General features: G+C 44.2%; 1 protein-coding gene across 2 annotated transcripts; it reads left to right on the top strand.

Moving 5' to 3' along the window:
• Positions 1-899: 899 nt before the first annotated feature.
• LOC147443158 (alpha/beta-Hydrolases superfamily protein) lies at positions 900-92,181 on the top strand. 2 transcript variants are annotated; one of them, XM_086529069.1, is made up of 8 exons: positions 900-1,364; positions 22,851-22,880; positions 23,446-23,572; positions 23,647-23,793; positions 76,710-76,840; positions 88,634-88,771; positions 88,901-88,999; positions 91,784-92,181. In XM_086529069.1, the coding sequence occupies exons 1-8, from the start codon at positions 1,101-1,103 to the stop codon at positions 92,009-92,011; spliced, it is 1,164 nt and encodes a 387-aa protein (XP_086385195.1). In that variant the 5' UTR covers positions 900-1,100; the 3' UTR covers positions 92,012-92,181. The 2 variants fall into 2 exon arrangements, with proteins under 2 accessions (XP_086385195.1, XP_086385194.1); XM_086529068.1 differs by lacking the exon at positions 91,784-92,181 and adding an exon at positions 89,113-89,278 and having other exon boundaries at positions 968-1,364.
• The last annotated feature ends 29,038 nt before the right edge of the window (positions 92,182-121,219 follow it).

The raw sequence follows: 121,219 nt of genomic DNA, 5'->3' as shown, positions 1-121,219 counted from the left end.
ATCGTCATGTAGGATGAGTAAATTAGCTTGATGTTGTGTAGAGAGAGAGAGAGAGAGAGAGAGAGAGAGAGAGAGAGAGAAGAGAGAGAGAGAGAGAGAGCCGTTCTGTGAGTTTAAGGCTGCTAGCTTGCGAGACATTCGAATTTCAAACTCAACTAGTGTGGCCGGTGGCCTTCGGCCGCCTCTCTCTCTCTCTCTCTCTCTCTCTCTCTCTCTCTCTCCCCCTGGGTCCGCACTATCCTCACTGCAGTCGGATAAAGAAAATTGCGACACATGGCACTTGAAAACCAGTCTCCTTAATATATAGTATAGACAAGGTCAAAGTGAAAGATTTTCGGCATGTCAAAAGCATCATTAGCCTCTCTATCTCTCTCTCTAGCCTTCGATGGTGCACAATCGCTTTCTCTTGCACGATTGAATGACCTTATACATTGCCACTGGGAGGTGGGGAAGCGACGGTCGCAAGTGGCAAACACCCCTCTCTCTCTCTCTCTCACACACACACACACACACACACACACACACACACACGCTATGTGCAGTCTCCTTGTGTCGCCCAATTGCAAAACTCACTAGTTGGAGCAAATCCCTTCCCCCTTAGTAGTACTAGTGTGGTTGGCGGCCTTTGGCCGCCTCTCTCTCTCTCTCCTCTCTCTCCCCTTGGGTCCGCACTATCCTCACTGAAGTCGAATAAAGCAAATTGCGACACGTGACACTTGAAAATCAGTCTCCTTAATATATAGTATAGATACAGATAGACAGTATAAAAGTATCGTAAATGGACTTTGCCGTTTTCAGAATCGCAGCCAACCTTCACGACTCTCTTTACTGATTTTGCGTAGCAACTCGTTTGACGACCACGTGTTGCCTCCCTATTACTGTTCTTTGGCCTTTTCTCCTTCGCTCGAAGCAGAAAGGAATTTGCCCACTTTCTTCTTGCGTGCTCTCTCTCTCTCTCTCTCTCTCTCTCACTCTCACTCATCTTTTTAGGCTGGCTTTCATCTCTGCGGCGTCCCCTGCTACTCCTTTCCGTCTCTCCTGCTCTTCCCTTACTGGTATCCCCCTCTTTTGCCCTCCTCTCGCCCTCCTCTCTTGCAGGCATGCTGGCCCATGAAGCCTTGTTGCAACTCAGCAGCCCTCCCGTCTTTGTTTCTGTTCTCTTGTGTGCCCTTCTTGGGACCCTCTTGCAATTCCGAGGTCGCAGGAAGGCTAACTCAATCAAACTGAAGCGAAAGACTGGGGACTGTGCTCGCACTGAGAATGTTGTCGGTAGCTTGGGCAATCTTGATCATGCACCGGCCCGAAGACGCGTCCGTGCCACATTCCAGAAAGAGCTGGAGAAGTTGAATCATCCTTTCTTTCAGGTGTCTCTCTCTTGCTTGCGTCATTGAAGTTACCTTGACTTAGCCTTGCTTCTTACGAATTGTGGATAGGGAAACTCTCTCTCTCTCTCTCTCTCTCTCTCTCTCATGATCTTGATAGCTACGATGGCTATTTTTGAAACGTGTATGTTGCATTTTGGGTTCTCCAAGCACTAAGTCCTTGATCACAATTTTAGGCGTGTCCTTGTTTAATCCACCCCTGCAATGCTTTGACTATTCACACAAACTCTAAAGACAGCCTACTACAAGGGAAGCGATTTTGTCCTCCCTAAAAAAGATAAGAGCCAACTCAAGCACAAAGCAAATCAAGAAGCTTTGCAGCTTGTCTTACTAAGTCTTTGTAATTGTTGGAAATACGGTTCTAGAAATGCACACAAAGATAGAGAAGATGAAGGAGAAGTTCAAGGGTACACAACACACTCATTCTGACAGAATCCATTAAGGTTGGCCAAGTGGTGGACCTTGGATGGATGGTTGCCAATGCTACGAATGATAGTCATACAATAAGTTGGAGCAATAGACTTATCAAATCAATGCTCTTCTCTTGAGCATAGCCTTTTGCCACATGTCTAATCTTATAGTAACTAGCACTAAGGCTTAAGTGTCTAATCTTAAGCCTTTTTGGACAGAGGAGTCACGTGAAGACCACATGTCATTCTTCGTAATAGCATCATACTCAAATTGCATTGCCACTGACCAAGTTTTTGAATTATATACTCTATTAATTAAAGAAGGTTCTTCCTTATTGTACATACATATATTGCAAAGCATTATAAATTGATGGATAAGACTTATGCTGAGATCCTAACTTCCTCATCATACATATTAGATACTGCAAAGTATAATGATTTGATGCATAAGAGTCATGCTGAGATCGTGGCTGGGTGACCAATTTACTATATCGGAAAGTATGCACCAACAAGTATGTCATTGCTTTAGCCTCATTTAGCTTGCTCTTTTTCAGCCCTATCCTCATCAATCACCTCTTTCGTATCTGCAATGGGTTGCAACCCTATTCTCATTGAGTACATCTTGTATATTTACTTCTATAACGACCTGATACATAACATCATTTGAAACTTGCATAGGTTGTGTATGTGCCTCATCAAGACTTACCTTTGGCGTTAGTAGGAATTTTGTGTGTATGCTCCTGTTGAAGCTTGTGCTAGGGGTTGGTTTTGGTTGCAGATTGTGGGTGTAATGTCTACTGTGGACTTGTGAATTGTTGGGAGTGATTTCAACAATGTAGAGACTGCAAAGGATTGGCGGGCAGTGGTGTCTCTTACCCTATCTTCTAGTGCTCGTTGTGAAAGAGATGCTCGGGACATGTTTCTCTTTGTGGTTTTTGGTATGGATGCGTGGCATGTACCTTCCTTGGCTTGTACTCTGCATCATTGCAATTTTTGTGGGGTTTTCGGAGACATTGAGGACAGTTATTAGAAAAATTGTACAGATTTTATGTTGATTCTTGACAGCATCCCACAGGGGGACGGCTATGATTTGGCTTGTGACGGTGCTATGTGACCATGCACTAATTTCTTTGCAGTTGAGGATCCATTCATCATGTGGGCCCATACGAAGATCACACATTCCTGACTTGCGGTTACATGATGCCTCATTGTGCCACACTTTGTAAGAGATTTGGTCACATATCAATCCCTCTTGTGTAGGTCCAGACCTTCCCCTTGCCACGTGTATAGCAGCACCATCTAGTCTTGTAGACTTGTATCCTGAATAAGACAATGTGATTTGTTTTGCAGAGTAAGGGAGTTACAGGACATATCGAAATGTATCCATAGACATCTCGAGGATTTATTTTGATTGATGCTTTTTTAGGTGAGTGTGAGTTGAGACTTTCAATGACTTTTTCAATTCAAATTGGAAAATCTAATTTCTCTTATTACATCGATATCGACATGGATATCAAATGATAGAAGGATGATGAAGATTTCTTTGCTCATTTGCTCACTCTGGTAGCTTCACTCAAGCTTGCACTCTTCGTGACTCATCAACAGACATTTAGTAGAGATCCAGATTAAGTTCTCGATGGTGCTTCTGATTACTTCGATGCTCTATTTACTCGTTAGTCAATGACTGATGATCTCTCACAAGCTAGAGAGGAGTTTTGGTCTCATGTTTGGCCTATGGTTACTAAGGGCATGTCATGTTGATGTTCCCATTCTCTGTGAAGGAATCCATCCGTAGTAGTCGGATGTTCATCGGCTACCTATTTGAGTAGTGGGTTCCCTCTGCAAGCGCTTGTGATCCTGATGAGCGTCAATGGCCTTCTGAGTAGATTGATGGGGAGTCAGTCTCCTTCTTTGAGGACACTGTTCGCATTAGGCAGCGGATCCTTCTGAGGGAGTAGTAGTGGCCTTTTGAGCTGATTGATTGGGAGCTATCATAATAATCACTATCTAATTCTCCTAAATGATTCTCATGTTAAACTGATCATTTAATATGGGAAAGTGCCAGGGGAGAAAAAGCTAAAATATTGGTTAATCTAGCAGACCGGCCACAGTAGGGACCCAAAGGAGGGAAAATAGGGATCCAAAGGGGGGGCCATCTGCAAAAGAGCTATGTGCAACAATGGGCTCAAAAGACCCTAAGGTTCAGCCCATTAAGACTTCCAAAATGCTAAGGTTCCAAAATTCAAAGGCCGTGTCCAAAGGTCAAACATTAGGGGAATTGGACGCTTTGAGTGTGTTCCAAAAAGTCTTTGTCAAGCCCTACATAGGAGGGGGCGAGCCCAAGAAGTAGGGGAGGAGAGAGAAACACCCACACACACTCACAAGCTTCATTTGTACACAAGGGGAAAGAGGGACACATGTCAGCTCCCTAGGCCAGATGCCCACAAGGTGTACTCAAATCCTATTGGATGGCCATGGAGGTGGACCAATGAGAATTAGGCTAGAGTAAATCTAGTTTAATTAATTTAAAAACACTTAATAAAAGAACCAATAAGAATTAAGCTCTCTAGAAGACTATTGGACAGTCTCCCAAGGGGACCAATGAGCATTCAGCAGCCCAATGGCTTGCTTGATTCCTATTGGCCAGGAGGCAAAGGGGTCCAATGAGAGTTTTAGTTGCATTTATTAATTACCTAAAGCTCTCACGAAAGGGGAAAGGGGGACACATGTCAGAAGGCTATCACTTATGCTGCTTAATTTCCATTGGCTAGGCCTGGGAGGTCCATTAGGGCTGTAGCATGAGCATTTAGCAAGGGGGGTCGACCAAGAGAGAGAGGGGGCTGATTTTTGCAAGGCATTATCACACACACTCACACAATCTCATGTGTGAAGCAAAGAAGACTCTCTCTCCCATAGTAACAGGGAATGGCCGTTTTCAGGTCTCCGTTCCCCGTTCCCATTCCAAGTTTCCGTTCCGAATCCCCGTTCCGTGTTTCAAACGTGAGTACCCGTAATAACAGGGAATTCCGGGTTCCCGTTCCCCGTTCCCGTTCCGGTTTCGCGTTCCTGGTAACTATGCTCTCTCTTTCTTTAGCTTTAATGGAAAGCTTACCACCTACTCCAAGCTGGTGAGAAGGGATGCCTACACCAACAACTCTTGCCTTTGTGATGCAAATCCAACCAAGGGCCAAGATTCAACGCATGCTCATCTCCTCTACCATGCTAATTACTAAGCTAAGCTATGCTAATATGAGTGATTATGTGAGGAAATGTACATCTTTCTCGTAAGAATACTCCTTTTTCCTCTCAATCTACTCTCATACCCCGCTAGCTCTCATCATCTTCGAAGGTGTGTCAGGTCTTGGGTCTGAGACCGTGAGGGAAATGATGTTGTGTTTGATAAGTGTTTTGCTTAGTGCATGAAGTTTCTGTAACAAACTTGGACACTCCAAGTCAAGAATCAACCGCGACAGCACCAAATAACCACTTCAAAACAATTCACAGATCACAATACATTTGCACTGGCCCGGCGGAGTTCCGTGCCTAGAGATATTGGCCCCAAAGACTGGCGCCCCTTTCGGTATTTCTTTTTGTATTAATCAATCATCAAAGTACAAGAGAGCGGTTAGGGTTTCACTCTCAGACTCTGCGTCCAGATGCTCTGAGAAGTGAGGCCCTCACCACTAATTTAAAGGTTACAAGGGATGCCCAAAAGCAGAGCCCCAAAAGCTTTTAAAATCAAAAGCATCAGTTCTCTCTCTCTCTTAGAGAGTCTTTTCTCTTTTTTTTTTATAAAAAAAAGCAAAAGCAAAATTCGCGTCGCTCATCATTTTCCAAATTTTTTTTTTTTTTTTTTTTTAATAATCCGCCTCCGCGATTTCCGGAATTTAGGGTTTTTGGCAAAAATTAGGTTTGCAGGAATTTTAGGGTTTCTGGCAGAAATTAGGGTTTCTGCTGTCCGCCACGTCATCACTTTGTGACATACCCCCCTCTTTGAAAGCATTGTAATCGACCGCGATTACGCCTGCAAAACCGACAAAAGCCATAAACCGTCTTAGCAGACACTGACTGTTAGTACCTACGTACTAGGAACACACATCTAGCACATGTACAAAATCGACAGTCACATCACACGACATCACAGGACATCACCAGACATCACAGGACATCACATGACATTCAACATTCATTCGGATCTTAGACCATGATTTATCGGCAATGTAGCTAGCAATCACATCTAGGTCCAATCGGGACCTCATCGATGTCCGATTGACTAACCCCTATTGCAACCATGTCTATTCGAGATCAATCAGACCAAAATGCTGCAGTCATTTCGGCTATCAGTTCCTGCACTCACAAGAAGTCAAGAACAAATCAGTATCATAATCAGGAATTCCATTTCATAAAGTCATCCAACAGAATACTGTCAGCTCTCAGTATCCCTGAAGCTCAAAGAGACATCAGTGACTTTAGTATCAAAATCGAGGCATCTGTTGACAAAGGAGTGGAGTAACTCCCCTCTTGTGCATCCCACTGCACCAGATCTTCGGCCAAGCTGAATTCTGGGTTCCGTTTGGAGTAGACTATGCTAAACCAAAACATCGAGGTAAAGTTTCACAATCTGAGGAGTATCTGCTAGGTCCTCCTCCTCCATCCACTTCGCATCAAATGCAGGAAATTCTTGAACTTAACCAAGAACCGCCTTCGAACTTTACCTTTTCTTCGTATCATTATGTGCCAAAATCTGTTCAGGAACAAGGATCTCCTCGTTTTCTTCCACTTCGGGTTGCTCATCAGGCTCCCCATCATCAGGCACATCACCTTTAAAAGGTTTCAAGAGACTCACATGCAATGCATTATGAATCCTCCAAGTATCTGGCAGTTCCAATCGGAAGAGACATCATTTATCTTGTCAGTAATCTGGAAAGGTCCGTAGTATCACATACTAAGCTTTGAAAAAGCCTCTCCTTTCCCTTTTTTTTTTCTTAGGCGTGCCTTCTCAAAAGTAAGAGCACCCAATCATCCTCCTTCAGTTTCCAGTCGCGACGATGGCGATCCGCTGCCTTTTTCTGTCGTTCTTGAGACTTCTGTAAAGTCTCGCGAACCTTGGCAAAAGCCGTATCCAAATCTCGCGAATATTCATCCGCTTCAAATTTCTAATCTTTCGTGCTCAGGAAGGATGGAACCTTCGCAGCAGTTTCAACAATCTCTCATGGCGTCTTCCCCGTCGAAGAGTGTATCGTGTTATTGTAGGCAAATTCCACCAAAGGTAAGTTCTTTTCCCATTGAGTCTTCTGATGCGAGATACAAGACTTCAATAAATCTAAAATCACTGAATTGGCAATCTCAAATTGCCCGTCAGTCTGCAAGTGGAACGATGACGAGAACTGCAACCGCGTGCCAATGTTCTCCCAAATTGCCTTCCAAAACAAACTCATAAATCTGGGGTCTCTGTCGGAGACAATCGTCTCAGGCGTGCCATGTAATCGGAAAATCATCGTGATCATTCTGTATTCTCGGGAGATAAAAAAAAATGAAATCCATTTCAATATTTTCCCAGGGGCGGGTGGGTGGGTATGGGTAAAGGCTGTAACAATCCCTGTGCCTTATGCCTGTCAAACTTGACCTTCTAGCATACCAAGCAACTGCGCACAAACTCTTCCACATCCTTCTTCAGTCTCCGCCAAAAGAAATCTCTCTCTACCCTTTCATGGTGGTAGCAATGCTGCGGTGACCCTAAAGGTGGACAGTGGCAATCAGTCATAACCTTTTCCCTCAACGGCTGTGTAACGCACAACATAGTCTTTTTCATCAAGTAGCCTTCCCGAAGGGAGTATCCAGCTACTGTCTCCCCATCCCGTATCCGTGTGAAAATATCTGCAAAATCTGTATCTGTGGCACACTGATCGACCATATCCTCGAAGCTCCTATGATGTATCGCGGAAATAGCCAGAACCAACGGTTTCCGAGACAAAGCATCTGCCACCACATTCTTCTGTCCCTGCACATGGACAATCTGGAAGTGAAACTGTGACAAGATGTTCGCCCACCGCATCTGCTTTTCCGAAAGCTGCTTCTGTGACAAGAAGTAGCGCAAACTCTGATGGTCTGTAAAGACAATAAAATCCGCTCCGAGTAGGTAATGCCGCCACTGAGTAAGAGCATGGATAACCGCCAAAAGCTCTTTCTCATAAATCTGTGCTGTCATCTCCGGCCTAGAGAACAAACGGCTCTCGTAAGCTATGACATGGCCTTCTTGCATCAAGACCGCACCCAGACTACGACCACAAGCATCACAATATACTTCGAATGACTTCTGCAAGTCCGGCAAAGTCAAAATAGGTCCCGTAGTCAATTTCTCTTTCAATGTCTGAAAGGCAGTCACCTCTGTGGGTCCCCACGAAAAAGGTACTCCTTTCTGTGTCAAGATATGCAAAGGGGAAGCAACCTCTGCAAACTTTCGTATGAACCGCCTGTAGTATGAACATAGTCCCAAGAAGCTTCTAACTTCATGGACATTCCTCAAATCGGGCCAATCACGGATAGTCTCTATCTTGGCCGGTCCATTTGCACTCCTGTTGTGTTGCTGACACAATGTGTCCCAAAAAGTGTATCCATGGTAGGAAAAAATTCACTTTTCTTTGCATTAATCACTAGCGTGTGATCTCGTAATGCCTAAAAGACTTGAAGCAGATGATCTCTGTGTTCTGCCTCATTCTTCGAGAAAACAATGATGTCGTCAAAGAAAGTGCCAACAAATAGCCTGTACTCTCGAAAAATCCTGTCCATCATCCGGTTAAATGTCGCAGGAGCATTGGTTAAGCCAAAAGGCATCACCAAAAACTCAAATAACCCAAAAGTCGTCCGAAAAGCTGTCTTGTAGACATCTCCTGGCGCTATCCTGATCTGATGATATCCACTCTTCAAGTCAATCCTGCTAAAGCACGAGGATCCCTGTAACCTGTCGAGTATATCATCGATCCTAGGAATCGGAAATCTGTTCTTGATGGTGATTTCGTTGAGAGTGCTATAATCGATGCACATTCTCCAAGATCTGTCTTTCTTCAAAATCAACAACACTGGAGAGCAATACGGTGAAGTACTAAGCTGGACAAGACCCTTTTCCAAGAGGTCTTTCACTGAGTTCATAATCTTTTCATTCTGTACTCGGCTCACACAATAAGGTGGCCGATTCGGTGGTGTGCTTCCAGATATCAGATCAATGGTATGATCTTCAGGCCCTCTCAAAAGCAATCGGCATGAGCGTGGAGAAAAAAATCTTGGCGTTCTTTTCTTCAGGTCAAAACATATTCAACTTTTATCCATGGTTCAGTTCTCCCAAAAGAATGAGTAAGAAAACTGAAGTTCATCAAGTACAATCTCTAAGCCCTTCATTTATCAAAGTCGCTTTCTCGGCCCGGTAGTCAACCACGGCGTAGTTCTTGTGGTACCAAGGGATCCCGAGTAGAACGTCACTCACGTGCCCTGAACACCCCTGTCATTGCAAACGAAGTTTGCCAATGCTCGGTGTAATGGCAACATCCCATCCGGGTGCCAGTCGAACTACCTCCGCCAGTGGCGTCAGTCTGTCGGGCGCAGTTCCAAATCGAGCCGCCAATTCCAAGTGAAAAGAAGTTGGCCTTGGCTCCTTCAAAAGAGCTTCTTGATCCTTCACTTTGCCCCAAAAAAAAAACGGCAAAGTTTGTACTTTCATTCATTTGATTCGGTGCAAGTCCCACGCCATGTGGTACCAGTTCTGCTTTTCTATCTGCCTTTTCTGCCACATTCCTCAGCTGCTCTTGAACTCTCAGACCTGTCGTCGTCTTTATCATTCTGTTCTTTCTGTGCCTTATCAGGGCACTTTGCGGAAATATGTCCATGTTTCCCGCATCCAAAGCACTTCCCCTCTCTGATGAAGCGAGCTCTCTCCTCAGGAGTAAGCTTGGGTCGTGCATCCTTTTTTTTCTCTGGGTTGCTCTTTTTCATTCTACTTTCATTCCCAGAAGTCTGTTTGGCTCGTTGTGTCATGGCCTCATCTGTGGGGTAGGTCAGACTGCCAGAGTGAATGGCAAAGCCCCGCTTCGCATGACTCATCAACTCCGGAATAGAAGCTGACTTCTGTTCCAAGCAGTGATCTCGGATCTCTGTAGGTAGACCCAAGGTAAACCGCTCAATTTGTTCTCTGAACGAGATCTTCTTGAATGAAGAGGCGGGTAGAAAAGAGCTCCAGAATCTTTCACAATAAGAATTCACTGTATCGCTCTTGGTCATCCGGAGATGGTTCCAAGCAGCTCGTATATCTCGCTCAAACTCTTGAGTCAACCAAGAAGAAATAAAAAGCCTCTTGAATTTCAGCCATGTAACTGGCACAGTCTTGCTTAATAGAAGCGTGGACCACCAAGTACGAGCATTCCCCTTAAGGTAAGAGGCAGCTCTCCGAATCTTGGAGTGCTCTGAATAGCGTCCTCCCGCGAAAGCGATGTCAAACTGCTGTATAAGAGACAAAGCCTTCGAAGCATCTGAGTATCCTGAAAAGTATCAAACTTGATCGAGTGGCCACCTTCCTTAAACTCTCGGACTTTCTTGCTGTTATCTTCGAGAAAGTCATACTGGTTGGCTTTGTAAAAATTCTTCTTGTTCGCATAAAACTTTCCGTCATCGGAATCTGAGCTGTCTGTAGACGAGTCCTCAGTAGAACTGTCAGTCTCTGGGCGAGATGTAGCCTTCTTTGCCTTTTTCTTGCCCGTTCCGAAGCTTTGTGTCTTGCTTCGCTTTTTGCTTTTTTTTCTGTCTTCTTCGCTCTAATCCGAGGAGCTAGAAGAACTGTCAGAAGAAGAAGAAGAAGAAGAACTGGGTACTCCTTCAAATCGAACACGCTTCTTCCGTTTCTTTGCTTTGTCGAATGTCGACTGACGACCCAAATATCCCGGGAAGTCAGTACCTTTGTTCTGCTTTTTTGCCGTGCTTTTTGCCGTGCTTTTTGCCTTTCTTTTGCACGTCGAAAAGCTGAGCAATCCGTGCATCAACCACGTTCTCCAGTTCCTTCTCCGTATATTTCTTGGAGGTAGAAGGTTTCTTGAGAGCGGGTTTCGGGAGTGGTGTTGTGGTTCTCTGCCACTCCATCTGTACCTCTTTCAAAGAGGTCTGGTTCATATATTTTACCATCTTCGGGTCCTTGGCAAAATTGAGCATCATCTTTGTTGCATCGCCAATCAATTGACGACGCTCCATCTCTGTTTGCTCCGCCTGAGTAGGCCGAGGCGGGCCATACTCTCTGTCTGAATCTTCGTTGTGATCCCAGCCCGCATCTCCAGATGCAGAGGGAGTCGACTGATCATTGCCTGAAGCCATATGCCGCGGAAAAAAATTTCGGGGATCGGATTTCCCGTAGAAGAGAAATCGGCCGTGCTCTGATACCACTGTAACAAACTTGGACACTCCAAGTCAAGAATCAACCGCGACAGCACCAAATAACCACTTCAAAACAATTCACAGATCACAATAGATTTGCACTGGCCCGGCGGAGTTCCGTGCCTAGAGATATTGGCCCCAAAGACTGGCGTCCCTTTCGGTATTTCTTTTTGTATTAATCAATCATCAAAGTACAAGAGAGCGGTTAGGGTTTCACTCTCAGACTCTGCGTCCAGATGCTCTGAGAAGTGAGGCCCTCACCACTAATTTAAAGGTTACAAGGGATGCCCAAAAGCAGAGCCCCAAAAGCTTTTAAAATCAAAAGCATCAGTTCTCTCTCTCTCTCTTAGAGAGTCTTTTCTCTTTTTTTTTTATAAAAAAAGCCAAAAGCAAAATTCGCGTCGCTCATCATTTTCCAAATTTTTTTTTTTTTTTTTTTTTAATAATCCGCCTCCGCGATTTCCGGAATTTAGGGTTTTTGGCAAAAATTAGGGTTTGCAGGAATTTTAGGGTTTCTGGCAGAAATTAGGGTTTCTGCTGTCCGCCACGTCATCACTTTGTGACAGTTTCCATCTTCATTGCACTAGCTAGTATTGAAGGAACACAAAGAATTGTATTGTAAAATGTCTCTCTTGATGGGAGAAACCATAATACAGAGCCTTTTGGAGGGGGGACCGGCTCCATGCAAATCCGGTCCTCAACTCTCGTCAATTGCTTAATTTCTCTCTCTTTTGAAGTATTGTTCATGCTATCTAACTAGGTGTTATGCTTTTGTTGCTCTCTCCACCCAAGCACTCTTGTTATTATCATTAGGAATCTATTCTAATGAAATGCTCACTATGTTCATGGTATTTTCCGCTACACACAAGTTACTAGGCCATTAAATGTTACGGGAGCCAGTCTCCTTCTTTGAGTAGAGCAACAGTGCCCTTCTGAGCAGATTGATAGGGAGCCAATCTCTTTCTTTGAGTACACTGTTCGCATTAGGCAGCTGATCTCCACACCATACTCGTCTCGACAGTGCATCTTTCCTGCTTTTTAGTTACAGTTTTGGCCATGCAGTTGGAGCCTTAGTGTCAGCCTCATGATTGTTACTTCTTGTGGATGATTGCACAGGCAACACTCCTCGTTGGCACTTGGGCTGCATGTATTGGCCACGATCGGACATATCAGCGATGTACTACATAGCATGAGGAGTCGCTATGCCATTGCTTTTGGATATGCCCATATGTACAGCTGGCTTGGTGGGCGGTGTTTTGTTTGGTTATCAGAGTTGGCATTCGTGGCGGGCTTGTGACGTGGGGGGAGGTTGCATGGCTATTGCGATTTCGGGGGTCACACTTTGCTTGTGGGTCTCCTACGAATCCAATCTTCTTGCTCACATCTTTGGGTTATAGATGAGTCACTCTTGATGTGCTTCCACCCAATGTGCATCAGTTTGATCTCCATTCGTAAGCCAGTTATGCTTTCTGGCTTACACCACGATTTTTTGCATTACATTATGGATTATGTAAAAGGCTCATTGTGCTCACATCTTAAGCTCACAGCTTTCCCCGATCTCTACCACCATGACAGCTATCTGGTGAGATTTGTTGCATACTCTTCCCGGCCAATATGATACAACAATAGGCTCCTCTAGGGCAACGAAGTAGCCTAGGTACTCTTTTCTTTGGCTATGGCCCGATCTTCCGTATTTTTCAGTCTGGATCAGGGACACATCACATTGCATTATGCGCCTTCTTTGTGGTTCATGCTGCTCTCTTCCTTTATGCCACGTGATCTATAGCTAGCACTCATAGTGCACTCCTCCAGTTTGTACTTCCTATGGGAGATAGAAAATTGAGCATCCCCAGAGGTCTCTCGTACATAGTATATAGCTCCATCTTGAGAGAGAGAGAGAAGAGAGAGAGAGAGAGAGAGAGAGAGGGGATTTCTGTTGCTAATAGTGGTTTTACTCGTGCGTCGCTTCTATGCTCATATCAGTAGAGAGAGAGAGAGAGAGAGAGAGAGAGAGAGAGAAGAGAGAGAGAGAGAGAGGGGGGGGGGGGGGGGGAGGGGGGGGGGGGGGGGGGGGGGGGGGGGGGGGGGGGGGGGGGGGGGGGGGGGGGGGGGGGGATTTCTATAGCTAATAGTGGTTTTACTTGTGTGTCGCTTCTACGCTGATATCAGCCCTTAGTTCAGCCAGCGCAGAGGCTTACGCCTTGTGGGCATGGCTTACTCTAGGTTGCGACTCTACCAAGCTCCTTCGACTCTCTCTCTCTCTCTCTCTCTCTCTCTCTCTCTCTCTCTCTCACACACACACACACACACACACAACACACACACACACACACACACCACACACACAGACACACATGCCGTTCGCTGCATACTCCCCTCCCTCCTAGCGCTTCGCTTACACTCTTGACAGAGGCTTCTTGTGTGTGTGTGAGAGACATAGCTGGTCTTGCAACCCCCTCCTTCTACTATTCCTTTGTCCACCTCTATCCCTGCAGGAAAACCCACAAGTGCAGTAGCAGAGTGGAGCCTCTACTGCTAAGGTGGCTTCGAATGTGGAAAAAGGAAAGGCAAGGCACAACAACTCACTGATCCTGGGAATGGGGCTGCTGTAAAGGCAAAAATGTTGGACCTGCTGATGTCAATTCATGGGTGGTGCCAAAAAAATCAATGAAGATTCGCACACCACTTTCTTCTCGTAATTACGTTCTTTCTGTTAATTCCAACAAGAATGCATCATTTAAGCAACTTCCATGTAATGACAATCGCACGTTGATTGATGCATGGAAAAAAGCGATGCACTCTTATAAAGATGTACTCCTTGGTGAGACTTCCACCTCGCCTGTGAACCTTGTGGACATGTTTCCTGCTTTGACTCAGAGGTCGGGTCCTCGTATGGATGTAGTGGATGGAGACGTGTCTATGGGCATCTCCACTTGATTACTATGTTTGTTGCCTCTTGTACATATGTTTCCAAATGCGAAGTCACATTAAATGCATCTCATACAATGTGCGCGGGTTATGCAACCTTGACAAATGGCGTATGACCTGGAACTATGTACATACATGTAGGGCATACATAGTTGTACTGCAAGAGAATAATCAACACGAGTTTGTTGGTCAATGTTCCTATTTTGCCGGTTATTGGATTGCGTATGTTGGCTTGCAAGATTTCTCGGGTTTATTGATGCTGGTTCTCCTTGAGCTTCAGCTTGTTCTGCTATACAACGATCCGCATGGCCGGTGGATGGTTGTACAATGTTTGTTGAATGGTCGAGTTCATGAATTTGGAGGTACCTATGCATACACGGCCTCTGGTCAAAGAGCTGTTTTATGGCGAGAAATTTCGTCTCACTCCTAGAGCTCGAATGCATTTCTGTGTGGAGGTTTCAATAATACCCCTGATTTGCTTGACAGCACCACAGAAAATTCGCATATGTTGCTTGCGGAGAAACACGAATGGGATCTTCTTGCTCAAATGATTGATATATGGCGTTGTTTGTATCCCGATGCTTCTGGTTTTACCTTTCAACATGCTTCTCATTCTTCTTATAGAGCATGATTGGATTGTTGGTACTTGCTTAATGGGCAACAGTCCTCTTCCCCTTCTCTCCTATACTCTAAGAGGTTCATAGACGACGCTTTTGGAGTGTGGGAAGGCCCCCCCGCCATCCTAGAAAAATACCTCCTTGAGTATGGGCATCCTCTCCAAGAGCATATAAAGATCACCCCCTTCATCTCTTCGCAGGAAGCTTTTATCTTGGACATACATTTTTTTAAAGGGCCCTCCTTTTCCTCTAAGGGGATTTTAGACACGCACTGCCACCAAAAACCTCTTAACTCTTACAACTACATCCCGAGGCAATCTTGGCACCCCACCCACCAGAAAATTGCCTTTATCTTATCAGAGCTCAAGAGGTATATCATTAGGGAAAACTCGCTTGAGGGCTTTATTTTCATTTGTAACCTTTTATTCCATCTGCTGAGGGCCAAAGGATACCCGACGCCTTTTTTGAAAGTGTGTTTTCTGTATGTAACCTATGCATCGAGGCCCAATCTGCTTCTTAAGGATAACCACAAGAGTACCCTGCCTTTCATTGTTAAAATCCCCTTTTCACCCTTCACCCGCAAACTCAACCTAGCCCGCTCCATTAACCAACCTCTTTCTAAGCTTCTTGTAAAAAACTCCGAACTCCCCCCTATTTCCAAACCGGTCATTTGTTGGCTTAATGCACCTAATCTGGGCAATCTTCTCTCAGATTGGAACCCCCCTCCCCCTTTTCCTTACTCCCCTCTATTCCTTAAACTTTCTACCCTTTACCCCCCCCCCCCCCCCCCCCCCCCCCCCCCCCCCCCCCCCCCCCCCCCCCCCCCCCCCCCATCCTCCTCCCTCCTTATCCCTACCCTCCATTTTTTGAGCATAGTTCCCACCATACCACCCTCCTCTTACTCCATACTTTTGGTCATTGTTCCCCCCATACCACCCTCCTCTTACTCCATAAATTTTGGTCATAGTCCCTCCCATACCACCCTCCTCTTACTCCATAAATTTTTGGTCCAAGTCCCTTTCTCTTTGTACCCCCCCAATTTACACTCTTTAAACCTCCCTCTTTCCCTCCTTTTCCTACCCCATTTAAAGAGCTAATCCCCCTCTATTAAAGTGGCCTCCTACTCTTTAAACCATGTACCTACCTTGGGAACCCCTCTTCTCTCAAGTGGATACCTATTTAAACCCTCCTACTCCTCTTGTATGGTTGACACCACTGAAGAGCTAATTGCGAAACCGTTTGGTGTTTAACTTATTTTTGCAAGATCTCCTTCCCCTCCCCCACTTCTCTACACTCTAGAGATTTTCTTCTCTCTCCTCTCTCTCACCTTTCTTAATTTGGCAAAGTTAACGTATCGCTCGCTTAGTTTTCTAGCTAGTTAAGTTCTTTCTTGGCTTTCATAAAGATTTTCAAGAATGTTTGACATTCTGTGATATACAGTGCAGCCTAAGTTTGCCAATCCCCCATCATTACCTTTCTCTTCCCTTCCCTTGGAAGCTCACATTCCCCTCACTAACTACCGCGCCGGTACGCATGGGAGCTCGCCCTTACTTCGAAGTGAATTTTTATTTACTTTGATGGGTCTCTCTCTTTCCGAAGCGGGCGGCGGTACTTGGTAGACGTTTGTGCCTCTGCTTTTGCCCCAGCTCTTTCCAGCGCAACGCGACCTCTGCTCCTCTTCCCCTTGCGAGCCTCGAACTCTCGGCGGTTATTCTAGTTCGCTGCACCCACTACCTCTTTGCATGACATTCTACACACACAGCCCACGAAGCAGGCTGCACACACAGAGCACTTGCGCGCTAGCTACAACAGCCCACTATGACGCCGGCTGCCACATGCGTTCTCACTCCCATTGCACCTAGCTTTCCATAGCTCTATTGTCACTACTGCGAGCGACACCTCACTGTGTAGAACACCCAGCCCGCGGCTTTCTGCTCCAAGAAGATTCTGCCGGCTGCACACCCCTGCGACGTCCCCCTGGTTTTGGCATCTTGAACCAGCCTTTACGCTCCAAGAAGATTCGGCAGGCGGCACACCTCTGCGACGTCCCCCTGGTTTTGACATCTAGAATCGGCTAGGCCCTACTGACGCCGACTGATTCAACTCTCAGCACATAGCCACGGAGCTGCATGTCATCGGGAGACGGGGTGGCGCCTTCATACCCAACGGCCTTAAGCGACACGACGGCCTTCACGCTCAGCGGCTGTGAAGCACCACGGCCAGGTAGTTACTGCGAGGTCTCGGAGGTTCGGCGAGGCGGCTTCTTCATATTCTCATGAGGAGTAGACGTCACCGCAGTAATAGTACCCGCCTCTCGCCCACAGCTACGACAACAACTCCACCAAGCCTACAGCTACGACAACCACTCCACCAAGTTAAGAAACCTGAGACTTGTAAACAGTGGTGGACAGAGTTGGCTCTGAAGCACCCCGGCGTTATTGCTACACAGGGTATTGTCTTTCACGAATTAGGTGGGGCTAATACTTTGGGCTCCCTTCCCATGTCTTCTTCGACGGTCGGCACTTTCCAACCCTCGGCAAATGGAAATTGCGGGGGCCGCGGCTTCTCCCAACGACCCTTCCAAGCATACGATGGCAAACGAGGCTACCCCCACCACCCCTTCGGTTGGTCCTCTATTCGCCGGCAGCGGGCTAAGTTCCCTTTTCTTGCAATCCGCCGCCACTACAACCTCTCCTTTGACTCTTTCCCCCGCGAGCACCCGCACATCCTTGTGCCCTCCCAATGGGGCCGTTTCTCTCCCGAGATTCACCTCAACGGCGGCCCTCGTCAACCCGTCCGCTTGGGGCCAACACGCCCCCGGCTTACCCGTCTTCTCTACCCTTACGTGGAGGAACTACGAGGCCTCACGGCCAACCTGCCCCTCGAAGACCTTGATCAACTCTCCCTCCCCTCATCCAAAGCCTTTGGCTCCGCTAATGCGGATTTTGTATCACGGAATAGTGCCTTCTCCAAGTCTAACCAAAGCGGTATTCTCTCAAGCCCCCGCCCACTTTCTCGACCACCTTCGGCTCCCTCTTGGCAAACTTCTCCTCCTTCGCCTTTGCCCCATCCCTAGCCTTGAACCCGCCTATTGATACCCTACCCATTCTTCCCGCCATCAACAAACCCTTGGAATTTGACAAAATTGTTGCCCTTTCTTTAGCAGGAGTTCAAAACCCTTAACCGTAAGCTCCACAAAGCCTCTTCGCACCTCACTCATTTGCAAAATCTTCTCGCCAACCAAAAAGCCCCCCTTAGTCTTTGTATGAAGCCTCCCCGCCTCTCCCTAGAGGACTCTCAAGCACAAGCGCTTTTGAGTGCCAAAATAAAAGCTCTTAACATCCAATTCCAATTGGATTGCACCCAAGCCTACATTCACGCCCAAGGTATTTTTGTCACCAACCTTCAAAAAAGCTTTGATTCCTACCGTGACATAGTTGAAGAGAGGCTTCTTGAAACTTGCCTCCATCTCCTTTTCAAGAGTCCAACACTCGGCTTGGGCCAATCAACTCCTTGCTTAGAAGCTTTCCTTGCCACATGAGTTTGATGCTCAACTTCAAAATGCTATCCTCCAAACCCATTTGGCCTCTTCAATGAACACAGCGGCCCATAATGCAAGGAAGAGGGCTCAAACTACCATTTTGGAGGAAGCGGAGTCTCTTCCCAAGGAAGAAACGGTTGGTGAATTGGTGCATCATGAGGTGGCCGCTCAAATGAAGAATCTTCTCTCACCTCCGCCAAAGAGGCCTCCTAACCCTCAAAACTCCCATTGTGTAGTCCACAATAAGAAAACCCTCCCTTTGGCAAGAGCCTCTCATGAAGAGGGTTTTCATCAACCCTTCAAAAAACCTAAACCCTCCTCCCCGGGAATCCTCCCTTCCCCCTACACCCCTCCTCCTCCAAGAAACCCCTTTTTCCCCCCTCTCCCAACCCCACCTATATCCCTCCCCTTATGAAAACACCTAACTACCCCTTGAGCCCTTCTTCCTCCTCCATCCCTTTCCCTCACCCTCCACATCCCCACCCAAAGCATAGTCTCCCTTGTAAATCTAGAGGGTCAAAAAACTTGCGATGGAGGAGGAAGAAATAGGCTTTGAGCACCCTTCCTCTTGGGTCCACTTGCTCTTCTCCCATACCCCTCTCTATCCTTATCTTTGGACCCCTTCTCCATGTAACTTCTCTTTTCTCCCCCTCTCTTGTCATAATTATAGAGAAAGGTTTAAATATTGGCTCCCCCTTACCGACCCCCATCTCTACAAAATCTTAGCCTTGGGTAAGCAAACACTTTTTACCTTAGAGCATAAGATTACTAACCTCTCCTTTCAGAACCTAACCAATCGCTCTATCTCATCCTCCGAGCGTAGAGTTTTAGGCCTTGGACTCAATTACATTCTCCCCTCCCCTTCTCCTCCTGCTTCTTCTATCTTCGGGGCATACTCCAACCTCGAGAGAAGCTTACAACTCAATTTTTTTTTCAAAGAAGGGCTCCCTCTCTCTCCTTCCTTTTCTCTCCCTAACCCCTCTTGGAACCCTCCCTCTCACTCCACCACCTTGAGGCTTGCCTTTGATTGTACTTTCTCTCGTTTGAAACCCCTCCTTAATCATTTTTCTTCTTTCCTTCCCAAAACCCTCTTGTTGAACACCATCTCTTCTTTGAAAAATGATCATAAAAGTTTGATTAAACCGGTCGACAAAAACCTTGGTCCCGTCATTCTCTCACAATCTTGGTACACTAAAGAGGCACTACGCCATCTCTTAGACCCTCTCACCTACTCTCCCATTGCTACCCCTCCTTTGCCTTTTGTGCAATCCACTCTTTTAGCCATTGTTACGAACTTTCATCTCCTACCTTCCAAAGAGAGAGCGTTCATCCTCTCCTTCCTTCCAAAGAGAGAGCGTTTATCCTCTCCTCTTCTCATGCCCCTCCCAAACCTTGTCCCTTCTTCCTTCTACCTAAAATTCATAAACCGGTCCTTGTAGGCCGCCCCATTTGTTCCTACAAGGATTATATCCTAGAAAATGCCTCGAAGTGGCTACATGTGCAACTCTTCTCCATTCTCTTAGCCAAAAAGCAACACCTCAAGGACTCTCATTCTCTCATCTTAGACTTAGCCTCTATCCCCTTCTTCCCCCATGTCACTCTCTTTACCTTTGATGTTGAATCCTTTTACCCTAGCATTCCTATCCAGGAGGGGCTTAACGCTCTGAAAAACTCTATCCTTGGCTTCTTTCCCTATCCCAAGATCCACTTCATTCTTTCCCTTGCCTCTCTCATTCTCAACCATCACTACATCTCTTTTAAAGGTAAATTTTGGCATCAGGTCAAAGGAACCGCTATGGGGTCTAATTTTGTGGTAGTGTACGCGTGTCTTTTTCTTTGCTCTTTGGAAGAAGGTGGGAAACTTTTCTCTTCCCCTTCTCTTCTATACTTTAAGAGGTTCATAGACGACGCTTTTGGGGTGTGGGAAGGCCCCCCCACCATCCTAGAAAAACACCTCCTTGAGTATGGGCATCCTCTCCAAGAGCATATAAAGATCATCCCCTTCATCTCTTCGCAGTAAGCTTTTATCTTGGACATACATTTTTTTAAAGGGCCCTCCTTTTCCTCTAAGGGGATTTTAGACACGCACTGCCACCAAAAACCTCTTAACTCTTACAACTACATCCCGAGGCAATCTTGGCACCCCACCCACCAGAAAATTGCCTTTATCGTATCAGAGCTCAAGAGGTATATCATTAGGGAAAACTCGCTTGAGGGATTTATTTCCATTCGCCACCTTTTATTCCATCGGCTGAGGGCCAAAGGATACCCGGCGCCTTTTTTTGAAAGCGTGTTTTCTGTATGTAACCTATGCATCGAGGCCCAATCTCCTTCTTAAGGATAACCACAAGAATGCCCCACCTTCCATTGTCAAAATCCCCTTTTCACCCTTCACCCGCAAACTCAACCTAGCCCGCTCCATTAACCAACCTCTTTCTAAGCTTCTTGTAAAAAACTCCGAACTCCTCCCTATTTTCAAACCTGTCATTTGTTTGCTTAATACACCTAATTTGGGCAATCTCCTCTCAGATAGGAATCCGCCTCCCCCTTTTCCTTACCTCCCCTCTATTCCTTAAATCCTATACTCCCCCCCCCCCCCTCTTTATCCCTACCTCCATTTTTTGAGCATAGTTCCCACCATACCACCCTCCTCTTACTCCATACTTTTGGTCATTGTTCCCCCCATACCACCCTTCTCTTACTCCATACTTTTGGTCATTGTTCCCCCCATACCACCCTCCTCTTACTCCATAAATTTTTGTCATAATCCCCCCCATACTACCCTCCTCTTACTCCATAAATTTTTGGTCCAAGTCCCTTTCTCTTTGTAACCCCCCAATTAACTCTCTTTAAACCTCCCTCTTTCCCTCCTTTTCCTACCCCATTTAAAGAGCTTATCCCCCTCTATTAAAGTGGCCTCCTACTCTTTAAACCATGTACCTACCTTGGGAACCCCTCTTCTCTCAAGTGGATACCTATTTAAAGCCTCTTACTCCTCTTGTATGGTTGACACCACTAAAGAGCTAATTGCGAAACGCGTTTGGTGTTTAACCTATTTTTGCAAGATCTCCTCCCCCTTCCCCACTTCTCTACACTCTAGAGATTTTCTTCTCTCTCCTCTCTCTCACCTTTCTTAATTTGACAAAGTTAACGTATCGCTCGCTTAGTTTTCTAGCTAGTCAAGTTCTTCCTTGGCTTTCATAAAGATAGAAAATTGAGCATCCCCAGAGGTCTCTGGTACATAGTATATAGCTCCATCTTGAGAGAGAGAGAGAGAGAGGGGGGGGGGGGGATTTCTGTTGCTCATAGTGGTTTTACTCGTGCGTCGCTTCTATGCTCATATCAGAGAGAGAGAGAGAGAGAGAGAGAGAGAGAGAGAGAGAGAGGAGAGAGAGAGAGAGAGAGAGAGAGAGAGAGAGGGGGGGGGGGGGATTTCTATTGCTTATAGTGGTTTTACTCGTGTGTCGCTTCTACGTTGGATAAAGGTTGTGCTTCGAAGAAATTTTTTAAGCATTTGCATCATTCAAGGGTCTCACAATCAATTAAGCGGGTTATGCTTCCCTCGGGTGCTTGGACTTTTTTGAAGCGGAAACTTGCTGAGATTATGGTTTCACATTATCGTCAGCTTGTTGAGGGCGTCAATTGTTGCTTTCTTATGTTTGTCCGATCCTGTCTTCGCAAGAGGCACAATGCCTTGAGGATCCTTTCTCTGCTTCCATATTGCATGGTGCCTTCCTTGCCTTGGGCCGTTGGAGATCTCCCGGTTGGGATGGACTTACTGTGGAATTTTTCCTCTCCTTTTGGGATGCTCTTAAACAGCCCTTGCTTTTCATGTTAAATGCGGCATGGGAGAAACAGGATCTGCCAGTATCATGGAAAGAGGGCTTACTTACATTGTTGCCCAAGTAGGCGCTTTGCGAGCAGTTCTCTCATTGGCGGCCCATAACTTTGATGCCGGTGGTTTACAAGATTTTGGCTAAAATGTTGGTCCACCGCATCAAGAACTATCTGTTTGTAGGACTTCATGAGGCCCAGTATGGTTTTATTCCTTGTCGTCAAATCATGGACAATTTGGCTAACGTTATGATTGGCATGGAGTATGCTAAGTACACGCAACGGGATGTGTTGGTCATGCAAGTTCATATTGAAAAGGCCTTTGACACTGTGCAATGGGACTTGGTATTCATAAGTGTCACTCCATAGATGGTAAAACTACAAAACAAGATTGACACAAACTATATAATTTGAGGCTTTTAAAGGACTGTTCGATATTGTAAACCACTTCAGACATCCAATACTAAACGACTAGAATTGAACAATATATGCAAAGCTTCAATTACCTCTCAAATGTTACTGTATTAAACAATGGTTTATTTTACTCTGTTCATCATTAGCTTGCGTTACCAATATGTTCTATTGCTAGAGTTGGTGTTATTCAGTCATTCAATGAACTTAGGAGGGCTTTTAATGATTTTTTTATCACATGACCATTGAGAATTTAATGAAATCACCTTAGCAAGCCACATGCTTGGATGCTGACTCTTTTGAACTCATTTTGTAGGAAAGTCTGGAGGGGGTCAAGGTGGAAGAGGTATGTGTATTTCCTACTTGCTATACAATGTTGCGTTGTAATAGACAATCATTTGCAAGACAATTGCTTTAGACAAAGATGGTTTATTTGTTTGTACTGATTAGTCTCTTGAGATAGCCAGATGCCTGCGTGTCAGCATATGTTCTCACTTAACCTATGTGTTTAGTATGGACCATGGCGTCAACCATGTTTTTCTGATGGAAGCATACAACTTAGTGATTGTGATGCAGAACAGATTGGGGTCTTAGTTTTCCACTTCATGGCCACCAACAAAGCTTGCTAAGTTGCAGAATACACCATGCTGTCAAACTCGTGTTTGTGTTTGGTTGATCCAAGAGAAAACAATGTTAAAACTATGCTTTACTTTGTATATTGTAAGCTAATGGTTGTCTTCATGCCTGTGCGTATTGTGTGATGTTGCAGACACGATAATTAGTAATAAGGTTTTGCGTTGACTGAAAGTGAGTTATGCACCTTTTAGAAACAGGACTCTTATTCTTTAGGATTGTTTTAAGTATTGATGTGGGACTTCAAGTTACTCTTGCTGATTTGATGGTATTTGTAGTTCTTTAAGTTTAACTCCCGGGGAGTAGAGGTGTTTACAAGAAGCTGGATGCCCGAGTCAGGACTATTCAAAGCATTGGTGTTCATTTGTCATGGATATGGTGACACCTGCACGTTTTTCTTTGAAGGTAGATTTACCATATTTTTAATCATTTTTGTGTAGGATGTCAGCTGAACATTGGCTATTTTCTGAAAATTGTAGGGATTGCAAGAAAGCTTGCAAAGTCTGGTTATGTTGTTTTTGGGATGGACTACCCTGGATTTGGCCTTACATCTGGCCTGCATTGCTATGTTCCGAGTTTCGACAGGCTTGTGGACGATGTTATAGAGAACTACAGTAATATTAAAGGTTTGTTTTCATTTATTTGATTGGATATTGATTTTGGTCGTCGTGAATCATAGTTGAAATAAATTATATCCCAAAAGCAGCTTTCAAATGTGATACAAAGAGTCAAAGAAGTTCTTGGAATGGTAGACATGTGCTCTCGTTTTGTGTTGTAAATGTTAGGAACCTCTCCTATACTAGCTTCGCTAGTCTGACCTATCCATGAGGTTATTGTTAACTGACACAATTAGTGGGGTCATCATGCATATCACATTGGCTTATATAATACAAAGCCCTCTCATGTACATTCTCTTGGTTCAGTTAGTGATATTGCTCATCTCTTGAGTCTTGTGTATTGTCTCCTCTTTTACTAACCCCCCCCCCGGCACCTTCTTTCCCAATGAAATCAGAGCAGTATAGGACTTTCTTAAGCTATTAATCCAAGCCAGTAGCCCTCACAAGTGAAGGCGACAAGTGTTTGAAAATGCTTTACCGCAAGGATTTTCAATGCACACAGTATGATCATGAGCATTACCATCAGAATCCATCAGGAGCATTTTACAGTGCACAAAACCTATTTTCCCTATTTTAGCCATTTTTCCCTTATTATTAATAAGTGACTTTGTTGGGAAATTGGGTAGGGCAATTTGGCCAAGCTACTACATAAAGAAACTAGCGCTAGCACTTTTTGGCAGAAGAGGCAGCAGATACCATTTGGCAGTGCACCTTCTGCGAGAAAGTGCTAGCGCTAGTTTCTTTATATAGTAGCTTCGCCAAATTGCCCTACCCAGTTTTCCAAAAAAGTCACTTATTAATAATAAGTGAAAAATGGCCAAAATAGGGAAAATTCTGTGCACTATAAAATGCTCCTGATGGATTATGATGGTAATGCTGATGATCATAGTGTGTGCAACCAGAGGATATGCATCTACTCTAAGTGTCTTGGACATGCACGGTCTGCGAACAGACTCACAAAAGTGCCAGAACACTTCCTAAGCTAACTGAACCCTTGTCATGAAGTAGCTTGTCCACATGTATATAGGCTTAGATGTGCACGTGACATTCTCTTAAGAGGACCGATATGCTTTTAGAAAAGCACACGATTGGAGCTCTGATACCACTGTAACGGGAGGGCATCACGTGCCAAGAGGATAGATTAGTTTGAATAGACTTTAGACGCTTTAAAAACAATTGAATTGAAAGAGATACACGAGACACGAAGTGGCGTAGTTTCATCCCCAAAGAGCATTGGCCCCAAACAATGGCGCCTCTTTCGGAATTTCTTTATATTGCTTCAACTCAGTACAAAGTCGGCAGCACCACACTGCATCTCCACGCGGAAGCATGCTAGAGAGTGAGCCCTTAGCACATATTTCAAGGCCCTTGGCCTACCAAAAATAGTTTACACGAAAAGCATCATATCCAAAAGCATCAGGTCCCAAAAGTTGGCCCCCAAAGCCGCAGCACGTTTCACGGAAATCTGTACAACTGTTGGGACCTGGCGCCCAAAGCTGTCAGCATGTTTCATAGAAATCCGTACAGCTACCACGTCATCAATGTAAAATGCGGGAGTCCGCACAAGTGCATAGTCAACATGTCAGCAAAATTTGCGAGCGTCCGTACTACTACCGTATCAACATGCATCTACGCAATTTGTTTGTGTGTGTGTGTGGTTGCTTTATTTTTAGGCGCCATCGAACGGGGTCCCATAAGTTGTTGGGAGTTAGGATTTTAATCCTAACCCTACTTTAATATTGGGCCACTCGGCGAGGATCTGTAAATCGGAAAGTCCTTTTGCTTCTTCTGTCTCTGCTAAGGTTCGCGCTGGATTTGCAAGTTGGCTAGGGTAGGGCTAGTGTGCCTAACCCTCTTGGTCTTCAGTGGCTTGACACGTCAGCAATTTGTGACAACAACAATTATGCTTTTGGGAACTACACTAAAGAATCAAAGATCTCCGGAGCCGCCGACCTTCTCAAAGGGAGACACGATGAAGAGACATGACCATAGGTCAAAAGACATGACTCTCGGCCAATAGTCGTGTCCCTCTGCTGTAGAGTCATGACCATTCGGCCTAGAGGTGTAGCCATTCGCTGAAGAGGCATGTCTATATGCCGAATAGGTGTGACTCTTGGGCGAAGAGGTACATCCTTTCGAGAACAAGGTTCTCTAATCTCGCCTTTGTATTTGCAAGAGAACCAAGCGAGGAAGGTAATACAAACATAAAGAATACGTCACAATCGTGACATTCCGTCCCATTTTAAATAAAACCGTGTGTATTAAATTATAGACATATGTCTATCAAAGAACTTTTGTAGAAGCTGAGGGTATTGTTGCATCTCTTCATCTGTTTGCCATGTAGAATGTGACTCATCAAGATCTATCCACTTGACTAGGAATTCTGTAGTAATCTTCCGCCTTGTCTCCTTCTGACGAACATCAAGAATAAGTTCTGGAACTAGAATCAAGTGTTCTTCTTCTATTTCTGGAACATAGGATGAGACATCTGGAATAATTGAATCTCCTAGAATATATTGCTTAAGCCAAGAAATATGAAATGTTGGACGAATCTTCCCCATGCTGATGGAAGTTCAAGTCTATAACTGACCGTAGAATACTACTTTAAAATCTTGAAAGGACCATAATATTGGGCCGTAACTTAGGAAAGACATACTTTACTGTCTTATATCGATGCGAAGCAACATATAGTAACAGCAAGTCACCTTCTTGAAACTCTGTATGGCGACGATGTTTATTTGCTTGCTTTTGATACGTCTGTCGAACATGTGCCAACTTGTCCTTGATTTGAATAAAAATATCTTGCATCGCATTTACCAACTGATCTGCCAAAGCAACCTTATGTTGTATCACAAAGTTTGTAGGGATTAATGGTGTATGTCCGAAAGCTGCTTGGAAGGGAGTCATGCCAATTGTTGAGTGAAAGGAGTTATTGTAAGCAAACTCCACCAATGGCAATTATTCTTTCCAAGAATTAAGGCGAGTCTGTATATAATGTCATAACATTTCCTCCAATATTTAATTCACTCGTTTAGTTTGCCCATCAGTCTGTGGATGATAAGCTGAACTGAATTAAAGATTTGTTCCCAATAATTTGAATAAGGAGGTCCAAAAATGTCCTGTAAACTTTGGATCTAGATCTGAAATGATTGATTTTGGCAATCCATGGATTCGAAATATATATTGCACAAATAATGAAGCAATATCTGGTGCTGAGACTATAATTCTGTAAGGTATAAAATGTGCCATTTTGGAAAATCGATCCACTATCACCAATATCTGATTATTGCCTTTTGAAGATTTGGGCAACGTTGTAATGAAGTCCTTGTTGATGCTTTCCCAGCGTACATTTGGAATTGGTAAAGGTTGTAACAATCCTTGTGGTAATTGTCGTGACGCCTTCATAGTTTGGCAAGAGTGACAAGCTTTGACAAAGTTTACCACGTCTTGCTTCATTTGAGGCCAATAATAAAGAGCTGTCAAGAGTTTGTGCGTTTTGTTCATGCCGGGATGAGCAACATAAGGTACTTATGATGTTCTTGAATAATCATCTTTAGCAAGCACAAATTATGTGGTACGCAATTTCTGTCCTCATAATACAACAGATCATCTTCTATTGTATATGCTGCAACAAATTCATTTCTGTCTGTGTAGGAGTATTTGTTCGAAGTACTTGAAAAACTTGAGCAAAATCTCGATCAATTAAATATTCATCCTTAAAACAATCGGGAATATCGAATGTAACCGTAGATATCACCATATTCGTAGCTTGAGGCATTCGACTAAGTGCATCTGCTACCGAATTTTGAAGTCTTGGCACATATTCAATGACCGTGTGGAAATTTGCCAAAAATTCCACCCAACGTCCTTGTCGAGGATTCAGAACTGGTTGTGTAAAAATATACTGCAATGATTGATGATCTGTCTTGACAACAGAGTCAACTCCCAAAAGGTAATGTTTCCGTGTACGATATGCATGGACAATGGCTAGAGACTCTTTGTCATATACTGGATAACGGATCTGTATAGCAGTAAGCTTCTTGCTATCGAATGCAATAACCTTGTCATTTTGCATTAATACGTCACTAGAAGCATGATCTGAAGCATCTGTCATCACAAGAAATGGTTTTGTAGGATCCGCAATGGCCATGACTGGAGTAGTTGTCAAAGCCTGCTTGAGATCATTAAAAGATTTCTCTGCTTCTGAAGACCAGGTAAGCTTGTCAAACTTCGTCAACTCTGAGAGAGGAGCAACAATGTCCAAAAATTTGTAAACCTTGGTCTGATAGAAATTTGCTAAACCCAAGAATGAGCGAACATCAGATATTGTTGTTGGAAGAGGCCACTCCACAATGAATTTGATTTTCTGAGGGTCAACTGTTGTTCCATCAGCTGATATAACATGACCAAGGTACTCGATCTGATCCTTGAAAAAATTGCTCTTTTTCTTGTCGACATGAAGCACATTAGTTCGCAATACTAAAAACACCAAACGAAGATGTTCTTTGTGTTTTGCAATATCCTTGCTAAAAACTAGAATGTCATCCAAGTAGATAATGACAAATTTATCCAGATATGAACCAAAAATTTCATTCATTAAGGTCATAAACGATGCAGGAGCATTGGTCAATCCGAAAGGTATTATTCATAATGTCCATGTTTTGTTCTGAATGCCGTTTTATACTCATCACTTGCTTTGATTCTGATTGATGATAACGAGACTTCAAGTTGATCTTTGAAAATACTTTAGCACCCAAAAGTTGGTCAAACAGTTCATCAATCCGTGGAAGAGGAAATTTGTTTTTAATCATGTAAGGTGCAGCGGAATGAATGTTGTATTTTCATAAGATTAGTGATCGTTATTTGCTCAAGGTTCCTTTTAGTTCTTAGGGAAGGAGAGAGCCTTCCGTCTTGTAGAGTGCTGTGATCACAAACAAAGTGGGTGGATATTGTGCGTGCAAGTGAATGAGACTGAGAGAAGGAGAGAGAAGAGATACGACACCGAGAGGTTGTAAAACCCTCCTCCGAAGGCCCCACTCTCGTCTGCTAGAGTGGTCTACTTTGATTGCACAAAGGTGTACAATGCGAATGCAATGGGACTATGCCGATGACGACGATCATGATGACTTAGGGCTGATCTGGATCTGCTTGTATCTGCTGTCCACAAAGGCTTAAGGGCTGAGAATCGGTTGAATCTTGGGGGCTGATCTCGAGGCTGAATTTCCCTGTTTCTGCTGCGGGTCTAAGGCTGAATAAAACGCTGAATTTAAGGGGTTGAATCTGCGTTTTGGTGCTGTTTTTTTCTGCTGAAAATGCTGAGGTTTGCTGCGTTTTTGTAGGTGCTGAACTGATGTTAAAAACGCTGATTGGGCTGCAGGTTAAAGGGCGTTTTTAATGGCTGAAATTGCTGCTGAATGTCCAGCAAGGCTAGTGTTAGTAAATCTTGAGGGCTGCTGCCAGTGGAGAGTGAAATCGCCAAGCATGAAGGGACATAGGGTGGCGATAGCTGGCTCTGGAAAATGCCAAGGGAGGGATCCTTATGGCGATGGCTGAAAACACTGTGGAAGGGAGTGGCCTCGCGAAGGGGTTGGAGAGGGTCTTGCTAAGAGAGGGTTGGACACCTGTTGCTTAGGGAAGCCTGCTGTGCCTTTGCTCATCTGCCAATTTGTGTTAACTTGCGTTTGCTTATATATTAACTTACCCAATTTGCCCTACTGAGTACCTAACAAAAGTCACTTAATAAATAAGTGAAAAATGTCAAAAATAGGGAAAAATGGGATAAAGTCACTTGAAAAATCCCCAAACTGTCTTTGATGGAATTTGATGGAAATGCTTATACTTATGCTTATGCAACTAGAGGATATGCATCTACTCTGACTGGGCATGCACGGTCTACGAATAGACTCACAAAAGTGCCAGATCACTTCTAATCTAACTTGACTGGACTTGACGGAAACCCTGTTATGGTGTAGCTTGTCCACGGACACATAGGGTTGGGATGTGTCACGTGACATTTCCTCCTTTTTAAAGTGAGGTACTGGTACCGAGCTACATGGCTTCCTTGTAGTCTTCCAACAACTCTGGATAATCCTTGAAGAACTCTTCGTCTATCCACACCGCTTCATGGGTTCCTCGATCTTTGAAATTCAAAAAATAATGTCGTACTTGTTTCTTCGAACCATGGCGAAACCGATGCAACAAGACTTGCTCCCGCTCCATGACTTCAGCTTCATCGATTGTCTCCGGTTCTTCTTCTTCCGAAACGTCCTTTGGAGGTGTTCCCTGAAACACTTTCAACCAAGAAACATGGAAAACGTTGTGCATTGACCATGAGTTAGGCAACTTCAATTTCATTGAAACCTCAGTAATCTTTTTGATTACTGGAAATGGACCATACATACGAAAAGATAACTTAGGACATTTCTTTCCAACTTGCTTAAGACGCTGTTTCATGATTCGTAGATACACCCAATCTCCTTCCTTGATCGAGACATCCTGACGATGCTTGTTAGCCTGTCGAGAATAAGATTCCTGAGCCTTGCTTAGCCGAAGCTTCACACTCTCAGAAATCTCATCCAATTGACTGACTTTCGGCATTGGCATCAGGCATTTGACTGACCGATCGAGTCCACAGTGACTGGAATCGGTGGCCAAAAGCTGCCTCATACGGAGTTCGACCAATAGGAGAAGAGAAGGAATCATTGAGAATAGCGTGTACCAATGGGAGATAGAGCTCCCATTGAGACTGCTGATCATGAACATAAGATTTTAATACATCAAAAGCCAACTGATTATAAATTTCCGTTTGACCATCTGACTGTGGACGAAAAATTCAACTTTGTGCCAAAATTTTCAAAGAGTGCATGCCAAAATTTGGACGTAAACTTAACATCCCTATCTGAAACAATGGACTTTGGCAAACCACAGAGGGGGTACCAATGCTTTATGAACAATCGTGCAACATCTTGTGCAGTAACGGTGGCCTTACAAGGAATCAACATGCAAAATTTGCTGAAACCATCAACAATAGTTAAACATTGAGTGTTCCTTGAATGCTGACTTGGTGGTAAGTTAGTCACAAAATCCATAGAGATATCCTGAAAAGGTCCCTCGGGAATAGGCAGCGGAAGCAAGAGTCCTTGCTGCTTACCCCGAGGAGCTTTTACTTTTTGACATATAGTGCAATGTGTGACATAACTAAACACATCTTTTCGCATTTTAGGCCAATAAAAAAATCGTTCAATCTTTTCCAATGTGGTGTTCATACCCCCGTGCCCACCCGTGAGAATCGTGTGCATCATGCAATATAGTTGGCCTGAGAGAGGGCAACACGCATAGACGTTGACGAAAAAATAACAATCAATCACGAATGAGATAGTTGCTGGGTCCTTGGGAAGCAAGAGCCTGCAACCAATACTTACCAAACTCCGAATCTGCATACTGATCCTTCATGCTGTCAAAAGACTCACCGTGTATAGAAAATGTGGTTCTTGACTCAAGAGCCAAAATCTGTCCTTTGCGACTCAACGCATCTGCAAAACAACAGGGTTAGCTTTTCCAGGCACACACTCAATGAAACCGCCAAATTGCTCAAAAAATTGTGACCACCGCGCTTGGCGATCACTCCAATGTGCACTAGGCATAGACTGGAGCCACTTGAGGGCTTGATGATCTGTGCGTACTGTAAACTCTCTACCATACAAAAAATGCTTCCAATGCTTAAGAGAGTGAATGACAAACAAAAGTTCTTTATCATAAACTCAATAATTCTTTTCCGCACTATTGAGCTTCCGGCTAAGGAAAGCTACTGGGCGACCATGCTGCTGGAGCACAACACCTATGGCGACATTGCTCGCATCCGTCCATGCCTCAAAGGGATCATCCCAAGAAGCAAGGATAAGACACAGAGCTTCCGTCACCGCAACCTTGAGAGCTGCGAAAGCCTCAATGGCTGCCTCGGGAAAGTCTACGCGCTGACGGCGAGTCTTTACCCCTTTCAAAACATCAGTCATAGGTGCAGCAATGCGTGCAAAATTCTCTATGTGCGAACTATATGCTTGACATAAACCAAGAAAAGAATGCACATCATATGCAGTTTTGGGCAAATCCCAATTACGAACCTGTTCCACCTTCGTGGGGCCTAGCTTGACGCCTTCTGCAGAAATGATATAACCCAGATAAGTGACTTCAGTAAGAAAAAATTCCGACTTCTTCGCTGCAATGTACAACTGACACTCATCCAAACGAGTTAGTACCCTTTCAACATCTAATTCATGTTGCTCCCACGATGCATAAAAAATGAGAATATCATCTAAAAAGATGAACACACATACACCTACCATATCGCCGAAACGACCTACCATGAGACGATTGAATGTACCCACGAATCCAAAAGGCATAAAAATATACTCCCATTGCCCTCGCTCGGTGCGAAAGGCAGTCTTAAAAATGTCGCCTTTGAATACCCGATGAAACCGGCCTGTTTAGTCCAAAAAGGGCGGTAGACCTCAGACTTAAACCTTATTTGCTTTCACCCACTTAATTTGTCGTCCACTTTACCTGTACTTTCAAGACACAACAAAGGGGAAAGGGATACAGGCTGCTAGATTGCACCTGTATGAGAAGACCGACACCAGATTGGTCCCTAAATCAGCTGCCCCTTTCGGTATTTCTTTATTCTTTAACAGAGGGAATAGAAGCTGTGGTTCCCTACAAGCTGCCCTGCACAATCTTGCCTGAATTTCAACTGTTCTGGGCCGATTTCGGCAGCATAACTGTACTAGGACCCTTCACAGTCAGTATTCCCACGCATTAGATGACTTTCCCGACGCATACGGACACTTTACAAAACCTGGCGAGAATCTGCAGCACGCTGAATTCTCTGTTTTCAGCCCCGAAAATGTGCCAGATCACCTGTACAGCGGTCCCTTTGCGTCCCCGAACCTCCTGGGGGTATTAGGGTCCGTTTAGGGCCAAAACCCTAAACCTGCAAAAATACACAGCAGGCTGTAATTCACTGTTTCGGGCTCCGTTTTGCGTGCCGGTCGCATCCGTAGCAAGCCCTCGAGCTCCCGCACCCGTAGGGCTACTTGCCCTTTGAATCGGACGAGATTTCTGACGTGAAACCTCTCCGAATTCACCTGTACGTGCGGGGGATTAGTCTCTAGCTAATCCAGTACTTGTGCAAGAGGCTCTTGCCTCGGAAATCGTGCATGAACCCACATAACTGTACATTGGTCAAGTGAAAAGCCCACTAGTGGGGCATAACATACTGCCATAGGGGAGAGAGAGAGCAGTGCGTAGCGTGCAGGGCATCACTCCTAGCACCGCACTGTACATAAGAGGGAAAGGAAGCACTCCATAGCTCTTAACCTGTGACAGTTTGCAAAAGGAGGCTCATCCCAGCTTAAAAATCAGCGCTCCCTTCTCTTGCATGAAGAAACTGCACAGAAATGTGCCACTTGGCACACTTATAGGCCATTTCCCGTTTCGGGGTTGCCGCCTAAAAATCTCCCGACCGGTTGCCCAGTTGACTTCATTGCAGTTGACTTCACTGCAGAGCAATAAAATGTTCCCCTTGTCATTCCGGAGATAATGACGCGATCATATTTTCAGGTCCCAAAATAGCAGTTCCCAAAATTTTAGGAGATGCTGCCATTGTATCTTTCTAGGTCATCCGACCCTCTTTGTACACTACAGCCACACCCAGAACTGAAATGTAGCCTATGTAGCAAAGGATTCCACTTTGGCTAGTCAATGACCCCACTTTGGCTAACCATAGTCTTTGTCCAACCTTAGTGCTCTCTTGCCCTTAGGCCTGGACTCCCTCTGAACAGTTCCACACTAGCTATGCAATGCAGGGCAGTTAGATTTTCCGAGGGGTGTTTCCGAAAAGTGAAAGTAAATAAATAATAAGAAAGAAATCAACAAAAAGGATAGATAGTAGTCACACGCTGGTGACATACCCCCTCTTGAAATCTCAAACGTCCTTGTTTGCATCTATGTCGTACATGCTCATAGTCAACACTCGGGTGTGCGCACACCTGTGGACACATGCACGACACATACATGCTCATTGTCAGCCTTGGTGTATTCAGCACCTCGTTGACACATGTATTGTTTACGTGTGAACCCTGTCCCAATGACATAGTGGTAGCTTCGCACTCTGCCATTGCTTTGAGTCATTAACTTTCCAATGACAAAATGGTAGCTTCACATTTTGCCACTGTCTTTTTAGTACACGTTGGATCTAGTAACACTTTCGAGCATACCCAAACCGACAGTTTAAGAATGCACTACACATGTACCCTTTGATAGAAGCAATTACTGTATGCTTGACAAACTGACAAGAAATACTCACTTCTATAGCAGTAACCAAACTTTTGGACTTTTCATAAGAGCAATTGTAAAATTGACAATATGTATAGCTCTAACATTCATGTAACATGTATTTGATTTGAGCTCACTTTAAATACCATGTACATCATTTGTTTCAGAAGCCATTGTCACACTGACAGTCCATGTAGCTTTGAAACTCAAGGGGTCAAGGTAGGTTGCAATCGAAGGCTTCAAGGTAAAGTGATAACACAGTTGGTGACTCTGCAAGTTCACCTTCTTCCATCCACTTAGCATCCATTGATGGATAGTTTCTGAACTTCACCAAGTAACGCCTAGCAACCTTGCCTTTCACTTTTCTTTCTTTGTGTGCCAAAATCTGTTCCGGGACCAAGATCTCGTCAATTTCCTCGACTTCCGGCTGATCTTCAGTTGGCATATCCTGTGGCACATCACCCACATAGGGTCTGAGAAGACTCACATGAAACGCATTGTGAATCCTTTAACTCTCATGCAATTTTAGCCTATATGCAACATCATTGATTATGTCGCATACTTGAAAAGGCCCATAGTAACGCATGCTGAGCTTTGGAAACAGTCTTTCCTTGCCCTTTGTCTTCTTTAACCTTGCCTTTTCAAAGCGCAGAAGCACCCAATCACCAAGTGAAAATACCACTTCACGACGGTGACGATCAACTGCTTTCTTTTGCTTTGCCTGAGTCTTTTCTAAGGCCACTGTGACATTCTTGTACATTTCATCCATGTCTTGAACATACTTATTTGCTTCAAATATCTTGTCCTTTGTATGCAGTATGGGAGGAACTTTCTTGCCACCTTCAACTATCTCAAAAGGTGCCTTGCCAGTTGATGAATGCATTGTATTATTGTATGCATACTCCACCAATGGCAAATACTGCTCCCACTTTCCTTTATGCTCTGACACATAGCACTTCAGCAGATCTAGGACAATAGAATTTGCCTCTTCTGACTGCCCATCTGTTTGAGGATGAATGACGAAGAGAATTTGAGCGTTGTGCCCATATTCTCAAACAAGCCTCTCCAGAACAAACTTGTTATGCGTGGATCACGGTCGCTAACAATCGACTGTGGCATGCCATGATACTTGAAAATATTGCTCATAAACAAGCGTGCCGAGAAAAAGATCCTTCTATTAGTTAATGAAAGCTGCCCATAGGGCTACATCCACCTCTGCAAGAGAGGGCTACAACAAACATGATGGGGAGACTCTCCCAATGAAAAAACAGCATATATACAATGGGGCTAAATCAAGAGATGGGAGGAGGGAAAAGCCACACAGGTGGACAGTAGTGCCATCTGAGCACCCCTTGGACCATGGAGTAAAACGGCCCAGGGCGCCAGAGACGAAGGAAAGCCTCGCGGCGCTCCCGCATGCGGTCGGAGCTGCCCTTTAGTTCCTCAAGCTGTCCTCTGAGAGTATGGATCAGCTCTAGCCAAAAGTCACGAACAGTCTCTGCTGGTGGTACAAGGCGAGCCTCAAAGATGCGGAAACAACGGGCCCGCCAGATGAACCAGAGAGCTAGGCCGCTGATGAGCTCCCAACACTCCGCTCTCTCACTGCTCCACTCCTGTGGAGTAAGGTCTGTAGCAGGCTGGAGTGTAGGTCGACCCCCGTGTATCACTATCATCCTGCTGGTGGAAGATAGCTCAAACTGAAGTGCCGGGCCCGTGAGGGTGGACCAAGCCGCCGCCCCCCAAGTGTACTGTCGAGCCGTGGAGAGGGCAGGCATCAGCCGAAGAACTCGTAGCCACAACTGCTGGGCCGAGGGACAGTCCCAAAGACAGTGTTGCTGACTCTCCACCAACTGGTCACAGGCTGTACATGCGGCCGAGAGACCACTATGTACAAGCCAGCTCCCTATTGCTGTGGCTCTGTGTGCAACCAACCACTGGAACAAGGTGACGCGCCTCGGCTGTCTGGAGTCCCACAGCCTCTACCAAAAAGCTGCCAAGAACTCAACTGTGAGACCCTCCTCCTGCCAATGACGTGCTGCAGCGGGGCGGGCCTCTCTCTGTGCTGCAAGTATATGACGTCCAAGCCGAACAGTGTACTGAAAGAAAGGGACTCCTGGGCGGTCTGCAGAAGAGAATGGGTCCCTCCATAGCCACTCACCAGGATCCCACTGTACTCGTGCCAGTGGACAGCACTCCCAAGCCCATAGCCTCCAGTGTCCTGTCTCAAGAGCTGCTGGGTCAGGGTCTATGACGCAAGTCCTCCCACAGATGCCCACAACTCGGATCCTCTGGAAACAACACTCTGCTACCTGCGGGGCCTCTACTGCAACTCTCTCTAATCGTCCCCCACCCTGAAGCTCGAAGAACAGGGCTGGGACAGTCTCTGAGCAAGCCCTGACTGAAATGAGAACCTCCAGTCGTGTGAAGGCTCCCATCCACCGGGGTGCTACTGGCTCGAGAGGCGTGAGCCAATCAGCTGGAACTGACTCTGAGATGTCCTGACACATGCTCTGAACCCCTCTCATGCCCTGTAGCTGGACAACCTGCACCTCCTCTGACAAACCTGTGAACTCTAGCCAGTCACCTAGAGAGCACGCTGGACCTGCTGCCATGGGACCCCAAGAAACATGAGGCCTACTCCCAACCAAGTGGCCTCTCTGAGTGCTAACCATGGGGTTCCAGACGAGGGGCTGCCGTAGGCGCTCCTCCGTGCACGTCGGCTGTCGCTGCTCTAGGCCACGCCGCAATAGCTCCCAAGAACGAAGCAAACTCACAGCGAATCGGTCCTCCAGTCTCCTGCTCAAACCAACTCGGCGCAACTCTGTAAAGATCCATCTGGTCGAAGGTTGCCAAGGGCCTCCTGACTGAGGCACCCTGGCACGAAGCCTCTGCAACAAGAACTCCTTCCAGGGCTCCTCGCCTGGAAGAAGTCCTCTGACGACGAACTTCCCAAGAAGGGCTCTGCTCTGCTGTGTTGGATCAATGATCCCAAGCCCTCCCTGAGAACAAGGAAGTGTGATGACCGACCAAGCCACCTTGGCTCGGGCAATCTGAGTGTCGCGACTAGACCAAAGGAAGTTCCTGATCAGCCTCTCTACCTGGCTGATGCAAGAACTCGAGAAGATCCAACAAGAAGTGATGTACCACATAGTCGCCAACAACACCTGGTTGGCAACTACTACTCTACCAGCCAGCGAAAGTCATGCTGAGCTCCAATGTAACAGCTTTCTCGTGATGGACAGGAGAAGAGGAGCAATCTGCTGCTCGGGGGACAAATCCAAACCAACCTGACAACCCAAGTACCGAACTGCAGTCCCTGGAGGAATCCACCTGAAACCCTCTCCTGGCATCCAATCGGGCACAGGAGCACTACCAACTGAGAAAGCCACTGTCTTTCTCCAGTTGATCAGTGCGCCCGATGCACAGGAGAAGGTCTCCAAAGCCTGCCCACATCTGTGTAAATTGGCCTCCTGGCCCTCTAAGTACAAGGCTGAGTCGTCGGCAAACTCAGCGTCCAGAAGCTCATCTCCTCGTATAGGGAGTGCTAAGCCCCTCAAACCAACCTGTTGTGACACCAAAAATCTGCTCATCGCCTCCGCATAGAACAGAAAGAGAAAGGGGGCAAGAGGAGAACCCTGTCTGACCGATCGTGTGAGCATGAAGCGCTCATCTCTACCTCCTGCCAAAAGCACCTGACTGTGGGCCTGTCTGTACAAAGCTGACACCCCTCTGATCCAAGCCTCTGAGAAGCCCATCCTGCGTAGCGTGCCCTCTAGAAAGTCCCAGTCAACTCTGTCGTATGCCTTCTCAAAATCGAGAAGAAGAATCACAAGGTCCTCCCCACGGAGCCGTGCAAGGGCAGAAGCCTCCCAAAAAGTGAAGATGTTGTCAAGGATACTGCGTTCCTTGACAAAACCTGTCTGAGTCCCATGTATAAGGCTCTCCAAAAGTGGCTGAATCCTCAAACTCAGAGCCTTGGCAAGAATTTTGTAGGCTGAGTTGAGAATGGTGATGGGGCGCCACTGTCGAATCTCATCCAAGGAGCCACCCTCCTTTGGAATGAGGTAAATCAGGCCCTCGCTCATGCTATCCAGCATCACTCCTGTGTGCAGAATGTACTGAAAGGCACTACAAAGATATGGGCCAAGCAGGTCCCAGTACTCCAAGAAGAAGCTGAAAGTCAGCCCATCCTCACCTGGACAGCTACCACGAGGGAGGGCCCTAATAGCCGTGTGCAGTTCCTCAAGCTGAAGAGGTAACTCAAGCCTCTGCCGCATCTCCTCAGTCACAAGACAAGGCATCTGTGCCCAAACCTGCTCCCTGCATGCATCCTGTCTCTCTGACTCGGGCTCAGTCGACAGTAGCTCACGGTAAAAGTCAGTAGCAACTGCACGCATATCCTCTGGCTCACAAACAACTGACCCATCGGGTCTCCTCAACTGATTGACCTTGGCATGCGAGTGCCGAGGTCCCACTGTCTCAAAAAAAGCACCTGTCACTCTGTCACCCACCTGAGTCCACTGAGATGCCTGTCGGTGGAAGGCAAACTCACGACGCCTCTCCTCTGTGCAAGCAAGCTCCTGTCGAGCCTGCTGTAGCTGCTCCTCCAACCATGGACTGTCTGGATGCTGCTCCTGCATCCTCTGTAGTGAAGCAATGCCTCGTCTGAGACGCTGCTCCTCCTCTCTCGCTGCAGCCCGTCGAGCCAAAGACTCCTGGAGAAAGAAGTGGCTAAGCTGAGCTAGGCCTGAGGCCACTCTGTCTGCAGGTGGAGCCTGGCTGTCCATGCCCTCTGTCCATAGAGCCTCGACCCTCTCTCTGAGTGCTGAGTCCAACAAGACCCGCTCTGGGATGCGAAGCATCGTGCTCCCACTCCTCTGCCTGTCTGCCACTGTGAGGATCACTGGTGCATGGTCCGAGAAGGATGTCCCTGCCAGGATGCCCACTTATCCCCCCAAGTCACTGAAGTGGTCACTAGTGTAGAAGCGATCTATGCACGATAGATTCACTCCTCCCACTCTGCGGTCCGATCTAGAGAAGGCAAGACTCTCTGGAGGCCTCACAAAGCCAGAATGCTGCCATGTATCCGAGACCCTCAACGTCATACAAAACCTCTCCCAAGCTGCTAACTCGACTCCATGTAAAGTAGCATGGCTGCCTCCGATCTTGTCAGAAGGGTCCTCCAACATGTTGAAGTCCCCTCCTACACACCACTGGTCAACCTGTGGCAAAGACTCAACAATCTGTGACCAAAACTCTGCACGAGCACTCGCCACATTGGGCGCATAGATGTTCAGGAAACCCACAAGGCTACCCTGAACCTGCATAGTAATCCACTGAGCCCTGCCTGGTACAATAATCCCTCTACCCACAATGGCCTGCTGTAATGAGTCCGCAATAGTCATACATACCCCACCCTGGATGCCTCCAGGTCCAAAAGCAGCTGACCAAAAGGTATCATAGCGTCCACGCAAAATCTGACCACATCGCCGAATGCGGCTCTCAGACAAATGGTGCTCCTGAAGCATAAGGAGATCAATCTCTCCTCCCACAAGGCAACGCTGAAGCTCCTTACGCAATCGGCCCCGCTGTCGCTGAAACTGGGGCCCACCTAGTCCCTGCACGTTCCACGAGACGATCCTCATGGGGAGCGAGAGAGAACAGATGCTGCCACAGCAGCAAGACGAGCTATCTTCGAAGCAGGCTTGGATGGGGAGTAATCCGCATTCGAGCGTCCTCTAGATAGGCGAGACTGCAGTGAGTGCCTGGTCCAAGCCCAAGTAGAGCGAGCCGTGCGTAAAGCAGCCTCCTCTGTCCAGGAGTCCTCATGAATGAATACATAGCAAGGCAAACACTGCGTATCAGCAAAAAAGTACACCACAATGTGTCTACATCCTGCTGAATCTGGGGGTGTCACCGCAAACTTGGCCAGTGGCCACAAAGTCTGCAGCAACAAATCTGTAACGCCAAGTTCTCCCATGTGGTGAGAGAACTCGAGAACCTGTGTATGCAACCATCCCACCACTGCGTCGAGGGACCACTCTGTCTCAGTCTTGCCACAGAGGGGGAAGGAGAAACCAACTGCTGAGTCCAAGGCCTCTGTCCCCCTAGCGGCGAGGAACAAAGCGTGGACTCTGAAGCAGGTTGCCTCGTGGTCTGCTGCGGAATCGCCAAGAAAACGAGTAAACCCGTAATCGAAGAAATCCCAGCGGCGTCGGAGGTCAAAGCTCGTCAAACCACGAGGGATAGCTGCAAGAGGAGATGCCTGAATCTGCAGTGGGGGCCGCATGAAGGGCTGACCCTCTCTCGCTAGGCGACTCGTGGCGAAGGCGCTGCCAAGAGATCTCCTGGCCGCCGGCAAGGGTCCAGTCTCCTGAGCCGACTGTGGTACTGAAGCAGGAGGAGGGCAGAAGGGGCTGGGGGGGGGCGGGGGAGACGAGAAGCGGGGTGGGGCGACAGAGACATGGGGGGGGCGAGGTGGGGAGTGAGCGGTAGCAGAGGGCGGGGGAGGGCATGAGGAGGAGGAGGGGAGATCGGAAGGCGGAGCGGCTGGCGAGGGTGAAGCGGAGGTGGTGGCTGGCGTAGGGGGCTCCTCCTGCTCAAGAGGACCAAAGCGGTTCCCCGTGGGAACCCACTGCTGCTGAGTAGGCACCTGGGGGCCACTCTGAGTGCCAGGTTGTCGCTGTGGCCCCTGGCGTCGACGGCCACGGGCCTGCTGCCACCCCTCCTCCGCTGGAGCCCCAGGCTCGGAGGGTGGCGCTGAATCTGTGCTCTGTGTCGCTGGCTGTGGCTGCGGCCCAGCCTTGGCAGGTTGGGGCTGAGGCTGGGGTGCGGGTCGTGGTCTCCTCCGTGGACAGGCCTTCGCTAGGTGGCCCATTTGTCTGCAAATGAAGCACTGGTTCGGGAGACCCGAGGACTCCACACTCTGTCTAAACCAACCCCCACTCACCCGAGGCAGAAGGATGACCTTCGGGAGCGTGTGGGTATCTCTGACCAAAACTCGAACTGAAGGGATGCCAGCCGCCTTGGCAGCTACTGACGCTGCCGTACGAGGTGTCTCCAGGACAGTTCCGATGGCGGAGCCAATCCTGGAGAGAAGTGGAAGGTACTCCCTCCGTAAACCCGGAAAGCAGACTGAGATGGGGATGTCCGCCTCCTCTACTAGCACATCCGAAGACGGGTCAAAACCATGTCGCCACTGTCGAAAGTGGGCGCGTGATGCTCGGATGGCCAATGGACTCATAGCTATGACCTTGGAGGCCATCTCGAAAGTCTCGAACTCAATCTGGTAGTACCCCCGTCCGAGAATCTGGACATCCAAGATCTTGCCCACCTCTGCGAGGAGGCGGGCCTGGAGAAGGTCTCGCAGCTCTCCTCTGTTGGGACGAGTGCCGAGAACCTTGCAGATGACAGAAGTCGCCTGCAAGCGTTCTACCTCTGTGGCAAGGCTCGCTTGCTCTGCCGGCGTAAGAGCAAGTCGAATGGTGGGCTCAGCGGGGTCGGGCGAGGGGGCTTCAGGCGAGTCCCTCTGAGGTGAAGCTGGAGCCTCCATCTGTGTCTACTGCTGAGTCAAAGAAGCGGGCGGCGAAGAAGAAACCTGCAAACAAGTCAGCCAGGCACTTTTCCGAAGAGAAAGTGCTGCCGAGCCAGGTGCAGAGGGCCTTCGGGAGCGAAGAGGATGGGGGGGGGGGGGGGGGGGGGGGGGGGGGGGGGGGTGATGAGGAGACAGCGAGGGCGAAGAGGGCAGCTGTGCAATGTGCGGGTGTAGAAGCAGCAGCGAGCGGGGGGGATGGAGCGGGGAAGGCCGAGCGAGAGGAGGGCAGCGGGCTGCGGCAGCTAAGGGGCAGCGCGCAGACAGGGGGGGGCAGCGGGCTGCGGCAGCTAATGGGGCAGCGCGCGCAGATAGGGGGGGCAGCGAAGGGGCAGCGGGGGGAGGGAGGGGGGGGGGGGAGGAGAGCGATGGCGCAACAGCAAAAGGGGGGGGGGGGGCGAGCAGCAGTAGCGGGCCAAAATTTTGCTGCATTCACATGGACTTGGTTATATGTACACGATCTGGCTTTATCTTCTTCCTGACAGGAATAAAATGAGCCTGCTTGCTGATCTGCAAATGATGGTCCAAATACCATCGTTTCCTGTTTGTGTTCTCGGAAGATTAAAGATAAAATCCATAGCAATACTTTCCCATGGTCTATCTGGAATAGGTAGTGGTTGCAATAACCCTTGTGCCTTTTGCCTGTCAAACTTGACCTTCTGGCATATTAGGCATTCTCGCACAAAGGCATCCACATCTCTTCTAAATGTAGGCCAGTAGAAGAATGTCTCAACCGCTTTAACTGTAGCATCGATACCACGATGCCCTGTATACGGTGGGACATGACTCTCTTCCATAACTTTGCGTCGCAATGGCTGTGTGACACACAATCTGCCATGCATCATCATGAACCCATCTTTGAGAAGATAGTGTTCATGACGTTGTCTATCCATTAGCTGCTCGAAGACCCTTGCAAAATCTTCATCATTTGCATACTTTTCCCTCATATCATCAAGTTCATGATGATAAGGAATTGACACAACTGAAATTTGTGGCTTCCTTGACAAGGCATCAGCCACAACGTTCTTCTTGCCTTCCACATGCACAATCTGAAAATGGAACATGGACAAGATATTTGCCCATCGCATATGCTTCTCAGATAACTTTGCCTGTGCTAAGAAGTATCGCAAGGTCTGATGATCCGTTTGGACAACGAAATCTGCACCTAGCAGGTAGTGTTTCCAACTTAAGATCGCATGAATCACGGCCTGTAGTTCTTTTTCATAGACTTGCATAGTCTTTTCTGGCCCTTGCAAGATTCTACTCTCATAGGCTACTACCGTGCCATCTTGCATTAGCACTGCACCAATGCTACTACCGTAGGCGTCACAATGGACCACAAATGACTCCCTAAGATCTGGCAACACAATGACTAGATCTGAAGTCATCTTTTCCTTTAAGAGATTAAATGCTGAAATCTCTTACTGTGTCTATCTAAAGGAGACTGCCTTCTTTTGAAGAGCATGTAAAGGTGAAGCAATCTCAACAAAATTTCGGATAAACCTTGTGTAATAGGATCATAGTCCCAAGAAACTTCGGACATCGTGGACCGTCTTCAAATCTGGCCATGACTTGATCGCTTCAACTTTTGCGGGATCCATTCTGACACCATCCTTTGAGAGGATGTGTCCCAGAAAGTGAATCTCTTCCAGGAAAAATTCACTTTTCTTTGCATTGATGAGCAACCTATGGCTGCGTAGCTCTTTGAACACAATGGCCAAGTGATGCCTATGCTCCTCTTCATTCTTTGAGTAGACTATCATGTCATCAAAGAATGTACCAACGAACTGCTGGTGTGGACGGAAAATTATGTCCATCATCCTATTGAACGTAGCACGAGCATTTGTGAGACCAAAGTGAAGGGGATTGGGGAGCACCACAGACGGAGAGTGCGAGAGAGAGAAGGAGACACACACACGATGTGGGTGGGGAGACTGTGAAGTGGCAGCTCCCCCTATACAGTATACTCATTATAAGTATAGGGTAACAGTGGGCGGGCACCCATGACCTGGGCGACCGGTCAAGGCACATAGGCCTTAACCCCAACAACCTCCCACTTAAAGGTCAATGTGCCTTTAAGCAAGATCTACTAGTGTACAACTAATAGAAGGTGAGATATTCTCTCAACCTATGCCCACTGACTCTCGATGAGCTAGTGCATCCGGCTCTACTGATAGACAAACATCCCGCTGTGGAAGCCACACAGAGCTAGCTCCAAGCTCTGCAAAGAGTCTACAAGAGCTCATGCACTCGTGCAAGTATCGGTCCAATACCTGCAAACGTCCCCTATGCTCTATGCCGAGATCAGTCATCGAACAACTAATCAACCCTGCTGCAAATGCTCCCACTGCAGCTGCTATGTCGGGCCTCGAGATCAGCATCTCGTACATGAGGACACCGAACGTTGATGCAACCCTGGCAACCTCTGCCACCTCCAACTCAGAACTCAACTCATGGCAATCCTGTTCCCTATCATAGAGACCATGACACTCTGACTCTGAGCTCTGGAGTGACTCCTTGTGCCCACCACATATCACATGTGTACCAAGAGTATCCATCTGTCCTGAATCTGCATCAAGCTCTTGCATAAGCATATCAAGAAATGACTCCACAATAGCCGACATATCAGCATCCATGTGAGTCATCTCTGTCATCGCCTCTGATGACTCATCCTGCTGTGACTCACTAGAGTTGTCCCGCTCTACCTGTGCATCCGTAGACGCAACCTGCACAACAAGGTCACTGCTTTGCACTCATGCAAAGCATCCTGCAACCCACAAGCAAAAGAGACTCGCCTGCTCTCTCGCTCTCTACCTGGCTGCATGATCATAGAGACAACACGTCTCTCCCGTGATCCACATGCAATGGGTAACGTGTACCACTCCTGGCATCTCTCGCAATCACTAGCGAACCCAAATGCATCACAAAATCTCGCTCTCGTAGCGAAATCTGACATCCACAATCTCTAAGCTGACCAATCGAGATCAAACTCACTGTCAAATCTGGTACATAGCGCACATGTCGTAACAAGTAAGATGCACCACTCGGTAATGACAGTCTCACATCTCGTGCACCTGCTATCGCATGCATCGATCCATCGGTCAAACGTACACTGCCAAGCATCCCGCTAGAATAGCTACAAAACCATTCACGATGTGGCGTGACATGAAACATAGCATCTGCGTCTAGCAACCACTGCGAAGGGAGTGCACTATCCACATGTATAGCATCTCGTGCATAGCTCGAGGTAAAAGTGACATCCCCGTCACTAGTATACTCCGACACTACATCTGCCTCAACTGTCAAAGCAACTGAGTCCATGGCATCACTACATACATCTCTGAGACTGCCATGTCTCCTACGATGTCGCATACGACGAAAACATCGCCGTCTAACGCGTCCAGAATGACCACAATACCAACATGTCACCTGTCGGCTTGCTCGTGAATGTACATGTCTCACACGAGTCCGTGATGACTCAGATCTATCATACATATCATGTAATCTGTGCCAAAGTGCTCTCGAAGTAGTCTCATACATAACAAGAGCATATACAGATTCCGCAAGGTGCAAAGAGAGTGTAGATAGTGCCATCTCCTCTAGCTCCTGCCACTGATCGTCAGACATGTTTGAAGGTCTACCTGCATCACCACTCAATGGTCGATGCAACCCTCACTGTGTCAATGCATCAAGCATACACTCTCTCCATGCTGCAAAGTCTGACCCATCAAACATGCACATTTCGGAGAGATCATAATCTGAGCGATCACCTGTCTCTGCCATGAGCACAATGTAGCAAACTAGAAAGCAAAACCACCTCACCAACAACACCTGGGAACTGTCTACAAATATGGCCAGAAACACAATGTAAAGCCTGTGAGACACACTCCAAAATAGAGCTCCCGCAATGTCAATACAAGCCTCGCTTGCTCTAGTATCACACTGCAATCTGTGAGCTAATCACCAAGCCCACATTGTGCGGTATCGATGCATACACACGCACAAATCTCCCACCTGCAGAGAACACCGCACGCAAATGCCGAGTGCAACCCACAATCTCTACCTAGATCGCATAAATGATACGCATAAAACTCTTGGGAAAATTTCGCCAGAGTTTCAACGCACAATGGCTATCAACACAAAATAACCATTGTCTTGCAAGCTCAATACAATGAGCAATCAATGCGCATCAAACTACACTCAATATACATGCATAAGCTCTGCAAAACTATGGCAAACAATGCTCGAGATCACAAGACTCTCCCACCCGAGAGCAAACCATTGTCTCAAGCAAAGAAAGATACACAACTCCTCACTCTTGCGAGAGTGGATACAAAAACACAAAACTGTGTCCAAACTGACAAAACCTGTCAAAGTGAGAGTAAACACTCGATCACAAACTATGGCGAGAATCTGGGAAAAATCCGACAGAATTTCCCCTGAAAACTGAGCAAAAAACTCAAGTACAATCTCTACCATAAACCATAACACTACTCAATGCCAATGAGTAGAAATGCCAAAATGGCTCCACATTTTCACATACAATGGCAATCCGCACTCAACGTACATCAACGGAGTGACCGTGCATAAGCAAGCGCCAAAAGATTTGCAATCCGGAAACTTGATCAATGTGAAAACAATGCTCTCAAGAGAGCTCACCGGCACTTGAAAGTGCTCGCCAAAATGCATGTATAATGGGCATTAACCATGCGCCATAACCATATGCAAACCATCCGCAAAGACCATGAATCCAAGCACAAAATCATTGCCAAAGTATCCTGTGAAAACCAATGAAAGAAGCTCCACCTGTGTGCTCCAAAAAACTGCGTCTCTCAAGAGACCACCTCGGTGGTGTGTAAACGCCTCCGTACTTCGTTGTCCAAGTATACCAAAAAACCCTCAAACCACAAGCTTAACACAAGCTGCAATTGCATCTTCAGCTCATAATTTATGCACTCAATTTCAAGCATCTCCCGTGCTTCCAAAAGTGCATCAAACTCGCACACAATGCGACAACAGAAAATATGGAATTTCTGTATACAGTCAGTCTGAGCTGAATATCAGCAAAACAGTGAGGAATTTGCAAAAAGTTTCTTCTGCAAAGTTGTAGACCATGTCGAAACGGATGGGCGTCGCGGACAAAATTCTCAGATGTGCATTCTACAAGGAGAAAAACGAATCTGAAAACAATGCTGCTGCGCACACAGTTTTTAGGGTAGCACCTTCACTTACACACAGTCTTCCACACTTTTTTCTGAGCTTCCACAAGAGCATACATCACTCTCAACTGAGCTCACAAGCTCCCATTGCATTCTCACAGCAAGTCTTCTGCTTTCTTAATCTCTCTACCGTCGAGAGAGAGCGAGCTATCGCCTCGAAGCTCTCAAAGCCGTCGTGCTCTCCGCGGTCACCATAGCTCTGATACCAATTGAAGGGGATTGGGGAGCACCACAGACGGAGAGTGCGAGAGAGAGAAGGAGACACACACACGATGTGGGTGGGGAGACTGTGAAGTGGCAGCTCCCCCTATACAGTATACTCATTATAAGTATAGGGTAAAGTGGGTGGGCGCCCATGACCCGGGCGACCGGTCAAGGCACATAGGCCTTAACCCCAACACAAAGGGCATCACTAGAAATTCGTAAAGGCCAAACGTTGTTCTAAAAGCAATCTTGTGCACATCCTTTGATCTAAAACTGATCTGATGGTACCGACTCTTTAGATCTATCCTGCTAAACATAACTGCTCCTTCTAATTTGTCCAGAATATCATCAATTCTAGGTATAGGGAATCTTGATGGTATTCATGTTCAGTGCACGGTAGTCGATGCACATATGCCATGAGCCATCCTTTTTGTGCACCAACAGCACTGGAGAACAGAATGGAGATGAACTCGGTTGAATCAGCCCCTTTTCTAAGAGCTCCTGTACTTGGCTCATTATCTAGTTCTGATGAGCCGCACTAACCGTGTATGGAGGCCTATTTGGTGGGCTACTGCCTGGCACCAAATCTATCGTATGGTCCTCGGGTCTCTCTAGCGATAATTGAGACGGTAATAAATCGGAAAAACAGTCACTATACTGTTGTAAAAACATTGACCTTTCTTTATCTAACACAGATAAATTTGATTCATCACAATCTGACACTTGACGTGCAAAAACCATGTACGCAGAAAGATTCTTTTTCATTAAAGAAGTAATAGCAGAAGCTGATACAGTGGAAATAGACTCCCCTTTAAGCTTTACATCTAGAATGTGAGTCTTTCCCCTGCACTGTACAGTGATCTTTTTGTTGTAGGCATCCATGATTCCCTGTACACGAAACAACCAAGGAATACCTAGCAACACATCACATCCGTCCAGTGGCATGATGTAAAATTCTTCAGCATCTATATAGGACTGGATATGTAGGCGCAACTTTCTAATGATGGGTGTCACAGCCTCTGTATGGCAAGGACATGCCAAACCTGCCTCTGCTGTATACCCCATCTCTTCAGGCCTGATTCCCAACTTTGAAGACAATTCTGGGGAAATGAAGTTGGCTTTGGCACCTGGATCAAAGAAGATAAGCACTGTTTGATCCCTGACCTTTCCCCATGCTCTGCAAAGCTCACTTGCATGTGAATTTGGCTTGTCGCCCACCATATCTGGCACTAGACCAGCCATGGGCCTCTTTCTTTTCTTGTCCTCCTTGTCTTCAGAATCAGCTGGCCTTTTCTTTTGAGGACAATTGTAAGCAATGTGGCCACGCTGCTTACTGATAAATCATTTGTTCTCTGACCTCAGGACCTTTTGCTCTTCCGACTTGCGAGGAAAACGTCTTTTCCATTTCTTTGTTGGTCCCTTTTCTGACTCAGCCGTAGCTTTGCCTTTCCCTACATTGGCTTGCTCATGAGTCCCTTTAGGAACCTCATTGGGAACGTACTTCTTCGCTGAATTTTTCTTGGCTGATCCTTTCTTGACGCCAGTATTAAATTCACAATCTTCTCCCTTGAGCAAACCATTGCCAGTGTTTGCTACCTCGATGAGCTGCGTCAAAGTAGTGACTTTGGTCTTTGTGCAATACTTTCTCAATCCTTTGGGTAGGCCACAAGAGTATTTTTCAATCTGTTCTGTCAATGGCACAAACCTATAGGAAGTTACTGGAAGTAGAGCTTTCCAAAACTTCCGATTGTAGTCATCCAGATTCTTGCAATGGCAGCATTAAGCTGGTGCCATTTTGTCATGACATCTGCTTCAAAGTCATCAGATAACCATGCTGCTGCAAAAATATGCTTGAAGTAAATCCATGTGGACGGAGCTTGCCCTTGAAGCAATAAAGTTTTCCACCATTGTCCCGCATTCCCTGTCAAGAAAGTGGCTGCCTTGCGGACCCTTGAAGCCTCTGTAAAGTTTCCCCCTGCATAGGCCTTGTCAAACTGCTGGAGGATTGAGAGAGCCTTCATCAAACCCTGGAAAGGTCGTGAATGTCACACCTTTGCCACCTTCTTTGTATGGAGTTGGCCTCTCCAGCGGCGCTAAGTTGTCATATGGAAGTGATTGAAACATGGGAACATTGTTAGGGTTCATCTGTGTTCCTTGACCGCTATTAAGTTGACCTGGAAATGCCATATTTGGCTGTTGATTTGTAATTCTAGCCATACCAAAATTTGCATGTGGCATCCCAAATTGGCCCCGAGTGCTTTGAAACCCTGGTAGCATGCCCGTGACACCATACATGGGATTAGGCATCATTGTTTGAGCACCCGTGAACATTGTTCCTAGCGTGTAAAACTGATTTCCAGGTGCATGACCAGCCATGCTCTGGAATACCGATCCACCTCCAAAATAGCCAGGGTGAATTGAAGGTGGTGGGAAGACTTGTTGCATAGCCTGTAGGTTGCTTCCCTGCCCATTAGAACCAGCTATAGGCTGCTGAAAGGTGTCTGGCTAAACTGGTACAGCTTGAAAGACTGGCATTTCAGCCACTTGTTCTTGCACCTTAGGCACAGGTTGTGGAGACTGCATGTTCTGCGTCAAGTGGACAGGTGTTTCCATTGACTCTGCAGTATGAATCACTTGTGCTTGAGCCTTAACAGGCTTTTGAATATGATCCAGTGACCCAACTTGTTGAGACGGAAGAGGAGGTTGTAGTAAGGTTAAGAACCTCGGGTTTTGTATTACTTGTGTGAACATAGCCACAGAAGTAGCCAACTGGGTCCTGAATATATCATCATCCGATTGTGCTGGTCTTGAAGACTCACCCACTTCATGTGTCTGTTGACCCTCTGAGGAGGAAACCTCTTCAGTCACATCATCTGGTTTGTCAGCCATAATTGCAATTTCCTGTGTCTGGTCTATGATCCCCTGTGTCTTCAAGCCCAAACTGACCAAGGCTCACTTCTATGGGAAAAAGTGATTTAATCCCGGGGATGGAACCATGAAACCGGCCTGTTTAGTCCAAAAAGGGCGGTAGACCTCAGACTTAAACCTTATTTGCTTTCACCCATTTAATTTGTCGCCCACTTTACCTGTACTTTCAAGACACAACAAAGGGGAAAGGAATACAGGCTGCTAGATTGCACCTGTATGAGAAGACTGACACCAGATTGGTCCCTAAATCAGCTGGCCCTTTCGGTATTTCTTTATTCTTTAACAGAGGGAATAGAAGCTGTGGTTCCCTACAAGCTGCCCTGCACAATCTTGGCTGAATTTCAACTGTTCTGGGCCGATTTCGGCAGCATAACTGTACTAGGACCCTTCACAGTCAGTATTCCCACGCATTAGATGACCATACGGACACTTTACAAAACCTGGCGAGAATCTGCAGCACGCTGAATTCTCTGTTTTCAGCCCCGAAAATGTGCCAGATCACCTGTACAGCGGTCCCCTCGCGTCTCCGAACCTCGTGGGGGTATTAGGGTCCGTTTAGGGCCAAAACCCTAAACCTGCAAAAATACACAGCATGCTGTAATTCACTGTTTCGGGCTCCGTTTTGCGTGCCGGTCGCATCCATAGCAAGCCCTCGAGCTCCCGCACCTGTAGGGCTACTTGCCCTTTTATGCAACCAGAGGATATGCATCTACTCTAAGTGACTGGGCATGCACGGTCTACGAATAGACTCACAAAAGTGCCAGATCACTTCTAATCTAACTTGACTGGACTTGAGGGAAACCCTGTTATGGTGTAGCTTGTCCACGGGGCACATAGGGTTGGGATGTGTCACGTGAGAAATCGTTATTTTGTTTGATGGGCGGGAGTCAATACACGAGCACATCGAACCATCTTTTTTCTTTACCAACATGATTGGAGCACCAAAAGGACTTTTACTTGGACGAATGTGACCTTTATGTAGCAACTTTGCCAGTTGTCTCTGAATTTCTTGAGATTCAAAATATGAGACTCGATACGGAGCTCGTGTAGGCGGAGCACTACCAAGAATTAGATCAATCGGATGATCTACTGGTCTACCAGGAGGTAAGGTGCTCCACAAATCATCAAGAAAAAGATCCAAGTATGGTTTATAGATAGGTTGCTCAAGGTAAGTTGCTGGCTTTGGTGCGGGTTTGGATTGGACTGTATCAATTGCGATATCTTCGGTGCTATGTATCATTAAAAGTGCTGTGAAGTTATCAGGTTTTTGTACCATCCGTTTAACTTGCAGTGCAGAAACGACAGTTACTGGTTGTATACGGAATAAGCCATTCAAAGTAATAAGCTGACCATCCTTGCAAAGGGTTATAGTATGTCCTCGGAAGCTGATGAGAGGATCATATTGGTATAACCAACATTGGCCAAGAATCATATCATAAGTGGATAATGGCATTACTTTGAAAGTAAGGCTGTCCTGATAATCTTGGACGTCAAAGGGCAACTGCTAAACAATTGTGGTGCACGTTAAAAATGAACCATCTGTTAGCTCAACATCGTACGGTTGAGTACTCTGGACAGTAGGCAATTGGACAATGTTGGTGCTCACAAAATTATTGGAACATCCGCTATCGACCAAAATGTTAACTGACTTGCCATGAATGAAGCCAAGGAGACTTAAGAATTGATTAGACAAGCTGCTGGGTATGGACGTAGTATTCTTGGCATTTTTCATCAGAAATGTAGCCACCTTTGAAACACGTATTGTATTAACAACACGTTTGCCTCTGTCTTGCTGTGAAGTAGAAGTTGCAGATTGGTCAAAATTAAAAGGTAACACTGAAGGTGTCTCTGCATGTTTCGTCGCAGATTAGACAGTTGAGGTCGCTTATTACATTAGAACCATCGATGAGGTTAACCACAAAGTGTGTATAATCCATCTTTGGACGGTTGGGAAATGGATTGTTGTGGAGGAGCGGCAGAAGTTGACGCTTGATTTCTATACGAATGTCTGTCCTGATAAGAATCTTACCGAAAATATTGTTGGCCTCGGCGACATTGATTGAAATTAGACCGATCATTTTTAAAATTTGGTCTAATATTCTGCGCTCTCGGACTCCAAACCAGAGTTACCGGGGAACGCCCCTACCAAGGCCTGGAACGCCGGAACGCCGGAACGGTCGGTTGCAAGTGCCCGGAACGGCCAGGCGTTCCTATAGATCAGGGAATACCGGAATGGCAAGGGGGAACGAGGCCGGAACGTCTAATAACGTCCCGGAACGCCGGAACGGCAGCAATGGTAAGAAAGCATAAAGGGGCAAATTTTGGGTGTGTGTTTTTCCTTATAAATTGCTCCCCCCTCACCCCTTTCCTTCCCAAATGCAACAAGCCTCAAGGCTCTCTCTCTCTCTCTCTCTCTCTCTCTCTCTCTCTCTCTCTACCCTCGCGCTCGGGCCTCAAGCTCTCAAGCTCTCTCTCTTGGGCTTGCCCTCAATTTTCAAGACTTCAAGCTCTCTCTCCCTTCATCTCAAGAAGTGAAGCCTCTCTCAAGCTCTCTATCTCAAGCATGCATTGTGTCTGTTGTGAACGTACTATGACCGTGCATCACCACACGATGCAATCAAGCCATAATAAGGTGAAATGGTATGTTTTTTGTGAGTATTAGAGTCAAAGGACTCTAACACTACTTGTATTCAAAGTTCAAACACAACGCTGAAAATTGCATTATTTGGGTGTTTTTTACTGCCTCCCGTTCCGTGCCGTTCCCATTCCGGACCCCTTGCCGTTCCCCCGTTCCGCAGGGAGGCCCGTCGCCGTTCCCGTTCCGCGTTCCGGGTAACTATGCTCCAAACTCTAGATCGGGACAAGGAAGTAGTAGTTGATTGGGACAGTGAAACATTAGAACCACTGTGTGATTCACTGCGTGAATAAGGGATGTCACGCTGGTTTCGAAAAGGGCACGGGATTCGCGACCATATGGGCGATCACCGGTTCGACCAAGGGGAAAGTGGTCTCTGCGAAAGTCTCCTAACCGTTCCACATACGGATCAAGGATTTCACGGAGGACGACCCGGCATTTGCCAAGTTCGCTGAGCCGCTACACACACCGCCAACTTTGGCTACAGGTTGGTCTTTTCTAGCCTCGCCTCGCTACGAGCTGTGAACTCGTCATGCCGCACTCTTGGCCACTATTCAGCAACAATTTGCGGCCCAAGCTTCACGACAAGCCGAGTTCAAATCCATGCTCCAGTCCTTATCAAATGAAGTCAAAGCCCTGACGCAGCCGACACCTCAGCATGATGTTAGTTGTACTTCATCAGTGTGCGGCGAAGATCAACCAATGCCAGATCCACCTGATGAGGTTAATAATCCTGAACTTAAATATTTATTTCAATTAATCACAAAATCTAATAAAAAAAAGTGGACATAAAACCCCCGGAACCTTATGATGGTCGTCGGAATAAGCGGATGATTGATCAATGGATATTCAAAATGGACACTTCTTTCAATAGCTTGGACATATCGGAACAAAAAAAAACAGCTTTAGCTGCTAGCTTTCTGAAAGACACTACCTTTCTTTGGTGGTAAAATCGGGTTGCCTTGGGAAATAAACGCCAACATGGACAAAATTTAAGCGCGTAATGCGCAAAGCCTTTGTGTCAGCAAGTGCTGATTTTTATGCACGCTCTACGCTGCACCACTTAAAGCAAACAGGTACTCTCTTTCTAGAGGGTTAGGAGGTTTGGGAGAGTACGTGGGAGATGGAATCTCCACGGGTACGTCCGGGACTGCCTGCTTAGGAACGGGTGCTGGGATTTTTGTGATTTCTAGCTCTAGAGAATCTGGAATGAGTATAATGTCACGTTCCGGCGAATCAGATATGATGATAATCTCGCGGGCGGCAAGATGTACTGGTGCAGGAGCTGGCAAAGGCAAAGGAGGATTCTCTGGAAGGATGTCTTTTGGTAGAGCATCTACATACGACAAGTATGGAACTAGCACATCGTACGCGTCGTCATCCATGAGGCCGGTAAGCGTGACTCGCTGCGAGGGGACTTGTGCGAAAGAGAGTCAGCGCTGGAGATTCGCTGCAATTGTTGTGTGTAGGATTTTGCATTGGCTTCATTTGAGAGGTTATTATTTGCTTAATTAATACCAGGTCACCCCCTTTGGCCGGCCACCCAATTTGGGGCGGGCGGGCAACTTATGATAAAAGATTAAAAGGCTTATAATTAAAAGTCCAGCCAGCGTAAGAATAAAACGCAAGCAGTGTATGATTCAGCCAGCGAAAAAAAGGAAGAAACGTCAAGCGTTGCCAGAAAGCTGTCGCTTGGGAAAGGTGCGGACGCTTGGTGAGTTGCTACTCATGAGGTGCCTTCTGCTGCTCAACGGGTGCGACCCAGCGCGATGTGCTTTGACCGGAAAGTGTGGGAGCGTTGATGGCCAAAAGGTGCAATCCGAAGGAAGGGTGTAATACTTTTCCGGGTACGCCGTACATACACCACACCCATGTTTGTTATATTTATAGTATGAAACAGATAAAATACGAGTTACCTCATAGGTTCGTAGAAGTCGTGTGTATACCATCTTTCTGTTGCCGCCATACAACTCATGAAGTGAGGATTTCGGGAAGGGTAGGCAACGATGAGGTTAGGTAGACGCCAAGTCCAAAGGCCCATGATTTTTTTTTGCTCTGATACCACTGTGAAGAACGTGCTTACTATGTGTGTTTATTCATACCTAAACTTAGATCAAAACTGAACTCTGAACAGAACTTGATAACTAGAGACTCAGAGACTGAATGTGTTTGATTGATTGAAATGTGTTACAAGGGCGTTCTTATATAGAATCTGAAGAGACACGATGAAGAGACATGACCAAAGGTCAAAAGACACGACTCTAGCCCAATAGTCGTGTCCCTCTGCTCGTGTCCCGCTGTTGTAGAGTCGTGACCATTCGGCGTAGAGGTGGAGCCATTCGCTGAAGAGACATGTCTATGTGCCGAATAGGTGCGACTCTTGGGCAAAGAGGCATATCCTTTCGAGAACAGGGGTCTTTGATCTGGTACGTTTTCGTATCTGCAAGAGAACCAAGCGAGGAAGGTACTACAAACATAAAGAATACGCCAAAGTCGTGATAGTCCGTACAGTCTGTCCGTACAGTTTTGCTACGTCCTAAACTGTACTGCGTGTGGTCATGCCACGTCACCATTTTGTGACATACTCTTCTCTTGAAAGAATTGTAATTGCCCTCGATTACTCCTGCAAAATCAGACATAAGCCATAAACCAGTTCAGTAGACACTGACTCTTAAGTACCGACGCACTAGACGACACAAATCTAGCACTTGTACAAAGAAGACAGTCACATCATCTCACATTCAGATCACATCACATAGAATCTAGGACCGTGATTCTTGGCTACGTATTTGGCAATCTCATCTAGATCCGCACCAGACCTCACTGATGTCGATTTTACTAATTCCATATCGCGATCACGTCCCATGGTTTTTGTTTTGATCTAGGACCATGATTCTTGGCAACGTATTTAGCAACCGCATCTAGATGTATCCCAGATCTCACTGTGTCACAAAATGATGATGTGGCAATCTTGCCCGAACAACAACAGATAACCACACGTGGTAGAGCTGTTGACGTGGACAAAGAGTACAACAGTCTGGTGACGTGGCAGCAATACGGATGTCCGCAAATGGCGCTGGCAGGCTGATGATGTGGCAACTCGTAAAACGCGCTAACAGCAGACTGACATGGCAGAACTGTACGAAAATCGGCTTTTTGCGCCGATGCTTTTGCTGGCAGTTTTTAGAGCTAGTTGCTTTTGGGACTTTTGCTCTTGAGTTAGAAGTTTTTGGGGCTCTGCTTTTGCATCCCTTGTAAGAATAAAAGGACCCAAGGAGCCTCACTCTTTAGAGCATTTGGACACAAAGTCTGAGAGTAGAGGACCCCTTCGGGTGGTGTACTTTGCTCAAGCATTAATATAATAAAGAAATACCGAAAGGGGCGCTAGGTTTTGGGTCCAATATCTCTGGGCATGGAACTACGCCGGGCCATGTCGACTCAAGTTTTCAAGTTGTGAAGTATTTTAAGTGATTCTCTCGCGTGTCGTGTCAGATTCTCGACTTGGGGTGCCCAAGCCTGTGACACTCTTATGTCGGATTGACTAATCTCATATTGCGATCATGTCCATAGATTTCTGCAGTCAAGCACTGTCGTGTGCGAGTGATCATTCCATCTGCACTCGAGCACTGTCTTCTGCGAGTAATCATTTCCGGGGATCCCAATCCATCACTAAGTTCATACTGAACATAGTGGTCCAATCATTCAGTTCTAGCTGTGGGGCCATCTCATCCCGTGGGAACTCTTGGGGTGCTCACGACAATTCCATTGAATCGGTCGTGATTCAAAATTCATAATTTGATATGAGGTTCATTCGGGAGCTATTACTGCTCCAAAATCATTATCATCTCATCTTTAATCCTATTATCTGTTCAGAAATAGTAGGTTCTTCCATAAAACATTAGTTTTATACTTAAATCAAAATCATCTTTAAAAAGTCTTATTTCATTCATAAAGCAAAATCATGCTAGTTCATCCATAATTTTCTATCCAACGTTTGTTTTGGAACGAGTATTGCATTGCCCCGTTCTATTTCCGGTGTTTCAACCATTTTCATTCTCGGGGCACCGTGCAGAGATATGTCCTTGTTCTTCACATTCAAAACATTTTCCTGCTTTGAAATATTCATCTCTCTCTTCTTCTGTCAGCCAAGATCGTGCATCTCTCTGTTCTTTTGTCAGTTGAGATCGTGTATCTCTCTGTCATCTGTTTCTGTTCTGACTTGTTGAAGGTTCATCGGCTGGGTAAGTCAAGTTACCCGAGTGTATAGCAAATCCCGGCTTTGCATGTCCCATCAAGTGTTGTATGGACTCGGACTTCTTTGGTTCAAGACAGTAGTCTCAAATCTCTTTGGGAAGTCCACAACAAAACCGCTCAAACTGCTCCTTAAAACTGATCTTCTTAGAGGATGAAGCAGGTAGAAAAGTATCCCAAAATCTCTGTCATCTGTTTCTGTTCTGACTTGTTGAAGGTTCATCGGTTGGGTAAGTCAAGTTACCCGAGTGTATAGCAAATCCCCGCTTTGCATGTCCCATCAAGTGTTGTATGGACTCGGACTTCTTTGGTTCAAGACAGTAGTCTCAAATCTCTTTGGGAAGTCCACAACAAAACCGCTCAAACTGCTCCTTAAAACTGATCTTCTTAGTGGATGAAGCAGGTAGAAAAGTATCCCAAAATCTTTCACAATAAGTATCCAAAGTTCGGCCTTGACCATCCGAATATGATTCCAGTCAGTAATCATGTCTCGTTTATATTCTGGAGTGAGCCATGAAGAAATAAAGAGTTTCTTAAATTTCAACCACTTTGTTGGTGCTTGTTTCCTTAACAAAAGAGTGAATCACTGTCACAAAGTGATGACGTGGCGGACAACAGAAACCCTAATTTCTGGAAATTGCGGAGGCGGATTATTATTTTTTTTTAAAGAAAAGGGAAATTTTGAGCGATGCAAATCTCAGCTTTTCGCTTTGATTTGGGAGAAAGAAAGAGAAAAAGAGAACTTGCTTTTTACTGACTCTCATTGAGAGAGAGAGAGAATCTGCTTTTGCTTTCAAGCTTTTGGGGCTCTGCTTTTGGGCATCCCTTGTAACTTTTAAATTAGTGGTGAGGGCCTCACTTCTTAGAGCATCTGGACGCAGAGTCTGAGAGTGAAACCCTAGCCACTCTCTTGTACTATGATTTGAATAATATAAAAAGAAATACCGAAAGGGGCGCCAGTCTTTGGGGCCAATATCTCTAGGCACGGAACTCCGCCGGGCCAGTGCAAATCTATTGTGATCTGTGAATTGTTTTGAAGTGGTTATTTGGTGCTGTCGCGGTTGATTCTTGACTTGGAGTGTCCAAGTCTGTTACAGTGGTATCAGAGCACGGCCGATTTCTATTCTAGGGGAAATCCGATCCCCGAGTTTTTTTTTCCACGGCACCTATGGCTTCAGGCAATGATCAGTCGACTCCCTCTGCATCTGGAGATGCGGGCTGGGATCACAACGAAGATTTAGACAAAGAGTATGGCCCGCCTCGGCCTACTCAGGCGGAGCAAAGAGAGATGGAGCGTCGTCAATTCATTGGTGATGCAACAAAGATGATGCTCAATTTTTCCAAGGACCCAAAGATGGCAAAATATATGAACCAGACCTCTTTGGAAGAGGTACAGATGGAGTGGCAGAGAACCACAACACCACTCCCGAAACCCGCTCTCAAGAAACCTTCTTCCTCCAAGAAAATATACGGAGAAGGAACTGGAGAACGTGGTTGATGCACGGATTGCTCAGCTTTTTGACGCGCAAAAGAAAGGCAAAAAGCACGGCAAAAAGCAGAAGAAAGGCACTGACTTCCCGGGATATTTGGGTCGTCGGTCGACATTTGACAAGGCAAGGAAATTGAAGAAGCGCGTCAAGTTTGAAGACTTACCCAGTTCTTCTTCTTCTTCTTCTAACAGTTCTTCTAGCTCTTCAGACTCGAGCGAAGAAGACAGGAAAAGCAAAAAGCGAAGCAAGAAACAACGCTTCGGAAAGGGCAAGAAAAAGGCAAAGAAGGCTACATCTCGCCCAGTGAGTGACAGTTCTACTAAGGACTCGTCTACAGACAGCTCAGATTCTGATGATGGAAGCTTTTATGCGAACAAGAAGAATTTTTACAAAGCTAACGAGTATGACTTTCTCGAAGATAAAAGCAAGAAAGTCCGAGAGTTTAAGGAAGGTGGCCACTCGATCAAGTTTTTCCGGATACTCGGATGCTTCGAAGGCTTTGTCTTTTATACAGCAGTTTGACATCGCTTTCGCTGGAGGACGCTATTCAGAGCACTCCAAGATTCGGAGAGCTACCTCTTACCTTAAGGGGAATGCTCGTACTTGGTGGTCCACGCTTCTATTAAGCAAGACTGTGCGAGTTACATGGCTGAAATTTAAGAAGCTTTTTATTTCTTCTTGGTTGACGCAAGAATATGAACGAGATGTACGAGCTGCTTGGAACCATCTTCGGATGACCAAGAAAGATACAATCAATGCTTATTGTGAAAGATTCTGGAGCTCTTTTCTACCCGCCTCTTCATTCAAGAAGATCGTTCAGAGAACAGATTGAGCGGTTTACCTTGGGTCTACCTACAGAGATTCGAGATCACTGCTTGGAACAGAAGTCAGCTTCTATTCAGGAGTTGATGAGTCATGCGAAGCGGGGCGTTGCCATTCACTCTGGCAGTCTGACCTACCCCACAGATGAGGCCATGACACAACGAGCCGAACAGACTTCTGGGAATGAAAGTAGAAAGAAAAAGAGCAACCCAAAGAAAAATGATGCACGACCCAAGCTTACTCCTGAGGAGAGAGAGCTCGCTTCATCAGAGAGGGGAAGTGCTTTGGATGCGGGGAACATGGACATATCTCCGCGAAGTGTCCTAAAAATGCACAGAAAGAACAAAATGATAAAGACGACGACAGGTCTGAGAGTTCGAGAGCAGCTGAGGAAGGTGGCAGAAAAGGCAGATAGAGAAGCAGAACTGGTACCACATGGCGTGGGACCTGCAGCAAATTTAATGAATGAAAGTACAAACTTTGCCGCTTTTGGGGCAAAGTGAAGGATTAGGAAGCCCTTTTGAAGGAGCCAAGGCCAACTTCTTTTCACTTGGAATTGGCGGCTCGATTTGGAATTACGCCCGACAGACTGACGCCACAGGCGGAGGTAGTTCGACTGGCACCCGGATGGGATGTTGCCATTACACCGAGCATTGGCAAACTTTGTTTGCAATGACACGGGTGTTCAGGGCACACGAGTGACGTTCTACTCAGGATCCCTTGGTACCACAAGAACTACGCCGTGGTTGATTACCGGGCCGAGAAAGTGACTTTGATGAATGAAGGGCTTAGAGATTGTACTTGATGAACTTCAGTTTCTTACTCATTCTTTTGGGAGAGAACTGAATGCTGGATAAAGGTTGAATATGTTTTGACCTGATCAAAAGAACGCCAAGATTTTTCTCCACACTCATGCCGATTGCTTTTCAGAGGGCCTCAAGATCAAACCATTGATCTGATACATGGAAGCACGCAACCAAATCGGCCACCTTACCGTGTGAGCCGAGTACAGAATGAAAAGATTATGAACCCAGTGAAAGACCTCTTGGAAAAGGGTCTTGTCCAGCCTAGTACTTGACCCTATTGCTCCAGTGTTGTTGGTTTTGAAAAAAGACGGATCTTGGAGAATGTGCATCGATTATAGAGCTCTCAACAAATCACCATCAAGAACAGATTTCCGATTCCTAGGATCGATGATAGACTCGACAGGTTACAGGGATCCTCGTGCTTTAGCAGGATTGACTTGAAGAGTGGATATCATCAGATCAGGATAGCGCCAGGAGACGTCTACAAGACAGCTTTTCGGACGACTTTTGGGTTATTTGAGTTTTTGGTGATGCCTTTCGGCTTAACCAATGCTCCTACGACATTTAACCGGATGATGGATAGGATTTTTTCGAGAGTACAGGCTATTTGTTGGCACTTTCTTTGACGACATCATTGTTTTCTCGAAGAATGAGGCCGAACACAGAGATCATCTGCTTCAAGTCTTTCAAGCATTACAAGATCACACGTCAGTGATTAATGCAAAGAAAAGTGAATTTTTCCTACCAGAGATACACTTTTTGGGACACATTGTGTCAGCAGCAGGAGTGCAAATGGACCCGGCCAAGATAGAGACTATCCGTGATTGGCCCGATTTGAGGAATGTCCATGAAGTTAGAAGCTTCTTGGGACTGTGTTCGTACTACAGGGGGTTCATACGAAAGTTTGCAGAGGTTGCTTCCCCTTTGCATACCTTGACACAGAAAGGAGTACCTTTTTCGTGGGGACCCACAGAGCTGACTGCCTTTCAGACATTGAAAGAGGAATTGACTACGGGACCTGTTTTTACTTTGCCGGACTTGCAGAAGTCATTGAAGTGTATTGTGATGCTTGTGGTCGTAGTCTGGGTGCGGTCTTGATGCTTACGAGAGCCGTTTGTTCTCTAAGCCGGAGATGACAACACAGATTTATGAGAAAGAGCTATTGGCGGTTATCCATGCTCTTACTCAGTGGCGGCATTACCTACTCGGAGCGGATTTTACTGTCTTTACAGACCATCAGAGTTTGCGCTACTTCTTGTCACAGAAGCAACTTTCGGAAAAGCAGATGCGGTGGGCGAACATCTTGTCACAGTTCCATTTCCATGTTGTCCATGTGCAGGGACAGAAGAATGTGGTGGCAGAAGCTTTGTCTCGAAAACCGTTGGTTCTGGCTATTTCCGCGATACATCATAGGAGCTTCGAGGATATGGTCGATGAGTATGCCACAGATACAGATTTTGCAGATATTTTCATACGGATACGGGATGGGGAGACAGTAGCGGGATACTCCCTTCGGGAAGACTACTTGATGAGAAAGACTATGTTGTGCGTTACACAGCCGTTGAGGGATAAGGTTATGACTGAATGCCACTGTCCACCTTTTACAGGTCACCGCGGCATTGCTACCACCATCAAAGGGGTAGAGAGATATTTCTTTTGGCGGAGACTTAGGAGGATGTGGAAGAGTTTGTGCGCAGTTGCTTGGTATGCCAGAAGGTCAAGTTTGACAGGCATAAGGCACAGGGATTGTTACAGCCTTTACCCATACCCACCCGCCCCTGGGAAAATATTGAAATGGATTTCATTTTTTTTAATCTCCCGAGAACACAGAATGATCACGATGATTTTTCGATTACATGGCACGTGTGAGACGATTCTCTCCGACAGAGACCCCAGATTTATGAGTTGGTTTTGGAAGGTAATTTGGGAGAACATTGGCACGCAGTTGCAGTTCTTGTCATCGTTCCACTTGCAGACTGACGGGCAATTTGAGATTGCCAATTCAGTGATTTTAGATTTATTGAAGTCTTGTATCTCGGATCATAAGACTCAATGGGAAAAGAACTTACCTTTGGTGGAATTTGCCTACAATAACACGATACACTCTTCGACGGGGAAGACGCCCTGTGAGATTGTTGAAAGTGCTGCGAAGGTTCCATCCTTAGTGAGCACGAAAGATTAGATATTTGAAGCGGATGAATATTCGCGAGATTTGGATACGGCTTTTGCCAAGGGTTGCGAGACTTTGCAGAAGTCTCAAGAACGACAGAAAAAGGCAGCGGATCGCCATCGTCGCGACTTGAAACTGAAGGAGGATGATTGGGTGCTCTTACTTTTGAGAAGGCACGCCTACGAAAGAAAAAGGGAAAGGAGAAGCTTTTTCCAAAGCTTAGTATGCGATACTACGGACCTTTCCAGATTACTGAAAAGATAAATGATGTCTCCTTCCGATTGAACCTGCCAGATACTTGGAGGATTCATAATGCATTGCATGTGAGTCTCATGAAACCTGTTAAGGGTGATGTGCCTGATGATGGGGAGCGTGATGAGCAACCTGAAGTGGAAGAAAATGAGGAGATCCTTGTTCCTGAACAGATTTTGGCACATAATGATACGAAGAAAGGTAAAGTCCGAAGGCGGTTCTTGGTTTAGTTCAAGAACTTTCCTGCATTTGATGCGAAGTGGATGGAGGAGGACGACCTAGCAGATACTCCTCGGATTGTGAAACTTTACCTCGATGTTTTGGTTTAGCATAGTCTACTCCAAACGGAACCCAGAAACTCAGCTTGGCCGAAGATCTGGTGCAGTGGGATGCACAAGAGGGGAGTTACTCCGCTCCTTTGCCAACATATGCCTCGATTTTGATACTAAAGTCACTGATGTCTCTTTGAGCTTCAGGGATACTGAGAGCTGACAGTATTCTGGTGGATGACTATATGAAATGAAATTCTTGATTATGATACTGATTTGTTCTTGACTTCTTGTGAGTGCAGGAACTGATAGCCGAAATGACTGCAGCATTTTGGTCTGATTGATCTCAAATAGACATGGTTGCAATAGGGGTTAGTCAATCGGACATCGATGAGGTTCCGATTGGACCTAGATGTGATTGCTAGCTACATTGCCGATAAATCATGGTCTAAGATCCGAATGAATGTTGAATGTCATGTGATGTCCTGTGATGTCTGGTGATGTCCTGTGATGTGGTGTGATGTGACTGTCGATTTTGTACATGTGCTAGATGTGGTTCCTAGTACGTAGGTACTAACAGTCAGTGTCTGCTAAGACGGTTTATGGCTTTTGTCGGTTTTGCAAGCGTAATCGCGGTCGATTACAATGCTTTCAAGAGGGGGGTATGTCACAAAGTGATGATGTGGCGGACAACAGAAACCCTAATTTCTGCCAAAAACCATAATTTCCGGAAATCGCGGAGGTGGATTATTATTATTATTATTATTTTTTTTTTTTGGGAAATTTTGAGCGACGCAAATCTCAGCTTTTCGCTTTGATTTGGGAGAAAGAAAGAGAAAAAGAGAACTTGCTTTTTACTGACTCTCATTGAGAGAGAGAGAGAACCTGCTTTTGCTTTCAAGCTTTTGGGGCTCTGCTTTTGGGCATCCCCTGTAACCTTTAAATTAGTGGTGAGGGCCTCACTTCTTAGAGCATCTGGACGCAGAGTCTGAGAGTGAAACCCTAGCTACTCTTGTACTATGATTTGATTAATATAAAAGAAATACCGAAAGGGGCGCCAGTCTTTGGGGCCAATATCTCTAGGCACGGAACTCCGCCGGGCCAGTGCAAATCTATTGTGATCTGTGAATTGTTTTGAAGTGGTTATTTGGTGCTGTCGCGGTTGATTCTTGACTTGGAGTGTCCAAGTCTGTTACAATCGTGCATTGCCTTTCAAAAAGTTGCCCGTCTAATCTTGGACTGCTCTATATAGCGTCCTCCATAAAATGCTAACTGTTGGATAAAGGCTAAAGCCTTGGGAGCATCTCGAAACCCGGAAAAGCACTCAAATTTTACTGCTTGTCCTCTCTCTTTGAATTCCTTGAGCCTTTTGCCCTTGTCGAGAAAACCATACTGATTGGCTGTGTAAAAGTGCTTCTGTTCTGAATAAACATATGATCCTTTCGTCGTTTCTTTCCCTTTCTGTCCTCATCACTCGAGTCAGAAGAGGATGAGCTGTCCGAGCTGTCACAAGAAGATGGACGAACTGGACAATCCTTCGAACCGTATATGCTTCTTCTGTTTTCTGGCATTCTCAAAAGAGGATTTTTGGCCCAAGTAACCAGGGAAGTCCGTTCCCTTGTTACATTTCTTCAATTGCTTCTTTTTTACCCCCAACAGTTGGTTGACTCGTCTTTGAAGTTTCAACCACATCCTCCAGTTCATCTTCCGTAAACATCCGTGGGGCAGGAGGTTTCTTGAGGGTTGACTTTATCAAGGCCGTGGGGTAGGAGGTTTCTTGAGGGTTGACTTAAGGAATTGATGGCTTTTTGCCAATGGGTGTGCACCTCGTCAATTGGGTGCCGGGTCAAAATATTTGCATTTTGATGATCCTTTGCAAACTGTTGTATCTGCTTTGCACATTCATCAACCTGTTGTTGACGTTGCATTTCCATAAGATGATACTGTGTAGGCCGAGGTGGCCCGTATTTGTGATCTGCTAATCCATTCAAATTTTCCGTACTGCCCCCTGTTCTCGATGTGGCAGGAGGAGTCGTCTTATTCTTGTCGGAATCCATGTGTGTCACGAGAAAAAGGATCGGATTTCCCGGTAGAAGAGAAATCAGCCTTGCTTTGATACCACTGTCACAGACTTGGACACCCAAGTCGATCATCCGGCACGACACACGAGAGAATAATTCCCAATTTTAAAATTTAAGTCGACACGGCCCGGCATAGTTTCGTGCCCAGAGGTGTTGGCCCCAAAAATTGGCGCCCCTCTTTCGGTATCTCTTTATTATATTAATGCTTGAGCCTAGTACAACACTCGAGGGGTCCTCTCCTCTCAAACTCTACGTCGAGATGCTCTGCAGAGTGAGGCCCCAAGGGTCTATTTATTCTTACAAGGGATGCCACAAAAGTAGAGCCCCAAAGGCTTCTAACTCAAAAGCAAATAGTTCCAAAAGCTATTGGTCCCAAAAAGCATCAGCGTGATTTGCGGAATTCCGTACATGCTGTCAGCACCTTTTGCAGAGCTGCCACGTCATCGGCCAACGCAAAATTCCGTACAGTTTGCCACCCACGTTGGCATCCGTATTGCCAGCTTGTCAACGCGTTTCATGGGCAGTCCGCACAGTCTGTCTGTACAATTCATGGGCAGTCCGCACAGTCTGTCTGTACAATTCTGTTGCGTCATCAACTGTACTGTGTGTGGTCATGCCACGTCACCATTTTGTGACACCTACGCTCCCCGGTTGCTTGCGAGGAAACCTGCTGCTGAATTCCTCAGGCTATGTAGAGTGTGGATAATGTCCATCCAAATGTTTGCGAGGATGTCCACAATAGAGGACGGTGCAACACTAACAACTTGGCAGCAACGAGCTCGCCAAATATTCCACAATGTAATGGAAACTAGCATGCAAAACACCTTATCTCGGAATCGAGGAGCATCATGCCGCGCATTCCCTTTAGGAATCATACTCAAGTTATCCATAACATACCCTGAGGCTGTCCGCATAAAAACTGGGTCCATGGCAGCACCCTCAAAAAACAAATGAGTGTTAGGACTATGCATTCAACCACTAGACTGCTCCCCATGCAAGAAAGCCAAACTGGACCTGCTCTGGAAAGGAGTAATGCAAGAGCTCTCCAAACAAGGAGTGATGGAAGCATCCCCTGTCATAATAATCAATATCTAATTCTCCTAAATGATTTTCTCATGTTAAACTGATCATTTAATATGGGGAAGTGCTTGGGGAGAAAAAGCTAGAATATTGGTTAAGCTAGCAGACCGGCCACAGTAGGGATCCAAAGGAGAGAAAATAGGGATCCAAAGGGGGGGCCATCTGCAAAAGAGCCATGTGCAACAATGGTCTAAAAAGACCCTAAGGTTCAGCCCATTAAGACTTCCAAAATGCTAAGGTTCCAAAATTCAAAGGTTATGTCCAAAGGTCAACCTTAAGGAATTGGATGCTTTGTGTGTGACCAAAAAAGTCTTGCATATCCCTACATAGGAGGGGGCGAGCCTAGCAAGTAGGGGATGAGAGAGAAAGCCACACACACACACACAAGCCCCCTTTACACAAAGGGAATGAAGGACACATGTCAGATGCCTAAGCTAGTTGCTCCCAAAGTGTGCTCAATTCCTATTGGATGACCCTTGAAGTGGACCAATGAGAATTAGGCTAGAGTAAATTTAGCCTAATTAATTTTAAAACACTTAAAAAAAAGAACCAATGAAAATTAAGTCTCCTGGATGATTATTGGACAGCCCGTGAAGGGGTCCAATAGGAATTGAACAGCCAATGGGCTACTTAATTCTTATTGGTCAGAATAGGGAAAGGTCCAATGGGGATTTAATTCATTTAAATCAATTAAGTTTAATTGATTAAACTCTCACAAAAGGGGAAAGGGGGACACATGTCAGAAGGCTATCACTTATGCTTCTTAATAGCCATTGGCTTGACTTGGGGAGGTCCAATGGGGGAAAAGCAAGAGCAAATAGCAAGAGGGCTCGCCCAAGAGAGAGAGAGGGCTGATTTTTGCAAGGCATTATCACACACACACTCACACACTCACACACAGTCTATGTGTGAAGCAAAGAAGACTATCTCTTCCCAAGCTTTAATGGAGCGCTCATCACCTACTCCAAGCTTGTGAGATAGAAGCCTACATCGACACACTCTTGGCATGTGGATGCAAATCCAACCAAGAGCCAAGTTTCAATGCATGCTCATCTCCTCTACCATGCTAATTACTAAGCTAAGCTATGCTAATATGAGTGATTATGTGAGGAGATGTACATCTTTCTCGTAAGGTACTCCTTCTTCCTCTCAATCTACTCTCATACCCTGCTAGCTCTCACCATCTTCGAAGGTGTGTGAGGTCTTGGGTCTGAGAACGGGGATAATTAAAGTTGTGTTTGCTAAGTGTTTTGCTTAGTGCATGAAGCTTTCATCTTCATTGCGCTAGCTAGTCTTGAAGGAACACAAAGAATTGTATTGTACAATGTCTCTCTTGATGGGAGAAACCATAATACAAAGCCTTTTGGAGGGGGGACCGGCTACATGCAAATCCGGTCCTCAATTGTTGTCAATAGCTTAATTTCTCTCTCTTTTGAAAGTATTGTTGATGCTATCTAACTAGGTGTTATGCTTTTTGTTGCTCTCTCCATCCAATCACTCTTGTAATTCTCATTAGGAATCTATTCTAATGAAATGCCCACTATGTTCATGCTAATTTCCGCTACACATAAGTTTTTAGACCATTAAATGTTACATTGGTATCAGAGCACAAGATTTCTCTTTCCTTGCTCAAGAAGGGAGGTCCTCAAGCTAGCTATAAATGGTTGGTATTATTAATTGCCTGTGAGTAAGTAGAATAGGGATTTTTCAGCCTTTGTGCAGTTAACGGGGCATCACCGTCGAGAGCTATGGTCTTAATAGTGGAGTCCTACGGGGCTCACCTACGGCTTAACCACTATTGAGCTATTAGAAGCTTGATAGGAGCCGGTGCTGTTTGGTGTTGAAAGACCCTCTCTTCTATTCCTTGCAATTAATGGTATTCGAGCCGCGGGTACAGTAGCTTGAGTGCTTTTTCTAAAGGGATAAAGAGGAGTAGCAACTAGGGCTTGAAGTGCCAAAGTACACCTAAAAAGTTTACACCTAAAAGGTGTTAGAATGGCTGACAATAGTAAAGAGAGTGAAATTAATGTTGATAACTTTGATTTTGCTAATGAGCAAGCTACTAATGATGCTCCGATGCTTGTTAACTATCTTGTTTCTAGGCTTCAACAAGCCATGGGAATCCATCTCTCCAAAGTCAAGTGCAACGGCAGCTCCGTGCTCACGGGATTCTCCAAGCTTATCACCATGACGAGAGAACACCTAGGAAGCCTCCTTGTGAGACTCCCAAAAGAGGTCTCTCTCCGATTCGGGAAGAAGAAGAGAATCCGTACGAAGGGCTCAAGAATTTACTCCTTGATGATGCATCTCCTTCCCAAAGGAGAACTCAAGAGCCTCCACCGAAGGAACGAGAAAGAAGTGAGTCTCCCGCCACCTCGGCGGAGATGGCTCCACGAAGACGGCGGGCTAAACGCTCTCCATCACCCCCAAAGCGGAGAAGACCATCACACTCTTCTCCACGCCATAATTCAAAGAGGGATGATAAAAAGCAAGAGAAGAAAAAGGCGAGAAAGAGGACACCCTCTTCTCCATCTTCTTCATCCTCTTCCTCGTATGAAAGTGATGGTAAAGACGACGAAGATCAAGACAAGAAAAAGGCGAGAAAGAGGTCACCCTCTTCTCCACCTTCTTCAAATTCTTCACCTTCTGAAGAAAGTGATGGGGCAACCTTTGAACCATAAAAAAGAAGAGGCCATAGGAAATCCTATGCCGCATGGAAGAGGTCATCCAAGCTGAAGAAGTTCAAAGAGGGAGGCAAGAGCATGTCTTTCCTTACCTATGATGGCACCTTTGGTGCTACGGACAAAGTCTTGGCCTTTATCCAGCAATTCGATGCGGCGTTTGGAGATGAGGGCTTCAAGGAGTCCTCTAAGCTACGCCATGTAGCTATGCACTTTCAAAAGTCCGCTAGTCAATGGTGGTCTAGCCTACGAGCCAACGGTGAAGCTCCACGAACATGGAAAGCTTTAAGAGCTTCCATTATGAAGCAGTTTTTGGCCACCGATGCCAAAGACAAAGTACTCACCGAATGGCGAAGCTTAAAGCTCTCTCCCTATGAATCCATCCACAAATATGTAGACAAGTTTTGGGACCTACAACTCAAAGCCACTGTCTTCAAAAAGTTGGATTTTGGAGAGCAATTTTGTGCGGACTTAACCGAAGAAATGGCGGAGTATGTCAACTCCCAAAGGCCACGTACCATATCGGCGATAATACACCATACTATGGTGGCCTCTCGAATCAATTTCCAAACGGGGGCTAAAAGAAATAATAAGCCCTCGGAAAACAAGGGTTCCAATGAGCCTAAGGGGAAGGACAATGTTCAAAAAGCTCCTAAGGGCACCTCCAACAAAGCTAAAGAGAAGGGAGTTTACAAAAGTAAGAACGAACTCTCTCCTGAAGAGCTTGAGCGTTATCGCAAGGATAACCGGTGTTTCAAGTGCGGCGAACAAGGGCATGCGTACCGCGCTTGTCCCCAAAAGAACAACCGCCAAGATCCTCCTAGAGCTACCTTGGTTGAAATCCAAGAGGAGGAGACTCACCAAACTCACCACAAAGGATCTCCTCTATGCCATGCTTGGGGAAAGGTAAGAGAACATGATGCTTTTATTCTCTTTGACCATGGTTCTACTCACAATTTTATATCTATAGAGTTGGCCACCAAGCTAGGCATACAATCCTACGAGATGGGAGATGTCCTACCCGTAGACAGTGCCTTCAAGGGGCAAGAAGCTTCAGTCACTCCCTTAATTGGGAAATTGAGGCTTCATGTCCAAGGCTATGTGGACAAAGAGGACTTCTTTATCTCTCCTCTCAAGCATGAGGATGTAATCCTAGGGCACCATGGTTTGACCGCCTGGCTGCCGATGTTAAATTTCCTGAAAGGAGAATCTCCTTTAAGTTCAGGGAAAAAGACATGTATATAGATGCTAAGGAAATGGGTAACACTATTCCCATTGTACATACACCAGCTTTCAACAAGTCAATAAAGAGCTCTATTTTTGTGTACATGATTTTTGTTAAAGATTCTGCTAATGCTTTAGCAAAAGAAAATAAAAGCAACCAAAAGGAATTAGAGTTATCCAATTTTCTCAAGGGGTTTCAAGATGTTTTTATTGACGACATCCCTTGTGAGCTACCTCCTAAACGAGGTAATGATGACCATGCAATTGAACTTCTTCCAGGAAGTTCACCGCCTAACAAACCTCCTTATAGAGTTTCTCAAGTTCAACAAGAGGAGATTATGCGGCGAGTGCATGAGTTAATTGAGAAGGGCATGGTTAGGCCTAGCTCATCTCCATTTTGCTCACCTGTGCTATTAGTGCAAAAGAAAGACGGCACATATCGTATGTGTGTCGATTATAGAGTACTAAATAGGATCACTATCAAGAATAGGTTTCCCGTTCCACGGGTAGAAGACCTATTTGATAAGCTACAAGGATCGACCTACTTCAGTAGGATTGACCTAAAAAGTGGCTATCATCAAATAAGGATAGTTGATCAAGACATTGTAAAGACCGCATTTCGCACCACATTTGGTCTTTACGAATACATTGTCATGCCTTTTGGCTTGACCAATGCACCAGCCACATTCAACCTCTTGATGGAGAAGCTGTTCAGGCCTCATCGAACCTTCACTGGAGTGTTCTTTGATGATATTATCATCTACTCTAATTCATTAGACGAACACAAGTAACACCTCCAGGTAATATTTCAAGTTTTAAGAGAGAATAAACTTTATGTTAATCGAAAGAAAAGTGAATTTTTCTTGCAAGAGATTCAGTATTTAGGTCACATTATCTCTCAAGATGGCATCCAAATGGATCCATCAAAGTTAGAGGTAATAAAAGGATGGCCTAAACCAAGGAATCTTCATGAACTAAGAAGCTTTATAGGTATGTGTCATACTATAGACGCTTCATAAAAAAGTTCTCACAAATTGCGGGACCATTACATGACCTAACAAAGAGAAGCGTTAGGTATACATGGTCTGCTAAGGAGAACAATGCTTTCGAAAAGCTTATCTCTCAACCTGTGCTTACACTACCGAATCTCTCAAAACCATTTGAGGTCCAATGTGATGCTTGTGGTGATTGCCTACCATTACATGACCTAACAAAGAAAAGCGTTAGGTATACATGGTCTGCTAAGGAGAACAATGCTTTCAAAAAGCTTAAAGAAAAGCTTCTCTCAACGTGTGCTTACACTACCGAATCTCTCAAAACCATTTGAGGTCCAATGTGATGCTAGTGGTGATTGCCTTGGAACTGTTTTGCTCCAAGAAGGGCACGCCATAGGCTATGAGAGTAGAAGGCTCGACCCTGTTGAGCAAGCTCTAGGCATATATGCAAAGGAACTCCTTGCAGTTCTACATGCCTTAGACTCATGGAAGCACTATTTATTGGGGACTCCTTTCATTCTGCGAACGGATCACCAAAGTCTTAAGTACTTCATGACGCAGACCAAGCTCTCCGACAAACAAATGAGGTGGGTAAATTTACTTTCGCAATTTCATTTTCATATTGCTCACATTGCTGGCAAGCATAATCAAGTAGCGCACTCTCAAGACGGCCGAGAGTGAATGGGGTTTCCATAGCAACTCACAATGATCTATCTTCAATGATAGATGAGTACGCTATTGATCCCGACTTTAGAGATGTGATTTCAGCCCTTGCATTAGGGAAGAAAGAAGAACCATTTACTTTACAAGATGGTTATCTTCTCTATGGAAATAGACTATGTGTTACTAACTCACTACGTGAGAAAGTAATATATGAATCTCATGCTCCACTTTATGCGGGGCATAAAGGGATTCAGTCTACCTTAAAGGGAATTGAAACATATTTCTATTGGCCTACCATGAAAGTGAGCATACAAGAGTATGTTTCTAAATGTGTGGTATGCCAAAAGACAAAATTTGATACAGGGAAGCAATTTGGATTGCTTCAACCCTTGCCAATCCCTAATTCACCATGGGAGAGCATATCCATGGATTTTATCTTTGGATTGCCTAAGTCTATCCATGGGAATACTGGAATATGGACGATAGTAGACAGGTTCATTAAACAAGCTCATTTTATACCTGTCAAAAAGACTATCAAAGCCCATCAAATGGCAACCCTCTTCATTTCACAAATTTTCAAGTACCATGGCTTACCAATGTCCATAGTGTCGGATAGAGATCTTAGAATGACCAGTAATTTCTAGAAAGGTCTCTTTGAGAATTTAGGAACAAGGCTAAACTTCTCTTCGGCCTATCATCCACAAACGGATGGCCAAAGTGAAATAGCTAACCTAACCATTCTCGATCTACTAAAAGCCTATGTAACGGAAGTAGATCAAAGATCCCAATGGGAGAAGTACTTATCCTTAGTGGAGTATGCTTACAATAATACTGTACATACTTCCACGGGAAAAGCACCTTTCGAGGTAATTGAGGGGAGATCAAAAAGTCCCTTGCTACTTAAGGTACATGGGAAGATCTTCGTTGCAGATGAGTATAGCCGAGACCTACAAGAATCTTTTCAAAAGATTAAGGATGCTATCTCTATCTCACAGCAAAGGCAAAAGGCTGCTACTGACAAGCACAGAAGAGCCCAAGCCTTTAAAGAAAATGATTGGGTCTTATTAAAGTTTCCCAAGGCTCGATTAAGGCACACGACGGGCAAGAATCCTACGGGCCATCAAAAGTACTATGCTAAGCTAGCAAAAAGGTACTACGGTCCCTTTCAGATTCTTAGGCCAATCAATGAGATGGCCTATCAACTTAAGTTGCCCAATCATTGGCTCATACACATTGCTTTCCATGTGAGCCTATTAAAGCCTTACAAAGGAGAACCACCTCAAGAACCAACTATTGAAGACCCACCGGAGATCGAGGACCAAGAGGAGGTGCTGCAGCCCTAGTCCATTCTCCGACATGAAGACAAGGTACTAAGAGAGGGTAAGACTATCCGACGATATCTTATTAAGTTTAAGAATTATCCTTTTGAAGATGCTAGATGGATGCAAGGCATACAATTAAAGGATAACCTAAACCTTGTCAATGCTTACAATGCTTCCCAAGAGTAAGCAAATGTACAAAATGTTAAAAATGAACAAAGTTTTTGTCTTATAAGACTCTCTTTTTCTTTATTGTGCACAAGAATGAAGTAGTATGCATGCTTAGATCAAGTTTGCGGAGACGACGTCTCCCAAACACCAAGTAGAGCTTGTCACTCTACTATGGAAGATTGATAGGACTAATGTGCAGACATGCTTGCGGCAGCCTCAGGCTCTCAAGCGCCAAATAGACTAGTTATCCATTGTGGAATGATGTCGTAGGGTAACATAGGGATCCTCTACCCGCTAAGAAAAGGACTCATGAATATGCTTTATCTTCTCTACACCATAGTCAAGCACGACTATGATTTCAAGAGAGAGGTAATGTCATAATAATCAATATCTAATTCTCCTAAATGATTTTCTCATGTTAAACTGATCATTTAATATGGGGAAGTGTCAGGGGAGAAAAAGCTAGAATATTGGTTAAGCTAGCAGACCGGCCACAGTAGGGATCCAAAGGAGAGAAAATAGGGATCCAAAGGGGGGGCCATCTGCAAAAGAGCCATGTGCAACAATGGTCTAAAAAGACCCTAAGGTTCAGCCCATTAAGACTTCCAAAATGCTAAGGTTCCAAAATTCAAAGGTTATGTCCAAAGGTCAACCTTAAGGAATTGGATGCTTTGTGTGTGACCAAAAAAGTCTTGCATATCCCTACATAGGAGGGGGCGAGCCTAGCAAGTAGGGGATGAGAGAGAAAGCCACACACACACACACAAGCCCCCTTTACACAAAGGGAATGAAGGACACATGTCAGATGCCTAAGCTAGTTGCTCCCAAAGTGTGCTCAATTCCTATTGGATGACCCTTGAAGTGGACCAATGAGAATTAGGCTAGAGTAAATTTAGCCTAATTAATTTTAAAACACTTAAAAAAAAGAACCAATGAAAATTAAGTCTCCTGGATGATTATTGGACAGCCCGTGAAGGGGTCCAATAGGAATTGAACAGCCAATGGGCTACTTAATTCTTATTGGTCAGAATAGGGAAAGGTCCAATGGGGATTTAATTCATTTAAATCAATTAAGTTTAATTGATTAAACTCTCACAAAAGGGGAAAGGGGGACACATGTCAAAAGGCTATCACTTATGCTTCTTAATAGCCATTGGCTTGACTTGGGGAGGTCCAATGGGGGAAAAGCAAGAGCAAATAGCAAGAGGGCTCGCCCAAGAGAGAGAGAGAGGGCTGATTTTTGCAAGGCATTATCACTCACACACTCACACACAGTCTATGTGTGAAGCAAAGAAGACTATCTCTTCCCAAGCTTTAATGGAGCGCTCATCACCTACTCCAAGCTTGTGAGATAGAAGCCTACATCGACACACTCTTGGCATGTGGATGCAAATCCAATCAAGAGCCAAGTTTCAATGCATGCTCATCTCCTCTACCATGCTAATTACTAAGCTAAGCTATGCTAATATGAGTGATTATGTGAGGAGATGTACATCTTTCTCGTAAGATACTCCTTCCTCTCAATCTACTCTCATACCCTGCTAGCTCTCACCATCTTCGAAGGTGTGTGAGGTCTTGGGTCTGAGAACGGGGATAATTAAAGTTGTGTTTGCTAAGTGTTTTGCTTAGTGCATGAAGCTTTCATCTTCATTGTGCTAGCTAGTCTTGAAGGAACACAAAGAATTGTATTGTACAATGTCTCTCTTGATGGGAGAAATCATAATACAAAGCCTTTTGGAGGGGGGACCGGCTACATGCAAATCCGGTCCTCAACTGTTGTCAATAGCTTAATTTCTCTCTCTTTTGAAAGTATTGTTGATGCTATCTAACTAGGTGTTATGCTTTTTGTTGCTCTCTCCACCCAAGCACTCTTGTAATTCTCATTAGGAATCTATTCTAATGAAATGCCCACTATGTTCATGCTAATTTCCGCTACACATAAGTTTTTAGACCATTAAATGTTACATCCCCAAAGGCAGTGGCTGGGAGTCTCCACAGTCCTACATGTACAACGCATACATAGAGGATTGAAGCCCAGCTGAGTACTCCAAGAGCCAACTTGAAGACCACCATGAGAAAGCAACTAGAATCCTTTGTGCCACTCACAAAGCCCACAACACAAACCAAAATTGAATCCTGCATGTAACCACTCTCTCTGTCGTTTGGGCATCCGGGCCTTTTTACACAAGTAATATGCGACCTATCCTGAGAAATATTCAAAAAAGGTGATTGGAGTATGTCCATGTACATGCGACGGCCACTGCCACTCACGAGGATCCCAATATAGTTGACATAAAGGACGACCCTCTCAAATCCAAAGCCTCCAAGAGGCAGCCTCTTTTGCGAAGAGATAAGGATATGTTTCTTTTGAGGATGGTCCCTCTTGGTGCTTATGGATATGGGAGGGCTGTCCTTTATCGCACTTAACTTGGGATCCGGGTGAATGGTTGTCGCCTTCTTGTGAGACACGTGTCACGAGGGGCTATTGTATCTTTTTTGAGCACACTGTCCGCATTGGTAGGGCCATTCTACTCCATCATGATCAGGTTCCCTATGGTCCTCGATGTATGCAGCATTGGCTTGACGAGAAGATTTCACAATCTTTCCGTTTTCAGTTTTGTTCATGTATGTGGGGACTCAACATTAGCAGGTGTATCTCATAAATTATGTGGATGGTGGCACATGGGGGTCTCCATGTTGGCACTTGGGCTGCCCAATCTGGCCATGTCCCGATTTGTCCACAATGCACCTTACTGACTGATGAGTCCTTGCAACATTGCTTTTGGGTTTGCCCACATGCTCACTTTGTATGGTGAGTGGTATCTATGCTTGTATGCCAAGCTGGCTTGAGACTTGGGGGGTGGTAACTTGACTTCAAGAGTTCCGGGTATCACACTTGCTGCATGAGGGAGCAGCAACAGATCCAGGATTTCTGCTCACAGACTTGAGGTACAGACGAGGCATGTTAGACGTGCTGCCTTCTCCTGTCCATGATTTTGATCCCACCTGCATGACGTTGTCTCTGTCACGATCTGCAGTATTACCTTGTGAAATTTTGGAAGGCTAGATGCTGACATGTTTTGAGTGCCACTCCTTCCTCTACGTATGACACCTTGGTTGACACATGGTCAGAGCTACTGCACACTTTGCATAGTCAATGAGATTCATTAGCATGCTCTTTGAGGAAAACAGAGGAGTGTGGCAGATCTTTTCTTAGACGGTGGTCTGCACGTCAGTCTTCTTCAGTATGGATCAGGTGACGGGGCCACATCACCTGAGAGGTCTACATGTACATGGTATACAGCTACTTTTTCCCTTGAAAAATAAAAAGTTACTTCTTGAGTTGCATTGTTGTTTCCACCTCTGATTTGCATTTATAAATCAATAAGGCTGCATGAGGGCTTCGTATTTTGGAACACTGGTTCACGTGCAGGTCATTAGAATGCTTTGTTCGAAAATGGGTCTAGTGTATATGGTCAATACTACTAGTAGAGAGGAATTCATGCACAATCCTTGTCTGCTCCAAATTCGAATTCATGTTTGATCAGATTCCTGATTATTTTTTGTTGGATTTTGTTTTATGGATGACTTGGCAACGTTATCATCTGATTGGATTGCATCTGCAGCTAGTTTAACTCCTCTGTTTATATATCGATAAATTCTTCATTACAATGTTGACCAAGACTTGCAATGCAAGATTCTGTTTTTTAATTCATAGTGTGACTCTGGTCCATTCACATGACAGGGCAGCCAGAGTTTAAGAGGCTTCCTTGCTTTCTTTTTGGAGAATCTATGGGAGGTGCTGTAGCTTTAAAGGCCCATTTGAAAGAGCCCAATGCTTGGGATGGTGCAGTCCTTGTAGCTCCAATGTGCAAAGTCAGTCTCTCTCTCTCTCTCTCTCTCTCTCTCTCTCTCTCTCTCTCTCTCTCTCTCTCTCTCTCTCTCTCTCTCATAGGTCATTTTGGCTTTTAGAAGATGTTAATATAACATTTCATTTCTCTCTTCTCCTTCTTCTTCTCTCCCCCCCCTCCCCCCCCGCCAACTTACTCCCTTCGATGCGAGACAGGCCGTTGGGCAATGGAGAAGAGTCCACTTGACTATGCACTTTATGCTCACTGCAAATTCGAGAGTTTTGAGTACCACACACTTCTAGAGTACTCAGCTTTTGTGCACATTCGAACTTACTTCCCTCACAGTTTTAGCCATAACTTTTTTTCCCCCAAGAAAAAGATCCTTCTATTAGTTAATAAATCTGCCCAGAGGGCTACAAATTGCCCCGACAAGAGGGGGCTACGTTAGCATGAGGGGAGACTCTCCCAATGAAAAAAATGAGAGGTACAGTGGCGGCTAAATCAGGATATGCGAGGAAGAAACAACCACTAGTGGCCGGTAGTGACATCTAGGCACGCCATGGACCATGGTGAAGGACTCAAGGCGCCAAAGTCGAAGGAAGGCCTCGCGGCGCCCCCGCATGCGGCTGGAGCTGCGCTGAAGTCTCTCAAACTGACCTCGAAGTGTATGGATCAGCTCTAGCCAGATATCACGAACAATCTCTGCCGAAGGGACAGGACGAGCCTTGAAGATGCGAAAGCAGCGGGCCCGCCAAATGAACCATAGTGTCAGTCCGCAAACGAGCTCCCAACACCACTCTCTATCACTGCACCACTCCTGGGGGATGAGCTCTGTGGCGGGTTGGAGTGTAGGTTGACCCTCCTGAATCACTATCATCCTGCTGATGGAAGACATCTCAAAACGAAGCGTTGGGTCCGTGAGTGTGGACCAGGCTGCAACACCTAAAGTGTACTGGCAGGCTGTGGAAAGTGCTGGCATCAGCCAAAAAATCCGAAGCGAAACCTGCTGTACCATGGGGCAGTCCCACAGACAGTGACACTGAGTCTCCAGTGGGTGGCCAGAGGCTGCACATGCTGTCGAGAAGCCGTTGTGTACCAACCAACTCCCAACTGCAGTAGCTCTATGAGCAACTAGCCATTGAAACACGGTAACTCTCCTCACTTGGCTGTTGTCCCACAGGCGCTCCCAGAGCCTTGACAAGAACTCTGCTGTGAGACCCTCCTCTTGCCAGTGATGTGATGCAGTGGGACGAGCCTCTCTCCATGTTGTCAGTATATGACGCCCCAAGCGAGTTGTGTACTAGAAGAAAGGGGTCCTGGGTGATCGACTAAAGAGAAAGGATCCCCCCAAAACCACTCTCCTGGGTCACATTGCACTCATACCAAGGGGTGGCTCTCCCAAAGCCCAAAGCCGCGAGTGTCCTGACTCAAGATGTGCCAGGTGAGGATCTATGCCACAAGTCCTCCCACAAATGCCCACAGCTCAGATCCTCTGAAAACAGCACTCTGTAACCTATGGTGCCTCTACTATGACTCTGTGAAGACAACCCTCTCCCTGAACCTCGAAAAACATGCAGGGTCCTGACTTTGAGTAAGCCCTAACCGCAATGAGGATGTCCAATCGCGTGAAAGCTCCCACATAACTGGGAGCTGCTGTCTTAAGAGGTGTATGCCACTCAGTAGGTATAGCCTCTGTAATATCCCGACACATGCTCTGCACACCCCTCATGCCTCGTAGCTGGATTCTCTGAATCTCCTTGGGAAGGCCTGAAGACTGTAGCCAGTCTCCAAAAGTACGGGCTAGACCCTCTACCATGGGACCCCAAGAAACATGACGCTTGCTAGCAACCAAGTGGCCTCACTGTGTGCTGACCATGGGGTTCGAAACAAGATCAAGCGCTCCTCAATGCATGTGGGCTGGTGCTGCTCAAGGCCACTCAGCAATTGCTCCCAAGACCTAAGCAGGCTCACAGCAAAGCGGTCCTCCGAACTCCTGCTCATGCCTACTCTGCGCATCTCTAAGAAGATCCGCCTGATGGACGGGCTCCAAGGGCCGCATTTTTAACCATGACATAAGACACTTTCCTCTCCCAGCCACAATGTGGGCTTTCCATTGCGATTCTCATCATCACAATCCTAGAGCATCGAGAATCACTTATCAACAGCATACATCGTACATTACATGTATCTTTGGTCCCATAGGTCATATTTAACCTCCGAGGACGATAATAAAATCTCTCTCTCTCTCTCTCTCTCTCTCTCTCTCACACACACACACACACACACACACACACACACACACACACACACACACACACACACACACACACACACACTTTGTTTTTTGTAAATCGATTTGATTAATTACTAGTGGGAAACCTCAAAGCAAGGAAAACCCACTGAAAGGATCATATACGAGGGGAAATGCCAGAACTACCCAGTTGTGGAGAGTAGTTAAAAACGTTCATAAGAAAGCTGATGCATCTCTAAGGTGATATCACCAACTTCCAAAGCAAACCGTAATGATTGCCTAAGAGAAATCTTGAAGAGAGGGAATAAATCCGCATGAGTACGATGGAACATGTAAGCATTACGCTAACTCCGCAAGGTCCAATAAGCCCAGTATCTGACCCACATAAAGAAGACCGCAAAACGCTGTAGTGTCGGTGAGAAAATGCCAAATGCCCAGAACCTTTTGTGAAAGACAACCCCAGGAAAACGGAGTCGCATAGAGGCCGATACACGACGAAGGAAGTCTCTAGTAACGCAGCAATCCCACAACAAGTGACAATATCCTCTTCTGCAGTTGAGCAACGAACGCAAGAAGAAGGACGAATATGACGCTCCCAAAGAAAAGTGCCAACGGGGAGCACTCCAAGCAAACAGCGCCAAAGAAACAGGCGCTCTTTCAAAGGCAAATGGCTTTTCCACAAGGCAGAGAGGAGCCTCCTCCACCAGAGGTCAGATTTATGCATACGCCAAAGGGCATTACAATGATCATCAAGCCATGGTTGTGGTAGCAGAAGAGCATAAATTCAACGTGTAGAAATATCTCGAAAAGGCATTTCCCACAGGGTCCAATCAATGATCATACATGCGATCACCATCAGGCAAAGGTGAAACAGGCAAAAAGTCGAGCAGCATGCGTTGAAGCTCTCTCCAAAACTGATGGTAATGCATGCCCAATCCAAAATGACGAGCAGCAAAGGGAAACTCAAAAGTATACCTGGCCTCATCAACCACATTCTCAACCACACGAATGCCACGTCCAAAGAGCAAGTAAGCCTGACGAGGGGAGCGGTCAACCAAAGGAAGAGAGAATGCCAAGGCTCCAATGGAGACTTTCCAAACGGATCGAATCACCTTCCTGCCGCGGATTCCACGATAAATGCATCGTAACCTCTTTCCAGGCAGATACTAAAGTGGAAGCAAGAGGACATCCAGGAATGCCGCCCTTCCATCTTGTCAAAAACCACCTCCCAGATAGAGGGTTGCCAATGGCCAAAAGCAGAAGTTACAACATGCTGACCAAGAAATGCAAACATCAGAGTCCAACGCTGAATTTGTTGCACAAGAGTAGGCAGCAACATAGCTTTCCTCGCAAGAACATGCCTGCGCAAATCCAAGATATTAAGTCCACCAAGACGTTTAGGAGTGCAAAGCTTCTTCATCGACATCAAGCGTAAGCCTTTTTTCAGAGCATGGGTCCGCCACAAATGGGACATAATGTCCGACATAAGAGAATCAAGACATCGACGAGGCCAATGCATCAGTGGCAAAAGGAATTGAACATATGTCATCAGGATACTCTGAACAACTCGCAGACAAACATGCAAGGGCCAAGTAGAAAACTTCTAGTAATGCAATTTGACATTCAAACGTTGCATAACCCAATTGACTTTCTGAGAGTGAGTAACATTCCATCCAATTGGATAACCCAAGTGCTGAGTGATCACATTTGAAGACACAATCTCACCTGGCCACAACAGACTGTGCCAATCACAAGAACGAAGAGGGAGAAGCTTCGATTTACAAAAGTTGACTCTTAAGCCCAGCTGCAATGCCAAAAAGTTCCAAGGCTTCCATAATCACCTTGACCTCCGTCTGCTGATTACGGGGCATGAACAACGAATCATCAGCGTAAGCCTGGCCAACGGATGCACAACCCGAAGGTAACCGCAGACCATGAAGACGCTCAATAGAGGTCAAGTGATCAAGATAAGTCAAAAGCGGGTGAGTAGCAATAGCATACAACAGAGCACTAAGGAGGCAGCTCTGCCTGACCAAACAACCAAGAGGCCAGGATTCAGTTAATTCACCTTACAATATCCCTGAAGATGTTCTACATGCATACAAAAAATGAACCACATTAGCAAGTTTAGGACCAAACCCTAGGCACCTCATCGTGGCGGCAATGAAGTCCCACTGTACAGTGTCAAAGGCCTTTTCAATGTCAATTTGCATAACCAGCACATTCTGTTGAGTGTACTTAGCATACTCCATGCCAATCAAAACATTAGCCAGATTATCCATAATCTGGCGACGTGGAATGAAACCATATTGAGCCTGATGGAGTCCTGCAAAATGATGGTCCTTAATGCGGTGCACCAGCATCTTAGCCAATATCTTATAAACCACCGGCATCAAAGTAATCGGGCGCCAGTGAGAGAATTGCTCACAAAGCGCTTGCTTAGGCAGCAATTTAAGTAAACCTTCTTTCCAAGATAGTGGCAAATCCTATTTCTCCCATGCCGCATTAATCATGAAAAGCAGTGGATGCTCAAGAGCCTCCCAGAAGGAGAGGAAATTTTCCACAGTAAGCCCATCCCATCCTGGAGACCGCCAACAGCCCAAAGAAAGCAACGCACTATGCAATTCTGAAGCAGTGAAGGGGTCCTCAAGGGCACATGCATCTTGCGGGAATATGATCGGAGTAACAAAAGAAAGCATCAGTTGACGCGCATGGCAAGCAGCAGAAGATGCCTGAGAGGGAGCAGCAAACACCTGTCGATAATGCAAAACCATGGCATCCGCAAGTTCTTGCTTTGAAGAAGTCCAAACACTTGAGGAAAGCATAACCCGCTTGATTGCGTGTGAGAGCCTTGAATGATGCAAACGCTTAAAGAATTGCTTCGAAGCACAACCTTTATCCATGAAAGCCTATTGACTGGCACGCGTCTGCCATTTAGCAAGCTTTTCTTGTCATTACTCTGAATGAGCACAAAAGCTTCACATAACTCCAACATCTCAGAATCAGACAGAGGCCGCAAATCAGCCAACGCTTGCAGTCATTGACAAGCATGCTTCACATCTTTGACATCCCCTCGAGTACACTGCATGTAATGCTTGCCATAGTCACAAATAACACTTTGCACCCTCATAACAAAGCAATACCAGGCAGCATCGAGATCAAGATGCATATGAGCAAGCAAAGGGGGAATAACCTCAGAAATCATGTCACGAAAAACCTCATGTGTGAGATAAGCATTGTTAACAAGTAGCAGACGTTTCCTGGGAAGAGCTCGATCATAACAAGTCTGCCCAAAACTCACATCCAACAAAACAAGGTAATGATTGGATAACTGCAAGGTGTAATCGATGTTGACCTCACATACGAATTTCTCATATTGTTGCAAATTAAGCAAATACCATCTATCCACCGCACTCGATAAGAAGAGTGGGCGCCATGCTGAAAAGTAAAACCAGAGGCATTTGGATGCAAATGCCGCCATATATCAATCATCTGAGTAGAAGCAAAGAGATTATCCCATTCTTGCCTTTCCGCAAACAACATATGTGAATTGCCAGTGATACTATCAGCCATCTCAGGGGTAAAATCACTGGAAAGGAATGCACTCGAGGTCCATGAGTGAGAAGAGATGCCTCGCCATAGAGCAGCCCTTTGTCCAGATGATGGATATACACATAAATGCCTCCAAATTCATACACCTGACCGTTCAACAAACATTGAATCACCATCCAGCGGCCGTGTGGATCTATATATAAGAGAACTGGTTGAAGCTCATGCCAAACCAGCATCAATAAACCTGAGTAATCTAGCAAACCAGCATATGCAATCCAATAACCTGCAAAATAAGAACACTGACCAGCAAAATCATGCTGATTGTGTTCTTGCAAAACCACGATATTTGCCTTACATGTATGTACATAGTGCTAGACCAGTCGCCATTTATCACGGTTACATAACCCACGCACATTATATGAAATGCATTTAATGAGACCGTACATTGGAAACCATATTACAACGGCAAAAAACACAGGGATCAAGTGGAGATGCCCATATGGACATCTCCATCCAACCCATCCATGCCAGAACCCATCCGCTGAGTCAAAGCAGGAAACTTGTCCATAGAAACTTCCTGAGAAGTGGAAGCCTCTCCCACAAGTACATCCTTATAAGAGTGCATCGCTTTTTCCCAGGCGTCAATCAACGTGCGATTTTCATTGCAAGGAGCTGCTTAAATGATATATTCTTATTGGCGTTAACCAGAGGAACATAAGTACGGGACGAAGGTGGAGTACGAATTTTCACTGTCTTTTTAGGTATAACCAACGAGCCAACATCAGTTGACGCAACATTTTTCCCCTTCCCTGCATTTACATTCCCAACATCCACGGCCGGCGGATTTTTGTTTTTCCCCTTATCTGCATTGGAAGTCACCTTCATAGCAGGAAGTCCATTCGATTTAGCTTCACCAACAGATTTGCCTATAGGGACATGGGTAGAGGAAGGAACAACCGAAAGAGGGGGCTGCAAAACAGGTTCAGGATATTCAGATTGCATGTGACTGAATTTACCACATTGAAAACAGGAGTTAGCAAATTTGCCCCATTTGAGTTTAAAAGGGCGCTTGCCCACCGAATTTACCGCATCGAAAACAAGAGTTAGCAAATTTGCCCCATTTGAGTTTAAAAGGGCGCTTGCCCACCCAAGGATCCCTTGAATCCACCATAATTCCTTCCGGGGTATGCTTATCCATATCCCACAGAATGCAAAACCTTTTAGTGGTTGCGTCCAATTTTGGAGGGCAAATCACCTTGCCATGTTGAGCAACCAACAAAGGGAGACAATGCCTGCACGTGCGAGGAAAATCAACAATTTCCACCCATACAGGACATTTGTGACGAATAAGACTTTGATAGTCCTTCGTAAGTGCCTAAGGCAAAACATGAGTCATCTGCGTGCCAAAAAAGAGGGGAGACATCTCCAACTAGAGGTTTCTTGCCTCAGTATCTGCCAGTAGCACCTCATAGAAACCCCGAGCACCAAAATAAACGCCTCGGATAGCTTGGCGTTTAAGCAAGAAATCAACCCACTGTCCGACATCCTGCGCAATGGGCATTTTGCCAGGGAAAAACAAGATGATTGCATTCATGGCATATTGCGCTACCTGATCCATTAGGTCTTGTACTGGAATTCGCACCTCAAGGGCAGGTGCCTGACCAGGCTTTTCGGGCCTCTTCGAAGTCTTCATACATGCAACTTTTGATTTCAGAAGCACTCTTCGAAACACTTTCCATGGCTTTACGATGCTTGAAGACACACGGGAACTCTGACATGCATCAACCGGACCACATCCGAAAACTAAAGCAAAAGACTTTTTTTGGTATTTTGACAATTATCTATTTACAGAGACCTCAGAGATATGTACATCTCCACAGAACTCATACATCTGCTAAAAAGACTTTGCCTTGAATATTGTAAATTGTCCCTAACAGTAAAATGTCTGACACTAACGATACAGCAGTTCATAGAAATTCTGACAGCTGCGAGCAGACTCAGGTGGGCGAGAAGGCCAAACTATAGACACGCAGTTGAACGCACAGGCTGTCTCCACGTTGAGCTATTGGCCACACATGCTGGCTGCGCGCAGGTTGTAGGTTCACGCAGGGGAATAGTATCGCTGCCAAGTTTGCAAGGGGTGCAGATTCAATGTGCGTTGTCTCTGATTCTCTTACTCACACACACACACGCACATTCATAGACACCCACTGGCTTAGGCGTAGAGGGTTTCTGCAGCCGCGGGACTTCACGCGACAGAGGGTGTCGAATACCACACACAGAGCATGAGCAGTTTTCTCAACTCTCTCTCTCTCTCTCTCTCTCTCTCTCTCTCTCACACACACACACACACACACACACACACACACACACACACAGAGGTCATTTTGGCCTTTTGAAGACGTTAATATATCATTTCATTTCATCTCTCTCTCTCTCTCTCTCTCTCTCTCTCTCTCTCTCTCTCTCTCTCTCTCTGTCTCTCATGGAAAGCATCTGAGAAGTGCCAATGGCTTCCCCCACGTGTAGGAAGACGTATAATGAGAGAATGGAGAAATGAAGTGGAAGAGTGGAGGAAGGAGAGGAGCACTATTCTTCAAAGATGGAGTGAAGAAAGAGATGACATGCGTAGGAGGATCGCTTCGCTCGAGGAGAAAATGATCATCCAAGATTCCATCATCTGAAATCTACAAGGTGAGCTTCTTGAAGCCAAAAGTGGGCGACTTGAAGGGGAAATTCAGCCTTCCGTGATGGAGGAGCTGAATACAATCAAAGAACAAGTGCGGATCATCAAAGAGGAGGAGGAAAAGAAGTCATCTTGGGTCATCAAGACACAAATGAAAGTGGAGGCGGCCGAGAAGTGGATCGAGGTCGCCAAGAAATGGAAAGGTAAAAATAGGCTTCTCCTACACCTACCATCATTTAACATGACCCTCGAAGAAGAGCAAAGAAGACGGGTACGTGCCTTACATATGAGGGTCACCAGCCTCAAGGATGTCAACAATGTTGAAAAAGAGGTCACAAGCCTCATGTCCATGATGGGGGTGGAGAAGCCTTTACACATAAAGGCATGGAGGCAGGACAAGACGAGTGAAGGTGCGGGAGAGTCCTCAAAGGACAAAGCACTCATACTGTACTTCCCCTCCTTGGAGGAGGAGGAGTTCTTGAGAAGAGGCCAACCCTCAAGAAGACAAGTATTTTTCTTCGTGATGATCTCACCCTCTCGTAGCTGGCTCACATGAGAGAGTTGATGCCAGAGATTACAGCAACAAGGGAGAAGGGAAAGATGGCCTTCTACAGAGATGGTTGGGTGGTGATTCTAGAGGGACACTCTACATGACGGTGCGAGACCTATGGGACCATACTGAAGATGGAATCCTAGAATTGTAATGGATCTTATAGGCTGGATGTGGGTGCCAATAATTACTTCCCATGCTGTGTGGGGTCAGTATGCAACATCCTTATATACTGTCCCTAGATAGACACCCCTTCCAAATCCTCCTCAGCCATGCCCATCTACGAGTACCTTCTTTACCATTGAGATGGTAAAGACGGCCATTGATAGGACAATGACCATGAGGGCTCATGATCATGATGGTCTAGTAGCATAGCACTTTATACATGCTAGAGATACGTTAATAGAGGTTCTTGCAGTTCTGTTTAATCGTGTCATGTGTGAAGGTCCACCTGAGACTTGGAGATTGTCTACTATTGTGCCTACCTTCAAGGAAGGTGATCCTATGGGGCCTAGAAACTACCGTACTATTACGATTGGACACACATTGGCACGGTTGTATGCATCTATCCTTGAGCAGCAGTTGAGCAGATGGAAAGAGAGTGAGGGCATATGGGCAGCGGGACATGCTGGTTTTAGGAGAGGCTTCTCCACTCTTTACCATATTCTGACACTCCGAGCCATCATTGAGGAGGGTAGGGCAAATGGGAGACGGATTTATTGTAGCTTTGTGGATTTCCACAAAGCATTTGACATGGTGCCCAGAGCCAGATTGATGCGCAGACTACAGGAGATGGGAGTGCCCATTGAGTTGATTTGGGGATCATGGCTCTTTACAAATCAGTGGTGGGACATGTACGCACTCCAAAGGGGATAATCTGATTTAGTACATCCACTATCGGAGTGAAACAAGGTTTTCCATTGTCTCCTACTCTAGTTGGTATGTATATAGATGATGTTTCTGATCACATTGACAAAGAGGGTGATAGAGGTGCCCCGTTGACAGGGACATGGATTCCATTGTTCTTATATGCTAATGATATTGTGTTGATCTTTGACTCACTACAAAAGTCTCAAAAAGCCACAAAAGGGCTAATTTTTTACAAGACTTAGTGTTAACACCACACCGCATTGGATTAGGAGATCAACACCTACATTCACTTATGGTCAGGAGACTGTGGAGTACATAGATGCATACACTTATCTTGGGGTAGTCTTTACTGGGCCAAGTTTTTCTTCGGAGAGAGCAACAGAGACCAGACTGACCAAAGCGTATGCGGCCTTGGGAGGATTGGAGAGGATGAGCTCCTAGGTTCAATTCCGGGAACCCCGAACAAAGCTCTGGCTCTTTGATACCTTGGTAGCTTCAACTATGCTCTATGGGGTTCAAGTTTGGGGACCCTCTGTGGGTCAGGATGGGTGGTGAGATATGAAGAGGCCTTTGGTATTTATGATCTCTCGGTTGATTAGAGCCAAGGCCTCTGTGCCACACAAGATCATTAGAGAGGAGTTAGCACTCCCCCAATGGAGATAGAGGCGCTTACTAGATCAGTCTCCTTCATGCACAGCTTATGGCTTGCTACGAGAGACAGATATGCCAGATTGGCCCTTGAGTCCTCCAGAGAGTTAACTTTACAGGGGGACACATCATGCTGGTATGCACAGATGTCATCATGGTTCCAGATACATGGCTTCAGCATGGACAACTTGCCTCCCCTCCAGTACTCCCTTGATGCACCATCGCTGTCTCGTACACAGGTGGAGATTACTAGGCTCATTCACCAGGACTTGACGCAGTTGGACACTAGGAGGATGTGGATAGAGCCGACACATGACTGCCGACACACGACTTGTGCATGAAAATGGCTTGCTATATAGAGAGCATCTTCTCCAACTCACAAGGGGTGGATTTCTGATTTGACCCAGCTATATGTATACACATCTATGTCATGGGTTACGGTGTGATTGGTCAGATTCGGACATCTTCACACCAACTTGAGATTGAAACTTGTAGATTCAGAGCAGCTAGCAGGATATGCAGCCTATGCCATACAGAGCAAGAGACAAAGATGCATTATATATGTTAGGGAACAGTGTATTATGAGATATAGGGTCGCTCCAAGTGTCTATTTAGAGAGGGCTTCGGACCCTTCTCCAGAGTCATGAGCTATTAGGATCAGAGATGTCTTGGACTGTATCTACTTGAGTTACAAAGACACAGAGATAGTTTACTGAGGAGATCTGAAGAGAGAAAATCCTAGAGACAGATTACTGATTTCTTCACACCAGACACTGGAGAGATAGAGGAGCAGCCACCACTGCAAATCTCAGCTCATACTCACAGCTAGGGTACTCTCATTGACTAAGCATTGGAGCTAGGGAGATCGAGATGCCCACGACTGAGGAGAGGAGCTTCATAGCATCGACGGAGAGTACAATAGAGGATTCGAGCCATACTAGTCGACATCCAGAGTACAGATGAGGATGGATTCATCACCCATTATATCACCCTCTTGTGTTGGGCACCCATTATATGAGTGGTCACACATACCCCACACAGTTCCAGCTAGTGGTACTTCTAAATTCATTTTAGTATCTCTTCTTTTTTGTACTCAGACATTGTATGAGATTCATGAGTTTGTAACGGATCGGTCTCATAGGTCATTTTGGCCTTTTGAAGACGTTAATATATTATTTCATTTCTCTTTCTGTGGGCTGTCTCTTTTGTTTTGTGTGGCTGAACTAGCAAAGTTTTACGCTTTTCTCTGAAATCATGGCAGATTGCTGCAGACATGTATCCTCCACGTCTGCTTGTACAGATATTGATTGTCTTGTCGTATTTCTTCCCGAGAGCAAAATTAGTTCCAGAGAAGAATTTGGCAGACTTGGCATTTAGGGATGTCGAAAAAAGGCACCAGGTTTTGATTCTAGAACCTTGCAGATGAATTTGTTTCCTAAAACCTAATCTTTTTGTTTTTGTTTTGTTTGATTCATTTATTTATTTGCTCTGATGGTCCCTTTGTTTCTATGACTTTTTGGTTTTGTAGACAGCTTATAACGTGGTTGCATACAAAGACAGACCGCGCTTGAAAACTGCTTTAGAGCTGCTTAGGGCTACTGATGAGATTTCAAGCAGATTGCAAGAAGTAAGTTTTGGCAAGCTGATATGAAAACATACACTATCTGGTTTCTGTTGTTTATATGTACTGACTGAGTATATTCATCACACGTGCTGATATGTTTCAAATTCATGACAAAGTTCGGATCAGTGGTAATGTCTCTTATGAGGGTCTGAAGAGTATGAGGTGCAAGCGAGATCCTGCCATGTATATTGGTGGAGTCCAGCATAGAATACATTAGCCTAGGGTAAGTTTGCAGGCGGATATAAGTGTTAAGCCATGGATGGTCTGATGGCCCGGGTTGACAGATTGGTGGGCATCACAATATTGAGCCTCTCTGCACTTAAGAGATCGAGGAGCTTTTATAGAGCCTTGGGCTTGTTCCAACATAGGCTCTTTTAGCCTCCTGTGTTGGGCTATGTCCACATAGAGCTTACTGACATAATACATACAACACGAAGGAACATTGTTGTGATTGAAGGGGTTGATTCTTCATGTAAGTCTGCTGTATAATGCCTTATTGTACACCAAGTTCCTGATATTGATAGGTGTTTGAGCGACTTAAGGCTAGTTGGTAAAACCATAGTTGTAATGCACATTTAATGCCAATACACAACAAGATACAATCAGAAAATGTTGAAGAGGTGGGTTAGACACTTGATGCATGGCGTAGGTTCAAAGAAAAAAAAAATCCAGCTGGGCTCAGTGATACGTGACCAAACAACCATGGTTCCTGTTAAGTGGTTCAGGTTTGCTTAATGTTATTGAATCTCCAAAACAATACATCCATGGGTGAAAGCTGTTAGTTTTTGCCACCACTCTAACGTGGGCTCGAGTAGCTGCTAGTGCCCCAGTATCTCCCAGGGGTTGATCTGTGGCCGGCCTATGTGGTAGTTTTCTCATTTTTCCGCCATTGTTTTGCCTGCTCGCAGTGTCATATAGTGTGCCTCTTAGTGGCCCTAGGTCTAGTGCATTTTTCCATGATGCCTTGTGCCACTAGTTTCCTAACTAAGGGCTGTTTCATAAATTTTTCCTAGTTTTTGCCCATTCATTTGGCTTGTGGGGTACTTGTCACTCTCTCTCCCAGTTTCTCTCTCTTTAGCATTTCTCCTTTCTCTAGCACTTTTTTACCAGGTCACCCTCGCTTTCTCTGTGCCTTCGCGTTTTTGTAGGTTCTCTCCTTTGCCCCTCTCCAGCCCTAGGCGATCCCTCCTCCTACAGTGCCTGTACGGATTGGAGTGTCCACCTTGATGGGGTCGTGCTCCGAGTTTCCACATTTGGAGGTTGCTGCTGTCCATCATCGGAGACGAGAGGTTCTGCACCATCCATATCCATCCATCTTCCGCTACCACTACTGTCAAAAATCCGACCTGTCTATGGAGATTTCTTTATGTTAACGGCATCTCCCCTCCATCTCTAGTAGGTGGGAAGTCACATCTATGCCATCCCACGTACTCAATGCTCACTATTCAATCACTTTTCTCTAGCTATCTGATGGCCTAGTTTGATCTTCTGAACCTTGATGCTCGCTACAGTCAAGTTAACATTTGTGAAATAGCTGGTAGAGTCACAGAGTCTCACGCCTTCCCATATGATTGTTGCATCCTTCCCTAAGAAAGCCCTTGAGCTTTGCTTAGCCCCCCTTCTTATCATTATTCTGGGAAAATTACCAAAATACCCCTGAAATCTGTGGAAGTTCCCAAAATACCCCTCATTTTTAAAAAATGCCCAAATTACCCCTGATATTTTTCCATTTCCATCAATTTCCAAAATGCCCTTAATTATTTCAAACTTCCCAAAATACCCCTTGTTAACCTTACAAACATCTTCAAAGACATTTTTTTTGGCAACTCTTCATAGGAAAAATGGTTCTCCCTCAATAGAAGAGCAATAGAAAATGATGGAACTAGGATTTTAGATGGTATTGTGGTCTCAAGAGATTAAAATGCTTCATTATTTTCAGACAGAAATGCCCCTATTTTTTAGCTTATTTTGGTAATTTTTTTTTCCTCTAAAGACCACTTAAAGATGGATCTCTATTGTTAAAAAGAATAAATGATGATGCAAAAAATGGAGAAATCTATCCAATATTCGTACAAGGGTATATTTGGAATTTTTGAAATGTGAGGGGTATTTGGGAATTTCCACAAATTTCAGGTTATTTTGGTATTATTTTTGAATCAATCCAATTTATCAGTGAGCTGAGTGCTGTGGCTGCCGGTGTCTTCTTGTGCTGGTTGTTCGGCATGGCCCTTTGGTGTTTTGTCATAGTCATCAAATAAATGTGGTTGGCTTGGCTTTAGCGTTCCATAATTCAAACTGGACATGCTTGAGCCAACTGTACACCCAGCCAGATGCTTATGGAAAAAGGGTGAAGACCACAACTTATAAAAACTTCCTTTGTTGAAAATGACCACAAGAACTGTAGGCAAGAGCCTTTGTTAATGAGCCACTTTCTTACACTACAAGTTTGCTTTGGTTTGCTGCATCTAAGTCTGACTATGTAATACCGTTAGTTCTCCCAATGAGGAGGGATAGGTGATCAATCTCTCCGATGAAACAAATTGTAGTTCACTACAATGATAAGGGGTAGGTGAAATTGCTTGTGCAGGTCCTTCACCTTCCTTTACTTTTGTTGTGCCGCTGGTTTTGCTTTTATGATGGTTGCGATCCAAGTTCGCATCTTAATATGCAGACTGCGTCTTGTATTGAAGCCAAAGCTGAGATTTTATTTAACCACAAATTAAAAAGTATTGCTAGCATGCAGAGAATGCTCAAATCAATTTATGTTCAATTTTTTGTTCACGTCAGGTTTCTTGGCCATTGCTGATCTTGCATGGTGAGCGCGATGTTGTGACGGATCCGTCAGTAAGTAAAGCTCTGCATAAGCAAGCGAGGAGTACTGACAAGACTCTTCATATTTATGAGAATGCCTGGCATAGCGTTCTGGAGGGCGAGCCAGATGATGTGATTCTGCAAGCCTTCAATGATATCAGATCTTGGCTCGATTCACACAGCAATTTGATTACAAGGGATTAAGCATTCATTTTATAAACAATTAATCTTTTTTTTTTTCAAATGATGCTTGAGGCATTCCTACCTTGGCAATTATAATGTATATATGCATTTCTTGAAAAGCAAATGCAGCTCCTTATGGACATCAACCGGCGAATGTGAATATGATGTTAGCTGCAAGTGATTTTTGTTCATTGTGTGCTACAACAAAGAAAATCTCTCTCTCTCTCTCTCTCTCTCTCTCTCTCTCTCTCTCATACAATACACATTGTAAATAGTAAATGCACTAGAACCAAAGGTGAAGTAGCTCAGATGATAAAAATGCCATTTTGGTAAACTCTCCATAAGCTCAAGTGGAGGAATCAATTAAAAGTTGTAAGAAGTTGACTAATAGCTCTCCATATTATTCAATGGTGCATTCCCACGTGTCATTTTCAAATAGCCACAAGAAAAGAAAGAACCAAACCATATGCATCAACCACATCATCAACTTGACATATGTCAGTCGTCTAGAGATTATACGCTTTTCATGAATAAACTAAAGCTAATGATTGGCTATGCAAAAATTTATTCGCCAGCGAGTTTAAAATTGAACATATGCCATTGTAATGCGTACATAAATTAGGCAACCAATAGCTTGCTCATAGAGACATCAAAATAGTCTCGAGCATCATGAAGACAGCTTCAAACTAGTCTTTGAAGAAGAAGAAATAGGCTTATAGTCTTCAAGGCAAAACCTATGCAAAAATGTCTTCATGTATCGTCTCATACAAAGCATAATGTATTGTCTCATACAAAGCAATAGCTCTATCAACCTACTCAAATTGTATGCCCAAACAACGTACCCAAAAAGGAAGAAGATGAAAAAGAAGTTGAAGAGCACAAGACACAGGTAGTGTTAATGAATGTGTTAATACTAAGATAAGGCTTTCCTTGGAATGGTGGGTGTATATACAAGCCTCTTAAGGAGTGGAAAAAATGTCCCAATGGTCCTGTGTGCGTTTGCACACATCATGGTCATAATATGGTAACAAATCCTCCCTACGAGTGATGCCATGATCATGAGTAGGTACTCATGTATAGGGAATTGAGCCAAATGTAGTTAACAATAGCTATGAAAGCTACATTGTACTTGGCTTCACAACTACAAGCACTACCAGCTATAATCTATAATCTATCCATATCTATATCTATAATGTATAATGTATATAATGGAACTTAAAATTTTCAAGGAAGGAGCGGGCCTTCACGTGTCACTCATTGGTTCACTTCAAAGAAGACCTTACAAAACATCTAATCTAAAATACCAAAGTGAAGGGTAAGGCTATAACAATAAAAAGCCTTTTGACAATGAAATGTCAAAAGACTTACTTTTCTTTTTTTTGGCGAAAAGACTTTCTACACTACATAGGGTAAATGTACCTGTTTAAATGCGCTTGACCAAAAAAGGTAAATTTGGGGGGATTTTGCTCTTCAATGCAATTTCGACTTCTCAAGAATAAAAAGCCTTTTGACAATGAAAAGTCAAAAGGCTTACTTTCTTTATTTTTACCAAAAGAAGTTCTACTCTACATAGGGTAAATGTATCAATCTAAATGCGGTTGAAAAATAAAAATAAGGAAATTGGGGGGGATTTTTCCAAAGCAAATTTGACTTCTGAGGATACATTTGAATTTTTCTTTTCAAGGGGTTATTTTCAAGGTCAATACTGATATCATTTAAATAAATTGTGTAATTTTGTATTTTAACCTTTTAAAAAATAACTCTAAGAAACACTTCTATACTTTTTCTTAAATTTCTTGAAAAATTGAAACCTATACGCACCGAGCAGATGTGTTGTCTCCTCCCCCCTCCCACCAAGTCATTGGTTATTGCAATGAGTGTGTACGCATACATGCACAAGAGAGTCACTAAGGGAAACTCAAAGGTTGAGTATGATTCTGTGAATAGAGGGGGACTCACTTGCTTATGGCAAAGCTAATCCATCCATGTGTCAGCTCCAAATGCAGTTCAAGTTTCTCTCTCTCTCTCTCTCTCTCTCTCTCTCTCACACACACACACACACACACACAAAGAGAGAGAGAGAGAGAGAGAGAGAGAGAGAGAGAGAGAGAGAGAGAGAGATGGCAAAAAGGAGGTTCATGGAAAAACCACTGTCATATTTAACAAGAGTGCATTTACTTGTGTGAATCACCTTCTAAGATCATGACCAGGCTGTTACCAACGTGCACACACATGTGTGTGTGTGTGTGTGTGTGTGTGTGTGTGTGTGAGAGAGAGAGAGAGAGAGAGAGAGAGAGGGAAATTAGAGGGGCATTGCTCAATGAGAAGATAAGAGTAGAAAGAGGTTGTATGTGTATGAGAGAGAGAGAGAGAGTTGATCAACAAAAAAAGAGACCAAAGAGAGGTTGTGTGTGTGTGTGTGTGTGTGTGTGAGAGAGAGAGAGAGAGAGATCACAGAGAGGTTGATTTTCAACAAGTGTTTACGTCAAAGTATCCTCGATCTTTAGTAAAAGATGATATCTGTTTTCCTTGCGATGAGACAGCAAGTCAACTACACCCACGTGTGTGTGTGTGTGTGTGTGTGTGTGTGTGTGTGAGAGAGAGAGAGAGAGAGAGAGAGAGAGAGAGAGAGAGAGAGAGAGAGAGAAGAAGAAGAAGAAGAAGAAGAAGATTAGTTCTACTTCCAATAAATCTTGGACTCTGAACCTATTCCTTAGAAGGGAATTTGGATAAGTAATCTACTAAATTTGTGCAATAAAATTGATTATTTAAATGCTCTCTCTCTCTCTCTCTCTCTCTCTCTCTCTCTCTCTCTCTCTCTCGGAAAAGAGGCTTATTTGTATTACTTGAAAAATCTCTAAGAATGCCCAAATGGTGACAATTTTGAGGGCATTAAAGGAACAAATTGGAACTCTAAGTTAGAGGATGACAACAACCTTTATATATATGTGCGCGCGCGCACACACACACACACATGATCAACTCATCTGGCTATGATTGCTTCTTCTAGTGACACACATTTACACTTGAGCTACTGCTGTGTCAAATGGTTATATTGTATGGTGGGTGATTACCTTGAGTCTGTACTTGGTCTGTTTTTTGTGGTTTACTAGCAGGATACTTTCCACAACTACTCATTTACCCTATATTTGATATATCACTCTTGTGCCTGTAGCACTATCACTTTGACGAGACCTTAGCTCTTTGGTTTGCCACCCACTTGGGATAACTGACCTGCTAATAGCTTTGTTTTATACTTAATGTTGTTGTTTGTGCTTTGTACTCATGTTTGAGCTCGCCTATCTATTGCTCTAGCCTATTCTATTTTTGAAACAAATAGACCTATTTTAGTTGAGTGCTCTTAATTCTAGGGTTGTGATCGCTGCCTCTACCTTACTTTGGCAACTGTTGGTATTGCCTTTTCTGACTTGATTGAACCAATGGGTATATCCTGTCATGACTACGTGATTCATTTCATCTACCTTGATCTCAATAGGATGATCCGACTTTATTGAGCAGGTGATGTGATTTAACCCTTGCAATGCACCTAACATGGTTACCATCTATGTGATTCAACCCTAGCAATGCACCTAACTAACCCTTACAATACACCTGACATTTGTACCCTCTATGGGATCTAACATATACTCAACATAATAAAGGTGATGTTTGAGGCATTCCTACCTTGGCAATTATAATGTATATATGCATTTCTTGAAAAGCAAATGCAACTCCTTATGGACATCAACCAGCAAACGTGAATATGATGTTAGCTGCAAGTGATTTTTGTTCATTGTGTGCTACAACAAAGAAAAACTCTCTCTCTCTCTCTCTCTCTCTCTCTCTCTCTCATACGATACACATTGTAAATAGTAAATGCACTAGAACCAAAGGTGAAGTAGCTCATATGAGAAAAATGCCATTTTGGTAAACTCTCCATAATCTCAAGTGGAGGAATGAGTTAAAAAGATGTAAGAAGTTGACTAATAGCTCTCCATATTATTCAATGGTGCATTCCCACTGTCATTTTCAAATAGCCACAAGAAAAGAAAGAACCAAACCGTATGCATCAACCACATCATCAACTTGACATATAGTTAGCCGTTGAGAGATTATACGCTTTTTACGGATTAACTCATCTATAATGTATAATGTATATAATGGAGCTTAAAATCTTCAAGGAAGGAGAGGGCTTCCACATGTCACTCATTGGTTCACTTTAAAGAAGACCTTACAAAACATCTAATCTAAAATACCAAAGTGAAGGGTAAGGCTGCAACAATAAAAAGCCTTTTGACAGTGCAAAGTCAAAAGGCTTACTTTTTTTTTTTGTGAAAAGACTTTCTACACTACATAGGGTAAATGTACCTGTTTAAATGCGCTTCACAAAAAAAGGTAAATTTGGGGGGTTTTTGCTCTTAAATGCAATTTCGACATCTCAAGAATAAAAAGCCTTCTGACGATGAAGAGTCAAAAGCCTCACTTTCTTTTATTTTTACCAAAAGACATTCTACTCTACATAGGGTAAATGTATCAATTTAAATGCGCTTGAAAAATAAAAATAAAAAATTTGGGAGGGATTTTACTTTTCAATGCAAATTCTACTTTTGAGGATACATTTGGATTTTTCATTTCAAGGGTTTTTTTCAAGGTCAATATTGATATTATTTTAATAAATAAATTGTGTAATTTTGTATTTTAACCTTTTAAAAAATAACTCTAAGAAACACTTCTATACTTTTTCTTAAAGTTCTTGAAAAATTGAAACCTATACGCACTGAGCAGATGTGTTGTCTCCTCCCCTCTCCCACCAAGTCATTGATTATTGCAATGAGTGTGTGTACGCACGGGTGCACAAGGGAGTCACTAAGGGAAACTCAAAGGTTGAGTATGATTCTACGAATAGAGGGGGGCTCACTTGCTTATGGCAAAGATAATCCATCCACCTGTCAGCTCCAAATGCAGCTCAAGTTTGTCTCTCTCTCTCTCACTCTCTCTCTCTCTCTCTCTCTCTCTCTCTCTCTCGCACACACACACACACACACACACACACACACACACACACACACAGAGAGAGAGAGAGAGAGAGAGAGAGAGAGAGAGAGAGAGAGAGAGAGAGAGAGAGAGAGACGGTAAAGAGAAGGTTCATGGAAATCCCACTATCATATTTAACAAGAGTGCATTTACTTGTGTGAATCACCTTCTAAGATCATGACTAGGCCATGGCCAACGTGTGTGTGTGTGTGTGTGTGTGTGTGTGTGTGTGTGTGTGTGTGTGTGTGAGAGAGAGAGAGAGAGAGAGAGAGAGAGAGAGAGAGAGAGAGAGAGATAGAGATAGATAGATAGATAGATAGATAGATAGATAGATTTTATTATCGTCCTCGGAAGTCAAATATGACCTATGGGACCAAAGTTACATGTGATGTAGTATGTGTATGGCTGATGAGTGACTCTCGATGCTCCAAAATTATAGTGATGAGAGTCGCAATGGAGAGCCCACACTTTGGCTGGGAGAGGAAAGTGTGTAGGTCTAAGTTATGGCTGAAAATGTGAGAGAAGCAAGTTCGGATGTGATCAAAAGCTGAGCACTCTAGTAGTGTGTGGTACTCAGACTCTCGAACTTGCAGTGAGCATAATGTGCACAATCGATTTGACTCTTCTCCATTGCCTCAACGCCCTATCTCGCATCGAAGGAAATGGGAGCTAAGCCGAATTGCTGCGATAGTGCGTATCGCGAACAAGGGAATAGGCTCAAGCATGTAAGTGTGAGTACGGTTTCCTCTCTCAGCGAAGAACATGGTTTTGTAGTTGGGGGAAATATAGGTGGTGTAATGTATGAAGCGTGACCCACCGGATTTCTCCCAAGCCGTAATACATTGGCGTTGTAGAAAAGCTTCATTCACTGAGAGTCAATTGAAGCATCATGTAGCAAGTGTAATGCATCCCATCTCCCAAACCACTTCTTTATGTCTTGCATCCATCCCGTGCTCAAGATCTTGCTTTTATGCGTCTTTTGAACTTTTTTGCTTGCTTCCCATGCAATTGTAGGAAGTCGATGTGAGGGGTTTTGACTCATCTTTATCATGTACTCCACAACCCTTTCCATGCCCATAACCTCAATTGGAAGAGATCCCGACTCAAGAAGTAGGAGCATATATGGTGTTTGTGTCTTAACTTGGAGAAAGTTTGTAAGAAAACGCTTTTGGACATTCTCAAACTCTTTCCAAGTAGACTTTGAGATGCTCCCGCCCCACACTTCAACTCCATAAAGAAGAACCGGTGTCACCAATGCATCAAAAAGATACCTCTTGAGAACCCAACACTTGATGTTTCCCGCATTACACATGTTCTCAAATGCATAATATGCTCTCTTTCCCGCTTCCAAACGACGCATAGCACATTCATGCCACTTGTGATTGGATGGAACCTCAAGGCCAAGGTACTTAAAGCTCTCAACAACTTCAAGTGTCTCGTTGTTGTACACAATGCATGGCTTCTCCTTATGGTTGGTTTTCACAAGCATAACCTTTGTTTTGGATTCATTTACAATCAGCCCACTATGCAAGCAAAAGTTCTCAAGGACAACCATAAGCTTTTGTGCATCTTCTAAAGTGTGTACTAGAAGCACTACATCATCCGCATACAACAAAAGCATGATTACCGCATTGCAAATAGTGACCTCTTCAATGCCTTCTTCTTGTATAAAGTCAAGTACCATTTTTTCCAATTGATCGATGCATAGACCAAAGAGAGTTGGTGACAATGGACATCCTTGTTTAACCCCAATAGTGCTTACAATTTTTTTTGAAATTTCTCTTCCCATGCGCAATTGACAAATCACCTTCTCATAGATTCGAGAAACCGCAAGCATAAACTCACTTGGCACTTGGAGTTCTTCCATCCTTCTCCACAAATTGTTACGTGGAATCATATCAAAGGCTTTCTTAAAGTCCACAAAACAACAATACAATCGCTTGCCTTTCAACCGACTTTCCTTCATGAGAACACGAAGAGTGACAAGATTATCAATGGTGCTATGGCATCGACGAAAACCCGCTTGTCCCTTTGCACGCTTGTCATTCTCTTCAGCCCAATCACTCAATTTCATCTCCATTATGCACCCAAACAACTTTGCCATAAGAGACCCAATCATTATAGTCCGGTAGTTGCTTACATTCTTTACATCCCCTCCTTTATGCAAAGGCTTAACCCAATTAATACTCCAATCATAAGGCATACCATGTTGAAGTGCAAGGTTGAACATATCACACATCCACTCATGGGTAAAATCTCCCGTCCATTTGATCATCTCCGGCTTGATACCTTGAAGATCTCCCGCTTTGCGAGTGGCCAACTTTTCAAGCCCACCGCATACATCCTCAATAGTAAAAAAAGACGGCATACATGGGAGTGAACCATAAAATGGCATTTTTTTAGTATTTCCTTGCTCATATAATTGCCTGCAATGTGTGTACATATCCACTAAACTCAAGTTACCAAAATTCTCAACCCGCTTGCCTCTCAAGTTTCTCCAAAATCTTCCACATGCATGTGCCTTTTCTTGGACTTGAAATTCTTGTTGCTTTACTTCCCATCTTCTTCTCTTCTTTTGAATCAATGCCTTGTATGTATGCAAATGACTTTGATAGTTGTCTTTGTCCATAGTTGCATCAAGCTTTATCAAGGACTTTCGAACATCTTGACATTCTTTATCAAACCACCTTTTGCGTGATCTATCTTTGTTGATACCATGGAGATGCTTTATGGCAAAGCATTCTTCCGCACAAGAACAAATAGCTTTCTTGAAAGCTTCCCATTTAGTTTCCAATGGTGCATCACATTGAAGCTTTGTCATCCATAATTTTTGCTCAACCATTTCAATGTACATTGGTGCTCGTTTGAAATCCATACATAGTGATAACTTCTCTTTCCTTTGGCTGAGATTATCATGCTTAGTTGCTTCTCCACATGAAAGGTCAATACATAAGGTGCGATGGTCGGATTCCGGGGTCCATTGACCAAACATAAAACTCTTTATGCAATACATGATGGCTTCAGAGAGTAGCATATAGTCAATTACACTATCCCCATTATGTCTTCTACATGTAAATCCATTGGTTCCACTCCACAAAGATACACCATTGGCAATGAGCATACCCGTGCTATTACACATGTGTAAAAGTAACTTTCCATAGTGATCCGGCTCTTTCTCATCCATTGAAGTACGATCATACAAGTGAACTTCCTCCAACTCCTTTGAAATGTATGGCATATCAAATTGTTGAGTATCATGTTGCAATGTTTTTGTGCGAGCATTCATATCCCCAAATACAATAACATCACCTTCACCTTTGAAATAAGCAATGTCCTCTTCTAAATCAGAAAATGGTTGATCTCTATCCATGCAAGCATAAAAGGGAGAATCATGATGAGGAATGTAGCAACCGGTTACAAAAATGGGTGCTCTTTTTGGTGTCATAATTTTCAACCATACATAACGTTTGTACTTGTCATCTTTCACAATTGATACAAAATCTTCCAATCCTTTCTTAACCATACATGCTAACCCTCCTTGTCCTCTTCGTTGCTTGAGATTCTTTGACCACATCAATGAATGCACATTGTAATCCTCCAAGCCGTTAATTCTTTGTGTATCATGCTCCCAAGTTTCAACAAGAAGTACAACATTGGCTTTGCTTGTTAGTTCATCAATGCCAACCCCTGCATTCCATGGATATTCATTACAATTCCAAAATCATATTTTCAATTGTAACTCGGTCTCATAGGTCACGCATCCCTATTTGCTTGAGAGACTTGCCTCCTCCTTGGGCACATTTTCTTCATGAGAGATCTCCTTGTTTTTATTATTCTTTTCCTCATATGCCTTGCGACGCATATTTTGTTGCTTAATAGTGCGATCTTCACATACAAAACATTTTGTATCCCTCAAATAGATCCAACTATTATCAAGGATAATCTTTCGCTTGGTCTCATCCGGCATGGTGCATACAATTGGCCGTTCTCCCGAGCGAGGAGCTCCTTGCTTCCCCACTCTATGTGCTCCATAGACCATAACTCCGGACATGCCAAAGTGGGTTTTGAAGAAATCTTCAATAACAATGGCAAGAGAAGGAGGTGTCTCTAACTTCTCTTCGGGAATTCCACGAATAACAATGTTCTTGGAACGTCGCTCCCGTTCCTTCAACTCCTCCACATCCACATTCTCAACATTCTTTGTTTGATCCATAGCTTGCATGAGTGAGGAATTAGAAACCACATTGCTACCACATACATCAGCCCAAGACTTGTTTGTGCATACATTTTTCATCTCGCATACATCCCGGCTCATAGTGTCAAATTTCTCCTCTTTCAATACATGGTCATGCTCTACTTTGCTCATCCGCTCCTTCAAAGCATTCAAGTCCACAAGAGAGCGTTTACATTTCTTGACTTCCTCTTCAAGTTGCATCAAACGCGTTGTTTGCATCTCAAGTGTCCTCTTGAGATTCTCATTCTCAACCACAAGTACCCTTAGTGTGCCATTCTCCATTGCAAGTGCTCGTAAGTCTTCGCCTTGTTTGTTTACGGTCTCTTGCAATGATACCAAGTACGCCATGATCATGGTTTTCGATGTCGTTGGTTGGGTGGTTGTGTTGCTATCTCCACACTTAGGAGATTTTGGATCATTTTCCACAATGGTTGTGGACCTTGTTGAAGAAGAAGAACCCTTGTGAGTGCCGGAAGACATTGTATGTAAAATAGGAGATGAGAATCAATTTTGTTGAACCTGTTCACTTCGGAAATGCTGCTACAGAAATGCCTTCCATAACTCTGAAAATTTCTGTCTTTACATCAATGAGTAGAGGATTTTGTGCTCTTCGATTGAGGCTATAGATCACCCAAATCGGAGTTCGGATGAAGAAGTTATGATCAAAAAAGTGGACTGCTGTCTACTAGGTCAAAAAACGGCTGCGTTTTTTGAGAGAGAGAGAGAGAGAGAGAGAGAGAGAGAGAGAGAGAGAGAGAGAGAGAGAGATCACAGAGAGGTTGATTTTCAATAAGTGTTTACGTCAAAATATCCTCAATTTTTAGTAAAAGATGATATCTGTTTTCCTTACGATGAGGCAACAAGTCAACTACACCCATGTGTAAGAGAGAGAGAGAGAGAGAGAGAGAGAGAGAGAGAGAGAGAGAGAGATGAGAACAATGTTTAGATATATGTGTGCGTGTATGCGTGCTCACGCACACACACACACACTTGGTCATTTTCATTTGGCTATGATTGCTTTGTCCAGTCACACACACTTACACTTGAGCTACTTCTGTGTCAGATGGTTATATTGTTTGGTGGGTGATTACCTTGAGTCTGTACCTGGTCATTTTCTTGTGGTTTACTAGCAGGATATTTTTCACAATAACTCGTTTACCCTATATTTGATATATCACTCTTGTGCCTATAGCACTATCACTTTGACCTGACCTTAGCTCTTTGGTTTGCCACCCACTTGGGATAACTGACCTGCTAATAGCTTTGTTTTATGCTTAATGCTGTTATCTATGTTTTGTACTCATGTTTGACCTCGCCTATCTATTGCTCTAGCCTATTCTATTTTTGGAAAAGATAAACCTGTTTTAGTTGAGTGCTCTCAATTCTAGGGTTGTGATAGCTGCCTCTACCTTACTTTGGCAGCTGTTGGTATTGCCTTTTCTGACTTGATTGAACCAATGGGTATATCCTGTCATGACTACGTGATTCATTTCATCTACCTTGATCTCAACAGGATGATCCGACTTTATTGAGCAGGTGATGTGATTTAACCCTTGCAATGCACCTAACATGGTTACCATCTATGGGATTCAACCCTAGCAGTGCACCTAATTAACCCTTACAATACACCTAACATTTGTTCCCTCTATGGGATCTAACATATACTCAACATAATAAAGATAGTGATTTTGTCTTATGGGCAATTGCCATTTCCACATTTACTGGTTTTAACCCTATGGGACCCACACCTTTGTCTGAAAAATGTGGCTGCTGGGCTAATTATTCAAATCCATATTTGTTTCCCCCAATGACCGGGTCCTTCACATCTTGGTACGAGGTACATTTCATTTTTTTCATGTGGCTTTTTTGGCCGAACCTACACAGGCTTTCCCTTGCTTTGACGTCCCTCTTGACTTCCTCAAGAATCTCTCTCCGCACCCCCAATTGTGTAAGTCGACCCTTCCATATCTTTTCACCTCTCTCGTTTCTCTCCCGCTCTCTCTTGCTCTCCTATACCAACAATGGGTTGTGCCTATTTTGAACAACTGTACATACAAGGTTGCCTAGTGAACATACCTATGATGATTTATTAACAAGATTTGGTGGGGACTTTAGCCGTGCTTGGTTGAATGCTCTGCACACTACGAGGAGGGGTAGCTGTTGCCACCCAAATGATCTGATGCTGCCATATAAATAGGTGAGGGAATGTCTTTTCCCTCACTTAGCCTTGTTTTGCGTATGTGTGTATTTGAATGTGTATGAGGACTATGGAATTTTCACCTATTGATCTCAATCTGTACTGTGATGATGATGTCCGCCTTCTCACAGTTTTGGTTCTCATAATGCCGTAATTTACTATTGTAAATCTGATGACTATTGTGTTTGAAAAAATCTTAGCATACAACATCAATTTTATTCTTTGATATCTATGATAATCTACATATTTAGCCAATACAAGGATTAGCTTGATAATTATTAACTATAGTCGTAATACTCTAGTGAGGGTATCACATTGGGAATCTATACGCTCACTTATCCTTGTTTTTGTATGTTGGCTGTTACAATTATTAGTGTGCAATTGTACTGACTTAAATGGATATTTCTACCTTAGATGTAGGTGTTGCCTGGCCTAACCTATGGGTGCAGATATGTTGTTATATTGTGGCTATTGGTTATTCAAAACAATACCTCTATGTTGATTGGTTCTGGTTTTTGCTATAACTATGCTGCACTGAGGCTCTTGTCTGAATAAATTTTGTTGCATTGAATTATAACTTTTGGTCTGAATAAATTATCTTGCACTGAATTAATTTTCTGGTTACTTTTTTTTGACTCCTACCGAAATTGATTGAAGAAAGGTAGTCCTTTACATTAGGCAGGACTAATTTGCATTATGCTACTGCTTAATTTAATGTTGTATATATAGTCGGTAAATTTTGGACAATGATGGAGTTGCATATCAAGTTTTTTCCTAACTACCTGGTGTTACTTACTTTGAACATGAACAAGGGTGGATGGCTTCGTGCTTTAGCTTGATCTTTTGACTAGTACTGGTTTCCCTTGCATGCTCATACAAATTGGCACTGTGAGTTTTGTTTCTGAACACTGACTTGAGGCCTTGATCATATAAAAAATTGAAAATTGTTTAAATTACTAGTGATTTTGGCTTAGATAGTATCGATAGCTAGTCTTGGGAATCTAAGCTCTCATGTCTCTACTTGATTCTGACCCTTGAACTATTGTCAAAATTTCTGTCGAAATAGGAAGGTAATGCTATAATAAATTTCATAACCAAAAACCTAGGTTCACTTACATTATTTAAAGTTCGCTCATCCTTAAGTGAATGGAATAATTTTTGACACATTCTACCAATTGCTGATATGAAGGGCTTGTCATGTATATAGTTGGGTTCCCTCGGGCATAAACTATATAACTTGGTAATTGGGCTGTAACATTTGATGATGGTTGAAAATGATCAGATATTTCATAGTGTAAACTACATCTTGTATTGCTATGCAGTAATTACTATGGGAATCTTTAGATTGCAGTTTGAATCCGAAAGTATTTAGCTTTACTCCCTCAACTAGCCTTGGATGCAAAGAGGAACATGGAGCTACAACTTGGCTTCACAAATCTCTACCGCACATTGTTTGTCACATGTTCAGTTCAAGTATAGGTTCTCATGTGAAGTCCTACTAATATAAGAAGCTCAATCAGAGTATGTAGTTTGAAAATTGACTCATGTGTAGGACAAATCTAAACATTTAAATAAGATTCCAAAGAGTCTATGTGCGAGGGGAAAACTAGGCCCCTAGGTGCGGTCACTTTTCAAAATGTGTATCATATCAGCAAGTTAAATGGAGAGGATATTGGGGTATTATCAATAACCTCTTGAATGCACTTGACATAAGGAGATTTTGATGAGTGATTGCCCCATACAAGGGCCAACCTCAGGGTTGGGGGGGGCAACTATTCCACCTTTGTTGCATGGTTGCTTCCTTGATGGGCCTCTTCAAGTTTGGCCATGGTGGTGTGCGCTCCTCCAATCGCGGATGTCATGACAAAATGGCACGTGGTTATGGTGAAGCTTGTAGGGGGAGCACACTACACATGGAAAATTGAGTATGTCTTTGTGGGGACTTGTACTACTCTTGGGAAATGCCATGGTTTGATGATATTGTGGGTATTGCTACTTGGTTGATGTACTGAAGCTGGGTAAGGTGATGGGGACATGTTTGATCATGCTAGCCCTATCAAGAATTCAAAGCAAGTTCTTCCTTTTTTGGTCTAGATCTTATTCTCCACATTTTATCCTTTTTTGTGGGCACATAGCACCCTGTGAGAGGGGATTTCCCTATGGTGGCACACCCACACGATATGGTTGTATGTGCTGCAAACAATATCACTTTATTTCATTGTAGGAAGCTCTTCTAAAAAGGAGGAAAACGCTTCTGTTCTTTTTTTTTTCTTTTCAAAACACAATCATGAGTGGACTATATTAACAATCCAAAATAATTACAATTACTAGGCATGCTTGTTGGAATTAGGGTTGCAAGGAAATGCACACAGCTTGGAGAAGACGAAGAAAGCTCAAGGCACACAATAGAGAGTGTGTTTCTTAGTGTGCAATGGAAAGATAGATAGCCCTAGAGTGATGGGCGTATATATAATGCACGGGAGAAAAAACCTCCTAAAGAGGGAAAAAATGCCTCGGTGGTCCTAGTGTGTTCACACACATCACTACCACATGTATATGGTAACAAATCCCCCCTGGAGTGATGCGGTGAACGAGAGGTGGCACATGAATAAAGGGAAGTGCCAGGCCCTGAGGACATGATCAATCCACAAAGGGGAGGAAGCCCAAAGCTTTGTGGAAAGCTTTGAGCTTCTCACGAGACAATGCCTTTGGGAAAAGATCTGCAAGGTTGTCCTATGTTGGCACAAAAGCCAAGCTGATTTCTCCTGTTGAGAACCTCGCCCTGACATAGTGGTAATGCACCTCAATGTGCTTTGTGCGAGCATGAAAAACTGGGTTCCTCGCAATTGCCAATGTGCTATGACTGTTAGTGTAGATAGTGTTGGCAGTGTCCTGGCCAACACCCAAATCAGCCATAAGGCGTCTAAGCCATACACACTCAATCGTAGCTGTGAAGACTGCTCTGTACTCAGCCTCACAACTAGAAGTGTCCACAGTAGGTTGCTTCTTGCTCAAACATGATATACATGAAGTGCCAAGCATGAAACAAAAACCACTTGTGGACACTCTCGTGTCAAAACAACCAGCCCAATTTGAGTCCGAAAAAGCATGTAAGTCTGGTGGCAATGATCCCCCCTTGGGATAAAACAAGACAAGATGTAAAGTGCCACTAAGGTAGCGGAAAATCCTCTTGACAGTCTGCTAATGCTTAGACCCCGGGCTATGCATAAATTTGTTGACCTGTGAGACTGCAGCCAACAACAGTTTGGTAAAGAGTGACATCTGTAGGATCACCAACATCATGAAGACTCAATTTCAAACCTGTTTCCAAGGGAGTGGCAATAGGTTTGCAATCCTCAAGTCCAAACTTACATAGTAATGTCTCTATGTAACTTTTTTGACACAAGGCAATACCACCATCACACTGCTTAAATCGTATACCCAAGTAATGATGCAATAGCCCCAAATATTTCATCTTGAAAGTAGCATTCAAATCAGCCTTAAATTAAGCAATATGTCTCTCATTTGGTCCAGTGATCAACAAATCATCTACATAAATAACCACAATGAGAAGTACATCACCCTCATGCTTTACCTACAATCTGCTTTCTATTGGATTGTTACGAAAGCCTTGTTTGACCAAATGAGTTTGAGCTTTCTTATACCAAGCACGAGGAGATTTCTTCAACCCGTACAAAGCCTTCTTACATCTGCACACTTTGTCCTCTTGTCCTTTCTTGACAAAACTGCGAGGCTGCCTTAGATAAACTTCCTCAAATATGTCATTATTCAAGAAAGCAGTAACAATGTCGGATTGATGTACATCCCAACCAAAATGAGCTGCCAATGCACATAGAAATTCACAGTAGTCATACGGCAAGTGGGAGCAAAAGTCTCTTCATAATCTATGCCTTTTTGTTGTGCATATCCCTTTGCAACAAGTCGAGCTTTATGGCGATCGATCTCACCATCCGGCTTGCGTTTCAACTTGTAAACCCACTTCGTACCAATGGCCTTTTTTCCAGGAGAAAAATCACATAAAGTCCATGTGTCATTTTCTATAAGTGCATCACATTCTGATTGCATGGCAGCCATCCAATTTTCTGAACTCTGTGCTTCATCAAAAGACAGAGGCTCCTCAACATCATGTAAACTAGACACAGCCAAAGCATAACAATCTGATGCATAAGATGCATGGAGAGATCCTGAACGAGTACGACTAGACAAAGGTGCATCCAATTTACTTACATGCAATGTATGCACCAACCATTTTGGCAGACCTCTAGCTTGATCGTTTTTAGCCCTTTCCTCATCAAGTACAATCATGTACATCTGCATCAATAATAGGCTGATCTATAACATTTTCTGAAACCCCCATAGGCTGTACATTTGCCTCATTGGAATTTATATTCGTATTTCCACCACTAAAAAGAGGCAACAAAGTGTCATAAATGTCCTGTGAGCTTACATTACTGTCTCTAGTACATGATCTTCTATAAACACTACATCCCGTGAAACCATAATACGCTTTGTTTGCGGATGATACAACTTGTAACCTTTGCTTTCAGCCTTATCATCAAATTTTCTGCGCTGTGTTTGTGGCACCAAAGCATATGCCAAACAGCCAAAAACACGCATGTGCTCAATAGAAGGCTTTCTATCATTCCAGGCTTCATATGGAGTAATAGATTGCAAAGATTTTGTAGGACACCTTCTTAGTACATAAGCCGCACACATGATGGCCTCAAGCCAAAAAGAATGCGGCAAAGCTTGACTTTTGACCATACATCGTGCCATTTTCGTAAGTGACCTCTTTTTCCTCTCAGCAACACCATTTTATTGAGGTGTATAAGGAATTGTTTATTGGTGTTTTATCCGATGTCTTGCCACAAGTGCATTAAATTCATGAGACATATACTCCCCCCCTTGATCGGAACGGAGGGTGCCCATAGTCCATTTCGAGATATTTTCAGCAACACCATTTTATTGAGGTGTATAAGGAACTATTTATTGGTGTTTTATCCGATGTCTTGCCACAAGTGCATTAAATTCATGAGACATATACTCCCCCCCTCGATCGGAACGGAGGGTGCCCATAGTCCATTTCGAGATATTTTCAGCCATAGCCATAAATTTTTTGAAGCACATAAAAACTTCGGACTTCGCTTTAAGCGGAAGTACCCATGCATGCCTGGAGTTATCATCAATGAAAGTCACGAAGTAAAGGTAGTTTCCTAAGGACGGAGTTTGCATGGGCCCACAAGCATCACTATGCACAAGCTGCAACCTGCATGTGGCACTAACTGAACCATCCTTTGGAAACTTAGAACACTTCATTTTACCCAAAATACAACCTTCACAAACATGTTTGACAGGTGCTTCAAGAGGCAGCAAAGAAGCAACCATGTCAATTTTTTGCAAATGCAGCAAACTGACAAAATTCAGATGACCAAAACATGCATGCCAAAGTTTTGCTTCTGAAATAGCCCCTGAATCAGCAACTGCATTTGCAAAATTTTGTCCACACTTGTCATACAAAGTGAGCTTATACATCCCATGACACAAAGGCCCAGATAATTGAAGGGGGAAAAGGAACTGTTGGAGGCATAGCTTGAGAGGGTGGAGGAGTCATTGAAGGCTTTGAAGCCATTAGAGAGTATTTGGGACGTGGTGTTAAAGTTATGGCATCTCAAGTCAATTGCACAATGTGATCCCAGTATATATTTTGGCTTTTAGGCATTTATTTTACTTATTTGTCAAAGTCTGGGTAGGGTAATTTACTTAGATGGGTATATATGCAACCCATTGCCCCGATTGTATAGTGTATCAGTTATTCATTTCCAAAGTTAATTGGTTCACGGGACTGTGTGTGTGTGTGTGTGTGTGTCTATGCTTCCGCATTGTCAACTTTTACATGGTATCAGAGCCCTTGGTGGAGAACGAGAACGTTGAGAAGAAGAAGCCATGAAGAGTGTGCCCTCCCTTGTTGCCAATGCTAACTGACTCCATCTCTACCTTCAACATTTTGAAATGCTTCTTGTCGTAGCGCCTGGCGCTTCCCATTGCCTCTCATGTGGCGTGCCACTGAGCTAGAGCTATTGCTAGTGTTTTAAAATGCTAGAGTTTGCAAGCGCTCTTGAGTCGGCGTCAACTAAGTGTCCTCCCCTCCTGCTGTGCATTTCAAAATGCTACCTCCACAACACTACCGATGACACCAACACCCCACCCTTGGTATGCCTACGTTTTGAAATGCTACAATTGGTGACAGCTTGGTATCGACGATGGCAGTAAGTGACATCAAACCTCTCCCTCCTCACTAGCATTTTAAAACGTTGTTTTGGAGAGGGTTTGCGTGTTCCTCCTTGGACAGTGTATTAGTAGTGGCTAACACAGCTACACTGATTATGCATCAAGTGAGAGATACTCTATGAATGTGCACAATATTTCCTACTCACTTTGTATAAGGTCTTGGGCTCATTGGGAGTTCCAAAGTTGTTTATGCTAGCTAGAGGGCTCAAACTTAAACCCATCGTAGAAGGGATTGTGGTGTAAGCCTTTATAAGGAAGCCTTTATGCAAGGAGGCTTCATTCTTGAGTATCCACTCTTGAGGATCTGCTTTTGAGAGCTCTCTCTCTCTCTCTCTCTCGTGCACTCTATAGATGGCCTAGCCTTGACCTTAATGCCCATGCTTAAGAGGCTAGTGCTAATCCATTGTAATTAGAGAACCATTTCTTAATCTAATCTCTACTTTATTCATTAGTCTGCTTCTTCTCTATTCCATTATGTCATGAAGTAATTTCACCGTCTCATTATTCTAGATTTGAGTGTGTGTGATGACTTCTTGCTTATTGACCACTCCTATCCTTCTATGAGCACTCGATTTGAGATATTTAACATCTCTAGCTAAGTTGATCAAGTTGGTTCTTAATCTTGTAATTAGTGTATATGCCCTATTGTGTTCTTGTGTGTGGATGGGTTTAATGAACCTTTAGTACCATTCACCTTGTGTGTGTAGCTTTTGATGAGGTTCCTTGATTGGCATGTGATGATTGGAGAGGCCAACACCAATGCAATTAGTGTGTGCTTGTCATGAGTGTGCTTTGAGATTATAGTCTATGGTAAGTCGGACTTTGGTGTGATTAGAGTTAGTGATTCATGGATAATCTATATTGCATTGGATGAGAATTCTCTTGAATCCTCTCATTTGATACATCCGATGGGCGTGCTTCCATGCCCTAGCCGGGTGACTAATTTTGCTAACCTAACCGCTAACATTTGATGTGTAATGTATGTTCAATCCCCTTGTAAGAGATGGAATCATTACTTTAATAAAGTTAATTGTGCTAATTTATGTCTATTTTGATGATTTGAGTGTTTGATTTTTGGCCTACAATGATCAATTTTTGCGCCAATTTGATGGTGCACACACTTGTGTGTGCAATGATGCGTCTTCATGTGGAGCAAAGGAATAGCTTGGAGTGTGATTAAGATGTAAGTGCACTCACTTGCTCATGTCACATCTTGATTAATTAATATGGTTCAATGTTGCTAATTATTTGCTAAAATTAGGTCTGTAAATCAATTGACCTACACTTTGCACTTAATTTGATTCACTTGGAATGAGATTGATGGTCAAATTTTGACTATTGAACATTGTGTGTGTCAAGATAATGCTTAATTCTCATCAAGAATTTATGTGTGTGCATAAAAATCATTGTGTATGTAATGCACCAAAATCTGGCATAAAATTCAAGTGTGTGTGCACCTAATCTTGAGTGTGTGCATGCATAGAAATTGAAAAAATTGATGATATGTGAGTGTGCAATCATGTAATTGATGTGTCATTGGATAAGTCTAAATGCCAAAAGATTGGGCAAAATTTGAGTGTGTGTGACCATCCAAGACCACTGGATTTTCTATGATTGATGGTCAATTGGGGCACCTAAATGATTTTTGATTGTGAAATGTGCATGAAATGTGTGTGCAATCATTAGGTATAAGCCTAAATTTATTGCCAATTGAGCCAAATTTGATCTTTTGTGCTTAATTTTTGAGTGTGCATTACTTGAATGGGTCAAAAAAGTGTTAATTTTGAAAAAATTGAGCATACATGCATTCACTTATGCTTGATTGAATTTGCAATTCAGGCATTGCAATGTGGAATTGATGTAATTTTTGCATGTAATTTTGATCTAAATTTGGGTGTGTATGCCAATCAATGGCATGTACAATCCAATTTTTGAATGAGTATTTTTTATCAATTATGATGATGAATTGGTCAAAAAATTGATGTGTTATCACAAACCAAATGACAAATCCGATAGGGTTTGGATGATTTGGAATTTTAAATATGAGCAATGATTGATAATTGGGTTGAAAATAGCCAATAAAGATTGGATTGCTCATTTTGTGCGCATGCAATTTTCAATTGATGGATTTGAGGTTAACAATTATGCATGGAATTTTTTCAATCCAAAGTGCACATTCTTCACTATGTATATCCAAGTAATTCTTGAATGGAGCAATGCCAATAAAAAGGGGATGGATTAGAGCACAAATTGATGAATAATTGGGTTAACTTTTTATCGCATAATGTACGAAAGGATATATATGTGTCAATGACATATCCAATTTTAATGTAAATTGACTCAAAGAAAAAGATGAAGAGGAGCGTGCATTGAAATGGATCTTTGATACTTTTGATTTAAGGCATCCTCATTTTATCATGTAATTTTGTCCATAAACTTTGGTACGCTCAGTGCCCCAAGCATGAACTCTCGTCCCTCCCTCGGTTCTAAAGAACTTCAAGGATTTTGCCTCTTCGGCCATTCTCAAGCTCACACACACATTATCACCCACAAGTCATCGTGGGAATGTCCTCTAGAAGAGCTATTTCAAAAAAAAAAAAGCACCGCCTTGCGCTCTCTCTCTCTCTCTCTCCCTCTCTCTCTCTCTCTCTCTCTCTCTCTCTCATGCAACTTGCAATTGCTTTGTTTGGCTTGGCCTCACCCACTTTGGCTCAAACACACACACCCGTATACACACACACACACACACACACACACTCGCCATGTTGTCAAGCAGTGCAATTTGCCAATTTGCAATAAGCGGGGTCCGCCTGTGTTCCACTGGACAAGGTTAATTGCACACACAAACCACCAGGAAGTTGTTGACCCCGCTGCAGGCGGCTCCCCATGGCCTCATGCCCCGGTTCTTGCATCCCCGCTAGCTAATCATTGTACTGGGCTGCCTTTTTTGACCCCTCCCCACACACACGCACGCATGTGATTACTCGCAAATTGCACTGACAGCTTTGGCTTGTGGCTCACACCCAAACACACAGACACACACACTTAGCAACATCCACACTCTCCAGAGTCTTCGTCACCCCGCTCTCAATGATCCCACAATGATCATCCGGTCTCTCAATCCCCGCCTTTGATGTCGATTCATCACCAAATCTCGCTCCTACCCCTCTCGCATCTTTGCACCACCTGATGCCATAAATACACAACCCCATCAGTACGCGTGTGCGTGCGTACACCTGTACCTGGTTGATATCAAGGGCCACCCTTTTGTCTTGGTTGCAGTCACTGCAGGCCACTAGAAGAAAACAGTAAAGCTTCACTTGTTTTGTAGTTATATGAAAAATGAAAAATGAAAAAAGAAATTAAATTCAGGCGGAGTTCCTACCCCTCTTTTCACATTGAGCTCACATCATAAATAAAGCTTAACTTTGAGCCACTAAGAAAATTTGAGACATGCGGATAAAGAGAAATTTCAACTTGTAATTATGTGACACAAAGATGTGTAATTGCCATGATTTGAACATTTTGGTTGAATGGGGGTTCTTGCTTGTGAGCATTGGGAAAGATGGAGATGCACTATTCTTTTCATGACTTTGTGAGCTAATTGATCACGGACACTCTCTTAGACCCTTGTCACAATTAATGGCCAATAATTTCATGACGTTGCAAGACATTGCAAGATTTGTGAGGATTGTAACATTTTAGTGCTTATTTTAAATGCCAAAATGGTTTTGTAGCACTAAACACTAAGAATATTTTTGAGAAGGAATTGGCTTATGAAAAAAAAACAATTTGGGATTATTTTGACCTCACATGAAGGAGCTAAAATGTGAGGATTTTGTTTGCATGATGACACTATGCATGGGATATTAAGCTACCCATCTTTTGTGCATCCTTTGGTCATATTGTGTTGTATGTAAACATCTCTTATATGAGAACATATGGGCATCTTGTATGTGCTTTGATTATGTGAAGATTCCCATGCACAAATGAGCTTCATTGCCTTGGGTTGAGAATTATGATAGTGCATGTTTGATTGATTAAACGTAAAAAACCTCCCTGTGATATGCATGTAGGCATGAGAGTTACACGTAGTGCTTGGGACTTTGTGCTTAAACTTAACATTGCTTGTACATTTTAGTGCTTGGATTGAATGAAAAATCATAACAAAGCACTAAATTTAAGCTTGTTTAATGGCCAAAAGAGAGCATTAAACTTTTGGAGGTTATGGTTGATCATTTTTGCTTGTGTTGAATTTTCAAATGCTTAAGAGCACTAATGATTTTAGTTGTTTTGAAGGGACGTGGCAAGGTTGAACTTTCATTGATCCAAGAAGGGGTCATCATTGCAAAATATTACAAAAATTGGCTATTTAAAGCCATTCCAATTCTTTGGATTAAAAGTTGTATACATGCTAGCTCACAGCTTGGTCTAAAGTGAAAATGTTTTCATTTGAGCTAGTGTTTACCCAACTTTTTTGAAAGCTTTCAAGTACAAAATTTGGCTATTGAGAGCCATTCACTTTCACTCCATCAAAAGTTGCAGTCATCTCTAGCTCATAGATTGCTCTTAAATTGTAAAATTCATGTGAGCTAGTGTTTAACCAACTTTTTGGGAGCTTTAAAAATGTAAAATTTGGCTTTCAAGAGCCACTTCATTTCATCAAAGTTGCATTATTTCTAGCTCTTGGCTTGTTTTAAATTCCATAGTTCGATTGAGCTAGCACTTAATCAGCTTTGAATCATGCGTGAGAGAATTCCAAATTTCAATTTTTGCTTATGTAGAAGCTCATTACCTCTCATTGTTGTTGTGTATGCATAAATTTTCTACAAAGAGCATCATGTGCATAACCAAAGGCACTTTTTTCCCTTTGGCATATTCGGGTATGCAAAACCCTAACTTTAGATTTTCATTAAATTTTTTTTGTATGGCTTTCAATAAAAGGCCTTTGGAGCTTGTGTTTACACTTAACTTCAATCAGCTTGGATCGTAATAAAAAGATCAAGAGACTTCTCTACAAAGGGGATGCTTGCTCAAGGATGCACACAGAGCATGAATAGGTGAAATCCTTCCATGATTTTGCTCTTTTGTTCATCTCTCCATTCTCTGTGCTTGGCTTAAGTACTTTTTGCTTCTAAGCTATGGTTCTTTCATTTTCAAAACCAAAACATAAGTTTCAACACTTTGTTTTGTGAATATTAACTCATCAAAAAATTTGGTTTTATGTGTGCTAATCATAGGTAATTGGCCTTGATCTTAGGCTAATGTAGGTTCATTTTTCTCATTAGTCCTTTGTGATAGTTTTAATACTCCATTCATTTTTAACATGACCTAGGGCTATGATTAAGCTTTAGTCCTTTAGTCCATTTACCATTAGCATATCATGTTGGAAGCAATTAAAAAGTTCTAAAACATGAAACAACTTAGGGCCTAGGGCTATGATTAACATGACCTAGGGCTATGATTAAGCTTTAGTCCTTTAGTCCATTTACCATTAGCATATCATGTTGGAAGCAATTAAAAAGTTCTAAACCATTAGCATATCATGTTGGAAGCAATTAAAAAGTTCTAAAACATGAAACAACGAAGCAAACAAAAGTGTCAAGAAAAAGTAGAAAAAATGCTACTAGACACATGAAAAGAAAATTCCTATGTTATGTTGTGTCTTGTGAGGCCTAGTGCCTTATTGGCACTTGGCAGGCGAGGGGAATCACCTTGGCTTGCTTGGTCAATGCCCTAAACCGATGCCCTGGGCTGATAGGGGTTAGCCATTTCCTTGGTAGGCTAGGAGGCTTTTGGAACACCTTCTTAAGGGTTCACGGAGCCGAGAGTCATACCTAAACTTGCCTTGGGGTGATAGCCTTGTGATGTGTTTACTTTTTTCAATGAATGACAAAAACAAAACTTCCATGAGCTTCAAAAAGTTGTGACAATGTACTAATACATTATGAGCTTTTTTATAGCCCGTAGACATGATAGGCTTGAATGATTTATTAAGATTGGTCACATAGTTTCTAGGCTAGTAGGTTTATGAACTTGCATTAGCATAGGGTCTTAATTGATTGCTTGTGTTTCATGCATAAAACTAAAATTTCAAGTGGTTTAATCTTCACGATAGTTTAGGTATCTTTTTTGCTTTATGTTATCTAGTTTTTTACTATGATTTGCCCATCTTTTAGAAGCAAAAGAATTCACTTTGAATGATTGCTCATTGTACTTCATGTTTTGTATCCTTGTTGGCCCTTGATGCTCATTCAATACTTATAATTTGCAGCTCAACATTTCTTCCATGGACTTTCTTTCTACCATGCCATTGTGTTTTGATTCACCAGTACACGAGGACGTGCGCCAAATTAGGAAGGGGAGAATGTTAGCAGCGGCTAACACAAGCTCCATAGATTATACATCAAGCGGGAGATATGCTATGGATGTGCACAATATTTCCTACTCACTTTGTATAAGGTCTTGGGCTCATTGGGAGTTTCAAAATTGTATATGCTAGCTAGAGGTCTCAAACTTAAACCCATAGTAGAAGGGATTGTGGAGCAAGCCTTTATAAGGAAGCCTTTATGCAAGGAGGCTTCATTCTAAAGTATCCACTCTTGAATATTTTCATAATAACTACTATCTAATTCTCCTAAATGATTTTCTCATGTTAAACTGATCATTTAATATGGGGAAGTGCCAGGGGAGAAAAAGCTAGAACATTGGTTAAGCTGGCAGACCGGCCACAATAGGGATCCGAAGGAGGAAAAATAGCGATCCAAATGGGGGGCCATATGCAAAAGAGCAATGTGCAACAATGGGCTTTAAAGACCCTAAGGTTCAGTCCATTAAGACTTCCAAAATGCTAAGGTTCCAAAAATCAAAGGTTGTGGCCAATGGTTAAGTTTAGAAAAATTGGATGCTTTGTGTGTGTGTACAAAAGTCTTCATGAATCCTACAAAGGAGGGGGCGAGCCTTGCAAGTAGGGATGAGAGAGAAACACACACACACACACACACACACACACTCACAAGCCTCCTTTACAAAAAGGGAATGAGGAACACATGTCAGCTCCCTAGCCCAAATGCCCACAAGGTGTACTCAAATCCTATTGGATGGCCATGGAGGTGGACCAATGAGAATTAGGCTAGAGTAAATCTAGTTTAATTAATTTAAAAAAACTTATTAAAAAGAACCAATAAGAATTAAGCTCTCTAAAAGACTATTGGACAGACTCCCAAGGGGTCCAATGAGCATTCAACAGCCCAATGGCTTGTCTGATTCCTATTGGCCAGGAGACAAAGGGGTCCAATGAGAGTTTAGTTGCATTATTTATTTCCTAAAGCTCTCACAAAAGGGAAAAGGGAGACACATGTCAGAAGACTATCACTTATGCTCCTTAAATCCTATTGGCTAAGCCGCCTGGAGAGGTTCAATGGGGTGTCAGCAAGAGGAAATAGCATGAGGGATCGACCAAGAGAGAGAGGGGTATTTCACACACACACTCACACTAGCTCATGTGTGAAGCAAGAAGACTCTCTTTCTCTCCTTCTCAAGCTTTAATGAAAAGCTTATCACCTACTCCAAGCTTGTGAGAAGGGAGGCCTACACCAACAACTCTTGGCTTTGTGATGCAAATCCAACCAAGAGCCAAGCTTCAATGCATGCTCATCTCCTCTACCATGCTAATACTAAGCTACAATGCTATGCTAATATGAGTGATTATGTGAGGAGATGTACATCTTTCTCATAAGACTACTCCTTCTTCCTCTCAATCTACTCTCATACCCCGCTAGCTCTCACCATCTTCGAAGGTGTGTGAGGTCTTGGGTCTCAGACGTGAGGGAATTGATGTTGTGTTTTATAAGTGTTTTGCTTAGTGCTTGAAGCTTCCATCTTCATTGCACTAGCTAGTATTGAAGGAACACAAAGAATTGTATTGTAAAATGTCTCTCTTGATGGGAGAAACCTATAATACAAAACCTTTTGGAGGGGGGACCGGCTCCATGTAAATCCAGTCCTCAACTGTTGTCAATAGCTTAATTTCTCTCTCTTTTGGAAGTATTTTTCATGCTAGCTAACTAGGTGTTATGCTTTTTGTTGCTCTCTCCACCCAAGCACTCTTGTTATGCTCATTAGGAATCTATTCTAATGAAATGCTCACTATGCTCATGCTAATTTCCGCTACACACAAGTTACTAGGCCATTAAATGTTACATTGGTATCAGAGCTCAAGGTTTCTGTTTTCTTGCTCAAGAAGGGAGGTCCTGAAGCTAGCTATAAATGGTTCGTATTATTGATTGCAATTGAGTAAGAAGAATAGGGATTTTTCAGCCTTGCAGTGCGTCTACCTTCGTGCAGATAACGGGGCATCACCATCGAGAGCTATGCTCTTAATAGTGGAGTCCTACGGGGCTTGCCTATTGCTTAACCACTATTGAGCTATAAGAAGCTTGACAAGAACCGGTGCTATTTTGGTGTTGCAAGACCCTCTCTTCTATTCCTTGCAATTAATGGTGTTCGGGCCACAGGTACAGTAGCTTGAGTGCTTTTTCTAAAGGGGTAAAGAGGAGTAGCAACTAGGGCTTGAAGTGCCAATGTACACCTAAAAGTTGTTAGAATGGCTGACAATAGTAAAGAGAGTGAAATTAATGTTGATAGCTTTGATTTTGCTAATGAGCAGGCTACTAATGATGCCCCTATTCTTGTTAACTAGCTTGTTTCTAGGCTTCAACAAGCCATGGGCAATCCATCCCTCCAAAGTGAAGTGCAATGGCAGCTTCGTTGTGCGCGTATGTCGCACGTGTCCATGCAAGGAACTTGCTGATACACCGTGTGCGAACCACAAATGGCTCTAAGCACACAACAAGCCTAAACTAGTAAGCTCAAAGAAGGCGATGGAGTGTCACTCACCGCTCTACGCTTGCTTCGTGGAGGATTCCTCGCCGCAAAGAAGAAGGAGATGCCTCTATGCCGCGCTCAACCGCTTCACCGTCGTCGTGCCTTCGTAATGCTCGATCACCCACTCTCTCTCTCTCTCTCTCTCTCTCTCTCTCTCTCTCTCTCTCTCTCTCTCTCTCTCACACACACACACACACACACACACACACACAAGGAGGTGAAGAAGAAGGAGATGGAGATGGAGATGGAGATGGAGCAAGAGCACTCTTCTATTGCACAAATGAGAGAATGAGTGAATTTTAGGTTTAGTTGACTTTTATATGAGCTCACCCCATTCACACTTGGGCGCCCATGCTTAGCCAACTAATCCCTTGAATGTCTCAGTTAAAGTGCGCCTCTCATCGGCGATCACTCTTACCCTTTTTCTATTGGGCGACAAGCCCGGTACCTGACTCTACCAAATAAATAATACAATGTCCGCCGTAGGTTACAACATCCGTCGTAGGTGATAGGGTGTCCGTGAGCTGTGAGGGTTAACATGTCCCCCTTCCTGATGTAGATTCCGTCCTCGGAAGCTATTGAGTTGAAGCTCGTTCATCGAGGTGGAAGAGCATTTGAGATGAATGTCCTTAGCCTTCTTCAGCCACTACCAAATCAAACAACATTGGCACAGTAATTGCATTCTCATAAGCGATTAAAAAGCATATGCAGTTTTAGGCAGACAAATTGATTGCTAACAGAATTTTAAACAATTTGTCAGCAATAAACATGAAATTGCAATATAATCAAATGCATAAACAGATGTAAAGGTAACAAATTAAACAAGTCTGGGTCGCTAATTTAACGGTCAAAAGGCACTAGAGATCGACTATTAATACCATGGGTAAGCTTCTTTATTTTCTCTGGTCAATTAAGTTGTTTAATCGCGAGAGCCAAGTATTTCATGTTCGAGGGCTGACTAGAGGCTATACCTAGAAGACCTTGTAGTTAAGCTACGATAAAAGGAATTTCTCATGAAATCATCGCCTGACTGATTACCTTTTCTTTGACCCTCCAAAGTCTTTTCACAGTGATTCAATTTTGATGTGTGTGCTTATTTTGTATGCCTTGGGTTTTTTGCTTTTCAAGGAAAAGCGCCCACACTGGGAACCTCTAGGGCTCTAGTACCATAGGCGATACATGTGAGTAAAGTATCCAATCAAGCTGAGATTTCTCTTCCAGCTTAAGATTTTACAATGTGGCACTTTGATTTTTTGTTTTTTTGTTTTCAGCATTTTAAGTTTGTAACTTTGGGGGGTCATATAACACTGTTACACCTCCCCAAGCTCATCACACTAGTAAACTCCCTTTATAATACTTAAGCTAAAGGTCAATAGGGTCAAGCCCACTAGAAAGCCCTAGTACATTTCACACAATGCTACCTAAATCGGATTAAGAACCTAAGTAACCATTAATTATTAGGAAGACATTCCCCATGGTATTAAGAGAAGATCTCTAACACCTAGCTTGGTCAAACTAGCTTAGTCGGACTGCTTGATTTTTAAATCTAGACAAGTGATTATGACAAAAAATTACATTGAATTAAATGTTGGTACTAAGCAAATGTGATGAATATTATGCTACCAATCACAATTAAAGCATACAAACATGGATGCGAAAAAGATAAGGGGCAATGCTAATGGACAAGAAACACCTGTTTGTGTTGATGATCGCGCTTGATCTGAAGTGTGAACGAGAGAAAGATTCCATGAAGGTCCAAATCCTAATCACAGCAACACGTTCCTGTACACACTAAGAAACACAAAGAATACCTCTAGGAGGCACATCAGTGGGAAAAAAGAACTTTGCTAATCACTCAACTCTAAAACAGTAACACTCCTATCGTAATAATCCTACCTACCCTCCATCACTCGAGTGATGAGGATCAAAGGTCTGAGTCAATGTTTTGACTTTTATTGTACATACTCGTTTGCTAATTGCTCTTTTATTGTGCATACTCGTTTGCTAATTGCTCTTGCTCTTTATTTTGTCTTTTTTTTTTTGTGAGTATAAGGCTATATATATATACATTCCCTAATATTGGGAGATTGAGAGGTCAGGGAAAAAAGGTTGAGAGGGGAGCAAGTGAATGATGGATGTCAGCAAACACTCCCCCCTTCCTTGGGTAGATCATACCGTTTGAAATGTGCTCGTCACCCTTTGAAACCAATTGTTCCAGTCGATAATAGGTGAGGATTTTTGCCAGTAGTTTTCTATTACCTTAGGTGCCTCGTCAAGTTGCAAGGGTGGTAAGGTACTCTCCCAGGATCAAACTTGAAGTGGTTCATCAGGTGATTCTTGAACACTGGGAGGTGTGGATTCCTTTGTAGCTTCATGGAGGTCCACTATTGTAGGTGGAGGCTGTGAAGAAGCTTTTACCTCTATGGATGCATTATATGAGGAGCTAGAAGCTTCATGGGACTCCCCCCTTCCTGAGCTAGGTGGAACAAATCATTCTTTATTTGGTACCCAAATTAGCTCTGGAGTGGGTGTGTAGCATTCTCTGATTTTTTTCTTTCCGTTATCGTCA

This window comes from Adiantum capillus-veneris, chromosome 14 (assembly GCF_014529385.1).
Source record: "Adiantum capillus-veneris isolate H3 chromosome 14, ASM1452938v2, whole genome shotgun sequence".
Lineage (NCBI taxonomy): Eukaryota > Viridiplantae > Streptophyta > Polypodiopsida > Polypodiales > Pteridaceae > Adiantum > Adiantum capillus-veneris.
This window is presented reverse-complemented; position numbering and strand designations above follow the sequence as displayed.

Bases quoted from the DNA above. Each gene is read 5' to 3' on its own strand.
- LOC147443158 (XM_086529069.1), top strand. From the start codon at position 1,101: ATGCTGGCCCATGAAGCCTTGTTGCAACTCAGCAGCCCTCCCGTCTTT. The intron at 23,794-76,709 runs GTTTGTTTTCAT...TTCACATGACAG, and splicing joins GAACTACAGTAATATTAAAG to GGCAGCCAGAGTTTAAGAGG. The intron at 76,841-88,633 runs GTCAGTCTCTCT...AAATCATGGCAG, and splicing joins TTGTAGCTCCAATGTGCAAA to ATTGCTGCAGACATGTATCC.